Source organism: Nelumbo lutea, chromosome 2 (genome assembly GCF_056320005.1).
Source record: "Nelumbo lutea isolate HS-2025 chromosome 2, American lotus-T2T, whole genome shotgun sequence".
Lineage (NCBI taxonomy): Eukaryota > Viridiplantae > Streptophyta > Magnoliopsida > Proteales > Nelumbonaceae > Nelumbo > Nelumbo lutea.
In genome coordinates, this window is record NC_142685.1 from 11741685 (window position 1) to 11864893 (window position 123209).

General features: G+C 36.2%; 4 protein-coding genes across 5 annotated transcripts in view; 3 read left to right on the top strand and 1 right to left on the bottom strand.

Annotated features, from left to right (window-relative positions):
* Positions 1-5073, bottom strand: part of LOC148868582 (uncharacterized protein At5g01610-like) — a 6695-nt gene extending 1622 nt beyond the window's left edge. The window contains exon 1 of the mRNA XM_088967375.1: positions 4614-5073. Coding sequence (XP_088823501.1) covers positions 4614-4700 — 87 coding nt within the window. The 5' untranslated portion in view covers positions 4701-5073. The remainder of the gene's footprint in view (positions 1-4613) is intronic.
* A 6880-nt stretch (positions 5074-11953) lies between these two features.
* On the top strand, positions 11954-57362 carry LOC148868583 (golgi-to-ER traffic-like protein). 2 transcript variants are annotated; one of them, XM_088969979.1, is made up of 12 exons: positions 11954-12384; positions 12988-13067; positions 13853-13931; positions 14122-14203; positions 16522-16672; positions 30925-31015; positions 33158-33241; positions 33755-33801; positions 51734-51862; positions 55284-55368; positions 55572-55652; positions 57091-57362. In XM_088969979.1, the coding sequence occupies exons 1-12, from the start codon at positions 12337-12339 to the stop codon at positions 57115-57117; spliced, it is 984 nt and encodes a 327-aa protein (XP_088826105.1). In that variant the 5' UTR covers positions 11954-12336; the 3' UTR covers positions 57118-57362. The 2 variants fall into 2 exon arrangements, with proteins under 2 accessions (XP_088826105.1, XP_088826106.1); XM_088969980.1 differs by having other exon boundaries at positions 12225-12384; positions 33143-33241.
* A 24828-nt stretch (positions 57363-82190) lies between these two features.
* LOC148868584 (abscisic acid receptor PYL4-like) lies at positions 82191-83736 on the top strand. Its single transcript, XM_088967376.1, has one exon. It carries the CDS (start codon positions 82563-82565, stop codon positions 83226-83228), a length of 666 nt encoding a protein of 221 aa, XP_088823502.1. The 5' UTR covers positions 82191-82562; the 3' UTR covers positions 83229-83736.
* A 30702-nt stretch (positions 83737-114438) lies between these two features.
* TBL34 (TRICHOME BIREFRINGENCE-LIKE 34) lies at positions 114439-116941 on the top strand. Its single transcript, XM_088972111.1, has 5 exons — positions 114439-114863; positions 115102-115273; positions 115443-115639; positions 115829-115987; positions 116478-116941. The coding sequence occupies exons 1-5, from the start codon at positions 114520-114522 to the stop codon at positions 116821-116823; spliced, it is 1218 nt and encodes a 405-aa protein (XP_088828237.1). The 5' UTR covers positions 114439-114519; the 3' UTR covers positions 116824-116941.
* The last annotated feature ends 6268 nt before the right edge of the window (positions 116942-123209 follow it).

Consider the following 123209-nt stretch of genomic DNA (forward strand, 5'->3'; position numbering starts at 1 on the left):
TTCAACTGTGCAAATTAGTTAGCTAGAAACTACTTAAGTTAGTAGAACTACCCAAGTAATTGCTGAAGGCAGTTGTGTGTGGAAGAAGTCTATGTGGAGTAATGAGACATGACAGCATGAAAGCATGCCATTAAACCAGGCAAGATCACTTAGCCCTGAGCCAGGCTTGAGCTTAATACTGCTGCTTAGTACCCAAGCTAAGTCAAACTTTTTTAGGGATGCTAACATAAATTATAGGACCACAACTTGGGTGGGATTGAGTTGAGAATTAGTCAAAATTTGAATAGGCTTGGCCTGAGGACCTGGACTAGATGTTGTGCAAATTTAAGTGAGGCATCCGATTAGCATCCCTAATAAATTCATCACCATCACCATCATCAACATCATCATCATCATCATCATCATCATCATCATCATCATCATCACCACCACCACCACCACCACCACCACTAGCTGTGGAAATGAATCGAACTTTTCACGAGCTATTCGAGCTCAGCTCGTGAAAAGCTTGATTTGGCTGGATTTAAACTGACCTTCAAGCCGAGCTCAAGCCCAATGAAGCTTGGCTCATGAGCCTAATCGAGCCTATATATATTTTTTATTATATGTATAATAATATTTTTATATATAATATTTTGTTTTTTATATATAATAACAAATAATTTTTATAATTCTTATTTTTTGTATGTAAAATAAAAAATAATTTTTATATGTATACTTTTTATTTTTAATAGGAAGCTATGCTTGCAATCAAGCTCGAGCCGAATTCGAACTTGTGAGCTTTTGAGCTGAGTCGAATTTGAGTTCAAGAGCTCAGGCTTGAGCCTAACATTGTTTTGGCAAGCCGAGCTCTTATAGCTAGGTATTTGGCTCGGCTCAACTTGAATCTATCCCTAACCTCCACCACCATCATCATCATCTAAGCCTCATCCCAATTATAAGCATCAGCTACATGAATATGATCACCTAAGCCTTATATTCCTACATTATTTATATGATCGGTATCAAAATATAATAAATTCAAGCTTGCATTGACTTCCTTTTCTTTGATGACTAACATTTGGAGGGTTTCACAGGCTTGCAAATTTTGGGATCAAATGAAGATATCATCTGAAGTGGACTTGGTGATCCAAGCAAAACTTCAGCTAGCAAAGACCTTGATGACCTAAGCCCAACCAATATTCGTAAGTTATTCAGGCTGTTCAGCCAAGAAAAAACAATTTGACTTGTCTTTTTGGCATTTCCTTCCAAGGATATCAAGGAGAAAAGAGAAAGCCATATGCCAAGGACACAGCAGTGTCAGATTTTACTGCAGGGAATAATTAGGCTAGACAAGCAGCACAACATAACAAATATAGCAGTAAGCTGCAGTGTTTTTCCTGATTTCTCGACACTTTAACATCAATGAAAATCTCAAGCAGGTGGTTAACAATGGAATTCTGTGATTTGCCACAAACTTAATTTGGTGTACAAACCAAAAGATAGCTATGACTAACATTGGATAATTTCCCTTTTAACCAGAAGAGATGCATGCTGATCCTTCAACTGTATCATAGTTAATAGCAATGGTGTTATATGCATACATATATTAGCAGTTAAGTACATATAGAAGAGAAAGGTTATAGTATGTTAAAGTTCAAACTATAGACATTAAAAAATGAAAGAAAAAGGAAATTAGGCAGAAAGAAATCGGATGAAACACCTTTTTCAGCAAAAATAAATAAAATAAAATAAAAACAGAAAAGGAAGAAGAGGAAAGGAGGAACCACAAAAGAGAAAGAACTAGATAGCATGTACAATGACAATTTGTTATTTTCAAGGAAAATACAAATAGTTTAGGTATGTATACTTAAACTTCTGAGTATACACATTAAAAAAATAAAAAAAGAAAACAAATTTTCTGGAACTTCAATATGACGCTAATAATGATCACCATTAGCAATAATCATGACAAGCACCATGTTGAAGATCCCACACCATGGCCTTTGAGTAGCACTGTAGCAGGGTAGCAGGGTAACAACTTAAAATGGTATCATGGGCACCTTTGACAACACGAGTCACATCTAGTACAGGGCAATTTCATTGCACCTTGGATCTCCAGGAAATACCACTTTGTTTTTTTCTGGGAATATTTTCAGAAGCCCCTTTGGTCGAAGAGATTGGAGATTTCTTTATTTGATGGATATTACATAGCAAATATTGGTATAATCTAATGTCTCCTTATGCTATTGCAAGAAACAAAGATAGCTCCCTTTCCAATTCCACAAGCAATATGATCTAATGCTAAATAGCAATAGCCCAGAGGTAAATTCCTTTGTTGAACATTTTTTTTTCAGAATGGATGTGCATTTCCCACCCTAGACCTCTGGTTGCTCGCATACTTCTACCAGATATTCTTCCACTGATTAGACTACAACATTATTCACATACCTTTTACCAGCTAGACGAGATCATTCATGAAACAGTTTACTTTATAGGCATTCAACACCAATTTGAACCTTTACATGTCATGTTGGATGACTGATTAACAATGACACCATAAAATAAGATGGGAGTCTTATCATCTTGATGCCCCCATCCTAATATGTCATATTTTAGGTTGTTTTTGGTACCATTGCTGTTTCTACCTGAAATGTTTTGGTTTGATGAATACAAATTGGTGAGAAATGTATTTTTTCTACCTGAAACATTTTGGGTTGATCAATACAATTGCTGTTTCTACCTGAAGCATCGATTTGACATTTCAACTATAAGCATCAATGATCCTAAACATGCATTGTTTGTAGCTCAAGTGACTCTCATGTGTGATGTGACAAAACATATTTCTTACCAAGAGTGGAATGCATACAACTACTGATTTCACATATTGAAGCAAAAGTGGAATGTGTCATTATTATATAGCCACTAGACATATTAAATTGCTTCAGTGGTTGAGCTGGTCAATCACAATCATTTGTTACCATTGGACTTTACAAACCAAATACAAGATAAAATGAATGTTTAAACAACCTATAACCATAGGGAGTGTAAAATAGTGCAAAATATGATAGATCGGTCTTACAATGTTTCACCAAAGGAAATGTTTTAAAAATTCCATCACAACATACTTCAAATTGAGTTTTTCCCCTAGTAATGAGATCAAGGAGATTAGTAAACACATGAACTCAACTCAACTGAACTAAGCCCTAACTATATGGGGTTGGCTACATGGACCCTGTTACACCATTTTGTTCTGTTCATGCCATGTCCGCTCTTAACCTATGGTCCCTTAAATCATTTCTCGCTGCTTTAACTCATGTCCTTTTTTATCTGTCCCTAGCTCTTTTAGACCCTTCAACTTGTAATAGATCACTTCTTCTCCCTGGGATCCCTTCATTTAGAAGGCACTTAGAAAATGAAGACCATATTATAAGATTAACTAACACAATAAATAAAACAGTTAGAATGATCAAAACCCACAAAAATAACCCAAGCTAGGTGATGTCCAGAATTATTACCTGTCTAGGCATCCTTACTGTAGTTAAAGCATCTGCAAATGTATTAGCAGATCTTAAGACTCAATTGAATGGGCCCTTCAGCCTGGATACCAATGATTGGCCTCCCTACTGGAGTTGTTTAAGGCCCAAGTGGACATGCATCCATCCTATGGCTGTGATGGAATTCACTTTCACTGGAATTATATCGTGGCCAATTATCCAATCTGAGGTCTGAGTTAGTATTGCAATCTTAGCTCTTAGCAAGTCTCCTTCTCCTCTAGGCAGCAAAACAACTTTATTACCTTACCATTGTCATCACTGAAGACTCCCCCAGTGGTCGATGAACCTGGATTACCCAAGGAGCATTCATGAGGTCCCCAAACTTGCAGCCTTGGTGCTCTATGTAGAATTCGTCACCAATTGTTAATCCCTAATGATGGAATCGACCAAGATTCTTTTGAATTCATCTTTTTAAGCACTCAATATGCTAGTCAAGTGGTAACTTAAAAGTACCAAATAGGAAACACCAAGACCTTGTTCCAAATGTGAAAATAAATAGAAGGTCAAAAGACAGCACTGCGAATTGGCTTAATCACTAAAACAGATCTAAAATTTAACTAAAGGAATTAGGAAAAAAAAAAAAAAAACAGTTTTTGTACGCAAGACAAAGTATATCTGATTTCACTTAATAAATCTTGTAGGTTTCTTAATCCCCTCTTAGGACGTTCTTTGGTGCTCGATCGTTGTCCCTCTGCCGTTGAGTCAATTTCGAGGCAAGCCTCCAAATATACAGAAAAATGTATAAATAAATATTATAAGAAAAGAATCTATGCAGTAAGTAACATTGATGAACGAGGACCCATCAAATTCTTTCTCCCGATATAAATTGTTGTTTTAATGATTAAATTAAACCAATTAAGTTCAACCTAACTATAAATCGTAAAAGCCCGTTTCTGTTCCAGGTTCCCTATCAATTAAAGGAAATAACATTACAATGCTATCAGGGATAGCATCAAATTGAATTATGAGATTAAACATAGAATTGGTCAATGAATGGCTGATTATGAACAACTCAGACTCTCTACACATTGGAAACCCTAACCTAGCAAGGTGAAAGAAAAAGAAGAGAACTCATACATTGAGATCCTGGCCGACGGAATTGATTTCCTTGTTGGCTTTGTTTGTGAACCAGTAGGTTCCCACCTTGTTGAAGATCTGATCCATTAATGTGCACTGTGTCTTTCACGCTCAGAACGATTATAATTTATGTCCGAGGTACCGAGAGGTTTGATCCTCTCTCTCTCTCTCTCTCACTCTCTCTCTCTCCACCCTGAGTTCCTCTCCTGCGTCAATCGTCTCTGCAATTGCAGAAAAACGGGCGTTGGGTCCTGCGACCTCTACAATTTCTCCTTCCTTCTCTTGTCCTTTTATTTTCTTTTATTCATTTTTCTTGTTTTATTTTGTTTTCTTCATGTTTTTTGGGTAGGACGTAGAAGTATTCTTGTTGAGTTGAAAGAGCCCGGATCTCCTGCCCACGTCTATCGCAGAATATCTCATCCTCTGCATAGTATTATGCAGGGGGAGATGTTCCCAATTCACGGGGTGATGTAGGCATGGGCAGGGTTATCGTGGGCAGCAGATCCGGAGACCCGAAAACCCCTGATAGTATTTATTTGTTTAGCCCGAACGATCCTAGGCCGTACATTTCTCGATCAAAAACCCAATTTATCTGTGATCTGTGAATATAAATGTGCAGTGGGGGTCCACACTTCGATTATCGATACGCACCTATTTTCATATGGACAGGGACGGGTCTGATGGATTTCCCGTTGCCACATGATCTGTAGTTACCATCTTGATCGCTGATATCAAAAATTCAAAATGTTGTCAGGCTTGTCTCCAGGCTCGGAACGGATGGTGATATAACAATTCAAAAAAGTGTTATTGTTGTAATATAATAATCTACAGGGTCCCTGCGTTGGAGGGGCAAAATATGATGGTCAGTGGTTTGTCATAGGTAAATTATATTATTATATAAGAAAAGTTTTGGGAAGGTAAATTTTTTAATTAAAAGTTTATTGGAAAAAATATATATTAAAAATAAATAAAAGCTTATCAGATAATAATATATTTAATTTAATAAAATAAAATAATAAGTAAATAATGAAGGTCATTGGGCAATAGAGTGAAAGAGGGAGAGATGACTTCTGTCACTATATTTTTATTTTATATAATGGAATAATTGTAAATAATTAATTTAATTTATTAACTAATTAAATAATTTAGTAAAATAAGTAAATAAATAAATAAATTAAACTTTATGTATTATCAACATAATATTTGTAAAGGCTATCTCAAATTATTTAATTAATTAATTTGGTGTTGTTAATGGATTGGGCTGAACTACTAGGCTATTGAGCCCATGATCAGGCTTAGCTGGATTTGTGGCCTAACTTGGCCCGTAGACCAGCCCAGCTTATGGCATGACATGGGCACATGCGGACTTAGGCTGAAATAAAATTTTAAGATCTTTAATTTTTTGTCTATTTTTTATTTTATGTTAAATTTTCATTGTTTTTTCGAATTTTTTAAAAAACATGGCTTAGTCCGGTTCGTGGCTCGGCCTGGCCTAAGACTTGGCCCACAGACCAGCCCGACCTGTGGCATGGCATGGGCCTGCGGGGGCTCAGGCCGTATATTATATATAATAATTATATAATATATTAATATATATACTTTTATTTTCAATTTTATTATTGCATATATAAACAATTGTATATATACATCAAAATTCATATAAAATAAAATTTTAATATCTTTTTTACTTTTTTATCTATTTTTTAATTTATGTTAACTTTTTCATTTTTTTCAAAACTTTTAAAAAACATGGATTAGCTCGGTTTGTGGCCCAGCTTGGCCTAAGACTTGGCCTGCAGACTAGCCCAATCCATAATATGACATAGGCTTACGCGGGCTCGGGCCGAGAGCTGTGCGAGGCTGACCCCCTAAAGCATCAAAGGGGAGAGAAGCACAACCCAACATGGTCCGATTGTAAATAAAATGAGAGATAAAGACGATTTTTAACAAATATGAAAAAGGTAAAAGTTTGGTGGCATCATTGTAAATAGTTATCGATGGCACCATTACAACTAATTACATATTTAGTATCAAATATGAAAGAGGAAAAGAATAAAGGACACGTTATCATTGTTTTTTGTGTTAATCAATGGCATCATTGTAATTAATTAAATTTGTAATGGTAATGGTTAAAAGCATGAAAATGAAAAGATTATAAGATTATAAGATTTCATTTATGTTATATACAAAATATTCCATTTGGCAAACAAACATCAATTGGTCGTACATCCTTTATATATAGATAAAGTTGAAATTATGACTATATTCGTTGGGGTTTTGTCTAATGAACAGATTTTTATTATGTTACCATAAAAAAAAAATACTAGCTTTATTAGAAGAAATTAATGAAAAAGGAGTCCTATCGGATTTGAAATCCATTAATGGGATAGAAAATATCAAAATCATGTTTGTTTGCATTGAATTATAATTTCGATACATGAGGGATTGGATTCAATCCTCAAAAGACCATGTTCACACCTTTCTCATAGCCATTTCTAGTTGTGTATTGTGAATGTCTCTCTATGAATAAAAATATACAGGTATGGAGATATATTCATACATGATTACAAATGGTTGTGAGTAGTGTGAACACGGTCTTGTGAGGATTGAATCCAATATTGACATATGAATAAATTATAATGATTATTTTTAGAAGTGTATTGGAATTGATGTTTTTTTTAGATATCTCAGTGTTGATTTATAAAAAATGATAACCGTTTTTAACCCTGAATGTGAAAGTTTTTTTTTATCTAATTAACAATTAATTAAATGAATATAAAATAATGGAATTGATAAAAATGTTATAAATAATTACATGGTTATTGATTAGGTAATTAACTAATAATTAATAATATTTGTTTATAATAATAATAACTAATTATTAATTATTTTTTGCATTCTATAGAAAATTGGTGCAACATAACTTAAACTTGAACGAATCAGTAATAAAGCATCACATCACAATGATTTCTTCGACGTTGTTATAATCTTTAACTAGCGGGGGCCTGTGCAATGCACAGGCTTGTTGAGCTAAAATAATTTTAAATTAATTAAATTTTCATTTATTACAAATCTGCTTTGAATGAATATGGAGAGGAGTGGATCTCATATCTAACATGCTCCATTACATTCCCTAAAATTTATCGTTTTTTTATCTAAATAAATCACTTAAACCTCCACTAGGTATTATAAATGGGATCATTAAAGAAAGGAAGTGAAATGCAGTAAATTCCATATAAGATCTGTAAAGGTTCTCACTTACTTTCCTTCCCTTTCCCTATTTTTTTCCTTCAAACCAAACATAGCCTAAGGTTACCGTGTTTAAAAGTAAACAGGTTTGTGCACATATCAATCTTTCATAAAAATTCTTTCACATATGTCCGAAATAACATTTTCAAACCAGCAAGCCTCAACCTTGTTAGAAACTCATCACCACTCTCTTCTAATCATTGTTCCGTCTTGTAACCATCATTGTAGTTGTTATGAATCACTGCAACTAGACGAGAAGCCGAAACTCATCAACACCTCTTTGTCTTGGCTGATGTAAAGAGCCCATGATTTGTCAAAATTAAAAAGGCGCTGGCCCAAAACAAAATTAATAGTTAATGCTTGGGCATCCTTGAAGAATTGCTTCCTGTATTTGCTTTGGAAAAGCAAAAATAGCCATTAGTGCTTGACCATTGGCCGGTGTGGAACATTATATTCATTCAATTTTCATATAAAAGAGAAAAACATATTAAAAACCATAAAAAATAATAGGTCATGGATTTAGAGTCGTTTTAGTCACTCAAATAGATCTTCTTCAACCATATTTGCCAAAACGGGTATCTAACAATTAGAAAAAATTTGAAAGTGTCATTTTATATTGATATTATTTTCAAAATTAATTATTGAAATTATCAACCTATGCAATGGCTATGCTTATTTATTTCGACTAATGATTGTGGTCAAATTTTATCGATCTTTGATTTTTATAAAGCAATATTTTCACCTATTTTCGAAGCGAATCTTGGTCTATACACATTTTTGCATTGAAAATCGGTGTATTTTGGAATTCTTACCAAACAAATGTAAATCCGAAGTGGAATGCAAATTTGCAATAGTTCAGATTTACATTAAAACCAAATGCAGTCTAATACTCAATTTGAAAAGAGTACAAATACAAATATGTATAGTATAAATATATAAAATAATATAAAATACACAGGTTTGCACTCTATATATTTATATTTGTACTCCCTACAAACTGAACCTCAATGAACATGAAAAACATCTTAGAACTTCGTCTAAAGTACAATTTTTAAATCAACCTGTAGTTTTATTCGTATAGGTGTAATAAGAGAAATAAATTTATTCATGAACGGTTCAACAAATGATACACAATGCAATTTAGGATGGATTAATTTGAATAAGTTGGATTGGACGAGGGTTGGAGGTTGCAACTTGGGTTTGGTTGGGTTTTTTTTTTTTTAATTTCAATGGATTGAGCCCTAACCCAATCATAATGCAATTTAAATTCCTCAAATTCGACAACCCAAGGTACAACTTTAGCAATGGTTGATGCCTTAATCTAATCCCACGCAAGGTGATCTCTTTCCATGAACATTTTGCCTTGCAAAGCTCCTTTCAAGAGCAAGGCACCATTTTAAATCAATCCCATTGGAAGCAGCTCTGGAAGGTGGGAGTTATTCTCAATATTCAATTCTTCAATTGGAAAGGTTGCTGCATACTTGTAATACATTACCAAATATTGTTAAATTGAAAAAATGACGCTTATAATCCTTAGATATTTGTCAAGGTGCAACAACTTGTTGGAATCCCTTAGCCACATTATTTTCAATGTCCGTGATGCTACGGAAGATTGTAGCGAGGGTAATTTGGAACTTATGATGCGATATGGCCGTAGGTACCTCCAATCAACATAAAAAGGCATCGGAGGCCCTGGGATGTAGTATAGGGGCGATCGAGGAATCTAATAATTAAGTTAGTCCAGGTGACCAAAGAGCCAACGTGGCAAGATGAGACAAGAACAAGAGAATGGATGAGAATTAGGGAGAATGAGAAAAGGTACTTGTGGCTGTTGACCCTTATTTATAGGCGATGTCTCATTATTGACTTTGTTATGAGCTAGCTCTTTGTAATGGCTTCCCACATTAGGGTGCAATGAAGGCAGAGTCATTAAATTGGTGAGTTATTTATTCAGATAAATACAATTATTTGGATAAGTTTTTTTTTTTTTTTTTTCAGAAACACTTACCCAGGTAAATGTATTTATTCATGTTCTTTTATTTCTCAAGTAAAGAGAAAATGACCATTTTAACCATAAAAATTCATTATTAGAAGGGGCATTTTTGCCCCATTCAAGTGTTGGAAACATTTTCCGTAGGTGGAAAAATTATTTACCCACCTAGAAGATGGTATCACTTATAGGAAAATAAACTTTCCCTAATCCCTACATTAATCTAAAAAAGAACAAGGGATTCTTAGTCAATAGAAACCAAAATCCCATTGACCAGATTCCCCCCCCCCTCCCTTTTCAAAATCCAAAAAACGAATGTCCCCTAAGAGTAACTTGCCAATAAGGCCAAGGGTGAAATTCTAGGGGGGGCCCCTCTGAGGCATGCAAAGTGACAATATTGCCCATAGGGGAAACGCCTCTAGAGGATTGGTTAAAATAAATTCAAATGTCCCATTCTATGCTTGCTCGATCAAGAAGAGCTTCCATTGGTTTTGCTATTAAGTCTTCGTAATGAGCATCGAAAACAATGTTTGGATCATAGGTTTATCCCTCCTCATGATGACTTTTGAAGCTCTAGCTTTACAAAGGGTTTGGTTTGAAGTCTTGAGCTATGGATCAAAGAATGTTATAACAAAAATGGGTTCAAATGAATTGTGGGAAGACATTAACTATTCGGAATTCAGTCTCAACTCTTCCCAGTAATCTTTGACATCAAGACTATGGTGAGAAGAGATTCTTCATGCACCTTTTAATGGATTAACAAGTCCGCTAATTAAATTGCTCATCATTTTCTTGCCCTTTGTGCTCATTATCAAAATTGGCACAAATATGTCATTGCTCCTCCTTAGCTAGAAAGTGTGATTACTCAATACCTGAAAAAATGATTGTTTTTAGTTCGTGTTTTGTTGTTTCATCTTGTATCCAAAAGAAAAGGGATTAATGCTTGGACAAAATTAATTCAACCCTCGTGGCCGAGTCTAATGTATTGTGCATGTACACATACACATATAATATGTATTTATGAATATATGCAAATAAGGGTAAAGATATAAGTTGATATTATATATAATCAAAATGAAGTTTTATAACCTACACCAAAACTAATACAAGTATCTGTTATATATAATATAAATTTATGATATATCAAGTTATTTGATTTATGTATATGAGAATATGTTAGTGACAAGGAGAAGCATGTTATATTTTGAATGAAGATTAAAACTAATATATGTTAATTTTTACTTTTTTTTTTGGGGGGGGGGGGTGTTGGAGGTAGGTGATAGATACTCGCAATGAAAAAAAATTGTAAACATTCAAAAAATACTATAATGACACGGTGACATTGAAAATTATGTATATAGCTAGGGGTGCGTGGGCATTTTTTGAAGTCTAACCGTTCCCTTCAGTTTATACATTGTCTTGAACTGAATCAATGAATTAATTGATCGACCAGTTTGGTTCTTGATTTTTTTTTTGTTTTTTATATTTATAGTGTATATCATAAATAAATATATAATATATAATATATAATATAAATATATATAGTATATTAAATTATACACAATATAATATATATTTTATTATAAATAATATACATATATATACATATATATATATATATATATGTATATATATGTAATTTGATTCAATTAATCACTGGTTTTTCAGATTTCTTAATCGAACCAAATCCATATCATTAATTTTTCATGTATCTTCTTAACCGGATTTTCGGTTTTTAGAATCGTTAGATGGTTCTATCCCATTTAGTTGGTTCGGGTTTAATTGAGGTACATTTGGATCGACCCAGGATCCATTGACACGGAGAAGGCTCCATTGACCATGGACAGGGCCAGGAGCGTGAAGCTCGGATCTGCTATGACTATTACCCATAAAGGCGCAATCCATACGTACGTAAAAGATATTACAGCCGCACGTAGGGAACATCTCCCTTTACGAATGACAACTGAGATGTTCCCGACGGGTAGCAGATCCGGACTCGGAGCGAGAACGTCCAACTGAATTCTCACAGGGTGGCTTTAAACCCATATAACGCGATACTTGGAGAATTGGGATCTGCTCTTAACAAAGGCGCCTTACAACGAACTCACAGCCACATCCCACGGTTTATTAAGAACATCTTTCGTAAATAATAACACATAAATACGAAATATGTTTTCAGTACATCGTGGGATGTGTCAGTGAAGTCGGTGTGAGGCGCCATGTGTGTAAAGAGCAGATCATAATTGGAATCAATAATCATAATGTTGGGACTTGGGACAGTTTTTGTTGGGAGGAGATCCCAACTCGTTCGGGTGGGGAATCCATGTAGCCACGTGTGCAACCGAACTCCTATTGTACTCGTTTCACAGCTTCAGGCAGGGTGATATAAATCGTAAGCGGCACAAAATTCGCTCTTCAGAACTCTGTTCAGGCCAAACCTCGTCTGGGCGTAAAAGCAATCTTTGTCAGGACTTAGGAGCGACCATGGCGAGAGAGAGACCTAAAAGAGGCGCGTTGCCTCCCGCCGAGGAGGTAATTAAATGGCTTAACCACCTGTTAATTAGTTACAATTTCTGTTTTAACTGCAAAATAAGAAGTTTTCATGATTGCAAAAGATTAAACTCGGTTCATGGTTAGAATAATTGATCGATCTACATCCGTAATGCCCGTACTTTGTTATCGTTTCTTCACGAGAAAAAGAACCCTAATTTAGTTCGAGAAGTTGATATCTCGAAAATGGGATCATGAATTTCAAATATGTTCTTCTACCCAAAAAAGTTTCAGATATGTTCATGGATTAACGAATCCTGAAAATCTCTTGGAACTTAGAGATTGTAAAAAACAGCAAAATCTGAGCTTGTACGAACAATTTTATTTGAGAGAAATTGAACGCATTCTTTTTCTGGTTGATTAGTCATCTACGAGGAAACGTCGATAATCTGGTGCCTGGGCTATGACTACTCGACGTTTTGAGCATAATGGTTAATACATCTAATTTTCTGTTGTTTGTGCATGTTCTTTTATATGATTGTAGTTTGCATCGCAGACTTGACAGGGAAGATGCTGAACTATAGCTGGCTTGCTATACATTCTTTATTCTAATTGTCTTGAGCTGCTTTTGCCGTTAAAATGCAGACTATAGAGAAGCTAGGGAAAACCATAAACGATGGCAACCACTATGGTGCCCAACAGATGTACAAGTCTTTTAGTGCAAGGTATATGCATTATCCCTTCTTTAACTTGCAATGATTATTTCTCTGTTTTCTCAGGTTAAATTTCCTCTCTCATTAACATGTATCTGATTTTATTAAAATATTTTGGCTAAGTAATAATAGTGTACTAATTTCAAGTTCAATGCAGTACTGGCATCCCTAATCGCTATTTCAATCACAACAGTGTTGCGTAATATTTTTGAGGCAAATTGGTTCATTTGATAATTGTTTATATGTCAATGCTGGATATTCCATCTTTGTCAAGTCCCCAAGTAACCTGGGAAACATTATTTTTGCGTGCCTTAGTTGTTTCTATAAGTCAAGTTTTTCAGGTGGGGCGCCCAACCAAGAGCACCTAGTTTCCCAGTGCCTAGGTGACACCTTGGTCCTATTTCCTAGACCTTACCAATGCAGTTAATATGATCCTTTTTTTTTCTTTTAAATCTGAGAGATTTCAAGAATGCATGCTGGCAATTTTTTTCCTATTCCAAGTTTAAAACTGTTGGCAATCTCTTTTACTATACTTTAAAATTGTTGGCAGTGTCTATGTTTAACACCTTATCCTTTTCTTTCGCCCCTGTTCCATTGGTAATGTTGGCAGGATAAATTTAGGCCCATTTGAAGGCCTTTTATGGCCCTGGTATTGTTACTCCATTTGTCAAGTTGGGGCTTCCAATTAGAAGATTTTCTGAACATGCAAATTAGGGTGCTAGCAGGGACCATGTGTTGAACCTTCTTTTAAGGAATTTAGGCATGTCTACTGATGAGAATGTTATACTTGATTACAGATATGTATCTGCTGAGAGATATGCTGAAGCATTGGATATCCTTCAATCAGGTGCTTGCATCCAACTGAAGCTTGGGCAGGTCATATTCTTTCAAAGTTCATATCTAAGTAAAGCTAACTTGTATTTTTCTTTTTATTTTTTTTTTTTTGTGTGTGTGTGAATCTTCTCCATATGCAGTAATCAATATTGATGTCAAATTGCTTGCCTGATTTTTTGGAGAGAAGGTATCTTTTTGATATAATGAATCACTGGTACTTTGATTTTCACAGGTTACTTGCGGTGCCGAGCTTGCTGTACTATTTGTGGAGACCCTTGTTAAAGGGAAATTTCCTTGTAATGAGGAAACTCTTGGTCAGTTCTTTTTTCCCTTTCTTTCTTTATTGTTGTTGTTGCATGATTGTTCACACGTATTTGCTCTACCTTTTATTCCAGATTTACTAGGATAAATAAATTGAGCAGTGGCATGAACATATTTCAATACTTCTCATGTTAAAAAAAAACTTCTCATGTATTATTGCACCTGCTAACTGCCCTAATTTCTTATAGACGGTAACAATTATCAGCTAGTAGTTTGAGAAAGAGATCCGCTGGTTAAAGAAGTATAAACATATAAATTAAATGATTCCTATGTTTAAAGTGGATGGTATGTCCATACTTTACAGTTTCAAAATAAAAAGGATGTATAGGGAGGTTCTGTCACCTACAGCGATGTAACTTAATCATGAAGTACAAGATTCATTCATAGTGACCAAGATAATGACCTTGACAAGCTTATATGGCATGACTCTCCATGTTTTGAACACAGATGAATTGTGAGCTATGTTCATACTCCATGTTTTGAACACATAGCTACCAGATTGTCTTAGTTGGAAAGGAAAACCCAGTTCTAGATGGTGCCACGCAGGCCTGATCAAAATTTCACTAATTTGCTTGCATGAGTGAGTCCCAGGTGGCTAGGCCAGTCTGTGCATACATTTCCAGTCCGGACAGTCTCCCATGTGGACTGTACTGTTCAATACATCATTTACCAGACTTAGGAATGTTCCAAGAGTTCTGATTCTGTTTCATACTGAAGAGAATGTTAGGATAGCTGACCTTGGAACAAGGCTGATGATGATGACCACATATGGTTTTAGGATGAGTCCATGGAATCAGCAGGTAGGTTTTCCTCTACTAGTCAGCAAATTGGGGTTAAAAATGGTCGGTACCTTCAAAATAAGTTTGGTATCACACCCAGTGTAGATGCAGAAGATTATATTCATTGATCCATTCACTATATATGCATACATACATGTACACACACACATATATACACACACATATACATGCATATATGTATGTATGTGTTTGAACTTTGAATAGAATGGAATGGTGGAATGGGATTCATGTAGCCAACCCCATATAGATGGGACAAGGATTAGATGATGAAGATGATGTATGTATGCATGACCGACTAAAATGTTAGGTCCATATCCAGTCTACCCCTCCCAAGACTATGGATGGTGAGAAGCATCATGGGTAATGTCCTTTTATACATATATAAGATTCATATATAGATTCTTTTTGGTTTCTCTTTCCTATGAAAACCCAAAATGTGTATTGTTTGCATCATATCATGACCTATAATGAGCTAGCCCAAATTTTGTAAGTACCCTGCTCATCCTGGACTTGCCCTTCCTTTTGACCTATGAATGGTCCCAAGTCCTGGGTTTGGGGAATGCTCTTCATTTTCTTGTGAACCATTTATTTCAGTTTAATTTATGGATTGGTCTTGTGCTTGCGACTAATTACTGTTTCTAATGGTATCATTCTATCATACACTGGCTCAGAGTAGATGCCATTTTTTTTTTTTGATAAATGGTAAACAGAATTTTATTACTGAAAACAGATGGCAGGATTCCTTAACATCAGGTATACATATGAGCTGATCAAATGACATACAGCAATAATAACAAAAAGTTCTTCCATTACACCACAAAGGACTGGACAAAGATGAGATCAATGATTTCTGAAATTCTCTAGCCTGAATCCAGAAAACTGTTTGAGGATGCCAACCCAACTTGAGACCATACTGTCAATCATGATTTAGAACTAGAAGATTTATTATTTAGCGATATGGTACTGATAGACAAAATTATTTAGCTATATGGTTCTCATTATTGAATGTGTTGTCTTGGAACAAATATCTTATGCTAATTATGGATGTAGCAAATTTTGAGCCATTGTTCTTTGATGGCTTACTTTCATTGGTTGTTGTGCAACACTGAGGCTCATTTTTGCAAAAGAGTTCAGAAACTTTAAGTGTTTCCCTGGTCAATACTATCATGTTAGGTTTCATCTATTTGACAATGGGTCAAATTTTGCCTCCATTATTTCTTGCCTTGCATTATTAATTATCTCATGAGTTCTGCTCTGAGAGGTTAGAGTTGGACAAAATAACTTAGGATGTACTGTTCTTGATCATGTGACTCAAGTTCCAGTCTGTCATTGACTTGCAAATAAGCTCGAAGGAAGACCATTAATGGTATAGGTGATCAGTTTTGTTAACCAGTTTTATTTACATTTTGCCTTTGATCTCATTGTTCTTTTTTTTTTTTTTTGATTAGTAAATCCCATTGTTTTGTTCACAGTTATATTTTCAAGATTATGACTAAAAACATTTATGTTAGATCGTATCAGGGAAATCTACAAGATGTTTCCACAGATTTCTGTGCCACAAAAATTAGAGGCCGATGATGACATGGAAAAGCTTTCTGAAGCTTTGGGGGCAGCAAAAACACGCGTAGAGGGTTGCTCATCATTTCTGAAAGCTGCAATTAGGTAACGTCCCTCTATCCTTGATACCACTTTGTTCAAAAATAGCTATTTTTATTCTTAGTTCTATTTGTCATTTCAACACATGTATTGGACAGGGTATAATTACTACTATTACTATTAACAAAAATCTTGGGTCCCATTTGGTTTGTGGGAATAGGGGTCTGGAATCGGAATGAGCCATTCCGATTCCAAGTGTTTGGTTGGGCAGAATCGGAATCCCATTCCCATTCCTAGTGGAATGACATTCCCCCATTTGAGGGAATGGCCATTCCCTCCCCCTCCCTTGGGAATGAAATCCCATTCCAAGGGATATTTAGCTCTATGAGAATAGAGTATTCCAATTCTGATTCTGACTGTGAACCAAACAGACCCTTAATATTTTAAACCTATTCATTACAAATGTATAATACACATGGTTTCTTTTGCACTTAGTATATATGAGCCTTGTTATTGATTATAAAACCATATTTTTCTAAGTTGTTGTTCTTACACCTCTTGGGTTATATATTTTCTTGTTGTATTTCTTTTTTTTTTGATGGGAAATGGTACTTTCATCAATCTTAAAGGAAAATTAGTACAATTGTCACCTTCATAGATAAGGTGACCCCTCAAAATAAAAACAACTTACAAACACGCCTAGAAAAGAGTTTCCCTACTAACTCCTTGCTTTTCTAAGGTATCAACCATTGCATTTGCTGAACTCCTAGCCCATTTAAAATGCGCTTCAAGCTCCCTTGTTAGGTTTAATATCTCCCTTATAGGCTGTATAAGGGACCAAGTGCCCAAACTGTTTGCTGCATCCAACCTACTACCAATTTTGAATTTCCCTCCACTTCTAACTGTTGAAAACCCAATTGTTTAACCAACTTGGGCCCCTGGAAGAGCACCAAAACTTCTACTCTAAGTGAGTCACCCAATCTTATTGGGCCAGAGAAAAGGGCCAGAACTCTTCCATCCACATTTCTAAAAACACCCTAATTCTAGAGGGGCTAGGATTACCTAAAGAGTGGCCATCAAAATTCAACTTCACACCAAAATGCAAAGGAGGGGACCAATCCTCTTGAAAGGTAATATATGAGCAGGAAGAGCTCGCTACAATGCTCCAACCTCTAAACATATCATCTATAGAGAAGTCCTTGAAGAGATCCAATGATTTCAGCCAATGTATAGCCTTGATGGTAATCCCTTCTATGAGTTCAAGTGCTGTTCTTTCTTACCCTTGGAAAATCCTATTATTTCTCTCTTCCCACTAGGGGTGGCCACGAGACGAGCTTCTCACGAGCTATTCGAGCTCGAGCTTGATATATAGGCTCATTTGCTAATCGAGCCGAGCTCGAGCCAAGTGAAGCTCGGCTCGTGAGCCTAGTATAATAAATTAATAATTTTTTCTTATATACATACATACATACATACATACATACATATACATATACATATAAATATATATAATAAATAATTTTTATTTTATATAATAATATTTTGTATATAATATTTTTATTTTTATGTATAATGGTAAATAATTTTTATAATTCTTATTTTTTGTATGTAAAATAAAAACATTTTTATATGTATAATAATAAATAATTTTTATAATTCTTAATTTTTGTATGTAAATTAAAAAATATTTTTATATGCATATTTTTTATTTTTTAGAAAAGAACTTGGCTTGCAGTCGAGCTCGAGTCGAGCCGAGCTTGAACTTGCGAGCTTTGAACCGAGCCGGGCTCGAGCTCAAATTTCTAGCTCGAATCAAGATTGAGCTCAAGCTCGAGCCTAACATAGTTTCAGCGAGCCGAGCTCGAATAGCCAAGTATTCGGTTCGGCTCGGCTCAAATCCACCCCTACTTCCCACACTGCCCAAATAATTGCTGCCCTCAGTTGTTCTCCATATCACCCTTCCTCTTTACTTTGGTTGTCGGAGAAAGATAGATTCAAAAAGATCTGCCATGCCTGTGGGAGGATTTCACATGTGCCCTAGGAGGGAGGATTGCCCTTGGAAAATCCTGTTATTTTCTTGTTGTACTTCTTTATATATGCTAACCTTGTCATAGATTAGATCATAATGTCATACTTTTCCACTGAACTGTTTGTTAGTAAGGGAACCATAGTTGCCAAGGCATGTAGGTGATTTTGGGTGATAGTGGGGTGCCTAACCTAGTCGCCTAGGTGATGAAAATTGTATAAAATAAAAAACTAAAATTTTCCTAGTATTCAATGGGAAACCCGGGGATGGCAGGTATTGATGGTGTGTTTAGAGACTCCTCAATTAAAGTGCTGGCTATGTATTCAGGACCCATAGGAGAAGGGGACTCTCTAAAGGCTGAGCTGATGGCGCTGTTACAGGGCTTAAAATGTGCTATGCAATCCACTTTCAGAAACCTGGAAGTTGAAGGTGAGTCAAAAGTGGTTATTTCTTGGATCACTTATAGTCACAATGTTCCATGGGTTTACAGACATGCCTCAAGGGAGATAGACAGTCTGGGAGGGGACCTGAATGCTTCCTTCAATTGGATTCGTAGGACAGCTAATGGGATGGCCGGCACTTTAGCAAAGCAAGGGGTTTTGAGGCAGCAATTATTCTGGGCTCTATTGTAAATTAGTTATTTGGAAATATGTATTTCCGGGTGGATGGATCCTCAAGCTGTTGTATTGTTTACCTCCAATTAGTAACTTAATCATTTTTTGCTGATAATTTCCCTAGTTCCCTAGTTTTATATACCATTCAGCATGCATATTAATTAAAAAAATAGCATTTCTCTTTATTAAGAATATTACATTTCCTCTCAAAACATGGCAAATCATCATATCTACAAAAATAGTATTTCAAAGATATTAATTTCAATACTTTAAAAAACAATACTAATATAATAAGTATTTAATAGAACAATTTCATATAAAAATGACAACTAAAGAAAGCTATAGCTTTATATGATAACATTTAAGATAGAAAGTAAAGGTGAAAAAGAACAAAGTGAAAGTTCACTTTGTGGATGTTTATATTGCATCTGTGTATGGCATGGTTAACCTTTACAAAGTGAAGAAGAAATAGATATTCTTTTGCTGCTGAACTCATGTTATCACATATAACACATTTTATTTTATTTTATTTTTTTGATCAGAAACTCTGAATTTTATTAAAACTTAAAAAGAAGAGAATGCGGGAAGAAGTTGTTAGGAATAAATCCCTTTACAACAAAGAGTCCCACCGCCGTTTTAACATTGAGCCCAAAACAAATGATTGTCTATTTACTCCTTGCTTAGCTAACCCACCTGCCAACCCATTAGCGGACCTCCTAACCCATCTTACATGAACTTGCATTTGTCCAGACAACAACTTGAACCGCCTGAGTTCATTTCTGAATTGCCATAATACTCTTTTTTCAACCAACCAATGATTATTTTTGAGTCTCTTCTACAATCAGCCTTGTGATTCCCATTTCCTTAGCTTTTTGCACCCCAACAACAGCATCTTTGAATTCAACTCTCACTGAATCACCCTGATCAATAGGCCCCGGAAACAAACCACAAATGTTCCCACTCCCATCTCTAATAACTCCTCCAATTCCGAAGGGTCCTGGATTGCCAAAACTGCTCCATCAAAGTTAAGTTTGATCCACCCACCTCTTGGGGGAGACCAAACCTCCAGGATCTTTTGTTTCCCAGAGGAAGAAAGGGCAATCAACCCCCAATTTCGAAAAAAGTCTTCCACAGAAAAATTTGAGAAGAATAGTTTCAAGGTCTTCACCTAGTGTGCTATACTTGCTGTAGTTTCCAAGATTGCCTCCTTATTTCTTTCTCTTTCCTCAAAGATTCTTAAGTTCCTCTCCTCCCGTACTGTCTACACAACCACTGCCCTTGCACACTTCTGTAAGATTCTCTCTCTTCTCTTTGTGCTTCTCAGAAAGGACGGGCTAAAGAGCCTTTCCAAACTAACAGGAGGGATCCACCTGCAACCAAAAAGAGAGCAAAATCATTCCCAAACACAACAAACAAAGGAACAGGAGATTAAGAGGTGGAAAACACTTTCACCATTCAACTTGTGTTGATGCACCAATGGTAATTTTCCCAACAGAAGGCACTGACTTTTGGGGGGATAGGGTCACACCAAACAAAGGAATGGGGAGAAGAAGTGGCCACAAGGGAGGAGAAATAGGATTTATAGGTGAACGACTTAGAGGGACTGAGAGATCAAACCTGCCTATCATTCCCTGTATCAACCCAGGGGATAGGGGCACACCAAACTTTGCATAAATGTTTGGGACTCAGAATTGGGTTCATTGTCCTTTCTACTCCAGCTGCTCGATGGGGTGTTTCTAGACACTTCTAAACAAGACACTAGACTTTGAGCTCTTCATCCTTTCAGAGTTTTCAGCTGTGCCTCCTTTTTCAAGTCCTTGTCTTCTCCTGCCCAACTTGGGGTACCTATCCCTATACAAGAAGTTTGGTATCGACCTATCCCCCACAAAGTGGGTGCCTTTTGTTGGGAGGTCTATCATAGTGCAATTAACACTAGTGATCTGATGCAGAGGAAAAGACCTGGTTGGTGCCAATTATCGAATATGACTGCAGTCAGTTCTAGATATAATGCACAAAGACAAGAAGAACAGATTTGAGAATAAGAGAAGAAGAAGAGAAGAAAAAAAGAAGTCAAAGGAATTGTGGGTCTTGACTTTGATTGTTGCCCCACAACAATTTATATTGGTAATTAAAAATAGGAGGAAAAGCCTGAATTACCTATACTAATTACATAAACAATGAAATAAGAATAACTACCAACTGAAAGTAACTATTGACTGAAACAAAACGTAAATAAACAAACATAAACAAGGTGGGGACCACGTTAATGTTCTCTACACTCTCCCTCAAGTTGGGAATAGATGTTTGTCATTCCCAACTTGCATAGGTCTGTATCTAAGTTTTTCTTTGGAACTGCCTTAGTGAAGAGATCTGCAAGTTGCATGTTAGAGGTGATATATGGAAGGCACACTTCTTGTGAAGTAACTCTCTCTTTGATAAAGTGTTGGTCCACTTCAATATGCTTAGTTCTGTCGTGCTAAACCGGATTATGGGCTATGTTAATAGCAGCCTGATTATCATAGTACAACATTAGGGGCTTCTCATAAGTGATACCCAACTCCTCAAATAGGGATTTCAACCATAATACATCAGCCACACCATTTGCCATTGACCTATATTCAGCTTCAACACTGGAATGAGTAACAACATTTCCTTTCTTACTCCTCCAAGAAACAAGATTGCCCTCTACAAAGGCACAATACCCAGAGGTAGACCTCTTATCATCAACACATCCAACCCAATTAACATCTATGTAGACTTTTATTTTCATGTGACCATTATCTTTGAATAGTATACCTTTGCCTGGACATCTCTTCAAATATGCCAATATCCTCTCAATTGCAAGATGTGAGTAGTTCTAGGAGAATGCATATATTGGCTAACAACATTGACTGCATAACTGATGTCTGGTCGTGTGAGACAAAGATAGAGAAGTTTTCCAACCAATCGTTGGAACATAACTTTATCTTCAAGGGGCTCTCCACCTTCAACACCGATCTTGTGATTTTGTTCAATAGGTGTGTTAGCAGGTTTAACACCTAGTTTCCCTGTTTCTTCCAACAAATCAAGAACATACTTTCTTTGGGAAACAAAAATCCCATGCTTAGACCGTGCTACCTCAATACCCAAGAAATATCAAATCTCTCCTATGTCTTTGATCTCAAATTCTTGGTGAAGGACTTGCTTAAGAGAGTCAATCTCATGGGTATCACTCCCTGTCACCACAATATCATCAACATATACAGCTAGCAGTGTTAAAGAGGTATCCACTTTCTTAATAAAGAGAGTGTAATTTGACTGCGTTTATACATAGCCAAAATTTTCAAGAGCTAGTCTGAATCTATCAAAACCAGGCTATAGGAGACTGTTTCAGTTCATATAAGGCCTTATTCAGTTGGCAAACCTTATTTCCTGTTTTTGCATTATAAAATCCAGGAGGCAACTGCATGTACACTTCTTCTTGCAAGCCACCATTGAGGAAGGTGTTTTTAACATCCATCTGAAATAAGGGCCATCAGTAATTTGCTGCAAGAGATCATAAAACCCTAATAGTGTTCATCTTTGCTACTGGCGCAAAAGTCTCCAAATAGTCTATGCAATATGTCTGAGTAAATCCGTTTGCAACTAATTTGGGCTTATACCTTTCAATGAAACCATTAGTATTATGCTTCACTGTAAACACCCATCTACACCCAACTGGTTTCTTCCCTTTAGGTTGATCAACTAGCTTCCATGTATTGTTCTTCAGAAGGGCATCCATTTCTACCTTCATTGCATCTTTCCACTTAGGGATTGACAAGGCTTCCTCCACTGTTCTAGGAATGGGAATAGCAGCAATGGATGCCAAAAAGGACTTGTAAGAGGGAGACAAATGATCATAAGAAAAGAAATAGGAAATACAATGAGCCGTATATGAGGTACAATGACGTTTCCCTTTACGGATTGCAATGGGGAGATCAAGGTCATCTAATGGAGGTGGAGGCTCAACAATGGGAGGTATCTCATCTGTAATGGAAGATGAATGAACTGTGGTACTTGGATCTGGATCTGCAGAAGGAATTGGAACTGGCCTGGACTGTTGATGATCGAAATCAACCTGCCTCCACCGCCTATGATAAACTCTCAAATCCCGACACCTTTGACAACCCTCCTCGTTACACTCCTCTTTAGTGATTGGGATAGGTAATGAAATTTTTGATGAATGAACCCCCACCTCACTACTTTCCCCCTGAGAAGACACCCTAGGATAATAGGGTACATCCTCAAAGAAAGTGACATCCATAGAGACAAACCTCCTCTTAGAAGTAGGTTCATAGCAGCAATATCCCTTTTGAGTTTGTGCATAACCAAGGAAAATGCATTTTGAGGCTTTAGGATCAAATTTAGAACAATGAGGTCCACGGGTCTGAACAAAGCAAGTACATCCAAAGGTCTTAAGGGGAATAATGAACAACTCTTTATCAGGATATAGGAGGGTGAATGGAACTTTCATGTCCAGAACCCGTGAGTGGACTTGGTTGATGAGATATACAACTGTATGAATGACATCTCTCCATAATTGTATAGGCACATTGGAGTTAAACATAATGCTTCTAGCCACCTCCAACCTCCAAGAATCAGCCGATGGTCTTATCTCTGCTGGAACTTCCAACCCTAGGAAGTTCTCACGTATTCAACTTGATTAGACTAACATGAGAAGCCCTAGGTTGGTTCTGATACCAAGTTGTCGAATAGGGCTGTAATCAGTCCTAGATATAATGCACAAAAAACAAGAACATATTCGAGAATAAGAGAAGGAGAAGACGAAGAGGAGAAGTCAAAAGAATTGTGGGTCTTGACTATGATTGTCGCCCCATAGCAATTTATATTGATAATTAAAAATAGGGGGAAAAGCCTGAATTACCCCTACTGATTACATAAACAATGAAATAAAAATAACTACCAATAACTACCAACTGAAACTAAACATAAATAAACAAACATAAACAAGGTGGGGACCACATTAATATTCTCTACAATGTCTTTCACCAAATTGGTGCTGTTTATGTAAGTCAAATGGTGAGAATGCCTTTCATATTCTTGTTTCCTGTTCTCTTCCTTGTAGTATTTGGAATTGGTTCTTCTACCTATTTGGATGTAGGTGGGACACCCCCGGTGAGCTTGGGGAGATTGTTTGAGCCATCTACTTTTAGATGGTCAAAGTGAAGAGGGAGAATACTATAGAGGTGCACAAGGGCAACAATGCTATATGTTGAAGATTAATCAGTTTTATGATGTTTTTATGAGTAGATGTTTTATGTTAGTTGTTAGATAGGTGGGGACCACAGTAGTTATGTGAGTCCAAATTTTATTATGTTTTTCTGTCTTATATATGCTGTTTTATGTCTTGCCGCCCTATAAGGGCATAGTTGTCTTTGTACTGCTCTATTATTTTTAATATAAATAATAAGTAAAGGTGGCGGCTAGATCATTGCTCTCCTTTCTTTTCAACTTCTCTTCTTCTCCTTCTCTCTTCCTTCTTTCTTCAAGAAACTCCTTTTATTTCATATATATATTTTTTTAATTCAGCAAGCTTTCTACTTGGTATCAGAGCATCGACTAGGGTTTCTTGAAGCATTCTCATGCAGCCCTAGATCAGCCGACTGCATGGAGTAGTAAAGGGCTGATCGATCTGCTATAGATTGCCCAGTTCTTGGATTTTTTGGTGGGCTGTAGTCATCAGGAAGGTGATCCACTGTTCGACATCAAAATCAGGAAGAACTGGAGTACGGGGAAGAGTCCCAGAAAAGTTGGACTCTTTGTTTTTTATCTAATCTTGGGCGCCCAGGTATTGCTAGTTTTCTTTTGATTTTCTAAAGAGGGCGGCTTGGTTTTTGGAATTTTCTGAGCCTCTCGGAGTGATCGATTCACTTTTCTCTCCGTTGGGAGGAGTGGGAAGGAGAGAGATTTCCCTCCAGTTAGGGTTTTCTTCTTCCGGAAGGGTTGGTTTTTGTGCGTGTGATATTAAATTATTTTTTGAAGGTCTCCAATCTATTTTTTTTTTCATACTGTTGAACTGTTTGAAGTAAGATGGAGAATTGGAATACCGAGATGAAATCTACCGGTACTGTGGAACTGGGTGTTGGAGGTAGTAGTGATACTTTTGGGTATGGGATCACTACTATAGTAAAACTTGATGGTACAAATTATTTGGAGTGGGCACACAATCAGCTAAAATGGCTATTGGTGCCCGTGGAAAATTAGGGTATCTCACTGGGGAGGAGAAGAAACCTGATACAAACTCTTCTCGAAAGCTGCAGGAGAATTACATGGTAATGTCCTCACTGTGTAATTCTATGTTACCTCATATTGCAAAAAAAATCCTATGAGCTAATATTGCTAAGGAGATTTGGGATGGAGTGACTGAAACCTACTCTCAGAATCAAAATGAAGCCAAAACCTATCAGTTAAGAAATCAGGTGATAAGTATGAAATAAGGAGAAAAACCTCTTGCTATGTATTTCTCCATGATGAAAACCCTATGGCAAGAAATAGATCACTTAGAAATTGTGGTATGGGAAAGTGTAAATGATGCAACAACCTATCACAGATCGGTAGAGAGGAATAAGGTTTTTGAGTTCTTGGTAGGGCTGAACCATGAATTTGGCATTGCTAGGCAGCATATTCTTTCTAGGGAGGGTGTGACATTCTCTCAGGCCTATGCCTTTGACTCTAGAGAGGAGAGGGGGATAAATGTAATGCTGAGACAGCCTGGGATTGACCAGTCGGATATGGTTGGTACAACAAAACATAAGCCGAATGGAGACAAGGGGAGTAGTGAAAGTAGAAGGGAAGATAAAAAGGACTTGGTGTGTGATTATTGCAAGAAGCCTAAGCATACCAATGACACTTGTTAGAAGCTTCATTCCAAATCTTATGCCTGCTCGGATAAGAAACAAGAAGGGAAATGCAAATGTAGCCATTATAAGAGACTACTCAGCCCCTCTTTCCCAAACTGATTGGGAATCTATTGCAGTAGCAGCAGTGAGAACAGAATTGGAGAGGTTTGGACAGCTTATGAGTAAAAAAGATTCACCTAGCTCTAGCCTTCCAGATAGACATCAAAATGCAGGAGCCAACTACACATCTTCCTTTGCACATACAGGTAGCTCATATGCAACTGCAAATCTTGCATCCACTTCAGGTAAGGAGGGACCTCCCTAGATTACAGACTCAGGAGCATCTGAGCACATGACTAATGCCCCTACCCTTTCAAGTTCCTATCAGTTGTGTTCTGGTAGAGACAAAGTCTCTACAACAGATGGTTCACAATATGCCCATTGTTGGGAAGGGGAGAGTTAGAGTGACCAATGATAAAACTCTGTCTTCTATTTTACATGTCCCTAGACTTCATACCAACTTACTGTCTGTTAGTTCCTTGCAAAAAATTCGAATTGTTCTGTGACCTTTCTTCCTAATAATTGTGTTTTCTAGGACCTAGAGTCAAAGAAAATGATTAGGAGTGGTCATGAGGTGAATAGAGTCTACCTTCTGGATGAGATCCCGAGATATCAGGGCCATCATGTTAGCAGCAACAGTAGTAGTGGGTCAGAGTCAATGAACCAGATTATGCTTTGGCACAATCGCTTGTGACATCTTTTTTTAGTTCTTTGAAATGTCTTTTCCCAAAGTTGTTCAAGTCTGTTCAATTATCTACTTTGGAGTGTGAGAGTTGTCAGTTAGGAAAGCATTGTAGACAGTCTTTTAAACCAAGTAATAAAAGAAGTACTTCTGCTTTTAATATTGTTCACACTGATGTATGGGGGCCATATCATATCCCTTCCGTGGGGGAGGATTCCGTTACTTTCTCTTGTTTGTGGATGATTATACACGATATTCTTGGATATATTTGATGAGATCACGTGATGAGGTTCCTAACTTGGTACGACAGTTCCACTAGATGGTTCTCACACAATTTGGAGCGAGAACTAAGGCTTTTAGATCGGATAATGCCAAAGAGTACTTTGAGAAGGACCTGACCACGTATCTCTTAGAACATGGTGTAGTTCATCAGAGCAGTTGTGCATATACACCGCAACAGAATGGAATTGCTAAGAGGAAAAACAGACACATTGTGAAGGTGGCAAGGAGTCTTATGGTGTGTGCTTCAGTTCCTGTGCAGTTCTAGGGAGATGCAGTTCTTACAGTCGTGAATTTGATTAACCGTGTTCCTCCATGGACTTTGGGGTTTAAAGTGCCATTTAGTTTTCTTTTTCCAGATGGAGAGATATTTCATATACCTCTGAGGGCTTTTGGTTGTGTTTCTCTTGTTCACATTCTTGGCCCTCATCGCAAGAAACTGAATCCCAAGGCCAAGAAATGTGTTTTTCTTGGGTATGCTCAGAACCAAAAGGGGTATTGCTGTTATGACCCAGTGTCGAGGAGCAGATTTGTCACTATGGATGTTATCTTCTTTGAATCCACCTTCTTCTTCTCTAGTGGTTCTCCTCAGGGGGAGAGTTTTGGGGAGGAGAACTCACAATCTGTTCATTTTCTTGTTTTTTTGGTGCCTCCACAAGTTCAGCCAGCACCTCCATCTGTTCAGCTAGCATCTGCATCAGTTCATAAGGGGAAGAAAAAGTTGATCCCACTGACCGTGATCTTCCCATTGCACTTCATAAGGGGAAGAAAAAGTGTACAACCCATTGCTTTTCACACCATCTTTCCTATAGTGCCTTATCACCCTCCTACCGTGCTTTTCTTTCCTTCCTGGATTTTGTGTCTATACTCAGGAATGTTACTGAGGCTTTCTCAAAACCTGAGTGGAAAACAGCCATGCAGATGGAATGGATGCTTTGGTTAAAAACCAAACTTGGGAAATAGTTGATCTCCCCCCAGACAAGGAGATAGTCGGATGTAAATGGGTATTCACAATGAAGTATAGGGCTGATGGCAAGATAGAGAGGTACATGGCAAGGTTGGTAGCAAAAGGGTATACTCAAACCTACAATGTTGATTAGCTAAGTTGAGTTCAGTTCGTATCCTTTTTTCTCTAGTAGCCACCTATTCATGGCCTTTGTTCTAGCTTGATGTCAAAAATGCCTTCCTCAATGGTGATTTACAGGATGATGTATACATGGACATTCCAATAGGCTTTTATGAGAATGTTGGTAAGGGAAAGGTGTGCAGACTCAAAAAATCTCTGTATGGACTAAAACATTCACCTAGGGCTTGGTTTGACAGGTTCAGAGGTGCACTCATCCGTTTTGGATACACATAGACACAGCCTGGTCACACTCTCTTTGTGAAGAGGAGAGATGCTCTGGTGTCAATTCTGATTGTGTATGTGGATGATATAGTGGTGACAGGAAATGATCTGGAGGAGATTGATGATCTCAAAAAATCATTGCAACAAGAAGTTGAGATCAGAGGTCTTGGTGAGCTCAAATACTTCTTGGGGATTGAAGTTGCAAGATCCAAGCATGGGATCTTTATTTCATAGAGAAAGTATGTAGTTGACCTATTGTGGGACACTGGGAAGCTAGGGACCAAACCAGCAGACACTCCTATTGATCCAAATCACAAAGTTAATGGTGTGGATGATGAATTGGTAAAGCATGTAGGGAGACATCAAAGAAATGTGGGCCGGTTGTTGTATTTGTGTATGACACGACTATATATTTCTTATGCTATTTGTGTTGTGAGTCAGTACATGCATGCACCTCGGGTTTAGCACTGGGAAGCTATGGAGAGGATACTTGCATATCTGAAAAAGCACCTTGGCAGAGGCATTCTTTTCTTAATTCATGAGAATTAGAAGCTAGAGTCCTATACAGATGTAGACTGGGCAGGATGCTTAGATGACAGGAGGTCTACATTAGGAGTGTGTACCTTTATAGGTGGAAAATTGATCTCCTGGAAGAGTAAGAAGCAAGTGGTTGTGGCAAGGTGAAGTGCAGAGGTTGATTATAGATCATGGTGTCTCAGAACTTCTTTGGGTTAGATCTCTTTTGAGTGAGATTGGGGTGAAAGCAGAGGAACCTATGATGTCGTACTGTGAGAAAACACATTGAAGTTGATAGACACTTTATAAGAGAAAGGGTAACAACCGGAGAAGTCTGTTTGTCTTATGTCTCTCCGGAGTTGCAACTGACTGATGTTCTCACTAAAGGGGTGGCAAAGAACAAGCTTGAACATGATCTACGCAAGTTGGGAATGTGTGACATTTACTCCCAACTTGAGGGGGAGTGTTGAAGATTAATCAGTTTTATGATGTTTTTATGAGTAGATGTTTTATGTTAGTTGTTATATAGGAGGTGGGGACCATAGCAATTATGTGAGTCCAAATTTTATTATGTTTTTGTGTCTTATATATGCTGTTATATGTCTTGCCGCCCTATAAGGGCATAGCTGTCTTTGTACTGCTTTATTATTTTTAATATAAATAATAAGTGAAGGGGGCAGCCGGATCATTGGTCTCCTTTCTTCTCAACTTCTCTTCTTCTCCTTCTCTCTTTCTTCTTTCTTCAAGAAACTCCTTTTATTTCATATATATATATATATATATTTTTTTTTTAAGTCAGCAAGCTTTCTACTCTATGGATACTATGGGAGGAAAGAAATCTGAGAATATTTGAAGACTAGAAAAGATGCAAGGAAGAACTGATCGAAAGTATCATGATGAAGGTGGCTTCATGGGTGAAAACACTGAATTTATTTTAAAAATTTACAGTGGGTGATATAATTAGGAATTGGAGGACAGTTGCTTCCTCTTCATCGGTAAAAAAGAAGATCTTGAAGGATTGGGAGCCCCCTGAACTCAAATTAAACTTTGATGGCAGCAGTTTTGGTAACCCATGAAGATCTGGAATTGGAGGGGTTATAAGAAATGAAAGAGGAATTGTGTGGGGGCTGTTTTTGGGTCCCATTGGAATTGGAAATTCCGCTACAGCTGAACTGAAGGCAATGGTATATGGGATACAAAAAGCTAAGGATCTGGGGGTGGAAAAGCTGGTTGCGGAAGGTGATTCCAAAGTGATAATCAGTTGGTTAAAACAAAATGACAGCACACCCTAGCTATTCAGAAATGACATCAATAAGATTAAAAGCCTATCCAAGGACATGCAGCTATCAATTCAGTGGACCCCTAGAGCAACAAATGGATTTGCAGACCAGCTAGCCAAACAAGGGATAAACAGGGATCACTGTTTCTGGGCTCAGCTGTAAGAATGAAAAATTAATCTAATAGTGGATACATTAAATTGTAGTGGGGTAGCTGAGGCTACTCGTAACCTGTAACCTCTGTAATTTGTCTTTACATTAATGGGATCTCTTTTTATTGATAAAAGAAAAAATCAATAGGTTAGACACTGATGAGATTTCAGACTCTCTAATGTTTCTCACGAACTCCAAATTCCATCCCACCCCATAGGAGGAAGGAGACCCAAAGAAATCAGACACAGGTTACTAAAATAAATATATAACACTTTATGATTCAATACAAGCTTCTTCTGTTTTGCTTTATCAATTTTGTAGGAAGTTTTCGTTAGCTTTTCCTTTGTATCTCCAATTATATTTGTTCTTTGTGACATGGTGGACAGTTTTTTTTTTTTTTTTTTTTTTGTATCCTGTATTGCTTTTTGGTGATTCTTGGATTTGTATTTGCTCCAAAGTCCTTACAATACTTTATATTTCAACAGGTGGTCTGCAGAATCTGGAGCTTCCAGTGGTGGATCTCCTGAAATACATGAAATGTTAGCAGAATATTTATTTTCTGAATCTCCTGAAATGGTAGGTTTGATGGAAGGCCTTCCTCATGAAGTATCAGATTGTTACTACTTCATCATCAAAATTTCCTTCTTAATCATTTGCCTTGTGAGCAAACTGGCCAATATGGGCCCAGGTTGTGGTTCGATTCAACAATGGACCTTATTAGGCTTGCAGAGTGGTTGAGGTTGCCTTCAGGCCTTAAGACCTCTTACTAGTTCTAGCCCAGTGATATATGCTTCACTGGCTTCCTGAAATAGCTGGCTTGGAAATCTAGTTACTGCAACCCCAATTCATGTTAAAGGCCAAAAAACTAGGAATTTAGAAATCAATGCAACATTTATGTTCCTTGTAATGTTTTGGAGACTTTTTGTTAGTTCTCTTAACCCAATTATTTATCACATTAGTAATTTGTTTCCATGTAAGTAGGTTAATTTTTTTTTCTGAGCAACTTCATGCTATTTATTGGGGAATATTACTGATGTATATGAGTATTTTAACAATTGGACAAGGCAAGGCGAGACTTGTGTACAATGCCTTGAGGTTCATGCCTGAAAATATAGAAGCACATTCCTTACACCTTGAGATTTCTTTCATGCATATTGTTTTTGATAGTAAGAAATGAAAATTTCATTAAACTGGAGAGAAAAGGATTACAACTTCAGGTGAAGAGCTTTTGCCAACAACACACAACACTATAAACATACCAAAAGTTGATGAAAATACAGATATATATTTCTTAGTTTAAATTTTTAAGGATTTGAATTCTTATCAGAATCTTCCACTGAAGACCACACGTTATCCCAAAGATCTTCCCTACTCATCTTTTTGAAATCTGAAAGGTGTAAAGTCCAGTCAGCCACCAATGTGTGAACCTTTGCTACAAGTTTTCTTCTTTGTTTGTGTTTATCTTCAAAGATATATCTTTTTCTATCTCTCCAAGTGCCCCGACAAACTGCAAATAGAATGATGCTCCATGTTATTTTGGCCCTTTTTCTCCTTTCTAGCTTTGACCAAAGCCAGCGGTCTCCTTAAACTTCCTTTATCTCAAGAATAGGAAAGAAGAAATTCACGATGAAATCTGAAAACCTGCAATGGATGAAAAGTTGATAAGCTTTATTCTTCTTGCACAGAATGTACATGTTTTCCATTTGAAAACGTCACGATTTCAGATGGTTCAGTCAGGTTATTGTCCAAAGCCTTTCATTAGAGATGCCAATGGGTCAGGTCAGCCTTAATTAGGTTCTAGGTTGAGGCACATCTGGCCCTCTGACATTGTAGCATTGAAACACTTTTACATATAACATTAATTGAGTATAGGTTTACTATTTGTGGGGCTGGTCAGACTGTCAGATTGGGTTTGGTTTTCCATTTTATGTAGTTGATTTGGGTTGAAGTGTCTTCAGGTCGGGTTTAGGTTGAGCCAAAGCGTGCTGGACATGACCTGTTGACATCCCTTCCTTTCATGTATATTTATTTATATGTGCTTCTACATATTTAAAGCCATTTGAGGTGCTATTTAACCTTCATGTGGCTTCTTAATAGTTATTAAATTATTTGTAAGTATGTAGTATCTTTCTCTAAAGCTCCTAATATTCTCAGCTACTTTGTTTACATGATCATATTCATCTATATGATTTTTGCATGTAAAAATATACTCTTATGCATTATTGCTCAATGAGTCTTAGAGTAGCTTCTTTGTGCCAAAAAAAAATGCCAAAGGTTAACTCCCTATCCAGTCCACCCCTCCCAAGTCCCAAGACCCTGGATATCTGGGAGTCTGGTACCAACGTTGGCTAATGGCCTTGTAAATCTGGATCTGGTCATGATTTTATGATGTTTTCAGTGGCAACTTGTGTAAGGTTTTCTACTGCACAATAAGTGCCTCCATCTCTTTGTTCCACCCCCACCCAAATGAAAAAAAGGATAAGTGCCTCCATCACAACATATGTGGAACAATCTGTGTGGCAGGGCATGTTATTAATTACTTCTGTATGATCAGGAAGCCACTTGTAGTGCCACAGGCTCATAAATGATCTTCACTTATATGCCCCAATATATGACATATTTGGGACTTGGATAGCACAGGTGTTTCTAATGCTTTACACTTGATTTGCACTTATGTTTTATTGGTAAATTTAAAACCAGCAGACTGCTGCTTTTCAGGACATGGCTAGAGTGTCATTTCATTTTGTCCGAGGAAAATACCCTGAAAAGTTTGCTACATCACTGGTGAATTTTATGGGAAAGGTTAGCCTTCTTTGCTTTCTCTTAGTCCTTATGGTCTTGGATTCTATGATGCACATGATATCAGTTGTACAAGTTTATCCGTTGGGTTTATTGGAAATGATTCTAACATAGTTCATATCATGTTATGTATTTCATGTCCTTGACAAACCGTGCTCTCATCTTGACTGAGTTTTTAACATGTTATATGCTTGGATGTCAAGGTCCATTTTGCACAAGGTTTACATATGAAGCAAACTTTAATATACAAAGATAAATTGAATATTTCAGTATCCAACATGCATTATATTCTTGGGATTGCTTTCATTCTATTTTCCTGTATTTTATTTATTTATTTATTTATTTTCATTTACATTATTTCAGTAAGTAATAAATGTGTATCCTATCATCAAACAGGGAGTGTATGCATGATTGAACATTGCATCTATTTTCACTGCTAAATCTGGTAGTTTTATTTGTTGATTATATATGGATGGATCAAAATGAGCTTTTGCTAATTTCTCTTTTACATTATAGTGCTATCCAGGTGAAGATGATCTGGCCATTGCACGTGCAGTTCTGATGTAAGGGAACTTGAACTATTGATACTCCTCCGTTGCAAAACTAGCTTGCTTTTGGTTGCTATATTTTTGTAAAATTTTAGCTAATATAGTCTCTTGTTCTTTGCTTTTCTTATTCTTCTGAGTTAAAAGTGTTGTAGATGTTTCTTCCTTCATGCCTTAGCAAATCTGGTTGCCCAAGTATATCTTGGAAAGAAATAATTTTTGCAGTATACTCATTTAGGCAGATCTGATACCATTTTAATGGTTTTTATAAACTTTTTTGGACTTTCTTACCATTATAGGGGGGGTTTAGTAGGATAGGTTTTTCATGGATTAGTTGGTGCTGGAACATGCCACACCTATTGGATTAGTTTGTTTGTTTTTTGCATTCTGAGACCATCCACATATGATTTTAATAAACAAAATATTATCCATTTCTGTCTGGAAAAATGTTGTTGTTCCATCCATTTAACTGTGGATTGGACAACTATATATATGTCTGTATATATAATATAACTAAAGTGTCCTCTTAGAAATTAGGATGGACAATAACAAGCTGCACCACATTACTGAACACCTCATAGAGTTTGGTCTGGTTCAAACCATGTTGGTTTCAACAACACCACAGTAGGGTCTAGGAGGTTCAACCAGAACACACCTTCAGGAAACCATGGTACTGAACACTGCTATGATATGAAGAAATGCAGTTTTTTTTTCTTTCTTTTTTTTTTTTTTTTAAATTGCAGAGATGGTGTGATTTGCTTGTCTTTTTTGCCTTAACAGCAATCCGAGGACCCATATTTGTTAGGCTAACTGTAGCTACCCAACCCATTGTTTTTTTTTTATTGATCAGTAACAGAAACTTTTATTAATAAAAGGAGATGGAAAAGATACAACAAGAAGGGGGGTAAAATCTCTTACCCCACCCTAAAAATAAAACATCACATTACAATACAGCCCAAAAGAAACTAGTTCTTCCCACCCCTTGTTTAGCTAGATAATCTGCAAAAGAATTGGAATTCCTCTTGGACCACTGAAACTGAATTTGCATGTCTTGAGTGAGCTGGTAAGTTCTCTTTTTTTTCATTCGAGTACTTCCATAAACTAGCCTCTTCCTTCTGCATCCAGTTAATAGCCAGTTTCGAATCACCCTCCACCAGCAGCTTCCTAATATTCAGCTATTTGGCTCTTTTTATTCTTTCTAATACTGCTGAAATTTCAGCTCTCAGAGAATCCCCCCAACCTATAGGCCCTGAAAATAAGGCCATAATTCGACCTTCTTCATCCCTGAACACTCCTATACCTGAAGGGCCTGGGTTTCCTTCACTGCTGCCATCAAAATTCAATTAGTGAACCTCATAGTTGGAGGAGACCAAGTTAGAACAGGGGCATTAATCAACCGAACAGACCAGACAACTTCTTTCCATTTTCTAATGATATCTCCTGCTGAGAAGCCTTCAAAAAGCTTCATAGACTTGGCCCAATGAACCACCCTAATGTAGATTAAATCAATGCTGGCTTCTTTGTTCTTTTCTTTTTCCTGGAAAGTTCGTTGATTTCTTTCTTCCCACACTGTCCAGCATACAGCTGCTCTTACACATGTCCACAAGATCTTACCTCTCTTTTTTAAACCCCTCACTGGAGCAGAGTTAAACAAGCTTTGCACACTTGGGGGAGTGGGCCACCTACAACCAAAAAGAGAGAAAAACCAACACCAGATTTCTGAAACAAAAGGACAGGAAACAAATAAGTGATAACAACTCTCACCATTCTTCTTACATATAAGATACACCAGTGCGGGGATAAACACCATCTTGGCCTTTTCTTTTGATGTCACAAGTGTTACACTTTACTAGGATAGCTTCCCAGCATAAAGCACCTACTCTGGGAGGAATTGGTCTACCCCAAACTTTTGGAACCGGGAAAGGAAAATCAAGGGTCGAATGGGAATGGGTTAATTCCTTGAAAAAAGAAGAGCATGAAAAATACCCAAGGGAGTAGGAGCCCAAATCTTACTGTCCAATCTAGAGGGTTCAACAACTACCTCCTCCAGAATCTTAATCAAATTAGATATGGAATCCAATTCAGAGTCTCTAAGAGGCCTTTGAAAGCCCATGTTCCAAACAAGGCCAGAATTAGAAAAGGTTAGGAAAGTGGCAATAGATTCATTTTTAAACCTTGAGAGAGAGAACAAAGAAGGAAACTGCTCTTTCAGAGGTGTGTTACCCACCCAAATATGTTCCCAAAATCTTACAGAATTACCAGAGCAAAGGTCATACCTGATAAAAGGAAGGAAGGATGGAAGAATAGCATAAATAGACTTCTAGGGAGAAGCTCTTGTAGCCCTAGATGAAACACTCGTGTCCCAGCCGTCTGCCTCTTGCCCATGAATACTTAGGACTATTTTAGCCCACAGATTATCCTTTTCCTTTGTCAGTCTCCATAACCATTTCCCCAACAGGGCTTCGTTCTTCTTCTGCAAGTTACCCAAGCCAAGACCACCATCCTTTTTGGCTCTATTTACCAGATCCCACCCAACTCTATGATCCCTTTTCTCCTCCCCAAGTTCCCATAGGAAAGCTCTCATGAGTTTCTCGAACACCCTACACACTCCCTCTGGAATTTTAAACACAGACAGAAAGTAGTCGGGAGGTTTGCCAGGGTTGCTTTAATCAAAGTTATCCTACCACCCAAAGATAGGTAGTTTTTCTTCCACGAAGCTAGCCTTTTTGTGAATTTTTCGATCATCGGATTCCAAGTCTCTTCTGCTAGGATTATCCCCTAAATGAAGTCCCGAATATTTCAGTGGCCATTATGCAATCTTGCATCCCAATATTTGGGCCCTTTCTTCCACCTCTCCGGCCCTCATATTAATACCAATCACACAACTCTTATCAAAGTTGACTTTGAGGTTGGTCACATGTTCAAAGACATTAATCACTCGTTTTAAGTTTCTAACCCACCTAATCTCATCCCCTCCACAAAACAGAATTGTGTCATCTGCAAACTGTAAATGAGTGATGACCCTTTGGAATAATTATTAAAGAAATATGGTTATGGTTATGGTACCTAGGGAACTAGCTTAGGATCTATGTTTTTAACATAAAAAGATCATCGCCTAGGCGACAAGGCGCCCCCCAGTTGCCTGGCCTCACCTTGGAGCCTTGAAAACTATGCCATAGAGCTTCCATCAATTTTTCATTTTACTTTGTCAATCTCTGGTGGTTTCCACAAACTCTTAGGATTTCTGTGTCCACTCAACTCCTGGGTTTGACCTCCCTCATTGCATGATCCTTGACTGTTGTCCCTCAACCAACCCGCTAGTACCTTGAATCCCCTTCCACTACCATATTCCTGAAATCATGAGCTGTTCCCAATTCCAATCCTTGTAGTACAGCATAGATCAGCTCTCTCACACCTTTGGGCCCTGAAAATATGATTAGAGTGGCTCTATATCTATTTCTAAAGATTCCTATACCAGAATTGCCAGGGCTTCCCATGCAACCAATGCTTAATTTAACTTGGTTCAAAGCTGGTGCGCACTGTGCACCACTCCTTAACTCTTGAAATTTTCTTATAAATGCTATGCAATGAATGAAAACAAATATTTGAGTATTTCAGATTATGTAAAGAGTGATTGTTCTGAAAATCATAATTGTATTATAAATCATTTAGAATATTGAATTAAATCAATTGCCATTTCTATAAACTTGTCAAAATAAACAAAAAAAACAAATATCTTCTAACAACATCACATAGAGGAAGCTAGACCTTTGGCTGCAACATCACATGGTATTGGTACCAGCAATATCAGGCTATAGCTATTGAGGGGATGTAGGGGCTCTGTATTTTTTTATCTATTATTGTTCAACTAGTGGGGTTTGGTCTTACTTGCTGCTTTGTACTTTTATATTAGTTATTAAAAAGAATCCTCTTTCATCCTGTTATCAATAGGGAAAAAGAAAGAAACCTAAAAAGTAAAAATCTTCTTTGCCAGATTTGATTTTTTTTTCAAAAGCTTTCTTTCAATGAGGGTTGTTTACCTTTAATATTCGTTCATTTCCACTGAGTTTCATATGGCCACCATGGCTGCATTTGGTTGCAGTGCAAGTTTATTTGCACTGATGCAAAACTATATGGTAGTGCAAATGATTTGGGTGCAATTTCTGATTTGTTTTTCTTTAAAAATTTACCCTTATTTTGTTTGATTTCAGTACAGATGAAGTAAAATAAGACCTGAAGCAGAATAAAGTAAAACCCAAAACAAAATTAAACCCCAATTTGCATTCCTGTGCATTGCACTAGTGCAAATAAAATTGCACTGCAACCAAACTTGGCCTAAAGCATTTAGAGCAGCGATTCAATCTGATTTGATCCAATATGCATTATGACCATTGTCTGATCTGGGCAAACCAGTGGAATTAGATTTTTATTTCTTGTCATACTTGATATTTCCACACCCACACCCATATCCATATACTATTCTCCCAAACAGAACCCTAAATATTAGAATCTATGCTTCCTATTGAATCCCTTGTTTTTGTTTCAACACCCTGCTTGCCCCCAACCCTAGTAGAAATCTGCTGAATTAAAAAATATGAAAGAAAAATAGTTTCTTGAAGAGAGAAGGAAGAGAAGAGAAGTTGAAAAGAAAAGAGAGCAATAATTTGGCCGCCTCCTTCACTTATTATTTATACTAAAAATAATAGAACAATACAATAATGGGGCAGCCAAACATAAAACATCATATATAACACTCAAAAACATAATAAAATTTGGACTCATATAACTATTGTGGTCCCCACCTCCTATCTAACAACTAACATAAAACATCTACTCAGGAAAACATCATAAAATTGATTAATCTTCAATACTCCCCCTCAAGTTGGGAATAAATGTCACACATTCCCAACTTGCGTAGATCATGTTCAAGCTTGTTCTTTGCCACCCCTTTAGTGAGAACATCAGCTAGCTGCAACTCTGAAGAGACATAAGGCAAACAAACTTCTCCAGTTGTTACCCTTTCTCTTATAAAGTGTTTATCAACTTCAATGTGTTTTGTCTTATCATGCTGAATTGGATTGTGGGCAATATTGATTGCAGCCTGATTGTCACAGTATAACATCATATGTTCCTCTGCTTTCACCCCAATGTCACTCAAAAGAGATCTAACCCAAAGAAGCTCTGAGACACCATGAGCCATGGATCTATACTCAACCTTTGCACTTCACCTTGCCACAACCGCTTGCTTCTTACTCTTCTAGGAGATCAAGTTTCCACCTAAAAAGGTAAACAGTCCTGATGTAGACCTCCTATCATCTAAGCATCCTGCTCAGTCTGCATCTGTATAGGATTCTAGCTTCATATTCTCATGATTTGACAAAAGAATGCCTCTGCTAGGGTGCTCTTTCAGATATGCAAGTATTCTCTCAATAGCTTCCTAGTGCTGAACCCGAGGTGCATGCATGTATTGACTCACAACACTGACAACATAAGAAATATCTGGTCGTGTCATATAGAAATATAGTAGTCGGCCCACCATTCTTTGATATCTCCCCACATCCTTTACCAACTCACCATCCACACTATTAATTCTGTGATTTGGATCAATAGGAGTGTTTGCTGGTTTGGTCCTCAGCTTCCCAATCTCCCGCAGTAGGTCAAGTACATACTTTCTCTGTGAAATGAAGATCCCATGCTTGGATCTTGTAATTTCAATCCCCAAGAAGTATTTGAGCTCACCAAGATCTTTGATCTCAAATTCTTGTTGCAATGACTTTTTGAGATCATCAATCTCCTCCAGATCATTTCCTGTCACCACTATATCATCCACATACACAATTAGAATTGACACCAGAGCATCTCTCCTCTTCACAAAGAGAGTGTGATCAGATTGTGTCTGTGTATCCAAAATGGATGAGTGCCCCTCTGGACCTGTCAAACCAAGCCCTAGGTGACTGTTTCAGTCTATACAGAGATTTTCTGAGTCCGCACACCTTTCTTTTACCAACATTTTCATAAAAGCTTGTTGGAATGTCCATATATACCTCTTCCTGTAAGTCACCATTAAGGAAGGCATTTTTGACATCAAGCTGGAACAAGGGCCATGAATAGGTGGCTGCTAGAGATAAAAGGATACGGATTGAACTCATCCTAGCTACTGGTGCAAAGGTTTCCAATAATCAACACCATTGGTTTGATTATACCCATTTTCTACCAACCTTTGCCTTATACCTCTCTATCTTGCCATCTGCCTTATACTTCACTGTGAATACCCATCTACATCCAACTGTCTCCTTGTCTGGGGGGTGATCAACTATTTCCCAAGTTTGGTTTTTAGCCAAAGCATCCATCCCATCTTGCATGACTGTTTTCTACTCAGGTTTGGAGAAAGCCTCAGTAACATTCCTGGGTATAGACACAAAATCCAGGAAAGAAAGAAAATCACGGTAGGAGGGTGATAGGGCACTATAGGAAAGATGGTGTGAAAAGCAATGGGTTGTACACTTTCTCTTTCCCTTATGAAGTGCAATGGGAAGATCAAGGTCAGTGGGATCAATTGCAACAATGGTGCTAGGGATAGAAACATTATCATTAGAAAACATAACTGACTCAGGCTCAAAAGGAATACCTAGAACTGTATCTGCCGAATTTGGAGTTTCAGAAGGACTGACAGAGAGTGGTGTGGGTTGAGGATGTGTAGAGTCAACCATCATCTGTCGGCGCTGATGTTTCTGTGAGGCTGCCCGTAGTGGCTCGGGTAATGAAACTGGAGGTACAGGTGCTGGCTGAACTGATGGAGGTGCTGGCTGAACTTGTGGAGGCACCAAAGAAACAAGAAGAGAAACAGATTGTGAGTTCTCCTCCCCAAAAGTCTCCCCCCGAGGAGAACCACTCGAGAAGAAGGTGGATTCAAAGAAGATAACATCCATAGTGACAAATCTGCTCCTCGACACTGGGTCATAACAGCAATACCCCTTTTGGTTCTGAGCATACCCAAGAAAAACACATTTCTTGGCCTTGGGATTCAGTTTCTTGCGATGAGGGCCAAGAATGTGAACAAGAGAAACACAACCAAAAGCCCTCAGAGGTATATGAAATATCTCTCCATCTGGAAAAAGAAAACTAAATGGCACTTTAAACCCCAAAGTCCATGGAGGAACACGGTTAATCAAATTCACGACTGTAAGAACTGCATCTCCCTAGAACTGCACAGGAACTGAAGCACACACCATAAGACTCCTTGCCACCTTCACAATGTGTCTGTTTTTCCTCTTAGCAATTCCATTCTGTTGCGGTGTATATGCACAACTGCTCTGATGAACTACACCATGTTCTAAGAGATACGTGGTCAGGTCCTTCTCAAAGTACTCTTTGGCATTATCCGATCTAAAAGCCTTAGTTCTCGCTCCAAATTGTGTGAGAACCATCTAGTGGAACTGTCGTACCAAGTTAGGAACCTCATCACGTGATCTCATCAAATATATCCAAGAATATCGTGTATAATCATCCACAAACAAGAGAAAGTAACGGAATCCTCCCCCACGGAAGGGATATGATATGGCCCCCATACATCAGTGTGAACAATATTAAAAGCAGAAGTACTTCTTTTATTACTTGGTTTAAAAGACTGTCTACAATGCTTTCCTAACTGACAACTCTCACACTCCAAAGTAGATAATTGAACAGACTTGAACAACTTTGGGAAAAGACATTTCAAAGAACTAAAAAAAGATGTCACAAGCGATTGTGCCAAAGCATAATCTGGTTCATTGACTCTGACCCACTACTACTATTGCTGCTAACATGATGGCCCTGATATCTCGGGATCTCATCCAGAAGGTAGACTCTATTCACCTCATGACCACTCCTAATCATTTTCTTTGACTCTAGGTCCTAGAAAACACAATTATTAGGAAGAAAGGTCACAGAACAATTCGAATTTTTTGCAAGGAACTAACAGACAGTAAGTTGGTATGAAGTCTAGGGACATGTAAAATAGAAGACAGAGTTTTATCATTGGTCACTCTAACTCTCCCCTTCCCAACAATGGGCATATTGTGAACCATCTGTTGTAGAGACTTTGTCTCTACCAGAACACAACTGATAGGAACTTGAAAGGGTAGGGGCATTAGTCATGTGCTCAGATGCTCCTGAGTCTGTAATCTAGGGAGGTCCCTCCTTACCTGAAGTGGATGCAAGATTTGCAGTTGCATATGAGCTACCTGTATGTGCAAAGGAAGATGTGTAGTTGGCTCCTGCATTTTGATGTCTATCTGGAAGGCTAGAGCTAGGTGAATCTTTTTTACTCATAAGCTGTCCAAACCTCTCCAATTCTGTTCTCACTGCTGCTACTGCAATAGATTCCCAATCAGTTTGGGAAAGAGGGGCTGAGTAGTCTCTTATAATGGCTACATTTGCATTTCCCTTCTTGTTTCTTATCCGAGCAGGCATAAGATTTGGAATGAAGCTTCTAACAAGTGTCATTGGTATGCTTAGGCTTCTTGCAATAATCACACACCAAGTCCTTTTTATCTTCCCTTCTACTTTCACTACTCCCCTTGTCTCCATTCGGCTTATGTTTTGTTGTACCAACCATATCCGACTGGTCAATCCCAGGCTGTCTCAGCATTACATTTATCCCCCTCTCCTCTCTAGAGTCAAAGGCATAGGCCTGAGAGAATGTCACACCCTCCCTAGAAAGAATATGCTGCCTAGCAATGCCAAATTCATGGTTCAGCCCTACCAAGAACTCAAAAACCTTATTCCTCTCTACCGATCTGTGATAGGTTGTTGCATCATTTACACTTTCCCATACCACAATTTCTAAGTGATCTATTTCTTGCCATAGGGTTTTCATCATGGAGAAATACATAGCAAGAGGTTTTTCTCCTTATTTCATACTTATCACCTGATTTCTTAACTGATAGGTTTTGGCTTCATTTTGATTCTGAGAGTAGGTTTCAGTCACTCCATCCCAAATCTCCTTAGCAATATTAGCTCATAGGATTTTTTTTGCAATATGAGGTAACATAGAATTACACAGTGAGGACATTACCATGTAATTCTCCTGCAGCTTTCGAGAAGAGTTTGTATCAGGTTTCTTCTCCTCCCCAGTGAGATACCCTAATTTTCCACGGGCACCAATAGCCATTTTAGCTGATTGTGTGCCCACTCCAAATAATTTGTACCATCAAGTTTTACTATAGTAGTGATCCCATACCCAAAAGTATCACTACTACCTCCAACACCCAGTTCCACAGTACCGGTAGATTTCATCTCGGTATTCCAATTCTCCATCTTACTTCAAACAGTTCAACAGTATGAAAAAAAAAATAGATTGGAGACCTTCAAAAAATAATTTAATATCACACGCACAAAAACCAACCCTTCCGGAAGAAGAAAACCCTAACTGGAGGGAAATCTCTCTCCTTCCCACTCCTCCCAACGGAGAGAAAAGTGAATCGATCACTCCGAGAGGCTCAGAAAATTCCAAAAACCAAGCCGCCCTCTTTAGAAAATCAAAAGAAAACTAGCAATACCTGGGCGCCCAAGATTAGATAAAAAACAAAGAGTCCAACTTTTCTGGGACTCTTCCCCGTACTCCAGTTCTTCCTGATTTTGATGTCGAACAGTGGATCACCTTCCTGATGACTACAGCCCACCAAAAAATCCAAGAACTGGGCAATCTATAGCAGATCGATCAGCCCTTTACTACTTCATGCAGTCGGCTGATCTAGGGCTGCATGAGAATGCTTCAAGAAACCCTAGTCGATGCTCTGATACCAAGTAGAAAGCTTGCTGAATTAAAAAAAAATATATATGAAATAAAAGGAGTTTCTTGAAGAAAGAAGGAAGAGAGAAGGAGAAGAAGAAGAAGAGAATAAGAGAAGAAGAGAAGTTGAAAAGAAAAGAGCAATAATCTGGCCGCCCCCTTCACTTATTTATTATTTATACTAAAAATAATAGAATAGTACGAAGACAATTATTATTTATACTAAAAATAATAGAATAGTACGAAGACAACTATGCCCTTGTAGGGTGGCAAAACATAAAACAACATATATAACACTCAAAAACATAATAAAATTTGGACTCACATAACTACTGTGGTCCCCACCTCCTATCTAACAACTAAAATAAAACATCTACTCTGAAAAACATCATAAAACTGATTAATCTTCAACAGACCTAAAGAGAGGATAAGATAGATTTCCTCAAATGATTGTCGTCATTATCATTGTAGTGATTTCATCATTACTAAATAAAGCAACAAGTTTTGAAGAAAGTATCAAAATGGAAAAAAGTGAAGTGTTTGTGCATCTTGCATTTTTTTGATAAGTAAAAAGGAAAATTTATTAAAAAAAAACTATTATGACCAAGGACGGTGTTGAGAGAACACCTCCGACAAGCACCAAACAAGCTTTCCAAACCCAAGCAAAACCCTTAGGCGATTAACATGCCAAACAACCCAAGAAAAACAAAAAAAAAGCCAGCCATCAAAGCAGAAAAAATAGAAAAAACAGCAAGAACCCAGGAACCAACAAAGAGCATCGTTAACTCCTGTTCTTATATCACTTTAGTTGATTTCTGAAGATGCTTCAAACTAGGTTAGGGTTTTCAGGTCTGAAAAGTCCTAACTTCTGGTTCAATCTGGTTATTATAACGCTTTATGTGTGCATGTGTTTTCATGCATTCAAGTGTACCCCACTGATATTGTTATATGAATCTAGTTTCACCAACCACTAGTCACCCTACCTGGCCATTTTCTAATTTGCCCTTCAGCCAGTGTTTCAAAAGTGTGCCTTTGCATGCCTAGGTTTGCAGGCAAAGCTCATTTTGTGGGGTGCTCTTTACCTGAATCCAGGTGTCTCAGATAATTGGTTATGTTTTGATGAGTTCACCTTAAATTTGATGTTTAGTAGATAATTTACCATATTTTAGATTTAATTTAAACAGTTTAGCCTATGTAGGACTTGAACCTACGAAGCTACAACCTTCGTTTAGTGAAATGACACTGACTATTGAGCTAATAGGATTTTTGAAATATTTTATTTCTCAGAGTTTAGACCTGCATATTCTTATATGTTATCCTTTTATAATTTTATTCAAAAGTGCCTGACTTCGTTCATATGCACTCCTTACCTTGTGCTTTAACCTATAGGAACCTCTTTCACTTTAATTGCACTTATTGCTTTTAGAGCACTTACCTTTAGCTGGGTTTTAGTGATGCTGTATCTCATTATAACTGCATGCATGTTGACTAGAATTTGGATCATGGTGTAACCAAATTTGATTTGATTAAAAATCTGGAGTAATCAAATTCTATTCCACATCCGATGGATCTACAAACATATGATTCACATTTGAAACTGTGAAGATAATTAGACATCTGATTTGATCCAATTTGATTTGTTTAGTCTCCAACTTCAACAACATTAGATCTATATTGAGTTCTAGAGAACATTTTTTTTAATTTCATTTCTCCATGCAAAAATGGTGGGATGTAATTGTTTGTCCTGTAGCTACAGTAGTTCGAACCAAGAGAAGAGCAGAAGAAGAAGAACAGTCCAACCTGATAGACTAAACCCTATCAGTCAACCCTTAATATGGATTAGCCTCTAATTAGTAGTACAAAGACTAAACTGCCCCCACTTAAGTATGGGACAGGAAGTCTATTAAAATTGCCACATAAGCACATAACTTAACAGAAATAAAATGACTAATCTACCCTTATTTGGCTAGTTCTAACACTCCCCCTCAAGTTGGAGAATATATGTCATATAATCCCAACTTGTTACATATATAGTTCACTCTCCCTGAGCTTAAGCCTTTTGTAAACAAATCTGTCGATTGATCACCAGAGCCCACATGTTCTGTGCTTATCTCTCTAGTAAGGACCTTCTCCCTCACAAAGTGGCAATCAATCTCCATGTGCTTTGTTCTCTCATGAAAAACAGGGTTAGATGAGATGTGGAGTGCAGCTTGATTGTCACAGTACAATTTCATAGGTCTATCCTTGGAGAACCCGATTTCTTGTAGGAGATTCCTCAGCTATATTAATTCACATGTAATGTGTGCCATGGCTCTGTATTCGGCTTCAACACTGCTCCTTGCCACAACCGTCTGCTTCTTACTCTTCCATGCCACAAGATTTTCTCCAAGAAATGTGCAGTAACCTGTAATAGATCTTCTATCAGACACAAAGCCTGCTCAATCTGCATCTGTATACCCAATTACTTCAAGTCTTTCTCCTGGTTTGTACAATAACCCACGGCCTGGAGCTCCCTTCAGGTACCTTACAATTCTAAGAACTGTATCCCAGTGAGGTATCCGAGGGTTCTGCATAAATTGGCTCACCACACTGATTGCAAAGGAGATGTCTGGTCTCGTGATAGTCAAATAGTTTAGCTTCCCCACTAACTGTATATACCTTCTAAGATCATCAAATATTTCCCCTGTATCACTGTTCAACTTAGCATTTGGCTCCATGGGAGTTTCAGTCGGTTTTGCACCTAACAATCCTGTTTCATCCAGCATATCAAGAACATATTTTCTTTAGCACAGGTTTACACCTTGTCTTGATCTAGCAACTTCTATACCCAAAAAATACTTCAATGTCCCATGGTCTTTTGTTTGAAAATGATTTTGTAGAAAGACCTTTAGTTTATCGATCCCCAATTTGTCACTACCAGTTATGACAATATCATCCACATAAACCACTAATAAAATCTTTCCGACTTCTGAATCATAGCTGAACACCGAGTGGTCAATCTGGCATTGTTTCATTCCAAAATTCTTCACCACTTCATTAAACTTCCCAAACCAAGCACGAGGCGATTGTTTCAACTCATAAATTGCCTTTTTCAGTCTGCACACCTTACCATCCTCCCCCTGAGCAACAAACCCAGGTGGTTGCTCCATATATACCTCCTCCATAAGGTCACCATGAAGGAAGACATTTTTAATGTCAAGTTGAAACAAGGGCCAGTCATACATAATTGCCAGGGAAATTAAGACACAGACAGAGCCAATCTGAGCCACTAGAGAGAAGGTCTCCATATAGTCCACCCCATACAACTGTGAATAACCTTTAGCAACAAGTCTGGTCTTCAGATGCTTTACACTACCATCCGACAAGTATTTAACAGTATACACCCATTTACAACCCACAACATGCTTACCAGGAGGAAGAGTAGTGAGCTTCCATATTTGAGTATGCTGAAGGGTAGAGAGTTCCTCCATTGCCTGTCGCCACCCAGGTGAGCTAAGATCCTTTCGGACATTCTTAGGTATAGAAATAGATGACAACAGTGAAACAAACTGGCGATGTGAAGCAGAAAGGCTTGATACTGAAACAAAATTGGAAATGGGATGGAGGGTACAACTACGTTTACCTTTCCGTAAAGCAATGGGAAGATCAGGTCCTGAAGTTTCTGGGACAGGAGCAACAACAGGATCTGCAGACAAGGTAGGAGTTGGAGGAGGAGCCAGTGTCTATCGATGAGTATACACGTGCCGGATCGGTGGTCGTTCAATAGGGATCTGCACTGGAGGAGGTGAAGGGTCAACCCCAATTGGAACACCCGAAACGGGATCACTGATTGGAAGAGGAAGAGGAAGCAAAGGTGGAGACACGGATGCTTCAGGTCCCGAGAAGAAGGGGACAGACTCAAAAAAGGTGACATTAGGACAGACATAGCACTTTCCACACAACCAAAGATACAAGGTGTTAATGGAAAGGGAGACAAGGTGGGGAACAAAATAGAGAAGGGAGATCGACCATGAAGAATGAAGGAGGGCATCCGATTAATAAGGAAACACGCAGTAAGTACAACATCACTCCAAAATCGTTTAGGAACACTCATATGATGAAGAATAGATCGAGCAGCTTCAAGGAGATGACGGTTCTTTCGTTCAGCCACCCCATTTTGTTGAGGAGTGGATGCACATGAAGTTTGATGAATGATGCCATGCTGTTCTAAATATTGTTGAAAGGAAGTAAGAAAGTATTCACGACCGTTATCTGAACGAAGAACTTTGATTGGAACACCAAATTGTGTATGTATTTCAGCATGGAATTTTTGAAAAATGGAAAATAATTCACTCCTTTCTTTCATTAAATAAATCCATGTCATCCTTGAACAATCATCAATAAAAGTGACAAAATACTTGTAACCATTATAAGACTATTTTAATCGGGCCCCAAACATCTGAATGAACCAAAGCAAAATGACTCAACATATGACTATCAACTCTAGGACTGAAGGGAACACGACGATGTTTTCCATACTGACACGACTCACACTATAGAGACAACAAATGACTCAAAGACGGAACCAATATCTTGAGTGCCTTGAGAGATGAATGTCCCAGTCGACAATGCCACTGTAGAGGAGTGAGTGAAGTCTGAAGTGCAACTGCCGATCCACCACCGTCAAGGTAATACAATCCACCAGCCTCATGCCCCCCACCAATCTTCTTCCCCGTCTTGAGATCTTGAAAAACACAAAAGGAAGGGAAAAATGTAATAGAGCAATTAAGAGTCTTGGTTAATTTACTAACATACATAAGATTGAATGGAAACTTGGGGACATATAGAACAAATGATAAAGAAAGAGAAGTCGTGTCAACATTACCAACACCACTGATGGGAGAAGAGGAACCATTGGCAAGGGTAACACTTTGAGATGTGGAAGTTTCAGAGAGGGAAGAGAACACACCTGGAGTCCCGATCATGTGATCAGAGGCTCCAGGGTCAATAACCTAGGGAGAGGGTTTGGATGCCGGACAAGCTATACCTGAGTGGGCAAGGGTGGTTGTAGTATGCTATGAAGTAGCCTGGAGGAACCTCTCATACTCATCACGTGGTACACTCACCATCTCCTTCCTGGAAACAGATGTAGATGTGGAAGGTGTTAGACCTGCCTGTTGGTTATCACTGACATCAACCCCACCAACTACTGCATGATTGGCCCATGTAGAAGGAGGGCCATGGAGATCATAACAGAAATTCACTGAATGTCCGTCCATGCCACAATGGGTACACTTCCTTGTAGAGTTACTTTTTCCTTTACCACGATCTCCCCCTGAGTCACGACCACCACCACGGCCAAATACGGAACCACCACGACCTCCCACGGCCTCCCTCTGAGTCACGACCACCACCACGACCAAATACGGAACCACCACGACCTCCTCGGGAGGCATGTCCTCCCCCTCTAGTACCACGTCCACCTCCTCTGGCTATCACAAATGCTGATCTGTTAGACTGTGTGAGATTCTCTGTAGGTCCCAAAGAAATCCTACGAAGCCGTGCAAAAACTTCCTCAAGTGTAGGAAGAGTAGAGCCTCCTAATATTTGGGCCCTAACTGGTTCATATTCTGATTTCAACCCCACTAAGAACCTAGTGACATCTAGTTATTCTCTCTGTTGTTGCTGAATCTTAACATCTGGAGTGAGGGGATGATAGACATTGAGTTCATTTATGAGGTTCTTCATACTGGCATTTAGGGTTTTATTCCCTTGCTGCAGATCGAAAGACTCTTGATAGAGCTAATATACCCTTGTAGTATTATCCTGCCCAGAAAAAGCTTCTTGTCATGTTTCCATATGTCCTTAGCTGTATTTAAGAACATAAAGCTGGCACTTATTTTGGGTTCCATACTATTCCATAACCATGTCATGATTTGGGCATCTTCTTGTTCCCAGTCATCAAACCCTGAAGAGTCAGCTGGTGGTTTATCTTTCTTCACATGCTTCACCTTCCTCTTTGCCTTGAGAAAAACTTCCACTAACTTGGCCCATGATACATAGTTCTCACCATTAAGTTTAATTGAAGTCATCTGCACACCCAGATAGTCAGAGGGAATCACCACACTAGGTTTCTGATCACTACAACCATCTCCAATTGCTGCCATGATGCTCTTCCAATGCTACTTCTAATCTGAATTCTCAGTCGCCAACTAAGTACTGCAGTCAGGAGTTTGATGTTCCAGACACTACAGCTGTCCCCAAACACAGATGATAGGCTCACAACCAGTCACAATCAATCACTATTGTTCACAGCCAGTCACAATCAATCAGTCCCCAAACACAGTTGATAGGTACACAAACTTTTGTTCTTGTTCACACCACTACTGATTTCACAAAGCCATGAATCACACTGACATTAATTCAGCAACTCACTGACCACATACAAGCCCTCTTGAAGCTGCTCAATAGAGATTGAGCATCACAAGCACCACCACACAACCATAGCTGTCACACATGGTACAGATCTGTCTGACCTTTTCAGAGGGCACTACAAGTCCAAAGAAAACATCAACTACTGCCACTGCAGTAACCTGATTCAATTCAGGTCACTTCTGAAGTTTTTTTTTATTTTTTCCTTGAAAAACAGTCAAGTTCTGCGCAGGACTGAAGCGTTCTCAGACCTAGGTCGAATCTGTGTTCTCCATTTTTCAGCCCAGAAAGAAAGAAAGAAAAAAAATGAGGTCATGAACAGAAAGGAGCAGGTGAGGAAATTTAGAGAGCAACGTCCTGCTCTGATACCATGTTTGTCCTGTAGCTACAGTAGTTCGAACCAAAGAAGAAGAAGAAGAAGAAGAAGAAGAAGAAGAAGAAGAAGAAGAGAACAGTCGAACCTGATAGACTAAACCCTATCAGTCGACCCTTAATATGGATTAGCCTCTAATTAGGAGTAGACTAAACTGCCCCCACTTAAGTATGGGACAGGAAGTCTCTATTAAAACTGCCACATAAGCACTTAACTTAACAGAAATAAAATGACTAATCTACCCTTATTCGGCTAGCTCTAACAGTAATCATGAAAAAGTATCTGAGCAACCTAAATTACAAAGACAGATAAACAGATAACTGTTCATGGTAAATACAATTTATATTATCTTGGTGTCAAATAAAAAAGAAGAAAAAGGAATACACGAATGAAAAGAGCGACAAATCTGAGAAAGGACCTCTCTGCTCATGTATATAATGGGCAATAGTCTCTCTCCCTACATGTGGACTGCAGTTTGTTGAACAACAGAAGAAACCCCTGAAATCAAACTTTCAGATCATCAGGACACATCGGGAGAAAGGAAACTATAAGTGGCTTTAAATAGTTGGGAGTTGGGATAAAGCAAGAGAAGATATACAATTTAAAAAAAATGGAAAAGTAATAAGACACCTGGTTTGATTTGCAGCTCTATTCCTTGGTTCTCTTTCAATGGTGATGGAAGAATAGCTAAGAAAAATGGAAAAAAGGATATTTGGTTTTGTAGATCAGTAGATGACAGATCCAAGGAACTGAGATATGAGATCTCTTTGTTTTGGAAGGTGATCTTTATGTTCAAACTTTGAGTAGCTCCTTCTCTCTTACCATGATATCTGGATACCTGTACATGCTTGCTGTACCGGTGTTGGATTGATACTGGATAGTACATGGATACTTCTAGATGTAATCTATAGTATTAACACTTTTAAATTTGTAAATTAGTATTTCTTTACAAATTATACCATAAAAATATGCACATTTAGAAATTTAATTAAATTTGGCATGACATAGAAATATGTACATGTTGTAAATGCATCATATAAGCATATTTCATGGGATACCTGTACCTGTACCTGTACCTGTCTAGTATAGTAGGAATTATAGAGTTGCATTTCCTTTTTTCATATCCATCTCTGTATCTACATCCATATCTGGACATTGTGTCTCTTTTAGGTTCTTCCAGCTGATACATTGAGGTGGTGTTTCCTCTTCTTACTTATTAGTGGGTAAATCTAAAATTAGTTGATTCTCTCATATTAAGGCAAGTCACACGCAGACACACACATCAGCTATTTGATATTCTGCATTAGGTTACATTTTATTGCACTAGTTTCAGTCTGTACCTAGTTTTGATTTTCATGTCAGTTTTTCCTTACAGATTATATTTTTCCTGGCAGGTATTTGTCACTAGGTAATCTGAAAGATGCTAATTATCTCATGGATGAGATAAAGAAACAAGTTAAAGATAAGCAACTTGCTTTACCACAGTCAGATTTGATCCAGTTCATCATTTATCTTTTGCAGACGTAAGTCTTGCTTCCTGCTTTTTTCTATTTTAGATACTGTTTAATGATTCCTGTATGGAGGAGAGCATATCTTACTCTTTTCCTGGAGAAATCGAAGAAGAGAGAAGAGAGAGAGAGAAAACAATCGTTTGGGGTCAAAAAGATAGGCTGGTGGCACAAGCACTTCTATTTATATTAGGGTGTCCCAACAACTTAAAAAATAAAAGAGTACAAAAACAAAAAAGCCCCTGTGGCTTAAGTACAAGTACTGTTAACACTTCCCCTCAAGACACAAGGAAGAGAGAAAACAATCGTTTGGGATCAAAAGGATAGGCTGGTGGCTCCAGCACTTCTATTTATATTAGGGTGTCTCAACAACTTAAAAATAAAGAAGTACAAAGACAAAAAAAAAAAAAACCCTGCGGCTTAAGTACAAGTACTGTTAACACTCCCCCTCAAGTTTGGACATAGATGTCAATCATGCCCAACTTGCCACATAAGTCATTATGCTGCAGGTGATGTAAGCTCTTTGTGAAGATAACTACAATTTGCTCTTCAGAACTAACATAAGGGGTACATGCTTTGCCACCGACAATTTTCTCCCTGATAAAGTGTTTGTCCACTTCAATGTGTTTAGTCTATCATGAAGAACTGGATTGGTAGCAATATTGATAGCTGTCTTGTTGTCACAATATAATGACATAAGATTATCAATAGCAAATCCCAACTCACTTAATAGATTTTTTATCCACAACAGTTCAGCAATGCCATGGGATATAGCTCTATATTCTGCCTTTGCACTGGACCTAGCCACCACACTTTGTTTCTTACCCCTCCATGTGACAAGATTTCCTCTCACGAAAGTGCAATATCCACTGGTAGATTTCTTGTTACCTACAGAACCAGTCCAATCAGCATTTGTATACACTTCAGCCTTTAAATGCCCATGCTTCTGGAATAACAAACTGGCCCCTGGATACTTCTTAAGATGCCTAAGAATCCTCTTAGCAGCCTCCATGTGGGTAACCTTAGGGGCATGCATGAAGTTATTGAGGACATCATGGCATATGCAATGTTAGGCCTAGTCATAGATAGATATAGAAGCCTCCCCACAAGTCTATAGAACCATTTCACATCCTTTATGGTCTCACCATCACAATCACCCAAAGGTCCATCATCCCCTAGGGGGCCTACTAGGGGCTTTGGCTAGGGTGGTTACTCTTGGAGTATTGCTAGATTTAGAGATATTTGAAATCTCACAGGTTCTTTCTCATCAGTGGCAGTTTTATGATTCTACCTGAATTTTGTTTGGGTCAATTTTCATTGAGATGGTTTGGTCATAGAAGACCATCTGCAGTGCCTGTAGGAAAAGTGATCTGTTACAAGTTGAAGGGGCTAGAAGAGGGGCAGGCTAAAAAGGACTTGGGTGGAAGTAATAAGAAATGATTTAAATGCCCATGATTTAACGACAGATATGGTACTGAACAGAATGGAATGGCAAAACAGGTTAATGTAGCCGGCCCCATATAGTTGGGACAAGGCTTAGATGATGATGATGATGACGGTAGAATGTTTTTTACAATCATGGTTTTTGTTTAAGGTGGTCTCATGCTTTAGTCTAAATAATTAGCAGATGGTTATTTTGGCAGGTAGTTATTTTAACAGATCTAGGATTAACATGTCTTATGCATTAAGGAATTGGAAGATGGAATGAATGGATTTGGTCTTTTTTTTCTAAGCAAATGAGTATTAATTTAATTTGTAGTTATTGCCTTATGAACCCCTGCTTTTTTTCTCATATTCTTCTAGGTCCCCCCCCCCCCCCCCCCCCCCTTTGTCTCACCTTCTACTCTTGTGCTGTGACTGGTCACACATTATGCTTATGCTTACTTATCCGAGAAAAAAAAGGCTTATGCTTGTTGTACTTCATTGCTTATAGAGCTATTCAAACTGCACCTTGGCTGCTAAAGGTTGCTTGCGTGACGGTGGTTCTCCTATATTAGAACACCTTCAAACTTCACTTTTATTTCTCTTAAACCCATCAATCTCTTCTTGGTAATACTATGCTCATCTCATATCAATATTCAAGCAATTTTCCACCTTGTTTCCCTCTGAAATCCATAAACTTCACTACCTACCTCCTTCCACTCAGCCTGCCACCAGATATGAAATTAAATACCCTATAAACCTGTCTGCTAATCACCAACTATGCATGTTAAAGGAAACATTATGTTGAAACTATATTGAGAATTATTCTTACATCAGATTTTTTTATGGTAAAAGTAAAAATTTCATTAAAGAAAAGCTAGATGCTCTCGATTGTTGATGAGGATTGACCAATAAAACATAGAAATAAAAACAAAATACACACTATCAATTACAAACCGACCTGCCCTGTTATCTAAACTCAAAGACACTTATCCTTGAAATATTCTCTCTGAACATCTTTATACTTTTGATGAGAAAGGGATCGTTTTGCAATCTGGTAACAAAGATCAGGAGCCAGCTTCGTTCTTGAGTGATATTTACTCCATAAATATTCTCTCTGAACATCTTTATACTTTTGATGAGAAAGGGATCATTTTGCAATCTGGTAACAAAGATCAGGAGCCAGCTTCGTTCTTGAGTGATATTTACTCCATAAAATTTCGGCATTCCTTTTGGATCAGATGCATGTGATTTCTTAATATAAAAAATATTAAAGAAGAAATCTCATAGGAATTCTGCCCAGTAACAATGAATAAATAGATGTATAACATCTTCCTCTTGTTTCTTACACATTACACAAATACTTGGAAGCTGATAACCTCTTGTTTTCAAATGATCCAAAGAATACTGCCTAACACCCATGCAAATGCTTAAACTAACCATGCCTTTTGTTGCTTTCCTTCTCTACTTCATTTTGGGTGGGTCGGGAGGTTTGTATACATATTTTTAGGGTTAGCCAAGGAAAACCAAAGTAGAAAATGAAGAAAATATCTATTTTCAGAAGTAACCCTGCTCAGAAAGGAAAATGGGAAAAAAAATCTAGAAGAGAACTGACTGTTGGATGTACTTAAACCTGATAATTTGGGTTGTTTATATTTTGGGATCCTATTTAATAATTCCATCCTGGTTCAGTACCTTGCTGATACCCAAATGCCTAACAGTCCTTCCATATCTGGTTATGTTTCGGTTCCATTTTCCACCAGGTACTCTCTCTCTCTCTCTCTCTCTCTCTTTCAACTGTTCTAATGATGAATGCCTCTGATGAGATGACCGGCAGTATATATACAAAGTTTTAGCTCTCAATGTGGCAAGCAAGATTCCAGATATGCAACTTGATTTCTTTTCCATATTGTTGTTAGGAAATCCTGAGTTTATTCTTGTTAGATGTTATACTTTTCACAGGTAGAGTGAACATCATAAACACTGAATTGAACTAATATGTATTACACTGCAGCTTGGAAAGAGATGCTTTTCCGCTTTTTAATATTTTGAGACAAAATTATAAGTCAAGCATAGAAAGAGAACCTGCATTTGAAGAGGTATATTCCTTTCATAGCTAAGACGTTTATTGGAAGTGCTATTGTTTCATTTTCTGTGTTGAAAGATTTCAGGTTTTCTACCAGAATTTTACTGCTTTCTTTATATAACTATTGTCTGGCTTCAATTATTTTAAAATTGTTAAAATTTTCAGTTTTGTCTGACTGTTATATATGATGAATTCTAACACATTGTTGGTCTTTAGTTGCTAGATGTGATTGCAGAGAAATTTTATGGAGTACGGCGTAGAACTCCCCTCCAAGGGATGTTTGGGGATATCTTTAAGGTGACAAATCAATTTCTTCTCCAAGTAACTTGAAATATAAGTTATTCCCATATAAAGATATGTAGCCTGTATGAAAACCATCCTCAAGCCCTCAGTAATCCCTAAGATAGAAATGCTTAATGCTTGAAAGACATCCAATAGCTTATGTATAATGGTTGAAAAATGAGGGTTTTTTACCTACATCTTTGGTAGTATCTTCCAAAAGTATGGATCCTGTCCTCCCGTGGTGGTTGAATGGTGGCAACATCAGAAACCAGAGGGAGTATTGTGTATCCCATGTATCTTTTAATCATCATGACATTTCTGGTGCACCAAATGGAGACCTTGAAACACTTGCAAGGGTCACACAGAGGGTCACCGAATTGGGCATTTATTGATAAACTGGTGACTTGAAAACTAATGGTAATGCTGGGTAGTTTTTCCCCTAGGGGTTCCAGTTGAAATGTCATTTTCACACCACAATGCCAATGGCAAGCATGTTTCTCAAAGTAGCAGGGATGAGCACAGAACAGCTTGACAACTTAAGGGTCATTATAAAGGTGTATGGCCTTGAGAATTTCTTTTTTTTTTTGATAGATGCCTTGAGAATTTCTTTTAGATTAAGAAGCAACCTCTCTGACACACACACACATATTCAGAATCATCATGGTTTGAATTCCCTAATTGTCTTAATGGGGTAATGGAGGATACTAATGATATATGAGATCCATCTCAGTCAAACAAAAGTATGTGACCTTGTGGGCTTCCCGGGAAATTGGACCTGCATCACTTAGAACATTGGGGGACTTGATAACATGTTAACTTCCGGAAAAGCTTTGGCTGTTGGAAACATTCTTGGACATGACACATTACCATGGGTATGGGGTAAAAGAGTAATTACCCTCGATATTCTTTTGACCAAAAAGACAAACAGGGGACTGAATGGGTTGATGCGTCATGCAAAAGAAGCTCCTCAACAGCCAAAGTTTTCTCCTAACCTCCTGAGATCCTTCGTGAAAAAAAAAGGGTTGGCTCCGAGACCCCATATTAGCTGGGATCAACATTGGGTATTGGCCTCTTTATAGGAATATGTTAAATCGAGGACTATTGCATCATATCACTTATTCTTGCCCACTTACAAGGTGTTATAACTGAATATTTGATGTCTTGAGCGCATGGTGATGAACTCTTGTAGGTTGTTTTAGGATTAATTAGTACAATGTGGAGAATTTTATTGCCATTGAGTTGGTTAGCAAATGATGCCAATCAATTTTCTTTTTGGATATCATTGTTTGTTGAGATCAAATTCTGTTATCCATGAAATTCAGAACAGAAATCTGAGAAAAGAATGAATGAAGAGTATCAATTTCTAAATGTAGCCTTTACATTTACCAGTTCTGATGCGTCGGTGGGATTCTGGTTCCTAATACTGTTGTATGAATATTTTGTTGTGGTGCAGATGATGGGTGGTGATGTAACAGCTTGATAATCACTCAAACTCTACTTAAACTGATTCAGCATTGCCACCTGGGGTTTTGTTTATGGTTTTCATATGAATGAACATTCTTTACACAAGGAAAATTTCTAAATTTTTTCTCTAAAATATTGATATAATGAATTTTCAGTGTGGACTGAGGCCGATCTCTTCTCAAAATTGTACCAAAGGCATATCCATGCCAAAGCTTTTGCATGTTATTGTACTATTTATGGTGTGTTATCGGTTAGTGAGAATTTTGGCGTGTGCTTGCTAAATATACCAAAGCTTTACAGGAAAGTGAAAACAATAACAGAATATTTGTGGAAATCTTGTCCAATTTGTATTGAAAAGTCGAAAACCCGGTACAATGAATGGTTGAACTAGGAATGGCAATGGGGCGGGGATCATATTCCCTTTCCCCTACCCCAATTCCCGTCGGGGATAAAAGTTGCCCATCCCCGATCCCCAACGGGGATGGGTTCCCTGCAGGGACCCAAATCCCCGAAATTTTTTAGTTGACAGGGCAGGACCTCATTTGCTATCCCCGACCCCTGTTGGGGATTCCTATTAGTCCCTGCCCCCACCCCACCAAAGCAATCCCCATCTCTGACCTGATGGGGTCTGAGCAAGGTTCAAAGTATCGATATGTATCGGTCCGTATCGTGTTGATGGCTTCTTGATACGCCCCTCTAGGGATTGTATCGGGTTTGAATTGGTTCAGAGGGTAGTCGGGCCAAATCGATCACTTTGAACTAGTTTCAAAACCAAAAACTTAAAAAAGTACTGATACAAGCCGATATGCCCTATCGACGTATTGGCCTGTGTTGATATTTTGAACCTTGGGTCTGAGAAGTCAGATACCTGTTGGGGATGGGGAAAGGTAGAGAAACCTATACAGATACCTTTCCCTACTTTTTCTTTCAAACCAAACATGGCTTAATTGAACAAACTGGTTCAGGGCACTGCCAAGATTCAACATTTCGCTCCAGTCTTGTTAACCACATTGTTCATAAGTGGATTTGGGATTCTTATTATTTCCTGTCCCCACCCCGCCAAAGCAATCCCCATCTCCGACCCAATGGGGGTATGAGAAGTCAGATGCCCATTGGGGATGGGAAATTGCCATATTCAACATTCCGCCCTGGTCTTGTTAAACACATTGCTCATAAGTGGATAGAACATGGAAGTCGTTATACTTGAAAGTTGACTTCCTAGAGTTGAGTAAAAGGTTAATGATGCTATGTGGCGATGTCTAGAGACGGCGGCAATGGTCCCCTACTACTACTACTTGACATAACCATTCCTATCAGATGTCGATTATCTAGTCCACGGTCAATATCAGCCTTGTGGTGGCGCTTTCCACTGGTGATATTATATTAGTTGCCAATGTTATTAGGTCCAAGGTTCAAAGTATCGATAGGATACGCATATCGGTAGTATCGTATCAGTACTTAGAAATGGCTGAAATTCTATTTTTTTAGCTTTTTTTTAAGTTTGATTTTTTGGGAAGCTAAAAACATTTTCTACTATTAAAAAAGATCAGGGTTCTGAAACATATGGAAACAGACATTTTGGAGTGTATTTTTTTCAAAAAATACAATATAATACGTCCAATACAGGGCATGTCGTATCGATACTTTAAACCATGAATTTAGGTCTAAAGGTTGCTTTGATGGTGGTGCGGGGATCTCCTTCTCTCCGACCATCTAGCCACATGAGATGTAAACCTGATTATATGACCAGGAGCCTGATTCCATCTGAAAGAGAGTGAGCATGTTTCAACTCCAGATATTCGCTAAATGGGTTATTACAGGGAATCTTAATCATGGAAAATTAATCAGGTGATCAATAGTATTTTTCTAAATTAAATTGCACCACCCATCTTCTATCAATAGAAAAAAATTGGCCTACAACATCATTTCCACATGCTCAAACTAAGCCCACTTTTAGCAGGTTTTATCTTAAAAAGGTCAGGCATACTGTTGGTACGGATTGCGGGATTTAACATGTGGCCAATCTAGTGGGTCCTTTTCTGAACTCGATGAATGATCTGGATTAGCTACAAGATCCTTCCGTGTGGCAAAGTCGATTGGTTTGTTATGTATACAAGTACATTTATACATGCATAATACATACTATTCATAAATATAAACCTACTTTCCACATCAAGGCATATATTATATTAATATTGAGTTTATGACTTTGTTTTATATTGCCTTTAGTGATGAGCAGAGAAAGCATATTGAGCTAACCGGTGATCATCAGGCAGACAAGCAGATTATCCCGATGATCACTAAAGGTAATTCAGCCTCAAAAGGTAAAATGCCTGAATTGGCTTGGCTGGTTCTCAACAATGAAGTAATATGAAAATATAATTGATATGATAAATAAATTTGGTTCAATTATCCATTACAACAGATAAAATCTCAAGATGGGAGAGCAAGTCCTTGGCAATCCGCCATCCAAGTGCCTCTGCATCATATGTTCTACATGGCCATGTCATTCTTTGTTTGGTATTGTCAGCTGTATTACAAGTACAGACCCAGGCACCCAGCTGTTGAGAAATCAAGAGCCCTTCATGCCAATCATCTTCATGGGCAATTTCACTTGGATATAAACCATGAAGAAAGCCTGAGGCTTCAACAGACAGGCAAGCACCAATGTTCTCAATATCAGCACTTTTATCCATCCTTTTCACAATACCAGCAATAACCTGATAAAACAATCCAGCACAAACTAATTATGAACATAAAAGCTTGGGATAATATTAAATCCCTTCACTAAGATGCCTTTGTTGCTGCTGCTTTGATAAAAAAACATCAGAACAGTTTCCTGCCCGAATGCCTACCTTTCCAGGTCCTAACTCATAGCTCTTCTTGAGCCCTTTAGTTAGGAGATCCTTCACTTTTGTCTCCCATTGAACCGGAGACGTTTAATTAATTACCAAAACAAACTGAAAACAAGGAGACGTTCAAATTTCAAGAGGCTCATTTGGTGTGCCAATATCTTCTTAATTGTATCAGGGTTTGCATGTGGCTTGGCATCTATGCAAGAATACTGAAGGAACTCATGAATCCAATAAACCAATTGGTTCATTAGAGAGCTTTTATCTGGAAATATGAAGCTATGAATATTCTTTTATCTTTGTTATATCTACAAATAATGGTACTATTTCGTGTTTCCAAGTAACAAATTTACGATAGTCAGGTTTTACATCTTTAATAGCGCTAAGCGAATATGTTGGTAGGGGAGGCAAATGGGTGGATTGGGTAAGGGTTGAATATCAATTCATTCATATTGATCCACCAATCCATCAATGATCCATCATCAATTCTTGTTACAAGGTTATAACTAGGGATGACAATTTTCTTCATCCCCAACGGAGACCCGATTTTCCCAACTCGATGGGGTCAGAGATGGGGATTGTTTTGGTGGGGTGGGGACAGGAACGGGGATTGTTTTGGTGGGGTGGGGACAGGAACGGGGATTAATAGGAATCCCCAACTGGGGTTGGGGTCGGGGATGGGGATTGAGGTCCCCCCGCCTTGCTTCAACCCCGATTATGTATATATATATATATCAAAACATGTTTAAAAAATTATTTATAATTTAAAATTTTTATTTATTTTAAGTGAATTTATTTTTCAAATAAATATTGTTATCTAAAAAAAATTCGAGGATTCGGATCCCTGCAAGGAATCTATCTCCAAAGGGGATCGGGGATGGAGGACAAATTTTACCCCCAACAAGGATCGGGGACAGGGAATATGATCCCCGCTCGAAACCCGCCCCGTTGCCATTCTTAGTCACAACCCACCCTAACCCTAACCCTAAACCACACTGACCCACCCATATTGACCCTTAACCACCCTCACCCATACTAACCCACCTACCCTCACCTATAAATACAAAAATGGGTCGGGACGACCCATCTACTCGAAATAATAATTTTTGAGAGAATAATCTTTCTCAAGGATGCCATGTGATAGAATCGGGTCGGGTCAACCCATATACCCAGAAAAAAAAAACAAATACATTTTTGAGAAAATAATCTCTCTTAAGACTGTCACATGATAGAAACAAGTTGGGTTGACCCGTATATCCGAAAAAACATTTTTGAGAGAGTCATCTCTCTCATGACTATTATGTGACAAAAACAAGTCAGGTAAACCTGTATATCCAAAAATGTAAAAAATATAGATAAATGCAGAAAATAGTAGAAAATTATAGAAAATGCAAAAATATCAATAATTTTAGAAAATATAGAAAATACAATAAATACCACAAAATTACGAAAATTGCATAAAAATACCCAAAAAATGTAGAAAATTCAAACTTTTGCAGAAAAAATCAGAAAAATATGATATAGGAAATGCATGGAAAACACAAGAAAATGCAAAAATTATGCAATAAAGCACCAAAAATTTTAGAAAATGGAGAAAAATACCAAAAAATTACAGAAAATTCAGATAATCGCAAAAATGCAAAAAATGCATGTTTTGTAAAAATGCTTTCACAAAAGTACTTTTATAAAAGTACTTCCATAAAAGTTCTTTCATAAAAGTACTTTTGTAAAAGTGCTTTTGCAAAAATATTTTTATAGAAGTGCTTTTATGCTTTTATAAATGTACTTTCATAAAAGTACTTTTATAAAAGTACCTTCGCATAAAAGTACTTTTATAAAGTGCTTTTATGCTTTCATAAAAGTATTTTTGTAAAAGTACTTTCATAAAAGTGCTTTTGTGTAAAAGTACTTTTGTAAAAATGCTTTCGTAAAAGAACTTTTATAAAAGTGCATTTATGCTTTCATAAAAGTGTTTTCGTAATAATACTTTCATAAAACTGACTTTTGACCCAACCCATCTTGACGGTTGGGTGGGTCAAATGAGTTGGGGTCAAGATTTCCAACCCTATCTATACTTGCCAAATCTCAAAAACAACAATTGAAGTGACTCAAACTTAGGCCTCCTTGCACGTCTGCATTTCATTACAATTCCAAACCACAATGCCACATTTCATTTTGTGATTAAAAGTGAAATAAAATAGATTTTATTAACTTTCGTGTTCACATGCAATTTTACACAAAAGCACTTTTACAAAAACAATTTTATAAAGTAATTTTATGAAAAGGACTTTTACGAAAGCACTTTTACACAAAAGTACTTTTACATGAAAGCATTGTTGTGAAAACACTTTTATAAAAGTTACAAAAACACTTTTACATGGAAGGACTTTATGAAAGTACTGTTATGAAAACACTTTTGTGAAAGCATAAAAGCACTTTTACAAAAGTACTTATACACGAAAGCACTTTATGAAAATACTTTTATAAAAATACTTTTATGAAAGCATAAAAACACTTTTATAAAAGTACTTTTACAAAAGCACTTATACAAAGTACTTTTACATGAAAGCACTTTTATAAAAGTACTTTTATGAAAGCATCTTTATGAAAGCTTAAAAGCACTTATATGGAAGTATTTTTACAAAAGTACTTTTATGAAAGCACTTTTTATAGAAGTACTTTTATAGTACTTTTATAAAAGTACTTTTGTGAAAGCACCTTTATGAAAGCACTTTTATAAAACTTATGCACTTTTCTTGCATTTTCTACATTTCTGTATTTTTTTTTGTATTTTTTGCATTTTCTTTATTTCTGTATTTTTTGGTATTTTTCTGCATTTTTTATAATTTTATGGTATTTTTCTACATTTTTTAAAATCTTATGGTATTTTTCTAAATTTTATAAAATTCTATTGTATTTTTCTCCATTTTCTACAATTTTTGGTGCTTTTCTACATAATTTTTGCATTTTTCTAGTGTTTCCATGCGTTTCCTACAATCTTCTGGTATTTTTTGCATATTTTTCTGATTTTTTCTGAAAGAGTTTGAATTTTCTGCATTTTTCATAATTTTCTGGTTTTTTTTTTGTATTTTTTCTGAAACTTTTTATAATTTTTTGGTATTTTTGCATTTTTTATAATTTTTCTACTATTTTCTGCATTTATCTATAATTTTTGAATTTTCGGATATACGGGTTAACCTAACTTGTTTTTGTCACATGGTAGTCTTGAGAGAGATGATTCTCTCAAAAATGTTTTTTTCAGATATACGGGTCAACCCAACATTTTTTTGTCATGTGGTAGTCTTAAGAGAGATGGTTTTCTCAAAAATGTTTTTTTTGGATATATGGGTTGACTCGGCCTGATTCTATCACATGGCATCCTTGAGAGATATTATTCTCTAAAAAATTATTATTTCGGGTAAATGGGATGTCTCGACCCATTTTTGTATTTATAGGTAGACCTGTTCATGGGTCGGGTGGCCCGACGGGCCGGACCGATCCCTGGATGGGCTTGAATAGGATTTTTGGTCCTCGGGATTAACCTCGAGCCAAAAAGCCTGGCTCACATAAAATTCGAGCCGAGCTCGGGCTTTGCCAAAATAGCCCAGCCCGGCCCGACCTATAGTTAAACCTAAGTAAAAACCCTATGTGATGTCTATTTGAATAAATTTTTTGATTTGAGGTCATTGATTCACTTGTAGGCCCATTGTTCATTTAAATAGGGGAAAAACATTTAAATTAAAATAGAAAAAAATTTTAATTTCTTTTATTAGGTCGGGCTTTGGGCTCAGGCTCGGGCCCAAGTTGTAGGCCCATTGGTCGGGCCGGGCTCGGGCTCGGGCCTAGCAGTTTTCTGTTAATAAAGAGTCAAAGCCTGACCCGAGCCCGACCCGACCCATGAACAGGTCTATTTATAGGTGAGGGTAGGTGGATTAGTATGGGTGAGGGTGGTTTATGGTCAATATGGGTGGGTCAAGTGGGTCAAAATGGGCGGTTTAGGGTGTGTTAGGGTTAGGGTGGGTTATGACCCTGTAACAAGAATTGATGATGGGTCATAGTGGGTTGGTTGGTCAATATGGGTGGGTTGGTTTTCAACCCTTACCCAACTCAACCAATCTCACCCATTTGGCACCCCTAAGTATAGATAGAGTTAACTTTGACCCAACCCATCCTAACCCGTGCGACCCAAGCCATCCTGACCCCAAATGGGTACTCTCGATCCAACCCACCCTGACCCTAATAGGTTACTCGACCCATATTGACCCGCCAATAGATTGAGTGGGTACGGGTGATTGCCAACCTATCTGCTGGTGCCATTTAAGACTTCCAACCAAGAAGTGAGATATCTTCACCGTTCAGTTGCATTGGCCTGGTTACCTAGGCTAAGGTCAGCTCAGCTAGAGCCTTGCCTGGTTTATACAATCTCGAGTCTGGGCCAAAGTTGGGCCTGGGCTTCTCCCAAGCCACTGTACAATCTACCCTGGTCAAAATTTATTGGTTTTAAGCTTTTAGCTTATAGAAACAAAAATGCCAATAAATAAGTCAATAGTGGAATTCATCACATCACTAGATAGTCTATATTATTCTGTGACCATCATTAAACGGGCTCGGATCTGTTATCCACAAGCTGTTCCCGTAACTCTACTCATGAGATATTATAACTCCCTATTGGAAATATTTGTTGTTATTCACGGGAGATATTCCAAATATACAGTGATGATGATACTCTGTGGGTAAGGATGTAGGGACAACTTGTGGTAGCAGATCTCGAGTGTCGTGATGGTAGGTAGGCAGAAGTGTTAAATAACTATTTATGCAACATCTCTTGAGTTTTGACATATTAGGCCGGGGGCCTCTTGGTCTGGATATACTCGATGAAGTAGAATGGGGCCAAACCTTAGCTGATTGAAACTTCATGATTGGCGATTGGCTGATAGTTGTTGAAATAGAACAGGGCCAAACCCTAGCCGATAGAAACTTCATGAAGGGTAAGCTCTAATTTGGTATGGTTCATGTTCAACTTCATGTACAACTGAGACTTGATGAGAGTGATAGGTGGGTAAAATCTATCAAAATAAAAAATATAAGAAAAGTATCGTATTGTAGGTGGGGTTTTGATAAATAAATTCAGAAAATCAATGAAGTGGTATAGATTGAAGATTTATTAAAGGGAAATTGTCTAAAATTCATCACGAGTTTTCAGTATTTCTCTTAAATTCACAACTTTTTAAAATATCTAAAAGTCACCATGTCACTAACTTAATGTTAAATAGACTAACGGGTGTTAATATATTATCATTTTAACCTTCATAAAAAAATATAAAATATATACAAAATAAATTAACAGGTGTTAATATATTACCATTTTAATATTTAAACATGAAAAAAAGAAAAAGTTCAAAAAAATATTTTCAAATATGAAATACATAAAAATATAGAAATTACAAAAAATATAAAAAATATAGAAATTGTAAACAAAATAAAAAATTATTTTCAAATTATAGAAACTATAGAAATTGAAAAACAAAATCAGAAAATAAAAATATAGAAAAACACAGAAATTGTAAATAAATAACAAAAATACATGAAAATTTATAGATTGTAGAAAATAGAAAAATGTAAAAAAACAGAAATTATAAAAAAAAAACATTAAAAATACAAAAAAAAAGAAAATTGAAAACTAAAAAAGACCAATTTTCCTCTAACTCACTATTCAAGGGTAATTTGGTCATACAAATTATTATTTATGCTGACATGGACACCTCTGTTAAGAAGCATTCACAGGAGGTGAGTTTTGGAAAACAAAAACTTATTGACATGAGAAATGTTGAAAATTCATGGGGTTTTAGACAAATTTCCTTTATTAAAAGAGAATATCTAAGTTAAGGAGAGGGTTTAATCATGACCAAAGATTTCGGTACTTTAATAAAAATAAAAGCGGACAAATAATATTGGGGTTTTGACCATTCAAATATATTTTATTTTAATCCTTTTTAATAAATTCAACGACACCAGCTGGAAGCATTTCTAGATAAACATGGAAACTCTGATTTGCCACAAATCTAGTCATAGTTATCCGTTTGTTCTTTTAAAACGTACAAGGTTGAAATAAATTGAAATTCGTTGTTTCATAAGTTACAAGTTACATCTGGTGAGGCGTGTGATGTTAATCCTTTGCGGAAGTTAGAATAATATATATTTTGAGAATAAAGAAACTGTTAAAGAATAATATTAATCCATTCTCGATAGATCGAATTTCTGTCACTAATTTTTTTGTTTAGCTTTTGGAGGAAGTTTGCCCATTTTTTTATTTTTATATTAATCTTAAACAGTTGATGATTTGGTTGATTAGTGGATGGTTTTAGAATAATATTTTACGGAGAGAGAGATTTGTTAATTGTGGTTATGATTTCATCTGTTAGTTCATTTGAACTGATTTCATGGTAGTAGCAGGCACTGACCGGGGAGTTCCCCTGTTACCATTTGATTAAGATGGCGTTTATTTGGAGTCCGGATTTTCTATCCATGATAATTCTGTTCATGTTTATTGTTTATCTATCGAGAACATCTTATTCTCTGCATAGTATTATATAGGGGGAGATGCTTCCAATTCACGGGATAGTATATTGTGGATAGGTGTGGGCAGAATTCTCCGAGGTAGGAGATCTAGAATTGTCCATTTGAAACATCGATGCCAGTTCAGCGCTATATGGACATTTAAAAGTGTCTCTCGATTTTCATTTTGAAGGACATTTGTTTTTACCAATTGACTTATATGGCGCTTACTGATACCAAGGTGTTAAAAAACGTTTGAAGTAGATTTTGTCTCAATTTTCAAAATAAAATTATACAAAAATGTTTATTGGATTGAGCACCATAGCGATACCAAACAAACTCAAAGGTGGTAAAGAGGAATTCCGTATCTCTTCTTTTGATCATCTCTTCTTGTTGGCTTGTTCTGCTTTAAATTGTTTTGTTAATTAATTCGCATAGTGGGCTCTGAATAGCACGTGAAGATCTTTCATTGGAATGCAATTAGCAACTTTATTAGCAATTCCTCATTTTATTCTTATTTTTCATTTATTCTGGTAATATCAATCTGAATGCAGAAAATAATTGTTACTCATGTTTATTACATCTAATATGTCACCAGGCGCTGCTTCGGTATGGAATTTCTGTGATCTCTAATTGCAGCCATAAGTGTGCAAATAATGAAGAGAATACTTGCCCCAGGTGTGCTCAGACAAACCGGAAAACCCAAAAACCAAACTGAAACTCGTAACCTGAATTGAAAATTCCGGTTAATCAAAACGATTATTTCAGTTTTGATTTAATTATGGAATTATGATTAAATAAACTTATCTCATTGATATATATATATATATATATATATATTATTTATATTTTATATATTTATAATATATATTATGTAAATAAAAAAGTAAAAATCAAACTGATTTAATCAATTGATTTGGTTTAGTTTCAAATATGTGCACCTCTTCTCCGAGGAGTTAGTAGTCACAGTGCAAGTTTAGAAATATAAAGGAGGTATGTAGCCTGTGATTGCCATATATTGAGGGGGTGCTTATTCATTTGTTTTAAAAATCACTATAAAGTGCTTCCCACCAAAAGCAAAAGAAAGATAATCAGGAGAGGTTGTCTAAAAAATTTTTATCCTCTTCCCTTTTCATTTTTAATTAGGGTAAATTGTAAAGATTCTCTTGTACCATTTAGGGTTAGTGACAGGGTCTTCCTATATTTTTTTGTCAAAAAAAACCCGTCATCCTATATTTTTTGTCAAAAAAACCCCCTGAACTTTAACCATTAAACAAAGACCAATTTAGCTATTAAGCGTTAAATTACCAAAATACCTCACTAAACTTGTTTTATTTTCTTTTTCTAATCCTTTTTCTCTTAAAACCTATTTAACCTGGGAAATGAATATCTGGTCCTGATCCAACACCCCAAAAGTAAAAAAAAAAAAAAAAACTCAGTTGAGCGACTGGTTGGGGGTTCGAGGAGGACACCCCCAAGGACACGAGAGAAAGAAAAGAGGAGTGGTAGAGAGCACGACAAACATGTCAGAAAGATGAAATAGATTCTGTATTCCTTTTTCTACTACCGTAGACCTTATCTTATTTTTATTCTTTCTTATCAAGGTGGAGCCAGAATTACAACAGAGCATTATTTCTATCTTCTAGAGTTCTGATATTTTCCTTCCTATTCTATCTTCTCTGTTACATTTCACGTTTTTTCTCTTTTCATCATCTTCATTTTTCTTCTTCTACTTCTTCTTCTTCTGTGTTTGCTGCAAATTTCCTTCTGCGCTGGACGTTGATTGGATATCGCTTGAGAGTCCTGGTGGTCAGGAAGAAAACCAGCTTGTCTTCGTTGGCCGGAGCCCAGCTGCAATTATTCGTTTAACGATTAATGAGTTAATCTTTGAAAACCCAGAAACAGAAACGCAGAAAAATTTCATTTTTCTTTTCCTGAAGCGGGTGACGACGTGGTGGAGGAAGACTGAGATCTCGACTCGAGCAAGCTCATACCCAGGCGGCGTAAACAGATTCCCTGTCGTTGTTGTTGCTCCCCCCGTATTACTATGTTTCAATTATATTTTTTACGTTACAACGTCTCTCTCATTATTTCATTGAAATAAATAAATGAATGAATTTAACAGAGAGGGAGAGAGGTGGGGGACCTACTGCCATCTCTACGGGTTAAAGGTTCGAGTGTCTTTATAGTGGTTTTCGTCGAGATGCACAACCCGAAATGATGCAAAAACTTTTCAACCCTTTGCTATGTGGAGTGCTTGGGGTTAATTTTGAACAGTATAAAAAAGGTAGTTTGAGCATTTAAAAATTTTTAAACAAATAGAATACTAACGGAAGAGGGTCTTTTGTCTAATGGCCAAAATTCAAGGGATCTTTTATCTCAAAAAAAAAAAAATTACAGAGGGGTTTTGTCACTAACCCCATAATACAAATAGGGTCTTTATAATTTACCCTTTTAATTATTGTTTAATTTTACTTTTTCTTTTTCTCTTTCTCTGAAGTCTTATTGAGTCATCACCAATTTAGATTGGACGGCTTTTGTCGACCTGACCTGACCGGCTGACCGGGCCACACTGTTGTTTGTAGAAGATATGGAGGAGTGAGAAGGGATCCCATCCCATCCCAACGAGATCACAACGGAGTTGGGTGAAGACTGGAAGTGCCGAGTGGGCATGCAGTGGGTCTGAGAGTGAGAGGACCAGTCAATTTTGTCCTGTAGGCTGTAGGTTGAAAAGGACGTGACGCTCATAAGTTGCCAATGATTGATAGTTTGATACAACATTACAACTCAACTTGTCAGATGTGACAAACAAGGCAGGGCATCTGAGTTATGAGTTCCATGCCCAACCCCGTCTTATTCCCCTAATCATCCTGCCTTTGTCTCTTCCCACTTCCCATCCTATCCTTCTTTTTTAAAGCCACTCATCTTATCTATCTTCACATTTGTTTGTTCTATAATATTTATATTTAATTGGCCACGTCAGCTTATTCTCTCTCCTCCTTATATTGCTTTTCAACTCTCTTTAGTTACACCTGTATATGGGCTGGGCTGAGTCCATCTAATATAAGTATAGAACCGAATTGATCTAACTGATATGTTGGTTTAGGTTGTCATTTGGTTTGTGATTGATTATATGGTTAAAAATTTATAAAGATATCTTGTTTTTTTTTTTTTTTTTGTAATTTTTGATATATTTTACGTCTAAGGAAAATTTTCATAGATATAATCATTTTGATTAAAAACACTTATTTTATGAATATATAAACAATTTGCCATTTTTTTTTATTTTTTATTAAGCTTATGTTTAATAGTGGAGTCCAAAGTTGTTGTTATTATTATTATTAGGTGATTATAAATGTCAAGTATATATAATTGGGTCAGACCCTATTACCTGAATAATAATTGTTTTGGTTCTAGCTCTACTTTCTAGAACCGATTAATAATCGGTTTGGGACTAGTCCACTCTATCTTGAACCACACCCAACTCATTGACTGCTCTAATCTTCTTAAAATTTTGTGATATTTTTTTTGTAAGTTAAAAATAAAAATAAAAATAAAAATGGGGCAATCAAAATTCATCCACAACTAGTTTAGTTTCTCTTTTATTAGGAAATATTTATAGAACATGGACATCTTTTGATTACACCTAAAGGTGTAAATGGACTGGTTTTGGATTGGATTTCGTCCTGTCTAAAATCAATTTGGACAAATTGAACAGACCAATAAGACATATTGGATTGGACCAATTCGGTCCAAAATATTATTAGATTGGATTGGACATGGTCCATCCGTAACAAATTTATATTAGATTAGGTTGGATTAAGCCAATATCTGGTCCATTGATATAAGATAAGAATACACGTGTCAATGGACTAGGTTTGGGTTGAAACCAATTTAAATCAAAATGAATTTGAACAGATTGGATGGTCCAAACATTAAATTGAACCGATCCAAATTGGTAAAAAACATTCATTAGATTGAATTGGACCTAATCCATTTATAATGGACTCGCATTAGACTAGATCGGATTGGACCTAATCCAATCCAATTAACACCCCTAATTACACCAGTCTATGCATCAGACGAGTCGCTTCTAGTATAGCACGAAAAAAGAAATAGGTTTAAGTCAATATATTAAAAAATATTTTTAAAATTTTGTCAAATTTTAAATTTCTTAAAAGATAAAAAAAAGCATTCACATGATTACAATAGTATTGGCATCAAGTGTCTTAATTACCTTGAAAACTGAAGTACGGACCCATTATTTAAGTTGCATTATTTTAAGTGAACCTCTCATAAATCATCTTTTAATCAATCACTCCATTAATTATCACATATAGGACATTTTAACTAGGATATCAAGTTGGTCCAAGATCTAATCTTGTAATGTATCCATATTTAGCTTATAATTGGGTTGGTAAAATGACCAAATCTAAGATCGGATTGGATATGTGTTTGGTTGTGACCTGCTTCCATCCTAATACCTCGAAATATGATATTTAATATTCTATGTCCATGCATGAAAGGTTTGACCAATCACCACTTCCCCTGAGAATTTTGATGAATGCCATTTGATTGGTTACCATCTTTTTTTAATATATTAGTTGAACCTTCTATTTTATATTTTATATTAGTGGGGATCCATGTGATGCATGAGAATTCTAGATATCCAATATGATTATAGAAGGGATTAAAAGGAAATATAATTATTATATTACATTGAAAAACATATTTTTACTTAATAAAAATAGTTAAATTATTTAAGTAAAAGTGGGTTGGTTCACATTTGAATTTAACATGAGATGTATTTGCAGGTTGAAGAGTCTAAACTATGTATACGTAGACTAGATACGAATCTTGCTTGTGAATCCATTCGGTTTTTCTTTTTTTTTTTTTTTTTTGGTAAAGGCTCAGTTTGGAAAGAGTACAAATGCAAATATATATAGTACAAATACATGCAGAATAATACAAATATAAAGTTTTGTACTCTACAAATTTGCATTTGTACTCCTTCCTAACTGAGCCTAAATAAAGATTAGATCTCGAATTTGATCACTAGAACTCTCAACTCATGGTGACACTTTTTAATTCCTTTTACCTTTTCAAATAGAAAAAATACATCTCATATACCAATTTTACCTTTAATTGTACTGAAGGCTCAGTTTGGAAAGAATATAAATACAAATTTCTAGAGTGCAAAACCTTGTATTTTGTATAATTTTGTATGTATTTACACTGTTCCTTCCAAACTGAGCCGAAAAAATCTCATTTGCCTCTCCAATCTTACAAAGCCAGTCAAAAACGTAGGGGTGCAATTTGGATTAAGTTTGGTTGGAAATTTATTAAATTTTTAATGAATTCAAACCCTAATTAAGTCCAATATAGTTGAAAATTTTCATATCAAGCAACCCGAATTGCAGCCCTACTCAAACCCCAAAATTTTGAGTTGTATTTCGATCAATAGACACCCTAGCTAGTATTGTCATCCATGGGCAGACAGAAAGGGGTTTGTTTGTGTATTTTCTCTGAAGTGTTAAAAAAAGAAATTGGAGAGATCAAAGTACAAAGTATTAAGGGAGGTTAGAGTACTTAATTATCAGAAAACACAGGCGAGGTTTAAATAATTTAACCTATTTTTTAATAAGATAACCAAGTGATTAAGTGAATAGACGAAGAAGATGGTTGTAGCACTGCCACCCCAGTTTCAAAGTGCATAAACAGGATTAGAAGCCCAGCCACTCCGTACAGCAACATTGTCTGAAAGAGGAAAGATGATATACTCTCCTTGTATCAAATGTTAAATTATTCAAAAAGAAGAGTATTGAATTTTAGCTGGATTTTGTCAATGAACGAGAATAGGTTTCCATTCCGGCTTCAATTACATTTTGAAAATGGAATGGGTTCTCTGCCGGAATTCTTGACATTTGTTTGTGCTATTGATATTCTATGCAAATTGAAGTTGACCAATCCCTTATACTTTTCTTTTTATTATTGTTATATTTTATTCAATATGCAGTATAATAATAAAGCACATACGGAAGGCTTCTTTGAACCAGTTTGGTTGGTTTTAAAAAGAAGAGGAACCCTTATGAGGTTTTCATTTGTTTTTGAAATTGTTACATCAGCAAATTAAATAACAAAAACATGTTTTTGAACATGGTTTTTGTTTTAATAGACAAAAAACACATACACAATCATGAACATGTTTTTGTATTTTTATTTCGAAAACATGTAATATGTTTCAAGCCAGATAGTTTTGATTTGTTTTTGGAACCGGCGACAAGAAACACCCCCCTAGGCTATGTTTGGATTGAAGGAAAACATAGGAAAAAGAAGAAAAATGTAAAGATTACAAACTTTGTATAAGTTTTTCTATCTTTCCTTTACTTTTTCTACTTTTTTTCTTCAAACCAAACATAGTCTTAGAGAACTTAAAACTGGACCACAATATTTATTCAATAGGAGGTTTGTTTATTGTGCCACTTAGAGATAGAGTTAGAGGTAGGTTGCCAACTTATAAGAATCTATTTAAAATCAATTTATTAGATTATTGGATACTGCCGACCTGCTTGTTTGGTTAATTACAATTGCTTAACCCATGGTACATATTCACTGTTACAGAACAGTGTCAAACTGCCAAACAATGACCGATCTGCATAAAACATCGACAAGTTGCTGATGAAGGCTAGTTGTGTATTTCCATTCAGCTGCTGGATGGTTATTTATTAACAAGTTGAAGAAGTGGTCTCAAAAGATCTATATATGTTCAACTCTCAGCAATCCAACCTGATGAAAACGTCACAAATTAATGAGAGTGGAGAATTTTAGGAAGACCAGGAGCCGGGAAATGTTGAATTTGTAAGAGAGAAGAAAATGAGAGGAATAACAAGTATTACGTTTAAGGTGCAGTGTAATTTGTCGGATATGTGGACAAAGAGAGTGCCAGAGAGGAGCTTTAGACACAAAATGGGCACATACTGTATTTTACATCAAAGCTGTTAGTGTAATATGTGAATTACATAACAATTATATACATATATAGGAAAAGGCTTGTTCGGAAGGGCTGAAGTTTTAGTTGAGTTGCTTTGAAGAAATCACCAAGGGCCCATTTGGAAGGGCTTCAACATATTAAGCTGTATTGATTGAACCTCTTCTAAGAAGCTATTAAAATTAACTTAATTAAAAATTTGATTTCTCAGTTCAATGTAAGCGTTTTTGGATTTCCCTAGTTTTTTTTTTCACCAGACAAAACTTGATGGCTTTCCATGTGAGGCCCAACTTGCAATGGCATAAGCTGTTGGTGAAAGCCCTCCCAAATGGGCACTAGGGAAAGCTTTAGTGGGAAGCCATGCTTTTGGCACTAGACAATTAGCTTTAGCTTTCCAGGGTTTAAATCAAACATAACTCATAACTAAGCTGTAGGGGTGGGGCCCATGGTGCAGAGCCAGAAGAAGCTGCATGAAAAAGCCCTCCCAAACGGGCACCAACTTCAAAATATGATTTCATAAATAGGCATGAAAATTTTATTTAATTTTAGTAATGAATATAACTGCATTCAATCTTCAATAGGGTTCAATTATTGTTTCAAAATCAAACTTTCTAGTTTTGGAATTGGATATCTACAACTTCCCTTCAAACCTTATTCCACATTGTTTATATGAGATTCTTCCTTCTTATTCTCAAGCAAGTTCCTTAGAGGGCTTAGTTGAATTTGATGGTTGATGCCCTAAATCGAGTTCATTTGCTACTCTATGACACCTTCTAACATAAATAACAAGAAACAAATTCGGCAAAGTAAAATGCATGGGGGAGGGTTAAAACTCCAACTTGATTCAAACTGTCCAATTAATTATTATTAGGCCCTATAAGCTATAACAGGTAATTAGGGGCATTCACAACCTAAAAACCCTAATTTGATACTTGGACTACCATTCACAACATGATGTGTGGATGCATAGTATGATATATAAGAACACTATGGACATGGTAATTAGGGGCATTTTTCCAAGTGGTAAACAATTATAGATATTTTATGCCTCAAGTAAATAGGATAATCTTTAGTCTCTATGCATGCTATAGGTATGGACTAGTCCAACTTATCCAGCCCAGCTAGAGATAGACAAATCGGGCCAGATCCTAGAGTAATATTTTTACATGTTATATTAATTAATGTACAAAATTATGGTTTAAAGTATTGATATGATACATTCCGTATTAGATATATCGTATCGTATTTTTTGAAAAAGATACGGTCTGAAATGTCTGTTTCCAGGTGTTTCAGACCTCCAACTTAAAAAATATGTTTTAAGATTCCTAAAAAACCAAAAAAAAAAAAAAAAAAGGTATTTCAACCATTTCTAAGTTTCCCTATAAAACTAATTTCTCAGTTGCCAAAATTATTTTTTGTGAAAAATGCACTTTTTCCCCTTTATTAATTATATATGTTCATCATGAATGAATTCCTATGGATGGCTAACCTGGAGTTGAGAAAGGTTAATGGGCACTGTCTTTAGACGTGGAAGGGATGGATGTGCTGATCAGTTATAAGTCATCCATCAAAAGGACATGGACAACTGTGGAATCTTAATGTTAAAGTAGTTGTATGTCTAGATGCATGGCAAGTTGGCAACCCCAAAGAAGGCTGCTGCTTTATGTGTTTGGTACATCCCTGTGCGCATGACTTTGGCTCCTTTTTTTCACGGTGGATATTAAAGCCACGTCATCAGTATCATCACGAAAATTTAGTTTAATTTATTTCCCTAAAATGTAAGGGGATTTTTGCAAATTAGTTAAACTTGCATCTGTTAAGTAGGTTATTAAGGTGGCATTTGATAACACTTTTTAGACTTCTAAAGTCTGGAAATATTGCTTTTCAGATGCCAGAGGTGTTTGGAAGTGTATCTGAATTTCGGTCTAAAAATCATTTTCGGATCTAAAATAATAAGATATGGGCCAGGAGTTGAACGTGTTCAGATGCATTTCATACCTGGCCAAAAGTCCAAAATACCCTTGAACTCTCGCACTCTCTCTCTCTCTCTCTCATTTCTTTTTCTTCTTCTTCTCTAGCCGCTGCAACGAGTTCGAGCCTTCTCCCTCTCTCTCTCTCTCTCTCTCTCTCTCTCTCTCTCCTTTCTTCTTCTTCTTCTTCTTCACTCACCGCTACAACTGAATAGTTTAATTTAGGGGTAAAATAGTAAAATTAGTGAATTTCATATGCTGAAGTTTTGATCTAACACAAGCAACCTTCTTTATTTAGAGCCTCTAAAAAGTTAAAAAACAAAATGTCTCTTTTCAGATTTTAGACCCTTTTAATATCTTTTTAACTTTTCAGATTTCAGATTTATCAAACACCACCTAAATGAATTTAGTTATAGCTTAATAAACCTAAAATATGTTATTGGTCAATACTTTCTGCATTTGTTTTCAATTTTTTTATTCAAATCATGCATGCTTTATGAATGAATGCAAATTAATTTGGAAAAAGCAATTAATGGTCTGCATATAGGGTTTTCAATTGGACCAGATTTGGTCTAATCCAATCCGGTCTAATATGAGTTCATTATAAATGGATCAGGTTCAATCCAATATGATGAATATACTAGACCATTTTGGATCAATACAATCCAATGTTTGGACTTTCCAATATGTTCAAATTGGTTTTAATTTAGATTGGTTCTAATCCAAACTTGATCCATTGACACCTACATTCTTATCTTTTATTAATAAATCAAATATTAATTGGTTCAATCCCATACAAATCCAATATAAATCCATTATAAATAGACTAGATCCAATTCAATCCAATAAATACTTTGGACCATTAAGTCTAGACTTCTCTTATTGGTCCGTCCAATTAATACAAATTGATTTTGATTTGGACGGGATACAACTCAAAATCAGTCCATCGACACCTTTATCTGTTTGGCTATCATGTGGAATATCGGAATCATTTCGTTTTAGTTGTGTACATGAAATTTGAACTGTTGATCCCACATTGTTCACTATTATATATATTACCATCTAAAACGGATTTAATACAGTAATTAATTGTCTAAAACTTGCAATTCGTCCTTATGATGGTTAATTAGTAGTCCTCTAATTTCTCTCTCTCTCTCTCCTCCCATCCCTACGAGCTACAAGGACATGCATCATCCTATCTCCGTCTTTCAGGCATGGTTTTTTCTTGGATTCTTTCGTATTTCAATAAGCAAATGCAATCATCCTAAAAGAAGATGAGGAACCCTGATTAGAAGTCGTTATCATGAAAACAAATTGAGGAACCTTTGATGCAACACCGGTCGAGTGCTGGATTCGAACTTAATTGTCGTATATATACATGAGAGATGGGTTAAGGAACCCATCAAAACTCAAGTTCTGCAAATTGCACCAGAAACGACATTAACACTGATTAAGGCAAACAAGCCCATTAGCAGAGGCAAGTTGGAAGTTGGAACTAGCTTCTAATCTTTCCCTAGAATCTCCCACCACATTTGTCGTATTTATTGTATGTACAAACATGTATACTTAAAAGGTATTTGAAAGAAAGGGATATAAGAGAAATACAAAGGAGAAAAAGAAAACGGATTAGAAAACGCCAATTTGCAGTGTTTATACTACTAGTGATGCTGTCTCAAAACGCGCCTTCAATTCACAAAACCATGACCAATCTGCATGCACAAGAGTTAAAAACAATTGCCTTTTGCCCAGCTAGTTGAGCTCAGCTAAAATATTAACAAGTCGCAGAAGAAAACAATGTACAGCGTCTTTTCGTTCAACAAGTGGAGATCGATATTGACAGATCGGATATAACCATATCATCACGAATTCACGATGTTGAGATCTCAACCTTGCAGCTCTTAATAGTTAACAGTCTCCATGCATGTTCGAATTGAAATTGGGTGAGCGAGATATCGATGAGACTGGAGAAACAGAAAAAGCCAAGAGACGGATCATGTCTGGTTTGCAAATGAGGTCAGAACAGAAAAAACCGAAAACAAACAGTACGTAGTAGTGAATTAATGCCCCCGAAATAACTAGAAATTTGTCCACAAATTCATCGTAGGGTAAGTGGGTGGTATAGAATTATATTAATAGCTAAGATAACCCACCCAAATTGATAAATTAAATTAAAACAGCCTTGAGATTCATCGTCTGATAGGGTATACATAGAATTTAATTAATAATAAGATCACCCACCCAAATTAATAGAATAGCCTGAAAAAACTGTATTTATGTTCTTTTTTGGCTAGTTATCGGTAGTTAGTGGTGTAAATCATCCAAATCAAAATCTATTTGGATAGATTTAATGGACCAATAAGATATATTGAATTTGGATGGATTGGACGGACCAATATGACATATTGGATTGGACCTGGTCCATCCATAATGAATTTATATTGGATTGAGCCAATATCTGGTCTGTTGATAGAAAATAAGAACATAGATGTCAATAGACCCGGTTTGAGTTGAAACCAATCTAAATTAACAGGAATTTAAATAGATTGAACAAGTCTCTAAGCCGATACAAAAATGGTCTAAAATATTCATTGGGCTGAATTGGACCAGGTCTATTTGTAATGGACTCACATTGGACTGGACCGGATTGAACCAAATCCAGTCTAATTAACACTCCTATCAGTAGTGCCCTAAAGTGGGTATCTCCATTTGCTCAGAGATTCTCACCATGTAGTAAGTTGGGATAAAAGAGGTCCACATCCTTCCTCTTGTTTTGCTTTTTAATAAAGGCAAATAGCTAGTAAGAGAAGTTGGACATACCGCAATGTATTGGAAGTCGGAACACACACAAGATGTATGAACTATGAACCATGGATGACATGACGAAGGACACTATGCACGTGGCTAGAGTGTCTCATTTATCAAGTGGGACAAGTTGAACTCGTCATGTCTGCCTCCATATTCCATGCATTTCAGGCTTCTGCACCATCTTTGATCAGAACAAGGAATTGAATGGATTTGCAGGATCAGTCATCCATCAAGGCTTCACCTGTAATATATATATTATTGCATTGATAGTGGAAGAGTTGAAATTGAATGCATGACGGGATACGTTTAGGCTCGTTCTGGAAGGAATATAAATATGAATATGTATTATAAGTACATATAAAATAATACAAAATATAAAGTTTTGTATTCTATATATTTATATTTGTATTCCCTCCTAACTGAGCTTTAAGCTCAAATGCTGGGGTTGCTGTTCAGCCAAAGTTGGGGTTTGCAATTTTTCCTTTTTATATAATTTTCTCGGGTGTAGGTTGAGTTGGGTACTTGGGTTGGTAGCTAGGTCAATGGGTCCATATATCTCCATGTCTCTCTTTCCACGTGGCAAGTTTTTAACCAAGAAGGCAATGCATGGTATGGCTGACGTGGACTGAGTGTGAGTGTACTTATATATACTTATAACTCTACAAATTAATACAAGAAACTCATTTATGTATGTAGTGAACGGATTGCATATATATATGCAATAAGCTAGAGTTATATTCAAAATTTTGCCTACTGGCATGGGCCCTTGTTCTTCTTCGTTTTTTGATAGAACCAGAAAGGGCTAGCTTCCTGATAACCACACCGATTATATCTCGGAAAGAAACAAATAATCGGTGTGGTTGCCACGTGAAAAAATAAAGATTATAAAATCATTTCACTGAAGATTAAATGGGTTAATTTCCAGCTGTTAAGAGAGAAGTTGGGGATAAGTTTGTTTCAGAAAAGGAAAACAAAATCCCCAGATGACTTCATTAGGTTATTCTATCAACAACCACAAAAGAAAAAAAGACATCTTATATGGAACACAGAAACCGTTTCAACGTGTAGGAAGATTTGTATGAATGGGATCGGAAGCTTGCCGAGTATGAACAACATAGCTGGCCTGAAAACAATAAGAAAATTGACAAAAGAGCAGCTCTTCTCCTTCTCTATATCAAATGTTATTTTATTCATAAATTATAACTTAGCTGGATTTTGTCTTGGAATGAGTATAGCCTTTCTATCTTGGCTTCATTGGCTTGATGTCTGTTGCAGCTTCTCTAAGGACAGAAACGGATTAGAGATTAAAATATTAACAGGGGTTCATTAATTAATTAACTAATTGTTTACCTTATCAAGGAAGAAAAGAATTAAGAAAGCCCAACTAGTTACAAACATTATATGCATGCACACAACAGCTATTGGTCTTGACCAAACCCTAAAAGCTCATGGGTTTCTTGGGCTTAATCCACATTTACTCTTTGCTAAGCTTCCAGAGTCCAGATTATTTCCTCCTTTTAAGAGAACCTCCAGAGTTTAGCTAGCCCCCACCTCAATCTTTCTCTCTTGTTTTCTTGTACAGTCAAAGATCCCTCTGCCTTATAATTCATCTGCCTCTTCAACCATGCATGCATGCTTTGTCTAGGATTCTTTCTTTGCATTTCCACAACCAATAATTCCTCACAAAAAAATTTCCCCTTTTTGCCAGGAAAGCGTCTCCATCCTAATTACAGTTGGGTAACCAACCTAATACGGAAGAACGACCAAGCGTTGGATTCAAAGTCTGCAAACTGCTAAATTTACTAAACAAAACACTAATTAAGACTGTGATCAAGGCAGACCCTATCAAAGACATAGACCCAGCTCTGAAGCCCATCTGGAGACCGGTATAATTTGCTGTATCAATTAATAGAGTTGGGTTACGTACAGATGTTTAGAAAAATCACAAGTTGCTTAGTTCCTTCAATTGGGAATTTGCAAGTGTAGAGATAAGAGGTATGGTTTCAAAACCAGCAGGCTTGAGAAAGAATGACCAAGTTGCTTGAATAAATAAAAAGAAAGAAAGAGAGAACAACTAGTGGAGCTATTAACACAAGAATTGTGTCTCTCCTCCACTAACATCAACTGGTTGAGAGCTATTTAACACAAGTTGAGACTGAGTAGGTCTTCTCTCACAAGTCACAACCATCTTTGGATGTTGAGTGAGGGTCTCAATCCCTCTAATTCTTTAACTGTCCAAGTTAATGCAAAGTGGGTGAGAAAGGGTCATACAGTAATGAAACGGTAAAATTGCGTCTATTTTGGCGGAAGATGTGGAGAAAGAGGGTCCAGCCCAATATAGCCCAAAAAAATCGGGCCAATCTTCATCCCCACCTGCCAGTTTTTCTGCCCTCGTAAAACTGGAAAATCAGTTTTCCTTTTTTTTTTTATAAATTCAAAAAAATAACAAAAACAGAAAAAAAAAAAAAAAGGGATGCTTATCTTATCCACCTGCTTACGGCCCTCGGTTGCAAGTGGGTCATCCAGTTGCCTATTTCTTTGGGTGCCCATTTGAACAAATGTCCTTTTCTTTTTCTAGAATTACGTGAGTGCCACTCCTTGTAAGTTGTAACGGCCATACCAATCCAAAATGCGTACTCTGCCTTTAAATGACTTTATTGACCCTCTGGCCTCTACAGCTTGAGTGAGTCGGTGACAGCCTGCCGACGCGCCTTTTCGACTCGAACTACGAGATATCTCCCCACTGTTACTGTACAACTAAAGATAAGAAACGACGACCTACATTCCTTTTATTTTACCCCAAGGAAAATAGCCATGCTTGCCAAACAAAGGATTTCCAATTTCCCCCCTCCACAAATGAATGGGTTTTAGCCACCTGGAGAAGGGCATAATGAAGCGGTTTCAGTGGGCTATCATTTATTTAGAATGTGGACCCTAGCTTTATGGTTGTGTCATATGTGGCCATGCCCACAAACCATACTTTCTGGGGTCTGGCCTGATTCCTCTGCAGGAAAATACATCCTTATTGCATTGAAGAGCCATGATGTATTTTATTCTCTTATTGCAGGCCTTATTAAAAACCTTGGCTAACAGATTTTATTACCAAGTGGACGTATGACAAAGGCGATCGAAATCGTCCACCTGGGACGAGACCCACTTGCCTAATGGCCCATTTGTACAGTCTGCCATGTACCCACCAACCCAATTTTCTTTTTTATTTGCGCTCCAACAACAATAGCTTATGATCTCTTTAATTCATATTGTATATGCATGTAAAATATAACAAGGTAATTCCGTCAATGCATGGAAATCATGGATACATTGGTGACGTGCATCCACTTGGGATTGCCAGATGTTAAGATTAAGTACGGAGAAGATGGGTTGTTGAATATTCTCTTCTCTTGAAATCCTGTAATGGGAAACGAGCAATTTGCAAATTGCAACTACAACTAGTCTCTCTCTCAACTCTCAATTTGTATTGGGCAGTGCGCCATGAAGCGGGCGTGTGATATGGTACGAGGTGGAGCAAAAGCAAGCAACTAGCAAATTTTCCTCTAAATCAACAACCCATGTGGATAGGTCCCCAGACCAGAGGGGCAGGGGAACTGGGCACAGGACAGGCTTCCCTGGATTAATTCTGATGGTGGTGGTGGAGGTGGAGTTTTTGGTCACCTCCGCCCAGAGCGGCAGCGCAACTGGGGAAGACGAGAGCCAGCGGCCGGCAGATCACGCTTCTCCCTTGAGAGAGAGAGGGTCGAGGGGGTTGTGTAATTGTGTATGTGTTGTGGTGCTCTAAACTGCTTTCAAGTTTCAACCACGGTCCCAACTCCCAAGTGGTTTGTATTGTACCTGGTCTTTGTAACATTTTGTGAGGAAAAAATTGTAATTTGGAGTAACTTCCAAGACTAGGGCTATTCTTGTAACTTCAATCCGAGCAAGTTGCATCTATTTTATTACCCACATGAACTTTATTTAATTAACCGTCTTTAGATTTTAGAAGCCAACCAACTCTCTCTCAGCGCTCAACATCACCCATTGGAAAAAACACCCAAACCACCTCTCGGAAAGTTCAAAAGTGGCTAACCCCTCCCTCCTTCCCTCTCTCTCTCTTCAGCCTTGTAACCTTGTACTTTTAATTCTCTTCCTCGGCATCTCTCTCTCTATATATATATTGACAAACACATCTCATAAACCCTCAAACCCAAATTCATCGTCACCTTCTTCTTCTTCTTGTAATCTGAAGATACATAGAGTGAGTGGAAGAGAAACAGCGAAACAAGAACAATTAATAATGCCGGCAACACCTCCCAAATCATCTCTCCAAGTCCACAGAATCAATAACACAATCACCTCCGCTACCAACACAACCAACGTTCTCTCCCAGAAACAATCACAAGCCACCACACTCTCCCGCCGGGTCCCTCTATCTTGCGCCATTCCGGTCCCCGACTACATCGCGCGCTACCACACCCACGCCGTTGGGCCCAACCAGTGCTGCTCCTCCGTCATCCAGCCCATCGCCGCTCCCGTCTCCACCGTATGGTCCGTCGTCCGCCGCTTTGACAATCCTCAAGCCTACAAGCACTTCGTCAAGAGCTGCCATGTTCTCGTCGGAGACGGTGATGTCGGTACTCTCCGAGAGGTCCATGTCGTTTCTGGTCTCCCCGCCGTGAAAAGCACCGAGCGCCTTGAGATCCTCGACGACGAGCGCCACGTCCTTAGCTTCAGCGTCATCGGTGGGGAACATCGCCTCTCCAATTACAGATCAGTCACCACTCTCCACCCTTCCTCTACTGGCGCTGGAACCGTTGTTGTCGAATCGTACGTCGTTGACATCCCACCAGGGAATACCAGCGAAGACACATGTATGTTCGTCGACACTATAGTCCGCTGCAACTTACAATCACTCGCTCAGATTGCCGAGAACTTATCCGGCCGGAACCGTACATCGTCGTGACAACCCCCCTTTTCCGATCTGTGACGGCCTTTCCTTTCCTTGGATTTTTCCAATGTGGGTCCAATTGATATCCATTGTTGATCGCAGCCCGGAAGAAAAAAAGGGAAAAGATCTGATCGCTATGAAGCTTCGTTCGTCTACCCATGATTTTGCTTGAGCCCGTGATGATGTAAAGAAGAACGCGACACCTTGTTTTCCGAGAAAATCCGTTCCGTCGATCTGCCGATACCGGAACTCTTTGTTTGCGTCATTCCGTCACCATCACCCCGTTATTTATTTTTATTTTTTTTTAACTACATACACAATGTGAATTCTATCTGCATCTGGTTTTTTCTCCGTGCCCATGGTTTTTGTGTAATTTCAAAAAAATTGATTGCCCAAACAGGAAGGCAGTAGTCGAGTTGCATCCCTTGCATGTGAATTTTCGATGTGACAAAAATAGCCCTGGACTGTTACTATCTATATGCCCTCGAAATTATATTTTATTGAAATTGAGTCTTGAAGCAAATTGGTTTCGTACCGCTCAGTACTTGATACGGTACTTGCGTATCGTATCGGGCAAATCCAGTTCCAGCTCAGTTGATTTAATTTAATTGAACTTAATCATGCTAATAATGCGCTACTAAGTACTGACAATACAGCAAGGTATATACATGTATGTCAAGAACCTAATCGCCTTCGCCCCCTCGTGGTTCGTATCGTTTTTTGTCGTGTCGCTGTTACAATCAATTAATTAGCATAATTAATTGGATATGAAAGTTCTTTCTTTCTAGTTTTCATGTTGTCCTTTGGCCTTTGGGGGGGCATGGAAGGTCGGGTCGGGCTCACTCGGGGACTCGGGTTATAGTTAAATAAAGAGAAAGGGTCGTTGAGTATAGAGGGGCATTAGAGAAGCTGAGAAATTGTCCCCTGGAGGGCATGCATGCATGGGATGGATGCATGTGGAAATAAACAAGTAATTGTGTGAATGAGAATCAACAGCTGCTACGCAAGTTGGGGATTGAAAAAATCCAAGTGGGGGGAGAGGGGTTGAATAAAGAAAGTGCAAGTTGAGGAAGGAAGGGGGTTTCGCTTTGGCCACTTAAATTTGTTTTTGTTTGTTTTTGGGAATTTGGTGGGGATGGGAAGAGGTGTTTGCAAGTTGCAAGTTGGGGGTTTGCAAGTGGGGAGGACTGAACAGGTGGTGGTGGGTTTAGTGATGCCCTCCCTCCCTTCCTCTCTCCTCCTCGTGGTCGTGCTTTCCTTTGTTTATATTTGATTGCTTTCACGCCACCCATTTTTCCTTCTCTGTCTCCTCCTCCTTTCTCTTTTGTTGAATTGACCACACAATACTCTTTGCCACTTCGAACAAAGTTTAGGCTACATCAGCTTGGCATTAGTAAATTTGGGTTTAGGTGAATGACTCTAAACTCTTGATGGATTAGATTAATCCTTTTTTTTTTTTTTTCTTTTGAATTAGGTCATTGATTTTGACTGATTGCTACTGCCAATTTTTCACACTACTACTACTACTAACTAAGGTTGGGTTTGGATAAGCTTCAGCATTAATTGGTGCTTTTAATGTTTTAAAAAGGCAAAAACTCGAAAGCCCATACGACAGTCATTCAGCTAAACTTGTTTTATCTGGCTTTTTCAAAGCGACAAAGCGGCTCAACTATAGCAGCTCTATCAAAGTTTCATCCCTCCCCAATTGGCCCTTGGATTTTGTACTTTTGTGTCTTACAAGTGTTTTGACTTTAGATTATATCATGCAGGCAGCTCTTTACCACTTTTACATTTTCCATCTCAAATCTCAAAAGCAAAAGTTTATCCAAACGGCCCCGTTCGATTCTTAGTTTTCGGACATAAATTTTACTTTTTCTTCTTTTAACTGTGGGATGGAAATTCAAGGAATGACCTCACCTCATTTGTCCAAGCCTTCAACTTGGAATGAATACAGTGACAGCATACTCAAGTATATTTTCCATTCATGGACAACTCAGAAATAAGAAAGTTAAGAAACTAATAGCTGGATATTACTCACTAATGAGAATTTATTTCAACTATGTAAAAAAAAAAAAGGATTTTGGAGCTCATTATAAAAACTAAATGTTTTACCTAAATAAGCAATGTAGATTACTTATTTGTTTATATTCATTCCTTCACAAGAAAAACAGTATTTTGTTGTTTGGCTTCGGCCAGGATTACTTTCGAACTGGGCGGCTTCAGTCCCTCCTTGGATAGTCTAATTTCTGAATTCTAATATAATTGGTTTGTTTGCCTGAATTGAAAAAAAGGGAAATTTCTATTTTAGTACCTGAACTTTAGGGGTAGTGTCAAGTTAGTATCCGAATTTTTAAACATGTCACTGCAGTATTTGAACTTAAAAAAAAAATATTAAGTTGGTCCTTGTCGTTAATTGATCATCAGTTATTGTTGAAAATATCAAAAATACCTTTTAAAAGAAGACACTATTTATTGTCTTCTACCTTGAGACGGAACCAGTTATCTTCAAAGAAAAAAAGAGAAAAAAACATGAAATATGATAGAAGGAAACAATAACTGAAAGCAAAGAAATAATTAGACAATGACTTCATTAGTCTAGAATCTCAAACACCTCAACTGGTTCAGTCTCAAGGTAAAAGGCAATGAACAAAGTTTTTCTTTTGAATGATAGTTTTGACATTTTCAACGGATGATTGATTAACGGCAGAGACCAATTTGACACTTTTTAACAATTTAGATACCAGAATGACACATTTGAAAGTTTAGATAAAAACTTGACACTACACCAAAGTTGAGGTGATAAAGTGGAATTTTCCCTTAAAAAGGAAAAAGAAAAAGAATCCAAATTATATTAACAAAGTTTCACTATTAACATGAAACAAATCTATTAGAATTTTATTCAACCAATATCTTTTCAGTCATTTCAGCCGTTCTCTTTTTCTCTTTTGTCTCTTTCTGTTCAAATGTGTGGCATAGAGCCGACCACGCGCCAAACTGGCTATTATGCAGCAAAATAATGGGCTCAATCCCATAACAAGGCACTCTTTTTTCCATAAAACATGATAAATTGAGCTAGGTTAACATTTTGTCATGTAAAAGTTAAGAGAATGATTAATTAATTTTCGCCCCAACAAATTAGATCCCATTTATGTATTTAGAAATTTCATAACTTCAAAATTAACTTAAAAATAAAAAAAAATCTAAAATATTAATGGGTCCTAAATTTTTAATTATTCTTTTTATATAAAACTATTTTTTTCTAGCCCATTTTTATTGGAAATCACACTACTTAACTTCACTTTGCTAAGACTGTGTTTGGAAACAATTGAAATAAGTGTGAATGCAAATATGTAGAGTGTAAAACAGTTCATATAAATTGCAAAATTGGGTTAGTTTTGCACTGGAAAATTTACCTTCTTACCAAACAGACTTTTAGCTGTAATGGATGCAAACATGAATTCCAATAAGGCATATGCTTTTTTTTTTTTTTTTTATCAAAAGTCCACTTGAATGCAAATTTACTTGTTTTTTGTTGATGTACTTTTACATCTTATTATCAATGTAAATATGCATTGATCTGTCATTTGTCAATGCATAAATATAATGCTGCCAAACACATGCAAAAGTGAACTAGAGTGCAAATTTACTCTGAATCGGGATTTACATTCCATTTGCATTGTTTCCAAACGCAGCCTAAACAAAATCGAATTTAAAGATGGATTTTTTTTTTTTGTGGGGGAAGGGGCTCTCTTTTCTAGGGACAAGTCTCAACACGTGTTGTACATTCTTTAGTGCTGATAGATATTGATACTAAACATACGATGCAATTAAGATGTCCACGGTTCAGTTAACCAAACCATGGGCATATTTTGCAAACTGAACCGGTGGTATCGGTTTTTCTATTTCTCTAAACTAAAACTGAACCAGTACCATCGGTTAACCAATCCACTGATTTTGATTTTTGACTAGTTCGGTTCTTCAATTTTTCAATTTTTTATATTTATAATATATATTATATAAATATATGTATAATATTATATTATAAATAATAAATGATATATAATATATAATATATATTTATAAATAGATTATTATAAATATAATATAAGTACATATTTATATATAATATATAGAAAATGTGTGGCATATATTAAAAATATATATAAAATATACATATACATACATGCATACATACATAAACAATATAAAAAAAATATATATATATATATATATATATATATATATATATATATATATATATATATATATATATATATATATATATATATATATATATATATATATATATATATCGATTGGTTCAGCTAACCGTCAGTTTTTTATAGGTTAATCGGAAATTGAAGCAATCCTTCGGTTTTAAAAAAAAATCCCAATTGAAACCGAACTGATCGGTTTGGTTAACCGCATTTTGCATTTCTGTTTTCTTGGCTCGGTTCGGTTTTTCAATTTTTTGGTTTTTCATGGACACCCGTAGGTGCAGTTAAGGAATTTTAACTTTATTTTAGAGTCTTCTCAATGATAATGTCCAATATTCGTTCAACACTTATTTCCATCTCATGGATATTGGCTTGTATTTTTTACCATTTCTAAATCCAAATTTTAGTATATAGATTTTGCTTATAAATTTCTATTAACTAGTAAAAGTGTACATGTGTTGCACATGGCAATATGAAATGGTGATGATGATAATAGGAAGCAACAAATGACTTTAATAGTTGAACCATTAACCTATCTATCCAAGAAAATAGACTACGATTAAGATATTAATTCATTTTTCTTCTTTGTTTTTTAGCCATTTCTATCTTTATTAACAATAATTCTTATTTTTCAAACATATTTTTTTAATATGAAGAATACATAATATTAATGCATGTTCAAATTTTTCTATAAAATTTATAAAAAAAAATCTATATTTTATTTATTATTAATTATTATTTAATTTATGAGATAATAAAAATTACTTATTTACCAAGAGGAAATGTAATTCCAATATATTGTTTGAATATTGGTTTTTAATATTTTGGTCAAATCAATTATATATATGCATATATATATAATTTATATAAAATATATATTTTAGTTATTATTTATTTATAAAGATGTTATTTATATTGCATTTTTGTAAGCTTCTTATATGATGAAAATAGTTGAAAAAATACTTATATTTTTGTTTTTCTTTATTTTAACTATTATATTTTCTTTTCCTTGTAATAATTTATTATTTTTAAATTAAATCAAATAGTATTAGATTTGGATATCCAACATGTTGATTGGATTCAGATTCGAATCAATATTTATGAGATCCGATCAGATTTTCGGATCGAATCGAATTCGAATATACCCTAATTCAAATCTGACCCGATCTCTTTGCATCCCTACCAAACCACTCGACTACGATAACCTAGCTAATTAAATCATTGAGTCATTTGACATGGTTAGTGCGGTAATGTGTTAGACATTAATGCTCTTTATTTTCTATCCTAATTTTTATCTAATTTCTATCATTAATGAAACTAAATCTCATCAATCACACTTTTTTTATATAATGAGTATATAATATTATAGAATGTACCCAAAATTATCTACAAATTTCCACACTTTCTAGAATTTTATTATTTAATAATAGCATCATGTGTTGATCTATTTGACATGAATAGTTGAACCACTAACCCACCACTTGGATGGAGAAAACATTTTTTCTTTTTTGATTGATTTTAAATCATGTATTGTATTTTCATCATCAATAAAAGTAATTCTTATTTTTGCATGTGGTAGTATCAAATGATGATGATGATGACAATCAATAACCAAAGGACCTTACTGGTTGAATCATTAACCTATTTAACCAGGAAAATGAACTATGATTAAGACATTAATTCATTTTTTTTTTGTATTTTAGCCATGCTTATCTTTACTAATAGTAATTCTTATTTTTCAAACATATTTTTGTTTAATATGAAGAATATATATAATATTAATGTATGTTCAAATTTTTTTATAAAATTTATAAAAAAAATCTATATTTTTTGTTTATATTATTTAATTTATGAGATAATAAAAATTACTTAATTACCAAGAGGAAATGCAATTCCAATATATTGTTTGAACATTGGTTTTTAATATTGTGGTCAAATCAATTATTTATATATATAGTATATAGTATATATATATATATATTATTTATATATAATATATATGTTATTTATTATTTATTTATAAATATGTTATTTATATTGCACTTTTGTAAACTTTTTATATAATGGAAATAGTTGAAAAAATACTTATATTTTTTTTGTTTTTATTTCAACTATTATATTTTTAATTTTCTTTTAATAATTTATTACTTAAAAAAAATCTGATCGTATCAGATTCGAATATCTGACATCTTGATTGGATTCAAATTCAAATCAACATTTATGAGACTCGATAGAATCTTTAGATCAGATCATATTTGAATATACCCTAATTCAAATATGATCTGATATGTTTGCATCCCTACCAAACCACTTGCCTATGATGACCTAGCTAATTAAATTATTGAACCATTTGACATGGTTAGTTGGGTCATTTGTTATATATTAATTCTCTTTATTTTTTATCATAATTTTTATCCAATTTCTATCATTAATGAAAATAATTATCATTAATTACACTTTATTATATGATGAATATATAATATTATAGAATATACCCAAAATTATTGATAAATTTCTACATTTTCTAGAATTTTATGTAATTTATTATTTAATAATAACATCCATTTGACATGTATAGTTTAACCACTCACCCACCACTTGATTGAAAAACCACTTTGCTTTTTCGGTTGATTTTAAATCATGTATTCCATTTTCATTATCAATAAACGTAATTCTTATTTTCACATTTATTTTTTATATTTTTAAATTTGTATTATTTATTTATGACATCATGGAATTATCCATTTGAACCAAATGGTTGAACTACTTACCCACCACCTAGATGAAAAATATGATTTCATTTCTATTTTTATTTTAAAAATATAAATTTTCATTATATTAATAATTATTGTATATAGATTTATTAGTAGAATTTAATGATGATAAACAAAAGTATAAATGTTGGATTCAATGAGAGAGAATATGATTTATTTAATGACTTAAAAGTGAGGCTTAATGAGAGGTAATTGAATGTACTTAATGGCATTCTTTTAATTACATTTTCTGCCATGAGATGAACTAAATTCAAGAGGATGAGTCTTTCAGTAAAAAAAAAAAAAAAGAAAAAAAAAACTCAGAAGCCAATACCTCCTCATTCGCACTTTTATAAGCAGATAGTTATAGATAGATGTGGTGTTTGGTAAAACTTTTTATGCATATCAGAATTAGACCAACAGTGATATCATTGAATATCAATGAACATGTTTTCTAATAGTGCTTATGTTAAACAAAAAAAAAAAAAAAATCTACAATCAAAAAATTTGGAAAGAGCTGCTACAATCAATCAATAATTTGAGAATATAACAAAACCCCAAAATATTTCAGTAATTGAAGGGTCCTTCCCAAATGTTTTCTAGTGAAATTGTTCTAAGCACTTGCTCAAAATACTATCTTGTTGATTCCCGTGGCAGTAAAGTATGATGGCAAATCAATGGCTTCTACCTAGGGTTTTCGTGTTGCTTAGAGCTTGTTCACATACATATCTCTAGTCAGCTTTGTCAAGGAGGAAAATCCAAGGAAAGCTGAACTGAGTTTGGGGATTCAGTTGCATATTCTATGTGAGGAGCATATTCGAACTATATAAGGAGCGCTATGTGAGAGGAGCATATTCGAAATCAAATTAGGAAAATTTTGTATATGTTTGGCATGGATGCTACAGTTGCAACATTGCTAATGTGTGGTTGGAAGTACCATTTTCTGAAAAAAAATGTACCTTTATTTTTGTTTGGAATCATGCTGCCATGTATGATGTTTCCTGAAGCAACAACAATTTTTTTCTGTTTAATACTAATGCTCTAGGAAACGCAATAACGAGTTGCAGCTCCAGGAAACGTTAAATTTAACGTTGCTCCAAACTAAAGCTTCCCAATTTTTGAGGCATAGCTTGAAATACTATTTTTTATAGAAAAACGGTTCCAAACAAATACCTGTTTCCTAAAACATCATTTTTTCCGATGTAATGCTGATGTGGCACCATTGCTCCAAAAAACGGCAAGGATACCAAACAGCGGCTTCAGTATTAATGATTGTATTAATTATATCTTATTTAACCTAATAAAAGAGGTTACTTGGTCTAAATTTTGTTTTTTTCCCAAAAAAGAGAAAGAAAAAAAAAATAAAGAAGAAAAAGGTGACATGACTTGACTCTATATAGTTTGATTGATTAGAACATAGTACATATGACCTGAAATAAATTGGAACTTGATTGATTGAAAACCATTTTAATTGTTCCGTTGTATTGTTAACATATATGTGGTTTTGCTCACCTTTTATGTACGAGAGTCATCTTGACCCATTACCTAAAGTCCACAGATTTTGTCGTACTAACCAAAATTATTAGTGTAATTAAGTTATGACATGACCCCACCTACATATATGTATTCTCAATTCAAAATTATTCTAGAGCCCCAATTGGCCTAGATGGTCAAATGAAAGCCTAGATTAAATTAAAACATCATCAATGTTAACCAAAGTAAATTAATGATAAAAAACAACTAAGTAAAATAAACAAAAAAAAGAAACTAATCTATTGAGGTATAATTAATTAAGAGAGAGATGAATTTTTACCGTAAAATTTTCAATTGAAAGCATACACTTCATAGTGTTCCTACTAGTACATTTATGTATCTAGCTTAATTTTGTTATCAATAAGTTTTGAAATATTTGATAGATTTGAGATATTAAGGGCCTATCCATTCTTTAGGCTGTGTTTGGTTGTAATGCAAATAAATTTGTGTTGATGCAAAACTGTGGCAATGCAAATGATTTTAGTATAAATCTTGACCTATTCTCGTTTTAAATTTTAGTTTATTTTGTTTGATTGTATTACAAATCAAGCATGAAGCAGAATAACGTAAAAATCAAAGCAAAATTAAATGAGAATTTGCATTCCCATGCATTTGTATTAGTGTACATAAAATTTCACTGCAACCAAACAGAGCCTTATTTTTGAGAGAGGTGAAAGCTAATCAATGGGATTTTGGTTTTCATTGACCAAGATACCCATGTTTTTTTTTTCAAAATTATGTGGGATTCATGAAAATTTTATTTTCCCTATGTATCACTTACCAGAGTAAGTAATACCCATTTCCTAAGTGGATAAGTAATTTTTCCACCTGGGGTGAAGTTGCTTATACTTGAATGGGACAAATGATTAATTTTTTATGGTTAAAGCAGTCATTGTTTATTTACCTACAAAATAAAAGAACATAAATGCATGCATTTACCCAAACAAATAACTTCACAAAAAAGCAAAAGAGGCCTAAGAAGAAAATGACTCTATTTTCCTCGCAATACCCTCTCTTCATCAGCAAGCTTTGACCCAACAACTCTTGCCAAAATATAATCCTGAAACTTCAATTTCTAGTATCTACCAAAAAAGATTGAACACGTTGTGGGATATTGACTATACAGGTATATGTATGAACAATATAAACTGTAGAGGACGAGGTAATAATTGATACATGAATCATACAAAAGAAGTTCCATGTATTTGTTGACCATAACATCCCTGTTTATAATCCATGGAAGCTTCCTTGGTATTTCCTTAATTGGATAAATAGTTTGGATTAGCCAGATGATCTTTTAATTAGGTGAGGAGGTGGTCATAAAAAAGATTCCTTCAGGCTATGTTTGGTTTGAAGGAAAAGATGAGAAAGGAAATGTAGAGAAACCCATATAAGATTTGTAAAGGTTTCCCTATTTTTTCCTTCAAACCAAACAGAGCCTTAGGAATATCAATTAGACTAAAGCTTGAATGCATAGATGAGATTAACCCTATATATGAGGTTAAATATACGAATGATGTTCCACTGAACGGTTGTTCCTAAATCCATAATGAGCATTACTCTCATTTTATTAAATTTAATCAGATGGTGGACAAAAAATGTTTTGTTTCGATCGGATGATTAGAAATAGGATTAACAATGAACCCAATCAGGAAATCAAGAAATAGGACAAAGTACAGTAATCAAAGGTCAAAATTTGTTCTACCCAATGTAAAGAAAAGATGTCAGGTTGAAATTGTGATTGGAGTTAGGAAACCAGTTTAAAGGCTCATTAAAAAATCTTATTTAGTACAGTGCATGATCAAATGTCAAAATTTGTTATATCCTTTGTAAAGAAAATATGTTAGGTTGAAATGGTGAGTGGAGTTGGGAAACCTGTTCAAAGGTTCATTAAAAAAACTTATTTAGTATAGTGATGATCAAAGGTCAAAATTTGCACTACCCTTTGTAAAGAAAAGATGTTAGGTTGAAATGGTGACTGGAGTTGGGAACCTGTTCAAAGGCTCATTAAAAAATCTTATTTAGTATAGTGATGATGAAGGGCCAAAATTTGTACTACCCTTTGTAAAGAAAAGATGTCAGGTTGAAATGGTGATTGGAGTTAGAAATCCTGTTCAAAGGCTCCTTAACAAATATTATTGAGTATGGTGTGCTCTTGAGGAGAAACAAGCAATGAATTCTGGTTGTGTAACAACTCTTGCAAGAAAAGTCAATTGCATTGATGGGCGACCTATTCAATCAATCAAGAATAGGTGATAGTGGCAAAAACATAAAAAAAAAAAAAAAAAGAGGAGATGGTACCTGGCAATCAATCAAAAGCAATTTGGATATCTTAAAGAACAAACAAAGGTTTTTACTTCCACCGTTCTTTTTGAGAATCTTTGTTTCTAGTTATGAGCCCACAATTAGAGGGCTATTTAGTACCATGGCTATTTATTTAATAAACGTTTTATACGTTTTTTATCTTAAAAAATAAGAAAGTGGGTGATAAACATTTTGTACTTTAGATGCCATTAAACATCACATAAGCTCAAGATTTCGGTATAAAGACTTGTAAAAATAGATTTCGGTTTATGTGTGTGCTTACCATTGGAAGAAGCTTCATTTTATGCTTCCCCTAATGAGTAGGTGTTTATTTACTATTTTACTGATGTAGTGCCTAAGTGTCAATAAACAGATTCATTATTGCGTTTCTTAGTTTTTCAAATAAATCAATTACAAAAACATTTAATCAGTAAATGTCCACGATACCAAACACATACTATAGAATGAGAGATGGCTACACAATACGGTACATAATTTTTTTTTACTGTAATATTTAAACTATAGTTCTGTGCCATTTAATATGCCCCATTACCTCAAAACAAATTAATTACATCGGGTGAAAAACAAATATTTTTTACTACAAAGGGGCAAAAATAATAGTCGAAATATTTCAGTGCTTTAAAATTAATAATTTAAGGAGAAACAAATGCAGCCCAAGCAAACTAAGATGGTAACCCTACAAATAATACCCAAATATACCCATCTACAGGTCTTGTATCCCCAAGCCAAGATGCTCCCCCATCTTATAAAAATCGTTTTTTCATGTATTATATATACATTAGATTTATTAAAAATCGTTTTTTTTTCAGGGTAAACTGTTCTAAAAATGAATCTTTGTTCAGCCGGGATAGCTTGAAGGCTAAACTCTGCAAAAGAATTTGATTCAATAATCACTCAACTTGCTTCCTAGTTCCAACCAAATGGGTGACATGGAATCCCTTCCTTTTGTATTGATTGCCTAAATAAAGACTTAATGTCCATAATATCTTAATTAATTTGTCAATTATCAAGGAGAATTCTAATTACAAAAAAGAAATCAGAATGAATGGGGAATCTTGGGATGAGGGGTAATTCACTAATTCTTGTTTTCAGGATCAGATGCATTGTATGATAGTTACAAGTCCATCGTACAAATGCTGACAAATTTTAATTTGCTTTCCTTGTTTTTCTTTTTATAGATTTTGGGGGTGGGGTGGGGTTAAGGATCAGTAACACCCGCTGGATCCTAGTCCTTGGACAGTTGGAGCAGAGTAAATACTCTAGTCCCGCTGTAATTTCGACTGCAAATCGAAGAGATAGACCAATATTCTCCCATGCAAATGACAACGACCCCTTCTGTGTTTGATGGGTCGACGTTTCTCTCTTGCAATCTAGTAACTTTGAGGACTAGAAAAAGGGTTACGTGGAATGGCGTGCTGCCACGTGGAGTACTCTAGTTAAAGTGTTTGGGAGTTGAGACCCATCGCTGAATGGAATGGACCCTACTATCCTAGCACTAGCGGCCTAACATTTTTAATGTGGGGCCCAGCTGCCCAGGTTGGTGGGTGGGTGGGTAGTAAAGGTACATATAATGCACTAATACAAATTCCTCGTTGGACAGCGATGGTGCCTGGTGCCCTTCACGACCGTGAACTCGTATTCTTGGTGACAGCCCATATTATGTCCAGGGCTGGGCTCAGCTACCTACTACGTCGCCGGAAATGTGGCCCCACTTATGTCCAGGGCTGTGTACATTTCCCTTCCTCTTCCATCAAACCAAACACAGCCTTAAAGAATATAAAATTACTGCTACTCTCTCTCTCACTCTCTCACTACTGAAACTTAAGGCGTGGTTCAATCAAAGGTGACTACTCCTCTGACCTCTCACCGGTGACAAGAGCACAGGTGAGATGGGGGCAGCAGCAAAAGAGCAGTTAGCTTGGACGGAGAGAGAGGACAATTCGTCCTCTCACAAGAGAGTGGAGACATTAATAAGCAATGCCAAAACGTCTGATAGCTGTTAACTGCTGGAGTTGGGTATTCGGCTTGGGCTTGCATGGCAATTGGGCATGAGTTCATATCACCGCCCCACAACGTCCCACAGCACATCCCCGCCGTGTATTAACTTCATAAGCTGCTGGAAACAACCCTTGTTACTGTGGATTGTGTAAAGGTGCCTGCTCTGCTGTGACTGCCATTCTGGGTTCTGGACACTGACTGATAATAAGGGAAGGGGTAAAGATGAGGACGCGGTACTAACTGGTCGGAAGTTGGGATAAAGCATCCCAATCAGGATTTCAGGATTCAGGTCGGCGTAAACCGGGCTGACTCGACTTTGGCATAAGCTACAGCGACTGGCTCATGGGCCATGGCTCCCTTGGCAATGCCTGAGTTGGATAGAGGCGCAGGCCCCTTCAAATTTGGGCCCCTCTCTGCATCATTAGTGGATGGGCCATGCATTCTATCTTTCTTTTCAGTTATAACCAGTCACCAGTCACCACATCCGTTGGGTTGGGACTTGGGATTTCTAATCTTCAGTCTTTACAGAAAGTCAAAGATGACGGTAGGCCCTGTAGCCGATATGCTCCGTTACGGTTTTTCTTTACCCCTAAAACTTTTAATTTTACCGTATAGATGGGATGTATTCTGACCGTGGATCGATGTTAAATCCATGATCAAGATGCGGATTTATAAGGGGTTATTAATAGATTAGGAGGGAGCTTTGATTTCAGATTTTTGAAGTGAAGTAGAGTCTATTTATCCTTTTTTTTAGGGTACTTGAACTTTGAATTCTCAATTGCATCATTTTTTTTTTCTTTTGTAATTACTTTCACTCGCGTGAGGACTTGTTGCTTTTTAAACGGTTGGACTCTTGGAGTGTGTCAAGATGCAAAATGCAAATTGGGGAGTGGGGATTAGAGGTATTGATGAATTCCAAATCCAACGTAAAAGAAAATGGGGGAATCCGAAATCCTTCACGTGAAAGGGCCCACGCCCACTTCCACCTGAATATTGAATCGAATTCTCTCTTGTTTGTTTTGTTTTGAAAGTTTTGGCCCACCGTCGGTTACAGCAGTTAGTCGTTCTGTTGAAGTCGAACACATTCAGTGTCTCAAAAACGGAGGGAGTAGTAGAATTCGCCTTCTTACGGTTACGGGTGGTCATTAATACTATCAAAGATTCATTGATTAGACCGGTGGTGGACAAGCAATGGTTGAGACTTGAGACGTGGCCATGACTCAATAGTCGAGATGGTTGGTCGTTTGGCATCAGTAATCCCAAAGCAGAGTGAGGTGCAGGATTATTTACACGGAACTTTGGTATTAATTGATTGATTAGTGGAACTTTAGGCTGTATTTGTTGCAGTGAAATTTTATTTGTATTGATGTAAAATATTGATAGTGTAAATGAAATTGACCTCTCCTGCCCACAAAAATCTTACCCACATGATAGTACAGCTGTATATTAGGAATATCTCTTCGTGAATGATAACATGTAAACATTGGAGATGTTATCCATGTGCAGTTCTAATAAAATGTGGATAGATATGGATAGGGTTTTTGTGGGTAGAAGATCAGAGCTCGTGTAAATGATTTGGGTGTACACTTTGATTTAAGAAAATTGTTAAAAATTCATCATAACTTTTCAAAACGTCGGGAGAATCGCATGTCAGTGAGTTTTTGTTTTTCAAAACTCATAATCTGTTAGAATACTCTTAGTGTTAATTGACAGAAGTTCCCCATACCACCATAAATGCAATTTTTATTATCAAACTGCCCCTGAATGGTGAGTCAACCTTATTAAACATATTTTTATGATTACAATGCCTTTGAGCGCCCAACTGATATTAGATTTCTACTTGTTGAGAGACGTTTTGCTCTCATTGTGCTGCTTGAAAGTATTCCAAGAAAGGTGAAAAATGGGTTTTGGGTCGAATAATAATAGGGATATTTCCGATATATTAAAAAATGAGTCGAACAGAACAAAGGTAAAATGGTAATTACAAAGTGTTATTGTGTTAGTCTATTTAATGAAGTTACTGACATGGGGTTCACTGGACGTTTTGGGCAGTGTTTGGCATCGAAAATGACCTCTTACTTGGCGCCACATCAGATCTTATTTGGCACCACATCAGAGAATGACCTCTTATTTGGTGTTGTTTTTCCATAAAGAATGTTGCTTCAGACCATGCTTCGGAATCGAGAAAGTGTGGTCTGAAGAAATATCAAATTCAATGTTTTCTTAGAAAACTGTCCATTGCTGCCAGCAGTGCAATGATGTGTCATCATATTGGACGTTGGATAATATGATCAATATTGAAAACGGTTTTAGAGCACTGGTACCAAACAAAACCAATGCTGTTTTCCCAAAAAACAGCTTATGTGGCAGCACCACTTCCAAACAAAAAAGAAGAGAAAATGGTGCTTACAACTTAAACATGCCCAACACCGCTTTTTATGAGAAAATGGTACTATGTTCCCAACACCGATTCCAAAAACTTACTTGAAAAGTCATGGTGAGTTTAAGAAAAATGCTCAAAACTCATGATGAGTTTTAGACAATTTCCCTTTGATTTTTTTTTTTAATTTACCTTATTTTGTTTAATTGCAGTATAAATGTAATAAAATAAGACTTGAAGTAGAATAAAGTAAAATCCAAAATAAAATTAAACTAGAACTCACATTCTTTTCATTTGCACTTCCATAGACTTGTACTAGTGCAAATAAAACTGGGCTACAACCAAATGCAGTTTTAAAAACATTGTTAAGGCTTAGATTGGAAGGAGTACAAACACAAATATGTATAAGACAAATACATACACAATACATAGTTTTGCACTCTACATATTTGTATTTGTACTTCTTCCAAGGCTCAATTTGGAAAGAAGATAAATACAAAAATGTACAATACAAATATATAAAAAATAATACAAAATTTAAGGTTTTACACTCTACATATTTGTATTTATACTCCTTCCAAACTCTGCCTTAGGTTCTTTAAATAAAGTGTCATCTCTTTTACTTCCCAATGATCAATCAATGACAACCATATTGTACCTTTGTCCTTCATTTTTCAACTAAGGTGGCATTTGATTGCACTTGTCAGACGGCTAAGATATGAAAATGTTGCTTTTTAGACACTACCTTCATTTGGTATGCCCTCTTATTACTGGGCTACAACCATCTCTCTCTCCTATTTTCCCGCCACCGCCACCATCACTGCAAGTTGCAACGACAGTTCGGTTAGTAATAATAATAATAATAATAATATTATTATTATTATTACTAATTATTAATTATTTTAATATTTTTATTAAACATTAATTATTTTTAATTAATATTACATGTGTTATTTATTAATTATTAATTATTTTTAATAACTAGTAATTTTTAATTATTTCATTCATTTTTAAAAATTATTTTAATTTTTATTTGTGTAAATTATTAATTATTTTAATATTTTATAGTCATTAATTATTTTTTTAATTTTAATCGTTTCATTTATTAATTAGTAATTTTTAATTATTAATTTATTATTTTTTATTTGTATTGTTTCAATGTTATTTTGAGGTCTAAATTTATTTTTTTATGAGATAAAGATATGAAATTTTTGAAAGATATACATTTAAATGTAAAATTAAGAAGATTTCCAGTTAAAATACCTTTATTCCCCTCTTTGAGATCTACTCTAAGAGGTGAAGAGGTTATATTTTAAGTCTGTAACTTTCAGCAAATCCAAAAAAAGGTGTGTTTGGTTCGCTAGGGGTGTATTCGAGCCGAGCCGAGCCGAATAGTATTAGGCTCGAGCTCAGCTCGAGACTATTCTATAAGGCTCAAACTCAATTTGAGCCAGAACCTTGAACTCGAGCTCAAATAAAAATATTTTATAAAAATAAAAATTATATATAAAAAATTTTATTTTATATTTAAAAAATTAAGAATTATAATAACTAATAATTATAATATTTTTATTATATATATTATTTTCTATAATTTTATTATATATATATATATATATATTAAATATCAAATATATATATTCGAGCCGGCTCACGAGCCGAGGTCTAGTAGGCTTGAGTTCGGCTTGTTTAATAATCAAGCCATTGAATTGGGCTCGAGCTCAGCTCGATTTCAACCGAGCTTGAGAAGCTCGTAAAAAACTCGGCTCATTGCCACCTCTATGGTTCACAGTGGGATTTGGAAATGAAATTAAAATTGAAATGGCCCATTCCCATAATCTGTTTGGTACAGACAGGAATGGAAAGGAATTGGAATGAGCAAGAATGAGATTTAATTCCCAAAGAAAGGCAAGGAATTTCCATTCTCTCAAATGGGAGAATTACATTCCAGCAAGAATGAGAACAAGATTCCGATTCTACTCAACCAAACAATTGAAATCAGAATAACCCATTCCGATTCTGATTCCAGACCCCTATTCCTGTGAACCAAACAACCAAACGGGGCCAGATGATTAAGATTAGTTTGACCAATTTAATAATTTTAATGTAGGCATGTAATTAAGGTAAAGAATATACAAGTTAGATCGTTAAAGCTAGAGCAGTTCTGAAGTACAGTAACAGAGAAACATGTTTCAGGGCACTTGCACCACAGAAGCATTATAACTTGTAGCGCTGTAAATCTTGCTTACCCAAACTTTAAATGTTGCACCTTCCAACCAAAAAAAAAAAAAAAATCCAACATGATCTATATATATGCATATCTCACTATAGCTTATAATGCTTTTTCTGCACTAATGTTGTACAACATGTTTGTATACAATAGAATTTGCATTAGAATTAACTAGCGGAAGGGGTGTTAGTTGAAACAATTCTATCCTCTCCACTAAAGTCGTGGTGGTCGGCGGTTGGCCAAAGTAACAGATAGGGGTAGGATTTGAGAAAGAGGCAAACAGAGATAGATAGATAGATAGGATAAAGGGAGAGGAAAATGGGATTAGGGGTGTCAATGGTATTCGAAAATTCGATATTTATTTTTGAGATTCAACATGATCAAATTAAATTTGGATAATTCAAATATTTAATCGGTCGAATTTGGATACCCTATTCATACCGAACAGTTAATCGGATTCGAATTCGGATATGACCAGATTTGATTTGATAAATATCTGAATTCAATCGATTATTTATTTCTTATTTATATAATATAAAATATTTAATTTTTATATACAATTTATATATATAATAATTAAATTATATATTTATATACTGTATATAAATAAAATATTTATTTTATACATTTATTAATTACCTAAAATAATTAATTAGTCAAATTAGAATTGAATATTCGAATATTTAATAAAATTTGAATTTAAATATTAATTTTTAATATCCGCCGAATATGGAATCGAATTTGAATATCAATTTTTTTTAATCAGATTTCAATTCGATCCATTTACACTCCTAAATGGAATACAAATATCTAAAGTGTCAAAATACCATAATAACCTTCGACCAACATACAAACCAGTGTCACCATATGGATATCATTCTCTGTAAGGAGAAGGCATCCACGTACAGCCCTTTTGCTTTTGTATTTGCTTGTGTTAATTTTGATATATCTACTTAGGAGTAAGGGTGTAAATGGACCGGTTTTGGAATGGACCCCGTCCAGTCCAAAATCAATTTGGATGGATTGGACGGGTCAACAAAACATATTGGATTGGACCAATCTGGTCCAAAATATTTATTAGATTAGATTGAACCTGGTCTATTTATAACAAATTTATATTAGATTGGGTTGGATTAAGCCAATATCTGGTTCATTGATATAAAATAAGAATATGTATCAATAAACCAGGTTTGGATTGAAATCAATCTAAATCAAAATAAATTTGATTAAATTAAACAGTCCAAACATTGAATTGAACCGATCCAAATTGAATCAAAACATTCATTGATTGGATTGGACCTGATCTATTTATAATAGACTCACATTTAACTGGACCGGATTGGACCAAATCCAGTCCAACTGACAATCCTAATTAGGAGGGAGGAGGGACCCCATCTAATGATAAGTCTTAATTATCTAAATATGTGATACATGGTGATTGATGGGTGCCATGCCAAGGCAGTCCAATCCTTATATCGATTCTAATGAGAGGTGTTGGTGCATATCGACAACAACAGGCTGGAATGATTAAGGGCATCCAACAAATATCAGTTTTTTGTGGACAACAAGCTTTTTGTTCTAATTACTGAACAAAAAGTCAAAAAGTTAATCATCATACTTATTTTGCGACTGGTTTGAACATATATATTAGGCTTTTTTGATTAATCCCTGCAAAATGCTACAAAAGATATTTCTTAAGTACATTAACAAATAGATACTTTTTAATTGATTATCAATGTTTCCATCATCATCCATGCCTTATCTCAATTATATGAGGTCGGTTATATAAATCCTGTTTTATTATTCTATTCTGTTTGATATGGTATCCATTGCTACATTATGAATGCTTAAATCATTTCTTCTCTGTGTTTCATCTCTGAAATGGTGGAAGGATTGAAGAGCAGAGCAAACGATGGTGGAAGGATTGAAGAACAGAGCAAACGATGGTGGAAGGACCGAACCATGGATCTCTTTCTTTTCCCTGTCCCATCTCTGAAATGGTGGAAGGACCGAATAGCAGAGCAAACAATGGACTGTTCTGCCGAAAATCTGAAATTCCACTTAAGTGAATCCCATGCAGGATCCCAGTAGACCAGTGATGCGGGGCTCTCAGTCGAGATCCAACAGTTCTACGACAGCTGCAGGTTTTCCATCGGGACCAATGATACAAGGTTCTAGAAGCAGATTCCAGAGAGGTTCGTCAATTTCGTGACGAGAATTGATTGACGAGTTTTGTTTGAAGTTCTCACTTTCAATAAGGTGTCAAAAGTTTTATTTTAAAAATTTAAAGAAAAATAAAGAGCAAAACAGTCTTTTTAATCATTCAATATCGAAATAGTAAAAGTATAGTTAATCAATTTTCTAAATAAGAAATTTGACAAAAGAAAAAAAAAAATATCAAAAGGAATTAGTGATTGCTCACGAGGGGAACTACCCTCTAAATTGGTCACTTGTCCATTTTAGTTATCTACCTAGAGAAGTAAGGTTAAAACTAGAAAAGTAGGTAAGGCGTACTGAAGCCGCTTCTTCTGTCCCTACTGCTTTTGAATGAAGCCTGTTTGTTTAGTTATCCTACCCATCGTAGATGGAAATCCTATTATCGTTTATCGGACATGGGACCCATTAGATAAGCCATATTTTTTCTTTTTCTTTTTTGTCGACATTTAAACTTGTAAGCCTAGGCTGTGCTTTGTGCTTTGTCCACAGAAGACTTAACAAAGAAGATCAAAAAGCAGGTTAGGATACATTGCAAGTGGCCATTATCTAAGATTCCATTAAGAGAGTGATATATAGATGATATGACATGTTTGAGTGATGACTGAACACTGATGATGATTCAACAATAAGCACACGCTGTTGTTGTTGTTGAGTAATTCATGAGCGTGTTTATATCTCATTGGCTTCAACTTTCACAGAAAACAAAAACAAACATGTGGTCAACAGGTATTTTGGTGTTTCAGTGGCAGCTTAATATCCACGTAAGTGTGTTAATTACATCCACTTAACAAAGTTTGATCGAATCCGAAATTCATTCTGATTAGGGTGACCTGAACTTCATCCTCTAGAATTGGGGATCAATCATGGCTCCACCCCCAAAATCTTCTTTAGCAAAGTTGATATGAGTGTTAAAGAATTCTAAACTTTAGTTTTACTCTTGTCCTCTCAATGGTGGATAACAAAGCCACATCATCTACACTATTATAATAGAAATTTGAGATTCTCTCTCTCTTTATTTTTTATTTTTTCCTAAGCTATACAAATACAAGCGTAGCTCTTTCTTCCACCACGAAAGGAAGCTTTTCCACTTTGACACGAAGAACAGATTTGACATAGCTGTTGGGAAGAAAACTAAGTTTATCCACAAACTATTTCTCTCCCAAAAATAAAAACTTGTAGATATTCAGCTATCATAATTCCAAACAAGATATCAACAAAAACAATCATAAGCCAAGCAAAGAGAGACACACACGATATTTAATGTGGAAAACCCCTCCAATGTAAAGGGTAAAAACCACGGGGCCAAGGAAACCCAACCAAAAATCTCCACTAATAACTTGAGGTAACAATTACAGCAACTCAAATACTACAATATGCTCACAAACTTAAAGCAAATACAGATTCTCAAACATACAAACGATAATACCAAAAGCGGTGAAAATAACAGTTAGAAAAACTTACAAACGCGGCTACTATGGGTCAATATCCCATAATGGGCTGGGCCCAACAATTCTCCCCCTCCAGCCCATGAGAGAAGGGAGATACTTCAAAAAAGGCAACTATGCAAATTTAAGGCCGGCTGCTTCGGCACACAGTTCAAGCTTCTCTCGAGGCACCACTTTTGTCATCATGTCAGCAGCATTTTTGTCAGTGTGAATATTTTCAAGTTCAATCAACTTGGAGTTCAAAACATCTCGAATCCAATGATATCTTACATCAATATGCTTTGATCTATTATGAAATGTTGGATTCTTACCAAGATGAATAGCACTCTGACTATCATAATATAAGACATACCTCTTTTGAGTAAAACCAAGTTCATGCACAAACTTTTTCATCCACAGCAACTCCTTACATGCTTCAGTAATAGCGATGAACTCAGCCTCAGTCGTAGACAATGCAACACACTTCTACAACCTAGACTGCCAGGCCACAGCTCCCCCTGCAAAGGTAATCAAATAACCAGAAGTAGACTTTCTAGAATCAACATCCCCAGCCATGTCTGAATCTGTAAAACTACAAAAAATAGGTTTCCCAATTCAAAAACAAAGTTTTAAACTAGAAGTACCCCGGAGATATCTCAATATCCACTTCACAGCAGTCCAATGTTCTCTACCTGGATTGGATAGAAAACGACTAACAACACCAACTGCATGAGCTATATCAGGCATTGTGCAAACCATTGCATACATTAAACTTCCTACTACAGATGCATAAGGAATACGTTGCATTTCTCCTTTTTCTTTATCACTAGAAGGATCTTGTCTAGTACTAAGCTTAAAGTGTAAAGCAAGAGGTGTACTTACCACTTTAGCCTTATCCATATGAAACCGCTGAAGTATTTAATATACTTCTCTTGAGATAACCACAATTTCTTAGCATCTCTGTCACGAGTAATCTGCATGCCAAGTATATGTCTTGCTGGTCCCAAGTCTTTCATTGCAAAAGACTTACTAAGCTCATTTTTCAACCTGTCAATTGTTGAACAGTTATGACCAACAATCAACATGTCATCGACATAGAGCAATAAAATGATGAAGTCATTATCAGAAAACTTCTGCACAAAAACACAATGGTCTGAGGTTGTCTTCTTGAATCCTTGCTAGATCATAACAAATTCAAACTTCTTGTACCATTGTCTCGGGGCTTGTTTCAACCCATATGGACTTTTCTTCAATCTGCAGACATAGTCTTCTTTATCCTTCACCACGAAACCTTCTGGTTGCTCCATGTAAATTTCCTCCTCCAAATCACCGTGAAGGAAAGCAGTTTTTACATCCATCTGCTCAACCTCTAAAGACTGGCTATCAAACCAAGAACAACTCGGATAGAAGACATTTTGACAACAGACGATAAAATCTCCTCAAAGTCAATTCCATTTTTCTGACGATAGCCTTTGACAACTAATCTATCTTTGTATCGTGGATTAGAAGTATTCTCCTCAGTCTTTAACCTGTAAACCCACCAATTTTGCAAAGCTTTCCTGTCCTTAGGCAACTTGACCAGCTCAATTAGACGAATAGCGAGAAGCACATATTCATTAGACGAATAGCGAGTAGAGGGAATATGCTATCTAGAATACCTTCTAAGTGGGGCAATAGGTTCACCAATAGCACCACTGGTAGAAGCATCAATATCATCAGCAACATCATCATCATTATCTTCAACCAAATCATCATGAATATGATTCTGGCCATCATCATGATTATCAAACTCAACTACATTGGGCGTATGTGTCTCAGAAACTTGATTAAGATCAACCAATCCATCAGTACTTGAAGACTTTGATTTCTCCGCCTTATCAATATCCTCAATGGTCTGATCCTCCATAAAAATAACATCACGACTTCTTACAATCTTCTTTTCAACTGGATCGTACAATCTATAGCCAAATTCATCGTGACTATAGCCAATAAAGATACATTGTCTTGTCTTGACATCTAACTTGAACCTTTCATCTTTTGGCACATGCACAAATGCTTTACAGCCAAAGACACGTAAGTGGTCATAGGATACATCTTTTCCGTACCACACCCTGTCAGGAACATCAACTTGCAAAGCAACAACAGGAGATAAATTAATAACATGTGCAGTAGTATATAAAGCCTCACCCCAAAAAGATCTAGGCAACTTTGCTTCTGAAAGCTAACATCTAACTCTCTCCATCAACGTCCTGTTCATCTTCTCTGCCAGGCCATTAAGTTGAGGAATCTTAGGGGGCGTCTTCTAGTGTCTAATGTCTTGCTGCCTGCAGTACTCATCAAATGGTCCACAATATTCACCACCATTATCAGTGCAAATACATTTCAGTTTCTCCCATGTTTCCCTCTCAACAAAAGCCTAAAACTGCTTAAAGACACCAAGTACCTGATCTTTACTCTTCAAGACATAAACCCAAAGTTTCCTTGAATGATCATCAATAAAAGTAACAAAATAAAATGCACCACCAAATATTTTTGTCTTCATCAGACCACAAAGATCTGAATGCACCAACTCAAGCAACTCTGATTTCCTAGAGGGAGGATGACTCTTGAAAGAGACTCTATTTTGTTTCCCAGCCAAGCAATGAGCACACTTTTCTAACCTTTGACCTTTCAAACCTAAAAGTAGATTCTTCCTTGCCAAACAATCAAGTCCCTTCTCACTGATGTGGCTTAGTCTTTTGTGCCATAACACTGATGAGTTATCACACTCAATTGCATTCACACCATCAATGGAAACTGAAGTCTTGGTCCAGTACAGACCAGAACACTTCTTTCCACGTGTCACAACCAAAGAACCTTTCGAGAGTTTTCATTGTCCATTACCAAATGTACTAACATAACCATCATCATCAAGAACACTGGTAGAAATCAGATGCAAATGAATGTCTGGTGCATGTCTAACATTTTTCAAAATCAATTCAGTCCCATTACTTGTTTTTAGACAAATAGTGCCAATGCCAATAACCTTTGACAAACCATTATTACCCATCTTTAAAACCCCATAATCACCTGGAGTATAAGATGTGAAAAAATCATTTCTCGATGTAACATGAAAACAGGCACCACTGTCAACAACCCAATTTGTCTCATCACAAGCAATATTAATCAAATTCTCATCACAGACAATCACAAGATCACCTATAGTGGTGGTGGCAACACGATCATCATTGTCATTATCTTTATTTTGTTGCTTACCTTTGTTACCTTTATTGTCTTTCTTCAGCTGAAAACAAAATCTTTTGATATGTCCCTTTTTACCACAATAGTTGCATTCAAGGTTTTTGTACTTAGACCTTGATTTGCTTCTAGCCTTACTTTTACCTCTGTTACCTTGTCATCGGTCTCTATCATTGCTTCTCCCCCTGTTTTCAGTAATCAAAACCTCTGATTGAGAAGAGAATGCTTGCTGAATTCGTCGTCTGACTTCTTCATTCAAAACAACAGCTTTTACATATTCCAAGGTCACTACACCACCAGGAGCAGAACTGGACAAAGTCACGCGCAAATTTTCCCAAGAGTCAGGTAGAGTATTAAGCAACCAAAGTCCCAAAATTTCACCTTCAAATTTTATATCCATGTCGGACAATTGATCAAAGCACCCCTGAAATTCACTTATGTGATCAGAAATAGGAGTACCTTCCTTGTACCTCAAATTCATAGCTTGTTTCAACAGAAATAATTTATTGTTCCCAGATTTAGAGGCATACAAAGTCTCAAACTTATCCCACAAGGTTCTAGCATGCAAATCATTAGCAATATGATTCAAAACATTATCATCTACCCATTGTCGAATAAAGCCACAAACCATCTCATGTTCAAAAGCTCATTCTTCATCAGATTTATTTTTAGGTTTTTGAGTAGAAAAAATCGGTAAATGTAACTTTTTCACTAATAGTAGATCCTTCATTTTTCCTCTCCACTTGTGGTAATTGGTGCCATTCAAACTAATCATTCTACCATAATTAGGCTCCATCATGCAATCAAACAAATAACTTGGCTCTGATACCACTTTGTTGAGAAGAAACTAAGTTTATCCACAAACTATTTCTCTCCCAAAAATAAAACCTTGTAGATATTCAGCTATCACAATTCTAAACAAGATATCAACAAAAACAATCATAAGCCAAGCAAAGAGAGACATACACGATATTTAACGTGGAAAACCCCTCCAATGTGAAGGGTAAAAACCACGGGGCCAAGGAGACCCAACCAAAAATCTCCACTAATAACTTGAGGTAATAATTACAGCAACTCAAACATCACAATATGCTCACAAACTTAGATCAAACACAGATTCTCAAACATACAACGAGAATACCAAAAGCGGTGAAAATAACAGTCAGAAAAACTCACAAACGCAACTACTGTTCAAGCCACAACATGGAGACCTTCACTACTCCAAATCAGATCTCCACCGTTCCAATCGTAGGTCTGTGAGTTTCGAACAATCCCACCAAATTTCAGCCAAATCGAACTACAAATGACCCTTGATCAGAATAATTGATAAAGACTGCCGCGAAATGTTTTCTTTTCCCGAATAACTACGAGTTGCTTCTGTTCGACCTCAAATAACCGGCGATTCAGAGCTCCGATCAAAGATCCGACCGTTCAAAATGAAGAAAAACGAGTTATCCACTTACTATCCAAATTTCTTCTCGATCGGACGGTGGATTGGAAAGTTACGGCTGTTTGATGAACTCTGCGCACTGAGAAATCTGCACAGTATTTCGATTTCTCTCTTTTCCTCTCTCTTCAACACGCCGCGCGCAAAAGAAAATCTAACCCTAGTTTTTGTTTTCCTTTTCTTTTCTTTTTTTTGAAAAAAAAAACAGTTGACTGAAAGAGAGTGGGCTATAATATGAGTCAATATCCCATAATGGGCTGGGCCCATGCAAAAATGAATCTATGATCTTTGGGCCGGGCCTATGCAAAATTTAGCAAATGGTCAATATTGCAGCCCTAAACATGGTCCATTAATTCAAATTATCTCTCATATTTGCTTAAGAGGAAAAGTCACCCAAAGTCCCAAAGGATATGGATGATCGAGCGTGGAGGTGACTAACATGTTTAACCCATTTGAGTCACCATCACTACAGTACAGTCACATGTAATGTCCAAGATCCTCCCCATCTACTCTTCGTGTATTGTCTATAGAGAAATTTTATCAAACATTAATCTGAACTGGGATGAATAAAGTATGGCCGAAGAAGTGTTGTTTCTAAGAATCTTGTAGCCCATATTTTAGTGGACAAAGATAGATCAGAAACAAGGACTATACATAATGTTTTGTGGAAAAAAAAATAGGTTAAATTGGTTTGGGTTTTCTGTCCATGAATTAATCCATTGTTTGGGTTTTCTGTCTTATTCATTGAACGGTTCAGTTTTCAACAAACCACCCAAATCAAGTTTTTTAAGCAAATAAGCTGATATCCATTGATAACTATATAGAAAGAGAATAAGTTCTGGTATTAATAGTAATACAAATTAGTGAGAGATATGTATTGATACATCACATACAAGTCACTTCAACTGGAATGACTAGATTTCACACACACCCCTTAACAAGAAACATCAATTTGCTGTTTCTACAAACAGCCTTCCACACATACATGGCCAAATTTATGATCCTCTCGCAAAAATCGTTAATAGAAAACAAGTCCTTAGGGTACCATCATCAATACATGAGTGTATGTTCCCATTGCAAGAGAATCCGCTATATAACTGGTTTACTTCCTCTAAACATGATTGAAGACCATCTCTTGGAAGGTGAAAACCAGCAAAGAATCTGACCTTACTATCCACTCTATCCCTTATGATCCCTCCACCTCCACCAAGGCCAAGATTACCTCTGCAAGCACAATAGAAATCTGCCCCTAAGGTGTCAATTGGACTGGATTTGGTACAATCCAATCCAGTCCAATGTGAGTCCATTATAAATGGACCAGATCCAATCTAATCTAATGAATATTTTGGATCATTTTGGACCAGTCTAATTTAACATCTGGACTGTTTAATTTGTTCAAATTTGTTTTGAATTAGATTGGTTTCAACCCAAATCCAGTCCATTGTCACCTATATTTATTGATTAGGTATTGGCTTAATCCAATCCAACCCAATATAAATTTATTATAGACAGACCAGATCCAATCCAATCTAATAAATATTTTAGACGGGACTGGTCCAATCCAATATGTCTATTCAGTCCATCCAATCATTCCAAATTGATTTTGGATTGGACGGGGGTACCGGTCCATTGACACCCTTATATATAAAAATAAATAGAAAAATTTCACTTTACTCAATTCAACAACACTTTGTCCTAATTATATGGGGTCGGTTAATTACATAAATCCCATCCTTTAAACCTGCTCTATTCAAGGCAATATTCACTAATTTTCTCTTCAATGGACTATGCCATATCCACTTTTAAGGCTACAGCTTATCCATTAGAATTATGGACTACTAGTATATGTCATGGGTGCCTTTTAATAGGGGTGATCATTTCAGCCCGGCCCAACTCAAAAATTCTTAGCCTGGGCCTAGGTTTTGTGTTCAAGCCCACATCAGACCCACAAATTTTAGGGCCAGGCTTAGGCCAAGCCCAGCCCGATCCGCATATATTTAAACTTACACATTTTGTGTATAATGTATATATATGTATACATGTTATTTTACATTATATTATATATTTTATATATAAATATTATAACATGAAATGTGTAATTATATTATTTGTAATATTTTATATTACATAATATATAAAATAAGTTTATATGCATGTTATGTCATTTAATATATAGATATATAATGTTTTATATATGAGTGACATTGACCCGGAATCAGACCCGGCCCAGCATGGGTCCGTATAGACATGGGCTAGAGTTTATATTTCAGGCCCATGCCTAAGTTATAGCTCTTATCATAAGTGCAAAGCCCAGCCCGGCCCAGCCCATGATCATCCCCCCCCCCCCCTCCCCTTTTAATACTTTATTGGTGTGAACCGTGATGTATGATTAATTTCCCCCATGTAGCTAGGGCACCACCACCCAATTGGGCCAATATGGTGTCTTACCTTCGAAGGTTCAACATAAAATCTTTAAATGCAAGTTTATAATATATATATATATATATATATATATATATATATATATATATATATATATATATATATATATATATATATAAACTTGAGAAGATGATAAATATTTTCTACACACTCAAGGCTTGAAAAGAATTTTAAAACAAGTTAACTCTATGTAGAAAGTGACATCCACCCATTTAGCCTCTCTCTCTATCTATTTGCCATATATTATTTATTCATCACTTTTTAGGTAGGCAAATCTAAGATTTTAAGGTGGAAGCAGAATGTGGGCCTCTGCCCTAAAGTTTTTCAATTGTAGAAACTGAGTTATGGAGTAGACTATGTCATATTGACAAAGTTGGACAATTGAAAGTCCCACCAACTGAGGCCTAGCTTCTTCTCCCCTTTTATTTGGGAAGTTAAAATAAACATTCTTTAATTACTGTTTTAATTAATTGTTTGGGCCACTAACTAGTTCCGCACGGATGAGTTGAAACCTTGAGGAATTAAGTATCTAACTAAAATTTGTCCCATCAATGCTGGTATTCTTCCACTTCTAGCTGTTGGTTGGTGGCTTGGTGAGTAATTAAAAAAAAAAAGTTATAACCCTATTCCTTTTTATAGATAGATAAATATTTTTCTGTCCTTTCAAAAAAAAAATTATCTTGTTGCAAGGGGTTTAGCTTTGGTCAGACTCAACCAAACCCCACGATTAAAATCAGAAACCTTTTTGTCAGTTGTGTGGCTTTCTCCACCAAATCCGAATCTACTGACACAATACATTGCTGGCCACATTCATATAACTGCACATTAAGAATATTGATTACATAAAATATAAGAGATGTTCCCAATTTGTGTTTGGATGAACGTGGCTAGCAGATCCAAACTCTTCTCCACCATCCCTTTAATGGGTTCAGTTTAAAATGAGTTGACAATATGACTGAACTTGTTTGACATTGCTTCTTTTACTTGTGGAGAGAGAGAGATTCAATATCTCACTATACAGCAGAATTTTTCAAAATTGTCAAATTCTTCGACTTGGGTACTCTACTTGAATCCTATTAAAAATTAGCAGGTAAAATCCTGTTTTAATGTCATATCAATTGTTAAATTATGAATACTTAAATCATTTCTTATTATTTCGACCAATGTTATTTTTTATTTACCCCTAACCCTTTAGCCCATTCAACTTGTAAATTAAGCATATAAAATATATATATTTTTACTTATAAATGGGAGTGGGTATGCTAGCTCCATCATCTAATGAGCTTGCCTGAGGCCCTGAGTGACCAAATCAAGAATCTTACAGTTTACGGATCAAAAAAAGTCTTAGCTCTATCCTTACCCTTTCAAAAAAGTTTCTTGTACCTAAAATACCTAGATATTTCTGCAAAATAAGTCCACTTTTGCAAGGAACTTCTATTAAATAAATCAAAATTTGAGGGACTAATATTAGTGACAAAAACCACCAATATCGTGGAATATGGCTGATATGGACTGAAGGATTGAACCAGTAGGTTTCCCAATCTGATGAACCCATTTTAATTAATAACAACCCTTTTGCAAGTCTCACATCCCTTTATTTATTTATTTTTTTTTACTTTGACCCTTTTATCTTCTTATTTTATACGGCACCTAATATGCACGGGTGCAAATAAATGATAAAGATATAAGTTGATATTGTATATAGAATTTAATTTTTATGACATGCACCAAAATCAAGACAAGTAACGCTTTATAATAATACAATGTTAGAACAATTTTTTTTATATCATCTATCTATTCTATAAAACAGATATTCGCCTTAGTTTAATTTGATGCATGCGATAAGAATTAAGTTTGATTATTTAATGATTTATATCTTTACCCTTTACTTTCACATGCGCATAGCACATGATTGAGTACTAATTTATTAAAAAAAAAAAACTCAATTTCACTTCTAAATAAACTATAATTAAATACCATGTATACATTTACTTTGCTAACTAAAACCCACCCAAAATGCATGGTACCTCTGGCAGTCTTGCTGAACTGGGTTATGGTTGATCCGATCCTAGGGTTAAACAAGCCCAATCAGATTCCAACTTTGCTACAGACTGGAAGCTTGCTGTTGAGAAGTTCACCAAAAACATCACTGATGGATGTTAAATTTTCGTTTTCCTGGCACCACCAGGGTTTGAGTCATCACCAAGGGAAATTGGTTTCCCACTTTGTGATTTGGTCTGTTGCTTGAACGCTCATCAAACCATCAGAAGCTCTTCTCCACCTCCACCACAATTATTCTAACCTCCCACTCTTCCTCACCCTTTTAAAGTTTAAAGTGCACGATAAATTGACAAAAGTTTGTCGGCATTCCCCAATAAAACTAGAGATCTAATTTATTATGTATACGAAGCTTGTTATTGTCTTAATTTTCAACCATAAGAGAGAAGAATAAAAAGAAATTAAAATGAGATTCTAAATTCTTTCAGGTTTCAACTTTCCTCCCCCATTTTATTAAAAAAGTTTCAAGACAACGTAATGGGACATGGATAGGTCAACTACCATAACCTACTGCATATACTATATAAGAATTCTTGTTGTTCTTGTCTCAGTTAAATTACCAAAACAACACTTGGGCTTCAAACAAAGATAAAAAATAAAATACCATTTGACACTAAAATCAACAACCAGGCATCTCAGACAGGGATTCTTTCAACCACTGGTTTATTGTTCAATTCACCCATCAAATATCATTTCCTTGAGAGTCTTTGGAAGAGAAAATCAAGATGAATAATTAAATTTTGACAATTCCGTTCGCTGTTGATTATTCTAAACCAGTTTAATTAATCTGGTCCACTATTTTAAATGCAATGTATTACCATGACTATTTTAGGCATTACCTGTCAATGCAAAGACCCTGAAATACATATTTATTTACTAAATATTTATTTCTGAGATTACCATCAATTCAATTCAAGCTTCATGATGAATGAGCTGTAAAAAGAAATAATGAAAAACGATGAGCACCAACCTCACTAGAGCATAAAGAGAGGATATGTAGACTTTCACACAAGTCTATAGATTCTTAACACATCCTGAAGCTTGAATGGCAAAGAAACATCACATAGAGCTTCGGATGTGGGGGCTCAGGAACCGTTTCCATTCACTTACAGCAATTCTAGTGATCGTCCTATTCGTTGCTACTGTCTATCTCGCAGAAGAGAATAGATGGTTGGAGGAAAACCCAACGCCACCTGAAAACTCCGGCGACTTGCTATCCCGGTGTAACCTGTTTTCCGGCAGATGGGTGTTTGACAATTTGTCATACCCTCTATACTCGGAGCAAAAATGCTCGTTCATGTCCGACCAGTTGGCTTGCGAAAAGTTTGGTCGAAAGGACTTTAAATATCAGAATTGGAGGTGGCAGCCACACCAGTGTGACCTCCCAAGGTTCTCTCTCTCTCTCTCTCTCAGTCCAGGAAGATAATCATACGTACCTCGATAATATTTCTTAGATAATCTATAATTCTAAACACAAATTTTGTATAGATTGTACTTCTGGGATATGATACAATTCAGGCTTGCAACTCAAAGAGAACCAATTAATTATCTTTCTCGTGTTCTTTTTTTTTTTTTCTTTATACTTGGTTGTGTTTTTTGAGTTTGTGTAATGTTTCATGTTAACAAGGTTCAATGCCACAGCATTGCTTGAGAGGCTTAGAGGGAAAAGGCTTGTTTACGTGGGAGACTCGCTTAACAGGGGTCAGTGGGTATCAATGGTCTGTCTCGTGGATTCTGTAATCCCTCCTGGTCTCAAGTCGATGCATAACAATGGCTCTATAAGTTCCTTCAAGGCGAAGGTGAGTTCCCCATGACTCGTGAGCTCTCTATAGCTAAAACTGAACTTGTGAGTCAAATTAATTAATTAATCCTAGTTCATGAGTTCATAGAATCAACAAACACTTCGATTCATGCACGCAACATTAATTCACAATTTCATGCATGTAATTGATAGTCGATGTAATTTAGGAATACAATGCATCAATCGAATTCTACTGGGCGCCTCTTCTGGTGGAATCTAACTCAGACGACCCAGTAAACCATCGTCTACCAGATCGGATAGTCAGAATCCAGGCAATCGAGAAGCACGCTAGACACTGGACGGACGCAGATATACTCGTCTTCAATTCCTACCTTTGGTGGAAACGAGACAAAATGAAAGTTTTGTAAGTAGATCAAATCAATCTTATATTCTAGTACTTCGTCTAGCTACTAGAATCCAACTGTTGAGGTGTGGATTAGAATCGGAATCGTAGAAAGAAAATCGTGTTGGAGTGAGCTCAAAGAAATGCATTAATGAGTTCTTGATTTTTATATAATAAAGTGAGGAGAGTCTTAACTGTTAAGCTAAGCAGGTGGGGGTCATTCGAAAGATCAGATGGTGTCTACAAGGAGGTGGAGATGCTGCGAAGCTATGAAATGGCTCTCAAGACATGGTCGGATTGGTTGGAAATCCATGTGAATCGCAGCAAGACCCAATTGTTCTTCGTTAGCATGTCGCCCACCCACTTCTGGTAAGATTGATGACCACCAACTTTCAACATTGTGTCTTCAATACATGATACAATTGGGCTGCAAGAGGCCAGTCCAAACCAATTCCCTTTTGGGTGGGGTCTTTTTTCCCATTTTTAGAGAAGAGGAGGGAAACTTGGTCAATAGGATTTTGATTCTTGTTGATTAAGAAACCTACCTTCTTTTATCAGATTTATGTGGGGACTGGGAAAAAATTTATTTTCATGGATATCACTTACCTTTTTAGGCCGATAAATAACTTTCCCACCCATAAAAGTTTTCGCACTTGAATGGAATAAAAATACCCTTTTTAATAATAGATTTTTTTTTTATTTAGATATAAAAATTAAAAAAAGATGGATAAATGCCCCTTTAGTGAATGGGCTTAATTAATGTATGACCAGCCAAATGCCCTAATTCAACCCAAAACACTGCCAACCCCCTCACTCTCTCTCACATACAAATAAGTGGGTCTATTTGTGGAGCTTGCAGGGGAGATGAATGGGGAATGGAGGAGGGGAACTGTTACAATGAGACAGAGCCAATAGAAAAAGAAGGACACTGGGGAAGAGATTCAGATCCCAAGATGATGCGCAGAGTTAAGGCAGCAATCGATGAGCTCAAAGTGAGGGGGGTGAAGGTACAGATGCTTAACATCACGCAGCTCTCTGAGTACAGGAAAGAAGGTCACCCTTCCATATACAGGAAGCAGTGGGAGCCACTCACCCAAGAACAACTCTCCAACCCTACTTCCTACTCTGATTGTATCCATTGGTGCCTTCCAGGTGTACCAGATGCCTGGAACGAGATATTGTATGCCTACATTCTTTCCTCTTAATTAATTCATATACTAGAATTGAGGATACCCATGCTGGCTATTGAGAGATGGAGTGGTTAATTACATTCAGTTTCTTAATCAATAAAAATGAAATTGAATTGGTTATGGGTGAGTTAAATAGTATATTTGTTGCGCTTTCTTTTTCAAATTAAGATTCAACAACAATAGAACATTTAGATGAATTGTATATCTTAGAAGAAACATGTTTGATATTTCTGCACATTCATTAATCAATTTTTTTATTTTTTCTCAGTCTTCGTTTCATACGGTTTTTTCTTTTAGTCTTCAATATTAATAATGTTAGAAGATGTTGATAACATAAAGAAATAACAGGAAAAAAAAAACTCAACCCTAAGGGGGCATTCTTTTTTTGGATTTTGAGAGAGGGTAATTTGGTCAATGGGATTTTGGTTTCCATTGACCAAGAATTTCATGTTCTTTTTTCAGATTAATGTGAATACCAGGAAAATTTTATTTTCTGTATATTATTTACCTGGATATGTAATACCCATCTTCTAGGTGGGTAAATAACTTTCCCACCTGGGGGGAAATTGTCAACACTTGAACAGGACAAAAATGTCCCTTTTTAATAATGGATTTTTATGGTTAAAATGGTCATTGCCTTATTTACTTGAGAAATAAAAGAACATAAGTAAATGCACCTACCCAGGTAAATAACTTACCGAAAAACGAACGGGGCCTAAGTGCAAAGTACCAAAAAAAATCAAGTGAAATGTAATTCTTTCTATTTATGTTCCATTAAAAAAAATAGCTTACATCTATGTTTGAGTTGCTTTTTTGTTTGTAGTACAATTTCATTTGCACTACTAGTACAAATGCATAAGAATACAAATGATAAAAATGCAAATTTTGGGTTACATATTGAGTTTTACTCTACTTCATGTTGGGTTTTATTCTAAAGTAAATCTAAAATAAAAATAAATCAAAATTTATATTCATATCTTTTGCTCTCTAATATTTTTGCACCAGTGCAATTAAAACTGCATAGCAAACAAACTAGGCTAGGGTTGGAAGTAGAAACAGGTGAGGGGTAGATAATGAAATGATTAGTCCCCCTATGGATTTGGAAGGGCTTTCATGCAGCAGCTTCTAGCTCTGCAATATGTGACTCTTTGAAATGCTAAAGCAATGTTTGGTGAGAAAGCCGGGGAGCCAAAATACGTTTTAATTTAGCTATTAATTAATTCAATTTTTTGGTGAATCTAGTTTCAGTAGATTCGTCAACGTGGTTTAGTCAGTACAGCTCAATCACTTTGTACTTTGTAGCCCTTCCTACGGCGGTTGAAATTCGGTTGATAAATCGAAAATCGAACCGAACCAAATTGAATAAGTTAATTCGGTTCGATTAATTTGACTATCGATTTGGTTTTATTTAAAAAAAAAATAGTTTTTGTTTTCTGTTCGATTTGACTGAAATTTTCAATCGAATCGAACCAAAAACCGAATTAATGTTTATTAATCATTAATTATTCATTGATCATTAATTAATTTTGGAAATGGCCAATTCGCCAAATCTCCATTGGGCTTTGGTCTTATTTTAGCTTTTAATAAATAATAGCTAATTAATTAAAACCATTGGACTGTGGGGTCATTTTAACTTTTCATTAATAACACTTATTAAATGCTTGTCATTTATGTAGAACCAAGGTCCAACCGAACCAAACCAAACCAAATTCGGTTAGGGTTGATTCAGTTCTAAAATATAATTTGGTTCAATTCGATTAGAGGAAATGGTAAAACTGAATAGTCTGTTAGGTCCTCAGTTTGAACCGAACCGACTAATTGTACTCCCCTAGCCCTCCCAATTGTACTCCATATGTATATCTATACTACTATTAAAATTGGGAATGAGGTTAAGAATATGTGCTTTTTTTACTAAAATGTCCTTGTTTTTTAATATGGCCCTTCTCCATTTTGAGGGAAAAAATTGTAATTGAATTACTACTTTTGTTAAGTCCATTATATTCCTTCTCATTAAATCCTAAATTTAAGACATATTAAATAAATGAGTTTTTCGGCTTTTTCTTTTCTAAAACATCCCTACTTTTGAATTTGGTATATCTAATTGTAAAGGTAGAAGACATAATTTGAACTTCTTTTCACTTTATTCAATTCTCTCTCATTAAGTCATATATTTAAGGTGTTAACTCTCATTTTCTATCTTTAAATCCTTTTTATGGTAGTTTTGTTTTCAACAATAAATTCTCTTAATTAAATCTATATCCATTAATAGTTTTAACAATACAACACGAAAATATTTATAATTGACATGAAAATGAAACCATATCCTTTTGTCCAAGTGGTGGGAAAGTAAATCAACTGTCCAGGTCAAGTGGGTCAACTCGCAGTTTCATGGTTAAAATAATAAAAATATAAAAATTATAAAAAAATGTGAAATTTTTTTTGCAGATCTCTAATATTAAAAATGAAATATAAAATTTAAAACCGACCTAGAAAAGAAATCATTTTCCTATTTTAGTGGTGATTGACAATTCAGCCTTTTAGGTAAAATGGGTTACCAATGATGTCATATTAAATAATAAAAAAATTAAAATAAATAAGAAACAAAAATGTCAAAAATATATATATTTTGTAGAAGACATTGGCATACTTCTCTAATATTATTTATTCATCATATTTAAGTGTAATAAATAAGAATTATTTTTATTAAGGATGGAAATAGAATAACAAATTAAACTAATTCAAAAAGAAAATTGTTATCCATATAAGTGGTGGTCAATAGTCTATACAAATGCATCTTAGGCAGGTCCAACCAAAGCCTTAACCGACCTAGCCTGTAAGTTTGGATCCTTAGGTTGGACCTCGGCCCAAAAGTTTGGGCTTTTCTATTTTTTGGGTTAGACCTAGGCCTAGCCCTTAGGTTAACCAATGATATCATAGTTAAATAATAAATAATAAAAATAGATAGAATTATAAAAAAAACTGCAAGAATACATAAAATTTTGGCATATCTCAAATATTAGAAATTTATCATATTAAACAAAGTTAAGTGCCATAAAGAAGAATCATTTTTATAATTAACTAAGGAAATGTAGTATAAAATTCAAAGGTGTCAAAAATGACTTTGCCCTTTTTTCTGTTATGCCAAACTGGTCAACACAAAATGTCATAATCATATATAAAAACTCAAAAATATATATAAAAATAAAATTATAGAAAATATGAAAAATTGTACACAACTCTAATATTATATATTTATCATATTAAATAAAAATAATTATAAGAAATAAGAAATATTTTAATACCAATAAAAATAAAATATAAAATTTAGTTTTACAAGCACACCATACTTTAATTACTTATCTTTTTTAATGAGTTCCAATAAGGATATTTATCATATTATTATCTAAAATTCACATGTACACGTTTACTGTTGGGTCTTGAAAAACCCCCTTTCCATCTCCCATTTCTGATTTCATCCCATTCCAAACACAGCCCAATGGAATTTGATGAGGGCAGATTTGGCCCTCCAGTAGAATTGTGATGTGGCACCTCGTGCCAACTAAGTATGGCCTCCAGGCAGCTCGCCACAGGCAGCTCGCCATAGGCAGCTCGTCACTTGTAGAGAAGTTCGGTATAGTAGTTTGGCATATCGCAGGAAGATCTCATGCTTGACGACCTGGCCAAGATGCTGACCCACTGACTAACACGGGCGCCGACCTGACAACTTGGCCCAGACACTGACCCACCGACTGACGCAGGCGCCGCCCTGACAACCTGGCCGCCTAACACAAGCGCCAGCCTGACAACCTCAAGGAGTTCACCACCGTACCCCAGTTCTGACGGGATGTGACGAGTCTTACCGTTTGGAGGCTTTTCACCCACTTAACCCACGAGGACTCCGGTAATCCCTGCTCTCTAGCTCTCTCATTTCTCCAATATTATCTTCAAAGCTCTCTACAATCAGAGTGCTAACTTAAGCGTCGGAGAGCCCCCGCCAGGAAAATACCCCCGGGTCTTCTGATTCAGTTCCCGCAGGTCCCTCAGCTACCGCCGCCTACAAAGAGGAGGAAAAGATGGAGTTCTCGCAGGTCCCTCAGCTCATGCCGCATACAAAGAGGAGGAAAAGATGGAGTTCTTACAGGTCCCTCAGCTCCCACTACCTACAAAAGAAAGAAGACCACCTCATGCTGAGGCCAGTCGGGTTGCGCTGCACCAGGGAGCTCCACCATTCTCTAAGTCACAGGCTGCCTAGTAGGGAGTTCGCCTCCAGGTAGCTCTCCCCCAGGTAGTTCGCCACCAGGGAGCTCGCCACTAGGCTGTTCGCCACTAGGCAGTTCGCCACCAGGGAGCTCGCCACTAGGGAGCTTGCCACTAGGCAATTCGCCACCAGACAGTTCGCCACCAGGCAGTTCGCCACCAGGCAGTTCGCCCCCAGGCAGTTCTCCACCAGGTAGTTCGCCACCAAGTAGCTCATCACTAAGGCATGTCACCACCGGGTCAAATAACGAGGTACTTAGCCAAAAAATTTTTACATCACAAAACATTGGTATGTGACCAGAAACGGCTACATCAGAATTCACTATTTGATCATCAGGCTTGTGCAGCTTCTCTCGATAGGTCACAAAAGGAGTGACACAGTGACATACAAAAATCAATAGCTTAACTTAGATGAGAAGTCCATGAAACACTTGTAGGATCTGTTTGGTTCAACCTCAATATGAGGATCCAATTAGAGTTTGAAAATTAAAAAAGAACATTATTCTATTATTGCCAATCAACAATCCCAAGTTCCCAACCCTATTGTAATCAGAACTCTGTTTTCTTCAAATCTGACAACCCGACTAGAAGCTTGATCGGGTATTTAGATTATCTGAATTCTGTTTTCTTTCATCATCATTATCATCTCAGGCTTCTCAGCCTTGTTCCAACTATATTGGGCCAGCCACACGAATTCTATTAGTCCAATTACAGAGATTAGGCCAATTTCTGACTATGCTGATGGGTAATCTTGAGAGGAATTCTTACTTTGGAAGGGGTACAAATACTAGGGGTGAGGAAGAAAAACCGAAAAATTGAATTGATCGAAAAAATTGATCAAAATCAAACAATCGGTTAATTGAATTTTTGGTTCGGTTTTGGTTCAGTATTTTAAAAAATCAAAGGTATTTGTTTGGTTTTGGTTAATTAAAATAGAAAACTGGTAGTTAACCAAATCAATCGGTATACATATATTTATATATATTTTATATTTTTTATACATTATAAATTAATAAATATGCATTATATATAAATATATATTTATAATTTATAATATATTTTTTATTATTTTATATATTTCTAGTGTATTATATTTTTTATAATATATATTGTAAACAATGAAAAATCGACAAATTGAACCAACAGTTAATCAAACCGGTTAACTGATCGGTTTCAATTTTATTTTGGTTACCGGTTTTCCAAAAACCGATAACCTCAATTCGATTTCAAAAATAAGCTTATAAAGTGAGCACCCCTAACAAATATAAGTTTGAAAAGTGCAAAATCTTGTATTTTGTATGTATTTGCATAGTACATATTCGTATTTGTATTCCTTCCAAATTGAGCCTAAAAAAAATTAGAAAACAAAATTATGAATGTAGGGTGTGGTATTCACGCTTTGCATTAGATTATTATTGAGTAGGCCCAAAGGCCAAAACCCTGATATAGTACCAACAGACAAGGATTTCGGCTTCCGTCAGGGCAAAAGTCCGTTCGATTAGGGGTGGCAATTTTCCCCATCCCTGACCTAACAGAGCTGGGTAATGGGGATACATTAGTGGGGTCGGGGTCGGGGATGGGGGATGCAATCCCCGCCCTAACCCAGCCCCGATTAATAAAAATAAAAATATATAATTAATATAATATATAATATATAATATATATTATTATATTATTATATTATATATTATATGTTATATTATTATTCATTTATTTTTAACGATAAAAACTTAAAAAACACAAACACTCGACAATCGACAAACATAGACAGAGAACTCTAAAGCATGAGTCTGTGACCCTAGTCTTCTTCCTTCGTCTTTGTCGCCGATTGTCGTTGGTGTCACCACTCACCTGTCGGAGGTCGAACGTCTATCGTTGCCGACTACCAGTCTATCACTCAAATCTCGATAGAGGACAAAGATATTCAAAGAAGAAAGAACTTAAACTCAATTCTTCAATTTTCCTTCGACCTTCGTCTATCGTCGTCACCCGTCGAATTCTTTCTCTTGTCACCAGGCTCAACTCGCAACGGTCTTCTCTCTCTCTCTCTCAATCTCAATCTCTCAAATTCTTAGTCTCTCTTTCTCTCATCTATTTATTTTTTCAGCATTTTTGTTTTGTTAATGACTACAAACTCGGGGATT

What these genes read in the sequence shown, in the direction of transcription:
- LOC148868584 (XM_088967376.1), top strand. Translation starts at nt 82,563, where the DNA reads ATGCCGGCAACACCTCCCAAATCATCTCTCCAAGTCCACAGAATCAAT.
- LOC148868583 (XM_088969980.1), top strand. Translation starts at nt 12,337, where the DNA reads ATGGCGAGAGAGAGACCTAAAAGAGGCGCGTTGCCTCCCGCCGAGGAG. An exon ending in CGTTGCCTCCCGCCGAGGAG is followed by an intron (nt 12,385 to 12,987) that starts GTAATTAAATGG and finishes GTTAAAATGCAG; the next exon opens with ACTATAGAGAAGCTAGGGAA. An exon ending in TTTCTGAATCTCCTGAAATG is followed by an intron (nt 31,016 to 33,142) that starts GTAGGTTTGATG and finishes TAAAACCAGCAG; the next exon opens with ACTGCTGCTTTTCAGGACAT.
- TBL34 (XM_088972111.1), top strand. Translation starts at nt 114,520, where the DNA reads ATGGCAAAGAAACATCACATAGAGCTTCGGATGTGGGGGCTCAGGAAC. An exon ending in CGAGACAAAATGAAAGTTTT is followed by an intron (nt 115,640 to 115,828) that starts GTAAGTAGATCA and finishes TAAGCTAAGCAG; the next exon opens with GTGGGGGTCATTCGAAAGAT. An exon ending in ATGTCGCCCACCCACTTCTG is followed by an intron (nt 115,988 to 116,477) that starts GTAAGATTGATG and finishes TGGAGCTTGCAG; the next exon opens with GGGAGATGAATGGGGAATGG.